This window comes from Oncorhynchus nerka, linkage group LG13 (genome assembly GCF_034236695.1).
Source record: "Oncorhynchus nerka isolate Pitt River linkage group LG13, Oner_Uvic_2.0, whole genome shotgun sequence".
In the NCBI taxonomy this organism is placed as follows: domain Eukaryota; kingdom Metazoa; phylum Chordata; class Actinopteri; order Salmoniformes; family Salmonidae; genus Oncorhynchus; species Oncorhynchus nerka.
The window spans coordinates 45,132,418-45,276,596 of record NC_088408.1 but is presented as its reverse complement, the minus strand read 5'-3'; the positions used below and the strand labels follow the sequence as shown (position 1 = coordinate 45,276,596).

At 43.7% G+C, this 144,179-nt stretch overlaps 1 protein-coding gene and 1 pseudogene across 1 annotated transcript; one reads left to right on the top strand and one right to left on the bottom strand.

Annotated features, from left to right (window-relative positions):
- Window positions 1–13,263: 13,263 nt before the first annotated feature.
- LOC115139563 (PR domain zinc finger protein 1-like) lies at window positions 13,264–30,773 on the bottom strand (annotated as a pseudogene).
- A 28,529-nt stretch (window positions 30,774–59,302) lies between these two features.
- On the top strand, window positions 59,303–114,325 carry LOC115139562 (prolyl endopeptidase-like). The gene is made up of 15 exons (XM_029677093.2): window positions 59,303–59,481; window positions 59,973–60,047; window positions 60,430–60,563; window positions 61,878–62,008; window positions 66,638–66,847; window positions 67,925–68,046; window positions 68,324–68,429; window positions 74,770–74,961; window positions 91,624–91,821; window positions 94,348–94,451; window positions 95,231–95,367; window positions 100,570–100,664; window positions 110,404–110,535; window positions 110,748–110,904; window positions 112,969–114,325. The coding sequence occupies exons 1-15, from the start codon at window positions 59,344–59,346 to the stop codon at window positions 113,261–113,263; spliced, it is 2,226 nt and encodes a 741-aa protein (XP_029532953.1). The 5' UTR covers window positions 59,303–59,343; the 3' UTR covers window positions 113,264–114,325.
- Window positions 114,326–144,179: the final 29,854 nt, after the last annotated feature.

Genomic DNA, 144,179 nt, shown 5'->3' with positions numbered 1-144,179 from the left:
AGGCACCTTCGAGTTATATAGAGGGCACATCTGTCACGAGTGCCCTAATCCGCCTCCACGTCACTGAGCAGGGAATTCTGTACAAAGATATACAACCTTTTGGCTTTACCAATATAAACATATATATGCCATTTAGCAGATGCTTTTTTCCAAAACAACTTACAGTCATGCGTGTTTAAATTATAAGGAGTGGTGGTCCCAGGAATCAACACCACTATCCCGGCATTGTAAACACCATGCTCTACCAATACCCAATACATACCCATTACATACCCATTACATACCCAATACATACCCATTATCAGCCTGAAAACAGCATACTGGCACATTTTTGCAAAAAATAATCATGTCACAGTAACTGCCGTTTTTCTCAATACATTGCAGTGAATGGGAAGAAATGATTGTCACAGGATTGATATTTTTTCTCAGTACATTGCAGTCAATGGAAAAACATGCATAAAGGCATCTCTCTCTCCCTCTCCCGCAAGTTCGTTATTACTTACATTGTCAAAGTATACATATCGAAAAATATATATTTATATATAAATAAATGGTGGGACCAACAGGAATAATAATAGTAGTAGTGGACATGGGATTACCATTAACAACAACTACAACAACAATTTTAATGAGAACAACAATACATTAAATCAATGGAAGTAGACCAGTGTCAACATGACTGAGAAGACACATGACCTGGTAGTAGACCAGTGTCAACATGACTGAGAAGACACATGACCTGGTAGTAGACCAGTGTCAACATGACTGAGAAGACACATGCCCTGGTAGTAGACCAGTGTCAACATGACTGAGAAGACACATGACCTGGTAGTAGACCAGTGTCAACATGACTGAGAAGACACATGCCCTGGTAGTAGACCAGTGTCAACATGACTGAGAAGACACATGACCTGGTAGTAGACCAGTGTCAACATGACTGAGAAGACACATGCCCTGGTAGTAGACCAGTGTCAACATGACTGAGAAGACACATGCCCTGGTAGTAGACCAGTGTCAACATGACTGAGAAGACACATGACATGGTATGAAAGACAAAACAAAACCAGATGGGAAATATTATCGACATTACTTTGCACTTTTCACTGGCTGTCCCTCAGGTTGTGGCAGGAGGACACCAAACTGCACATTTGGGCTTTTCACCCAATAAATATTTGATTTTTTTCTTTATTTGATCTTTTATAGTTTCAAATTCTTTGTATTGAATTATAATTTTGGGAATGAAATCATCTCTTAGGTCTGAGTATTTGTCACAGTGTAATAGGAAATGCAGCTCTGTCTCTACCTCTCCCCTGGAGCAGAGTGAGCACAGCCTCTCTGGGCAGCCAGGTTTGTCTGTGACTCTATAGCCAGACTGTGCTCACTGAGTCTGTACCTAGTCAATGTTTTCCTCAATTTTCTATCAGTCACAGTGGTCAGATAGTCTGCCACCATGTACTGTCTGTTTAGAGCCAAATAGTTTGAGTATAGCCAATTTGAATTTGTTGTCTGTATATTTAATCATTTCATTTAAAATACCATCAGCAACACAGGCCATTTTGGGTTGGAGAGTGTATAGTTTTTCCAATAATTCTTCTTCTGTAATTGGGGTATCCATAGGATTATGATAGTATTTGACTGCTGATTCAAGGATTTGTAAAATTTCTTGAATATCTTTTCGTTCTGTGCTCTTTGTTATATTGCTGTAGAGGTTTGCAAAGTGATTTCTCCACATATCCCCATTTTGGATAGCCAGTTCCTCCTGATGAGGTTTGTTTCATTTATTCCAATTCTCCCAGAAGTGGTTTGATTCTATGGATTCCTCAATTCCACCCAGCTGATTTCTAATGTGCTGTTCCTTTTCTGTTCTAGGGTGTGTTTGTATTGCTTCAGTGTTTCCCCATATTGAAGGTGTATGTTTCTGTTGTCTGGTCCTCTGTGTTTTTGATTAGATATATTTCTCAATGACTTTCTTAGATTTTTGCAATCATTATCAAACCATTTTTCATGATCTGTTATTTCTGGTTGGCTCTTGTGTTTCTTTAAATTAGCCAAGGAGGCTAATTTGTCAAATATAAAGTTTATGTTCCAAACAGCCAAATTTACACGTTCATTGCTGTAGGAGAATGTTAAGGCAAAAAAGTTGTCCAGGAGAGATTGTATTTCTTGGCTACTAATTGCTTTTTGGTAGATGTCTGTACTGTTTGCACTCCATCTATAGGCCTGTTTCGTAACATGTAATTTATTGGGCCGTGATGCTTCATGGTTGGGTTCTGCTCTTCTCAGATACACTGTGATTTCACTGTGGTCTGAGAGAGGTGTTAGTGGGCTGACTGTGAAGGCTCTGAGAGACTCTGGGTTTAGGTCAGTGAGGAAGTAGTCTACAGTGCTGCTGCCAAGGGATGAGGTGTAGGTGTACCTACCAAAAGAGTCCCCTCTCAGCCTACCATTGACTACGTACAGACCCAGTGTTCGACAGAGCTTCACGAGCTGTACTCCATTTTAGTTTTACACTTTGTCCTGTCCTGAGTCTCTGCCCTGTCCTGAGTCTCTGCCCTGTCTGATTCATTTTAATTTAGTGGATGGTATGATTATCTCCAAATAACGTAGTGGACAGCCAGTGGAAACATCACCTCTGCATCATGTTTCCTGTAGTACTACAATATCAACATCATCAATTTATTTCAGGAAGTCTGGGTTTCTGATCTTTAGCCCAAAAGCAGAAGGCTTGTAAATTCCAACAAGCAACATAAAAATATTTCTCTTTACTTACTTTCTTAATGAGACAAACACTCACAATCCAACAAGAACTATAAGATTTTTCAATTAACGTAAAATCTTATTATGCAAATGTGATGATCATTTAAGATAGCATTTGTGTCATGCCACTTTTTATTTTACTATGCAAGTCAGTTAAGAACAAATTCTTATTTTCAATGATGGCCTAGGAACAGTGAGTGGGTTATATCTGCCTTGTTCAGGGGCAGAATGCCAGATGTGTGCCTTGTCAGCTCGGGATTTGAACTTGCAACCTTGTGGTTACTAGCCCAATACTCTAACCACTAGGCTAACCTGCCACCCCACTTGGGTTGATGTAGTGTGAGAATGGTGGAGTTCTTGTGCTCATCTTACCATGACCCTCGGCCTATCACATGTGAGCATAGCAGACTCAGCATTTGTTTAACTTCTTAAGGTATAGGGGGCAGCATTTTCACTTTTGGATAAATAGCGTGCCCAATTTCAACTTCCTGCTACTCATGCCAAGAATATAAGATATTCATATTATTAGTACATTTGCATAGAAAACACTCTGAAGTTTCTAAAACTGTTTGAATCATGTCTGTGAGTATAACAGAACTTATGTAGCAGGCAAAACCCAGAGGATTGTTTTTTTTAGGTCTCTGTCTGTTCAGTGAGGTCTCATTGGGAAACGGTATTTCTTAGGAACTTGTTTTCAGTTCCTACCGCTTCCACTGGATGTCACCAGTCTTTGGAATTTGGTTGAGGTTATTCATTTGTGCAATGAAGAAGTACGGCCATCTAGGAACTGCGTAACACTGTTAAGAGTTGCGCAAGATTTGAAAAGTAGCTTGGTTTGTTGTCTTCCTGTATTGAACACAGATAGACCAGTCTTCAATTTGATCAATTATTAACGTTTAAAAATACCTAAAGTTGTATTACAAAAGAAGTTTGAAATATTTTGGCAAAGTTTACAGCCAACTTTTGAAAAATTTTGTCTTGACGTTGTGCAATTTGGAAACGTTTTTTTTCTGGATCAAACGCGCCAAATAAATTATATATATGGATATATATGGACGGAATTAATCAAACAAAAGGGCCAATTGTGACATATTGGAGTGCCAACAAAAGAAGCTCTTCAAAGGTAAGGCATGTTTTATATTTTCTTTCTACGTTTTGTGTAGCGCCTGCAGGAGGGATGGAGATTGCTCCGCTGTTCCTGGGTGGAGAGGTCGGGCTGCGGTTTAAAGCAACGTCCTTGAGAGTCTTGGCAAGGATGGGGACTGTCTCCCTGTACAGGTGAACATGGTCATAGAGACATTCCAGATCGAGGGTGGAATGGTGGGCCAGGTGTACAATAGGTCGCAGGGCACAGTCCCGGGTGAGGCTGGCGTTTATTCTTTGGATTGTGGCAGGGTGGAAGTCCTTCCTCTGTAGAAGGGTTGACACCACGATTCTTGAGTTGGGGAAGATTGTGGAGGCCTTCTCAATCACTTCCCGTAGTGAAGTCGCCACCCTCTCCTGCTGAGCACGCAGCTCGTTATTTTCCACCATAATTTGCAAATAAATTCATAAAAAATCCTACAATGTGATTTTCTGGATTTTTCTTCTCATTTTGTCTGTCATAGTTGAAGTGTACCTATGATGAAAATTACAGGCCTCGTCTTTTTAAGTGGGAGAACTTGCACAATTGGTGGTGACTAAATAATTTTTTGCCCCACTGTATATAATAGGCGGTGTCAGAAGAAAGCCCATAAAATTGTCAGAGACTCCAGTCTGTTTTCTCTGCTACCGCAAGGCAAGTGGTACCGGAGCGTCAAGTCTAGGACTAAAAGGCTCCTTAATAACAGCTTCTACCCCCAAGCCATTAGACTGCTGAACAATTAATCAAATAGCCACCGGATTATTTCCATTTGTTTTGTACACTGCTGCTACTCACTGTTTATTATCTATGCACAGTCACTTCACCCCTACCTACATATACAAATTACCTCGACTAACCTGTACACAGACTTGGTACTGGTACCTCTTTATTGTTATTTTATTGTTACTTTTTCTTATTTTTTACTTCAGTTTATTTGGTAAATATTTTCTTAACTCTTCTTCAACTGCACTGCTGGTTAGGGCTTGTAAGTAAGCATTTCATGGTCAACTTGTTGTATTCGGCGCATGTGACAAATAACATATGATTTGATTTGACACATCCATCATGCATGATGATGTATATGGGTAAGATAGTCTAGCTAGCTACATTTTCAGATATTACACGTTTCAAATTTTTACAGAAAGTGGTTTCAAGCTAAAATGTACTGTTAGCTGGCTGGCTCCCTAGCTAACAAATCAAATTTTATTAAATCAAATGTTATTGGTCTCATACACGTGATTAGGAGATGTTATTGCGGATGTAGCAAAATGCTTATGCTTCTAGCTCCGACAGTGCAGTAATATCTAACAAATTACACAACATATACCAAATTTACACAAATCTAAGTAGGAATGAATTAAGACTATATACATATGGACGAGCGATGTCAGAGCGGAACGAACTAAGATACAGTAGAATAGTATAGAATACAGTATATACATATGAGATGAGTAATGCCAGAAATGTAAACATTATTAAGTGACTAAGATGGTGTAGAATACAGTATATACATATGAGATGAGTAATGCCAGATATGTAAATATTATTAAAGTGACTAGTGTTCCATTCCTTCAAGTGGCCAGTGATTTCTACTCTAAGCCGATAGTGTGCTAGTGATGGCTGTTTAACTGTCTCTCGGTGTCACGCTCTGACCTTTAGTTGTCTTTGTTTTCTTTATTATTTTGGTTAGGTGTGACGAGGGTGGCTTGTTTAGTTTTTGTATTGTCCATTTTTTGGGGGGGGGGGGGTTTGGAAGTCTAGGTGTTTATATGTCTATGGTTGCCTAGATTGGTTCTCAATAAGAGGCAGCTGTTTATCGTTATCTCTGATTGGGGACCATATTTAGGTAGCCATATTCCTTGGGTATTTTGTGGGTTCTTAGTCTATGTTTAGTTGCCTGTCTGCACTAGCCATAATAGCTTCACGGTTCGTTTTGTTGTTTTGATAGTTTGTTCAGTGTTCTTTCTTTAATTAAAGAAGATGTACGTTTACCATGCTGCGCCTTGGTCTCCTCATTATGGCGACCGTGACACTCGGTCCCAGCTTTGATGCACGTGTACTGACCTCGCCTTCTGGATGATAGTGGGGTGAACAAGCAGTGGCTCGGGTGGTTGATGTCCTTGATGATATTTTTTTCCTTCCTGTGACATTGGGTGCTGTAGGTGTCCTGGAGGGTGGGTAGTAATGCGTTGGGCAGACCTCACCACCCTCTGGAGAGCCTTGTGGTTGCGGGCGGTGCAGTTGCCGTTTTAGGCGCTGATACAGCCCGACAGGATTCTTTCAATTGTGCATCTGTAAAAGCTTGTGAGGGTTTTAGGTGACAAGCCTATTTTTCTTTAGCCTCCTTAGGTTGAAGAGGCTCTGTTGTGCCTTCACCACATTGTCTGTGTGGGTGGTCCATTTCAGTTTGTCAGTGATGTGTACGCCAAGGAACTTGAAGCTTTTCACCTTCTCCACCGCGTTCCTGTCGATGTAGATAGGGGGGTGCAGCCTCTGTTTCCTGAAGTCCATGATCATCTCCTTTGTTTTGTTACCGTTGAGTGAGAGATTGTTTTCCAGGCACCACACTCCCCTCACCTCCTCCATGTAGGCTGTCTCGTCATCATATATAATCAAGCCTACTGTTCTGTCGTCTGCAAACGTGATGATTGAGTTGGAGGCATGCTTGGCCACGCAGTCATGGGTGAACATGGAGTACAGGAGGGGGCTGAGCACGCACCCTTGTGGGGCACCAGTGTTGAGGATCAGCGGAGTGGAGGTGACGTTTCCTACCTTCACCACCTGGGGGCGGCCGTCAGGAAGTCCTGGACCCATTTGCACAGGGCAGGGTTCAGACCCAGGGCCTCGAGCTTAATGATGAGCTTGGAGGGTACTATGGTGTTGAATATACTGAGCTATAGTCAATAAACAGCGTTCTTACATACGTATTCCTCTTGTCCAGATGGGGATAGGGCAGTGTGCAGAGTGATGGCGATTGCATCGTCTATGGATCTATTGTGGCGGTAAGCAAATTGAAGTATGTCTAGTGTGGCAGGTAGAGGTGATATGATCTTTGATCTTTCAAAGCACTTCATGATGACAGAGATGAGTGCTACGGGGCAACAGTCATTAAGTTCAATTATCTTTGCCTTCTGGGGAACAGGAACAATGGTGGCCATCTTGAAGCACGTGGGGACAGCAGACTGGGATAGGGAGAGATTGAATATGCCTGTAACACACCAGCCAGCTGGTCTGCGCATGCTCTGAGGACACGGCTAGGGATGCCGTCTGGGCCGGCAGCCTTGCGAGGGTTAACACGTTTAAATGTTTTACTCACGTCAGCCACGGAGAAGTAGAGCCCACAGTCTTTGGTAGCGGGCCGCGTCGGTGGCACTGTGTTATCCTAACTGTTAAATATATTCTGCCATATTACCAGTCACCTTGCCATGGTTAAATGTGGTGGTTCGCGCTTTCAGTCTTGCACGAATGCTACCATCTATCCACGGTTTCTGGTTAGGGCAGGTTTTAATAGCCACAGTGGGTACTACATTTACTATATGCTCAGTCACCGTATCAGTGTATGTGTCCAGATTATTTTCGCAAGCTACCTGGAACATATCCACGTGATCAAAACAATCCTGAAGCGTGGATTCCGATTGGTCAGACTAGCGTTGAATAGTTTGAAGCATGGGTACTACATGTTTGAGTTTCTGCCTATAGGACAGGAGGAGCAAGATGGAGTCGTGGTCAGATTTGCCCAAAGGGAGGGCGGGGGAGGGCCTTGTAAGCATTCTGTAAGTTTGAATAGCAATGGTTGAGTCTTAACAGCGCGAGTAGTACAGTCGATATGTTGATAGAACTTCGGCAGCCTAGTCCTCAGATTTGCTTTGTTAAAATCCCCATCTACAATAAATGCAGCATCAGGATATGTGGTTTGCGTAAAGTCCAGTGAAGTTCTTTGAGGGCCGTCAAGGTTTCGGCTTGAGGTGGGATGTAAACATTCGTGGCAATGATGGAGGAGAATTCTCTTGGAAGATAATATGGTAGGCATTTAATTCTAGGTCGGTTGAACAAAAGGACTTGAGTTCCTGTATGTTCCTAGAATTACACCATGAGTCGTTAATCATGAAACACACCCCTCTGCCCTTCTGCTTCCCGGAGAGATATTTATTCCTGTCTGTGCGATGTACTGAAAATGCTGCTGGCTTTACCGACTCCGACAGAGTATCCAGGGAGAGTCATGTTTCCATCAAACAAAGTATGTTACAGACCCCGATGTCTCTCTGGAAAGAAATCCATGCTCTAAGCTCATCAACATTATTATCCAAAGACTGAACATTAGCGAGTTATATTCTCGGAAGTGGTGGGTGGTTTGCGCGCCTCCTAAGTCAAACCAGTAGGTCGCCTCGAGTGCCTCTTCTCCGCCGGCGATGTTTTGGGTCGGTTAAATTCCTCTGGGGAGAGTGAACAAAGGATCTGCTCCAGGGAAGTCATATTCCTACTCATAATGCTGGTAGTTCTGGTGAGTTACCGCTGCTCTAATATCCAATAGTTATTCCCGGCTGTATGTAATGACACAAAACATTTCCTGAGCTAATAATGTAAAAAATAATAAATAAAAAAACAAGTTTCCTAACAGCTCGATACTGTCATCTCCGTCGGCGCCAACTTCCATCTAACGTTACGTGTATGGCGTTATCATTCATATCCCAGAACAGTGTGCTTTGCTAGTTAGAGCCTAATGTTAGCTAGCTAACATTGAACCAGGTTGGTTAGCTCCCAGCAGATTCATGCAGGGTAGTAAATGACATGATTTGGCACTATGTTCATTGTTGTTTAACTAGCTAACGTTAGCTGGCTGACTCGTTAGCTAACGTTACGTGACGTTTGTGAAGTTTACACGTTGTTTACCAAACTAGGTTCATTGTTTACCTAGCTAGCTAGCTACATGCCTTAACCTAAAGTGTACAACATCCATTGAATATGTCCGGTGTCAGTAAACGTTGGCAAAAAAAGCGTAATGAAATGGTTGCCAGTTAGGCAGTTTTCATGTTATCCAGAGGTAAACAAATCATCGGCCAGAGCGTCAAGTGTGCGCTCTGAAGGCTTCGAGAGGGAAACGAGATGGCTGGGGCTAACGCTTAACAGGGTGTGAATGATGCTGAATGGTGTAGACAAAGAGGAGCTTTTCACTAGATACCAAAACATTCAAAGGCCAATTTCTCAATAGTAAGTTTACAAGTTTAATAACTTCCAAAGTAGAATTAGTTTCCCATTGTTCCTCAAAAATGCAGTGCCTGAAATACCATTTTGTAGCTCTGAGTCTCTACTTTAATCCAATGTAAAAAACACAATTTAAAATTTTGCTACATTAGACCAAATCCAGGTGGTGAGTCACATGAGATTGCTTGGATACTCGTGTGAAACAAGAAGGCCTTCACATATGCAGAGATTGCCAAATAATGTATTTTGGCCTAAAGAGCGTGTGCGAGCTTTGTGATGGCCACTCCAATACCTTGACGTTGTTGTCCTTAAGGCATTTTGCCACTACTTTGGAAGTGTGCTTGGGGTCATTGTCCATTTGGAAGACCCATTTGCGACCAAGCTTTAACTGATGTCTTGAGATGTTGCTTCAATAAATCCACATAATTCTCCTTCCTCATCATGTCATCTATTTTTGTGAAGTGCACCAGTCCCTCCTGCAGAAAAGGACCCCCACAAAATGATGCTGCCACCCCTGTGTTTCACGGTTGGGATGGTGTTCTTCGGCTGGCGAGCATGCCCCGTTTCCCTCCAAACCTAACGATGGTCATTATGGCCAATCAGTTCTATTTTTGTTTCATCAGACTAGAGGGCATTTCTCCAAAAAGTACAATCTTTGTCCCCATGTGCAGTTGCAAACCGTAGTCTGGCTTTTTTATGGCGGTTTTGGAGCAGTGGCTTTTTCCTTGCTGAGTGGCCTTTCAGTTTATGTCGATATAGGACTCGTTTACTGTGGATATAGATACTTTTGTATCTGTTGCCTCCAGCATCTTCACAAGGTCCTTTGCTGTTGTTCTGGAATTGATTTGCACTTTTCGCACCAAAGTACGTTCATCTCCTTCCTGAGTGGTATGACGGCTGCATGGTCCCATTGTGTTTATACTTGCGTACTATTGTTTGTACAGATGAACGTGGTACCTTCAGGCATTTGGAAATTGGATGAACCAGACTTGTGGAGGTCTACAATTTTTTTTCTGAGGTCTTGGCTGATTTCTTTTGAATTTCCCATGATGTCAAGCGAAGAGGCACTGAGTTTGAAGGTAGGCCTTGAAATACATCCACAGGTACACCTCCAATCGACTCAAATGATGTCATTTAGCCTATCAGAAGCTTCTAAAGCCATGACCAAATTTTCTGGAATATTCCAAGCTGTATAAAGCCACAGTAAACTTAGTGTATGTAAACTTCTGACCCACTGGAATTGCGATACAGTGAAATAATCTGTCTGTAAACATTTGTTGGAAAAATTACTTGTGTCATGCACGAAATATATGTCCAAACCGACTTGCCAAAACGAGTTTGTTAACAAGTAATTTGTGGAGTTTTAATGACTCCAACCTAAGTGTATGTAATCTTCTGACTTCAACTGTATGTACTGTCCTGTAGTACCATAATACAGACAGCTCTTGGTGCTCAGTCTGTGCAAGTGTTCAACAGGAGAGAATCTAGCCCTGCCCAGTTGCATGGGATCCGGAGGAGACGAGTCCACTGCCCTCAGTGATTCCCGTGGGAACTCGGGTGACATCAGATTCTCCGGGATTCCCCGGAGGCGAGGTGGACGAACGAGTGTGACTGGGAACAGACCTTTTCTCCCTCCTACGTTCCTGTAGCCACCCATCAATCCATATGGTCAAGACTATGAGAGAGTTGAGGTCCATGTGTAGCTCCGGGCTGCGAGCTTGTATTTAACCACCTCCGATAATCCATGAAGGAACGTGTTGAACAGGGATTTCAGGTTCTAGGCACTCTCGGCAGCAACGGAGGATCTTTGCATGTGTGGTTCCCACCGTGAAGCATCTAGGAGGAGGTGTGATGTTGTGGGGGTGCTTTGCTGGTGACACTGTCTGTGATTTATTTTAGAATTCAAGGCACACTTAACCAGCATGGCTACCACAGCATTCTGCAGCAATACACCATCCCATCTGGTTTGAGCTTAGTGGGACTATGATTTGTTTTTCAACGGGACAATGACCCAAAACATACCTCCAGACTGTAAGGGCTATTTGACCAAGAAGGAGCGTGATGGAGTGCTGCATCAGATGACCTGGCCTCCACAATCACCGGACCTCAACTCAATTCAGATGAGTGTGCTCAGTATGTGTGGGAACTGTTGGAAAAGCATTCCTCATGAAGATGGTTTGAGAGTGCCAAGAGTGTGCAAAGCTATCATCAAGGCAAAAGGTGGTTACTTTGAAGAATCTCAAATATATAATATATTTTGATTTGTATAACACTTTTTTTTGGTTTCTACATGATTCCAAATGTGTTATTTCATAGTTTTGATGTATTCACTATTATTCTACAATGTAGAAAATATTAAAAATAAAGAAAATCCCTTGAGTGAGTAGGTCTGTCCAATTTTTTGACAAGTACAGTGTATTTCCTGAGCTTTCATACATACATCTGCTAGATATAGGACAGACACTTTAAATCCTTATGATTTATTTTGCTACTGTCTTTTGCCATTTCTAAATGTGTTATTCAATGCGTTTCTATGGGCTATAGTTGTAAAGAGCAAATTCTATATTTTATCAAATCATTTAAAAATATATTTAGGAGGTACCTAAATATATTTTGGAGGGTCCTAAAATTCAATATCAAATAGCTAAATGATCTATTGTATGACCATCTAAAAACATTTCCATATGTTAGCTTAGTAATGAAATATGTCTAATGAAAAATGAAATTCAACATGATTTAAACCACCCAATATATAATTAATATACTGTAGGATGAAAAGACATTAAACAGTGAAAATATGCAAAAATGTCAGCATGTAAAATATAATGAAAATGTGATGAGAGAGGGGTTGAGTGAAAGGGGGAAAGTGAGGACAGAACTAAATCCATATACCCTGTAGCAATTTACTGGATTGTTGGAGGAAACTGACTGAATCATTTACCCATGTGTAATACTCTGTTTCAGTTTCCATACGGAGTGATATTGCATCATTCACACCTCTGGGGAGTCCGTAGATTGGTCTCATTGGTAGTGTGTGGGCGATAGAGTGTGTGGGTGTGAGCAATTTCCCGTATCAATGAGTTCAACTACTGCTGGCAACTGGAAGTGATACACTTAAGAGAAAATATATACACGGTCGCAAACAAACCCACACGAACTCTGCTTATCCCATTTCAAACACTGAATCCCGATCAACATCCGATCCTGAATTATTATATGAAAAACGGATTTTCCCAAAGTGCCAGTGGTGTCCTGAAGGGAGAGAGGGGGAGAGAGAGAGAGAGAGAGAGAGAGATAGCTCATGAGCCTGTGCAAGAGAGAGGCCAGCGCGTGTGTGAAAGAGAGAGAGGGGGAGACTGTCTTTGTGAGTGTGTGCCAGCGATGTCATTCCTTACCAGAGCTCTGAAATACAATGTGGGTAACAGCGGTAGGAAGGAGAAGTTATCAAGATAACAACTTCCCTAATGGGGCACACATGCACATACAAGGTTGGGGAGAACTGATTACATTAAATGTCATCTGATGGCAATTTATGAATTTATCAAAAATATTGTAAATCAGTTTACAGATATTTTTGAAAAACAAGATGATTACTTCTTGGGTTACTTTTAAATTCAGAAAGGATGTTTGTGGTTAAGTGTGGTGGATGGAACCGAAAGGATGCTGGTTCAAATCCCCGAGCCGACTAGGTGAAACCTGTCAATGTGCCTTTGAAAGGCACTTAGCCCTAATTGCTTGTGTAAGTATCTCTGGATAAGAGCATCTGCTAAATGACTACAATGTAAATGTAAAATAACATCTTTATGTTTTCTCAATGACATTCAATTCATCATTGAAAAAGGCACACGTTTAAGTTTGTTCCACCTGAGCGAGTCTGACCACAAGTCAGAGACCGGTACGACACACCAAATGCGTTTGATGGATCCTTTTTGTCTTCTTTTAATGCTCCTTAAGATGAAAGTAATCTAAAATGAATGGAAAGTAATCTGATTACATTACTGAGTTTGGGGTAATCCAAAAGTTACGTTACTGATGACAATTTTGGACAACCTACTACTACTAGTAACTGTAACGGATGACATTAAGAAAGTAACCTACCCAAGCCTGCACACACACAAACACACACACATACACACAAATGTGAATAAACACATTCAAATGTAAAGTAAGACACATTATTTCTTTATGCATGAATTGTTTATTTTCAATTATTGCCCCACATCATCAAGAAATAAGAAATGACAAAAACAGATAGTAGGAAATAAAACTCTGTTATAAACATTTGATCACAAGTCTCTGTCTTTGTGGCTTCCTCAGGTTACAAAAAACTGCATAATAAATTAATAATAAGGCTGAGGATATCATAGGTACAATACAATGTTTATATTCTCTGATAATAATGTTCTCCTAGTAAAATCCCACTTATTCACCACAAGAGGATGGTGTAAGCTTAATTGGGGAGGACGGTCTTGTGGTAATGGCTGGAACGGAATTTGTGGAATGGTATCAAATACATTAAACACATTGCTATTCCATTCGCTCTGTTGCAGTCATTTGTATGAGCAGTCCTCCCCTCAGCAGCCTCCACTGCTCTTCACATTGCCCTGAGAGTAAAAATCCCTGTAATAGAGACAAAGCCTTGCTTCAAACAGTAAAGGTCACTATCAGGCCACTGTCACCCTGATGGATTATCAGTACACTGTCTCTTGTACTCTTTCCACACTATCATTACCGAATCAAGCTGTACTGTGCTGGCTTGGATATTTCATTTTCACATGGTCCTTTCCAGTACATTATGAACACTATACATTGTATGTGGATGCATAACCAGGCCAGTGCAGTACAACTCGTTTTGCCATGGCTTGCCTCGGCTCAGTAGTTTGAAAAGGGTATTAGTGGACTGTCACATGACCCGACTCCTGTTTGACATAGCCAGGATGCAGAGGTAAAGGGCGGCTGTGATACTGCAACCTAAGGACAGAGGATTCCCTCGCTGCTGCATAGTAGGCCATGCTCGACTAGTGACATATTCCCATTGGCGCCGTTAAAATGGTTGGAGCTCTTCCGCCCCAACTCCATCTCCTGCAGCAGGACGCTAGTGCTGCTGTTCCCCTTCTCCGCCTCAGCTCCCGCTGCCATTGCCTCCAGGCGTTCCGCAGCCTTGCTCAGGTCGAACTGCTCAATCGCGGCATTGACACGGTGCAGCTCCTCAACAGAGGGAACAGGGCCTGAGGGGTCGGGTCCTGAGGGGCAGAAACCCTGGAGGTGCACCTGGAGGCTGCAGTAATTGAGGTAGGCGCATAGGCAGTGTGGGCAGTGGTAGGGGCGCTCGCCAGTGTGCAGGCGCTTGTGGAGCTTGAGGTGGGCATACTGGGTGAAGCGGGCCAAGCACAGCTTACACTGATAGGGCTTCTCACCTGAGTGGAGACGCAGGTGGGTCTTGAGGTTGCTGGTGCTGCTAAAACGCTTGCGGCACACCTGAAGCGAAAGAGAGAGAGATGGGGGGGAGAATGGATGAGAGTAATTACTTCATGAATGGTGTTTCTTTAGCAGTAGAGCAAGATTAGTAAGAGATTTTACGCAGGCTTGCTGGGGAATATTCTGATGTATTATTTTGTGCTCCCATTGTCAACTTAGTGCAGTAATACCATAGTGAAGAATGATGGTATCAGGGAAGCATGACATATCAGTGAAGTATCAGTATACCTGGCATTCGTGTGGCTTCTCCCCAGTGTGAACCAGGAAGTGTTTCTGCAGGTGGGCCAGCTGGGTGAAGTCCTTACTGCAGGTCTGACACCTGAAGGGCCGCTCTCCACTGTGGACGCGCAGGTGGACCTGGAGACAGGAAACATAATAGCAGGAAGGAAGGAAACAGAAAGATAGACAGAAAGAGCCATAAAAAGGAAATGAAAAGTGGAAAGACAAAAAACAGAGGATGATACAAATCTATTTCATGAAAAGAACAGAAAGCCCCTATACACCCAATTACCACCTTTGTTGCAGCCTGGTCTCATGCACTAGCCGTAACATAGTAACAAAAAAATCCAGGACACTCGAATGAGTAGGATATGTTATGGTTCGTATGGTTACATAAGACAGAAGGTTACCTAAGGCAAAGGTTGGCTTTTAACATGAACGTCTAGCAACCCAAAGGTTGTGTGTTTGAATCTCATCATGGTCAACTTTAGCTTATTAGTAACTTTGTAACTATTTACTACTTGTTGTGTTAGCTAACCCTTCCCCTAACACTTTAACCAAACTCCTAAACTTAATTCCAACACTAACCTTAACCACTAACCCTAGCCTAGCTAACGTTAGCCACAACAAATTATAATTCATAACAAATCATACTTACTGCAAATTTGTAACATACTGTACGAAAAGCAATTCATAACATATCATACAAACTGTAATTCATAACATATATATGAATTGTAATTTGTAACATACACTAGATTACCAAAAGTATGTGAACACCTGCTTGTTGAACATCTCATTCCAAAATCATGGGCATTAATATGGAGTTGGTCCCCCTTTTGCTGCTACAACAGCCTCTACTCTTCTGGGAAGAAGAGTGGGGACTTGCTTCCATTAAGTCAGAACAGCATTAGTGATGTCGGGCACTGATGTTGGGTGATTAGACTTGGCTCGCAGTTGGCGTTCCAAATCATCCCAAAGGTGTTCAATGGGGTTGAGGTCAGGGCTCTGTGCAGGCCAATCAAGTTCTTCCACACTGATCTCGACAAGCCATTTCTGTTTGGACCTTGCTTTGTGCACGGGGGCATTGTCATGCTGAAACAGGAAATATTTTCCTTCACTGGAACTAAGGGGACTAGCCCCCAAAAAATGAAAAACAGCTCCAGATCATTATTCCTCCTCCACCAAACTTTACAGTTGGCACTATGCATTCGAGCAGGTAGCACTCTCCTGGCATTCGCCAAACCTGGATTCGTCCGTCGGACTGCCAGTTTTTGTCTATGGAGATTGCATGGCTGTGTGCTCAATTTTATACACCTTTCAGCAACGGGTGTGGCTGAAATAGTCAAATCCACTCAATTCAAGGGGTGTCCACATACTTTTGTATGTATAGTGTATCATAGGAAATGGATGATGGACATCCACAAATTAATATATACCATTACAAACCTAGCATATCATACACGTTTCAGTGTCCCAGATTTGTATTTATATTGTTACATCTATCAATGAGTCCAGGTTGTCTATCGATCCAATAAAGGTGGTAATTAGGAGCGTGCAGTGTAATTGGGAGTATATACTGTTATTTTCATACTTTGTTAGCCCATCAGCAGTTTTTTCAGGTTCTTCGCATGACCACAAACTTTTCCATAAGCAAAACTATTTCAATAATGATATCATATTAGCATAAACTATCATCTAAACATAAAGTACTTGTAATCTCAGACATGGGCCATATGATCAGGGACTGACTGACCTTGAGGTTGGATAGCTGACCGAAGAGCTTGCTGCAGATGTTGCACTCGTACCGGATCTTCCCATTCTTCCGTGTGAGCGGGTAGGACAGGGTCTTGTACCCGATGACCCGTCCACCATGCCTGGCCTTCCGCAGGTCCACTGCCCCTTCCTCTGCACTGTGGCTGGAGCTCAGGAGGGCGGATGTGCGCTTGGAGGGGAGGTAGTCAGAAGAGGCGGTCAGGCCCACCAGCAGTGAGCCTCCCCTGGGTGCGAGGCAGTTTGCCTTTGAAGAGGTGGCTGGTAGAGGCTGGTCATCGAAGGTGCTGCTGGCAGATGAATGATTGGGGTCACTGAAGTTGTCCGTTGGTGTCAAAGGTAGGTTTTTGAGGTAATTCTTTGGTGAAGGCACATGGTCCCCAAGGTGTTTGCACCCATTGGTCGGCATACAATTGAGGTCTTTTTTGCTTTTGGTCTGTGCGAGGGGCAGATCTCTGCTGCCATTGGGCAGTGAGAGTTTTTTTGGGGTAGTGGTCAGTGCAAGCAGGAGCTCTTTGTGTACATTGGCAGATGGGCGCAGAACGTGCGGGTACACCTCAAAAGGCAGCATGTGAGGTGGAAATGGCAAATGAGGAGCTATTCTGTCACTGTATGTGTGAGGTAGTAGGCTGTTAATGCCAAGCGGGAAGTGAGGTATGAGGTAGGGACTGCACAGTGAACTGGGGTACATGCGACCTGGCAATGACGACACTGTGTAATGTTGGGCTGTGATGGGGATGCCCAGGCTGGGCTTGACAGGGAAGTGCATGTGGGGGCTGACACGGCTGCTGAGGGACCTTTTGGGGATTGGGGGGCCACAGTACGGGATGGGTGGGTAGCTGGAGTAGACCACAGAGGGGCACAGGGGTAGGACAGGGCTGCAGGTTGAGGACAGTGCCGATTCGGGGAGTCGGGGGCAAGTGGGGTCGGGCTTGTTGTGCTCCATCCTCAGGATTTCAGACATGCTGTGCCTCGTCTTCCCTGAACTCTTTCCACGAACATTGTTTTGCTCTGTGGGACAAAAAAAAAGACACAGACACACATACTTAGGGTAAAGTTTTGTCACACAAAAGAATCAAATCTAATTTTATCTGTCACATGCGCAGAATACAGCAGACCTTACTTACAAGCCCTTAACCTACAATGCAGAGTAAGAAAATATTTGGTAAATAAACTAAAGTTTAAAAAAGTAACACAATAAAATAACAATAACGAAGCTACATACAGGGGGTACCGGTACCGAGTCAATGTGTGGGGGTAGGGGTAAAGTGACTATGCATAGATAATAAACAGCATGTAGGACCAGTGTAAAAATGGGGGTCAATGCAAATAGTCATAGCCATTTGATCAATTGTTCAGCAGTGTTACGGCTAAGGGGGTAAAAGCTGTTAAGCTGCCGCTTGCCGTGCGGTGCAGAGAGAACAGTCTATGACTTGGGTGGCTGGAGTCTGACAATTTTTAGGGCCTTACTCTGACCGCTTGGTATAGAGGTCCTGGATGACAGGAAGCTTGGCCCCGTTGATGTACTGGGCTGTACGCACAACCCTGTCACATCTACTCCTGCTCTCCCTCTCCGGCGTTCGACGTCGCCAGTTTATTCACTATTACGCACACCTGTGCTTCATGAGACTCACCTGGACTCCATCACCTTCCTGATTCCCTCCCCTATATCTGTCACTCCCTTTGGTTCTTTCCCCAGGCGTTATTGATTATTTTCTTGGTTTTTATGTCTGTACTCCATTTATTATTAAAAGCACTCCCGGTACTTGCTTCCTGACTCCTAGTGTACACGTTACATACCCTCTGTAGTGCCTTGCAGTCTGATACCGACCAATTGGCATACCAGAAGGTGATGCAACCAGCTGTAGCTGTAGAATTTTTTGAGGATCTAAGGACCCATGCCAAATATTTTCAGTCTCCTGAGGGGGAATAGGTGTTGTCGTGCCCTCTTTACGACTGCCTTTGTGCGTTTGGACCATGATAGTTTGTTCGTTTGTTGGTGAACTTGCAGCTCTCGACACACTCCACTACAGCCCCGTCGATGTGAATTGGGGTGTGCTCGGCTCCCCTTAACCTGTAATACACAATCAGATCCATAGTCTTGCTCACATTGAGGGATAGGTTGTTGTCCTGGCACTACACTGCCTGGTCACTGACCTCCTCCCTATAGGCTGTCTCATCATTGTTGGTGATCAGGCCTACCATCATTTTGTTTACGATGGTATTGGAGTCGTGCTTGGCCACACAGTCATGGGTGAACAGGGAGTAAAGATTGGACTAAGCACGCACCCCTGAGGGGCCCACGTGTTGAGGATCAGCATGTGAGATGTGTTGTTGCCTAACCTTACCACCTGGGGGTGGTCCATCAGGAAGTCCAGGATCCAGGGAGGTGTTTAGTTCCAGGTTCTTTAGCTTAGTGTTGAGCTTTGAAGGCACTATGGTGTTGAACGCTGAGCTATAGTTAATGAACAGCATTCTCACGTAGGTGTTCCTTTTGTCCAGGTGGGAAAGGGCAGTATGGAGTGCAATAGAGATTGCGTAATCTGTGGATCTTTTGGGGCGGTATGCAAATTGGAGTAGGTCTAGGGTTTCTTGAATGATGGTGTTTATGTGAGCCATGACCAGCCTTTCATTGCACTTCATGGCTACAGACGTTGAGTGCAACAAGTCGGTAGTAATTTAGGGAGGCTACCTTGGCGTTCTTGGGCACAGGGACTATGGTGGTCTGCTTGAAACATATAGGTATTACAGACTCGGTCAGGGAGAGGATGAAAATGTCAGTGAAGACAACCCTGCGCCCTTGTGAATGTTGACCCGTTTAAAGTCCTTACTCACATCAGTTACAGAGAGTGTGATCACACAGTTGTCCGAAACAGCTGGTGCTCTCATCCATGGTTCAGTGTTGCTTGCCTCGAAGTGTGCATAGAAGTTATTTAGCTCGTCTAGTAGGCTCGCATCACTTGGCAGCTCGCGGCTTTGCTTCCCTTTGTAGTCCGTAATAGTTTGCAAGCCCTGCCACATCCGACGAGCATTAGAGCCGGTGTAGTAGGATTCAATCTTAGTCCTTCATTGACACTTTACCTGTTTGATGGTTTGTCGGAAGGATTTCCTTAAAAGTGTCTGGATTAGCACAGATCTGTGGAAAAATTTCCATAAAACTATCATTTGCAGCGTGATAAGTTTAGTCACCAGTGCGATGCATTGGATCCACAGGACACAATCGTGAGATGCAGTCTTTGGAATTCACATTGAATGATATTCCTTCTCAACCTTTTTGAAATGTTATTGTTATCTTGCATGCTGTCAATTGCTTGTGCCGAATGTCACCACTAATGATCACACTAACTGCACTGGGGTGAGAACTCACACACTGACTTCACACAAAGCAACAAAGGGTTAAAGTTTACCGACAGCCTATCAGTGTATTAAATTACCATTATCTGTCTGACTAATTGCATTGTGTCACATCAGCACTAGTCTAACCTATGACAAATTTAAGAGTTGGTGTCACAAAGCCAAAACTTTTATTTCCACCTAAACGGCCTAACTTTTTGTTGAATTCTGAATACCTCTGAAAAAGGCTCTCAATAAAGAAGAAGTGATCCGTAGCTAGATCAAATACTGTACTGTCAGGGATTGGTGACACAGACAGACAGACAGACAGACAGACAGACAGACAGACAGACAAAGAGAGAGAGACAGACAGACACACACACAGAGAGAGACAGACAGGCAGGCAGACAGACACACACACAGACAGACAGATAGACACACTCCAATTTGTTTCACAGGACCACCCCTCCCTCTCTTCCTGAGAGGTGAGCACTCAGGCAAACTAACAACCAACACTCTTGGAGATACCAATCTGTCAGCGGGAACGCCTTGCCAGGAAGTTCAAGTAGTCAACGGAGCACTTCCTCCCGCTCTTCCTCTTCAAGAGCAGCCAAATGAATAAGGGAAACCTTCCAGAGAACTGTCAGCACCTCAACACCCCCCCTCCTGGATTGTTGTGTGTGTGTGTGTGTGTGTGTGCGTGCGCGCGTGCGTGCGTGCGTGCGTGCGTGCGTGCGTGCGTGCGTGAAAAAGGGCCATTTAAACTTTGCCTTGAGACCTGAAATTGGTCTCTCCCTATTGAGACAAAACCACTCCCGGTGACACCTGGAGGTAGATCTTATCTCCTTTATTTTCTCTCCTCACAAAGGCCTGTGGGTGTGACTTTTATTACTAGTTAAACACCCACACAAAGAGTTTGTAAGTCGACTGGATCATTGACTGAGCGATTTTGGCTTCGAATAACCACCTACATCCACCCATTGCTATGGTAAACTCTAGGAATGGCTCTCTACTCCTTTCAATGCGTTGTGCCGAACACGCATTGACCATATTGCTTTTCACATTCCCTCACCACAGTGAAAACAAGTCCCACAGACCCCATATTGTCTCATTCTGTATTAGATTGGATCAAATAGGATTGGATCCGTTAGGCTGGTCTAGTATAACTTATTAAGTACATTAGTTCCAGGCTTGATTCCTATATGAATCTGATGTTAGTCGAGGAGGCCACAAAACAGCAACTTGCTGCCAGATGTAGCTCCTCAGCATTTCAGAATCCATCTCAGAAACGTACCAATTCTCTCCGTGAAGAGCTCTCCGGGTGGCGGGTAGTTGAGACGGTGGGCGAACTCCGGGCAGTACCACACCAGCAGCTCCTGGCCCGGTGGCACGGCTCTCACCGTGTAGAAGTAGATGGCCATGCCAGTCTGGCACGCCGCCAGGTTCTGGTCCTCTGGACGACGGGCCGGGTTGACGTAGCGCATCCAGTTGCTCTTCTCCTCGTCCAAGCCATCCAGGATGTGATGTAACCGACCCTCTGAGAATACCTGGAGAGTTAGATGACTACATCAACACAACCTTCTCCCACGGCTCTGAAACCTAAGATATGGCATCAATCCAGTAATATGACGTGAGAAAGGAAGTCACTCAGGATGTTGTTCTATCTATCATATAAGGTGTGGAGGGATTTGGTTGGTGGTGGTAGTGGTGGGGTACCCGGTGTAGTCATAATGTGTTGTTTCTACTGGAATGACACGAGTCAATTCACAACTGACTGTGTTATATCACTCTAACTTCAATGTCATACCTACAGTATGTACCAATGCAGCACACCTAAATGGTTAGATATTCCTGGAGAGCAACATAAAAAAGAGATCCTTCTCTCTGGATTTGTGCTCTACCACAGTTTTCCACTCAATCTGCTTTATATCACTTTGTTTGTTGGTCTTTGTCTGGAAGCAGTGTTGTTTGCAGATTGACTCATGACTTTACAGAGTCCAGGTTGTCTATGTGATGGCTGTGCTAATCTCATGTCTGTGGAGTGGCCCAGTTGTTTAGATATTGTGTCGGGACTGTGTATAGTCTGTTGGTCTGTGTCATGACTATGCTGTTTGCAGGCCTAAGCCGTTAGCTGTGTGTATGCAAGTGGAAGTCGTGGCTCGCAGGCCCTAGGCCACTTCCTTGCTTAGTCAGTGTGAGAGTCAGTGTGTGTGTGTGTATGTGTTTGTGTGTGCGCGCGTGTTTCCCAGCAGTGAGACCATGGCACTGCTGAGAGGAGCAGTGAGTGGAAAAGCACTGCTTCACTGAAACCGAACAGCTGTGTGTGTGACCTCCTCCCCAATGAGAAAACACACGCACACACACCTTCACACACAACCTTTACAGTAAAGCAAAAAATAACACATTGACATAAAAACATAAGCGCACCTAAGCGCACACACACACACACGCACGCACACACACACATTACACAGGATGTGAGACCACAAGTGTCAATTTGTGCAATCCCTCTACCCCCTGTAGAAGTGAACAGAATTTGACCTCAATGAGATCTCACAATGCCCCTCACTTACTCTCCAGAAGTACTTCCTGTTGGCATCTTTGGGCACCATGTCATTGCTGTAGGTCTGGCCCACCAGAGGACCGAACCGTGTACCCTTCTGAATGAGCTCCCGACTGGTCACCCCAAGCACCTGTACAACACAGGAAGGAGAAAGGGGAGGACCATCCTCCTCAGTGAATTTCATAAAAATAACAATTCTAAAACATTTAAAACATTTATATTTTCTCAATAAAACTATAGTAAATATAATCACGTCACCAATGAATTGATTAAAACACTATTTTGTAAAGAAGGTCTACAGTAGCCTCAGCAGCACCCTGTAGGGTAGCACCATGGTGTAGCCGGAGGACAGCTAGATTCCATCTTCCTTTGAGTGAATTGACTTCAATACAAAACTTAGGAGGCTCACCCCCCTCCATAGACTTACTCAGTAATTATGACAACTTCCAGAGGATGTCCTTCAACCTATCAGAGCTCTTGCAGCATAAATGTACATGTCCACCCAATCAAAGGATCAGAGAGTGAATCTCGTACTGAAAGCATAAGCTACAGCTAGCTAGCACTGCAGTGGTGAGTAGTTGACTCAAAGGGAGAGAGAGAGAGAGACAATAGTTGAACAGTTTTGAACAAATTTCTTTATTCCAAAATTAAGGAGAAGCAAGAGAGAGATAGCTAGAGAGAGATTGTCTTTTTTTTCAGTTTCACTTACTTATCTATTAAATGCAGCTAGCTAGTTTCGCCTACTCAAACACCCTGGTCAAACAGAGGGATGCTATGTTAGCTAGCTGGCTATGACTATCCAACACAACACTCTTCCAAGTCAAGGTAAGCTTTTGGTGTTACAAATGTATTGCCACCGCTGCCGGCCTAAATGCTAAACTGCTTACTGACTGTACACTGTAACGTTACTGCATGATTGTAGCAGGTTTACTAACACATTAGTTATATTATCAATGCTGACTATGACGTTACTTTAGCTAATATGGTGACACCGATTTTCGGCAGGATAGAACAGCCGACAAGGGGTGGTGGTCTATGTATATTTGTAAACAACAGCTGGTGCACAAAATCTAAGGAAGTCTTGAGGGTTTGCTCACCTGAGGTAGAGTATCTCATGATAAGTGGTAGACCACACTATTTACCAAGAGACTTGTCATCTATATTCTTCCTGGCTGTCTATTTAACACCACAAACCGATGCTGGCACTAAGACTAATGAGCTGTATACGGCCATAAGGAAACAGGAAGACAGTCATCCAGAGGCAGTGCTCCTAATGGCCAGGGACTTTAATGCAATCCGTTTTACCTAATTTCTACCAGCATATTAAATGTGCAACCAGAGGGAAAAATCTCTAGACCACCTTTACTCCACACACAGAGACATGAGCAAAGCTCTCCCTTGCTCTCCATTTGGTAAATCTGACCATAATTCTATCCTGAATCCTGCTTACAAGCAAAAACTAAAGCAGGAAGCACCAGTGACTCGGTCAATAAAAAAGTGGTCAGATGATGCAGATGCTAAGCTACAGGACTGTTTTGCTAGCACAGACTGGAATATGTTTGATGACGTCGTCCTCACAGTGATACAGTACATACCCCAACCAGAAGTTATGGATTACAGGCAACATCCACACTGAGCTAAAAGGTAGAGCTGCCGCTTTCAGGACTCTTAACCCGGAATCTTATAGAAATCCCGCTATGCCCTCCGACGAACTATCAAACAGGCAAAGCGTCAATACAGGACTAAGATCGAATCGTACTACACTTGTTTCAACGCTCATTGGACGTGGCAGGGCAAACTATTACAGACTACAAAGGGAAGCCCAGCCGCGAGCTGCCCAGTGACACAAGCCTACCAGACGAGCTAAATTACTTCTATGCTCGTGTCGAGGCAAGTAACACTGAAACATGCATGAGAGCATCAGCTGATCATGCTCTCCGTAGCCGATGTGAGAAAGACCTTTAACTAGCTGCTCCTACCCTCTACTTTTTTGAACATTTTGTTAAAAATCAACATTTCAGCGCCCTGCTACTCATGCCAGGAATATAGTACGTTCATATGGTTAGAATGTGTGTATAGGAAACCCTCGGACGTTTTTAAAACTGGTTAAATCACGACTGTGGCTATTACATAACGTGCGTTACATCGGAAAGCGCAGGAAAACCTGATCACAGAAAATGGAAATAAATATCCTTGCGCCACTTCCAGCAATTGTTAACAGTGAGCCGAATTAGATAAGACCGAGCATTCAACTCCCACAGCATCCCCATGCAGTCGAGTATCTTGTGAATTTAATCCTCTTTGATTCTTGGTTGAACCGAAAGAGGGGCACGACGTACCTCCGGTCTCCGCCCAGATCATTCCGGAAGAGCTCTCTCCTGAAATTTTTTCCAAGACGACAGCTAATGATATGTACATCGCCTACGGATGATTTTTATCGCTTATTAACGTTTACTAATACCTAAAGTAGCATTACAAACGTATTTCGAAGTGTTTTGTGAAAGTTTATCGTCTACTTTTTGAATTTTAAAAATGACGTTACGTTGTGAAATCGCTGTTTTTTTTCGTTTATCACACAGTCTACATATAACGATATCTTGGCTTTATATGGCCCGATTTAATCGAAATAAAGACCCAATAGTGTTTATGGGACATCTAGGAGTGCCAACAAAGAAGATGGTGAAAGGTAATGACTGTTTTCTATTTTATTGTGCGGTTTGTGTAACGCCGAAATGCTAATTATTTTGTTTACGTCCCCTGCTGTGCTTTTCTGTTGTAGTGTATTGGTGCATGCTATCAGATAATAGCTTCTCATGCTGTCGCCGAAAAGCATTTTAAAAATCTGACTTGTTGCCTGGATTCACAACGAGTGTAGCTTTAATTTGATACCCTGCATGTGTATTTTAATGAACTTTTGAGTTTTAACTAATACTATTAGCATTTAGCGTAGCGCATTTGCATTTCCAGAGCTCTAGTTGGGACGCAAGCGTCCCAGGTAGAGGTAAGAGGTTAAACAGATCAACATTCACAAGGCCGCAGGGCCAGAAGGATTACTAGGACGTGTACAGCATGCGCTGACCAACTGGCAAGTGTCTTCACTGACATTTTCAACCTCTCCCTGTCTGAGTCTGTAAGTCTGTTTCAAACAGAACACCATAGTCCCTGCGCCCAAGAACACTAAGGTAACCTGCCTAAATGACTACCAACCCGTAGCACCTCAGGTCTGTAGCCATGAAGTGCTTTGGAAGGCTGGGCATGGCTCTCATCAACACCATTATCCCAGAAACCCTAAACCCACTCCAATTTGCATACCGCCCCAACAGATCCACAGATGATGCAATATCTATAGCACTCCACACTACCCTTTCACACCTGGACAAAAGTAACACTTACATGAGAATGCTTTTCATTTACTACAGCTCAGTGTTCAACACCATAGTGCCCTCTAAGCTCATCACTAAGCTAACGACCCTGGGACTAAACACCTCCCTCTGCAAGAGGATTCCTGACGGGCCGCCCCCAATTGGTAAGGTAGGTAAACAACACATCCGCCACACTGATCCTCAACACGGGGGCCCCTCAGGGGTGCGTGCTCAGTCCCCTCCTGTACTCCCTGTTCACTCATGACTGCATGGCCAGGCACGACTCCAACACCATCATTATGTTTGCCGATGACAACAGTGGTAGGCCTGATCACCGATAAAACAGCCTATAGGGAGGAGGTCAGAGACCTGGCTGTGTGGTGCCAGGACAACAACCTCTCCCCTCAACGTGATCAAGACAAAGGAGATTGTGGACTCCAGGAAAAGGAACTGTGAAGCCAGCTGTATAGCCTATTGCCTGCTTCTGTTTTTAAGTATTTTATTAAATGTGAACAATGTTGTTTATGTTTGGTGCTGTTTGGTGCTTTTCATTAAATCATGCATAGCTGTTCTTTATATGGCCTAAAATAAATGTGTTCATCTGGGCACAATACAACATGTATTAGATAACGTCACAATTATGGGGCTTGGGCTGATTAAATCTTGTAAATGTATTTCATGTATTTAATATAGGTCTTATCAGGCTCAGGTAGCATCAGGTTTGAATATTCATGCTGATCAAAGCTCTAATCAAATTCAGACATATTTATATGCTTTATACTGTTTTTGAATGACACCTTTTGTTTTGACAGGAAATACAGGGTTACCCGGGAGAAAAGTTATTTATTCTCGGGATGGAACATTTGTAAAATACCGGGGAAATATTAAACCCTGATACTGACTGTGTAATGGGTGCGTGTTGGTGGCAGGGAAGTCAAGCCCAGGAGAACGAACTTGGTATAAACAGAGTCGTTTAATGAGTGCTGACCAAACTCCAAAAACCAAAATATATAAAAATAACAAAGTGGGTACAAAACCCATACTAGCACAATCACATACACATACTAGCACAATCACATACAATAAAACAATCTCCGACAAGGACATGAGGGGAAACAGAGGGATGAATACACAACATGTAATTGATGGGATTGGAACCAGGTGTGAAGGAAGTCAAGACAAAACCAATGGAAAATTAAAAATGGATCAGTGATGGCTAGAAGGTCGGTGACGTCGATCGCCAAACACCGCCCGAACAAGGAGAGGGACCGACTTCGGAAGAAGTCGTGACAGACTGACTGAACAAGCTCCTCAAAGACAAATAGGGAATAGGAAAGGAGCCTGAATTTGAACAAGTTCATATTGACAAGCCCTTAGATCAGACACACTTCTAGTCATGTCTGAATACTCAGAACAATCCAGTGGAACCATTACGTTCACCTATCCAGTCATCTAAGATCTGTGAACATGTCAAGGAACGGTGGTAGGAAGGATCCATTTTGAAAGAATTTAAACATGGCCTCAGTCTCATTCCTGTCTGTTCAGTAAAGGCTCTGGATTTCACTTAGTGGAAATCTACTTCGCACTCATCAATTCATGACTAAGTTCAAATTTGATGTAAGTGGAATTTAGGATTCGACTCTGAACATCAGCCCGCCCGCCCAACCACTTTCCTTCTTTCATCTTGATCAAACTAGCTGATATACTTCTTGGACCGGAGATTATTTACGATCAGTAGCAAGGGTCTCAGTGTCTCCGCTTTACAGTTTAATGGCAAGGAACATTGGGAACGGGGAATGTAAAGTATAGTATCCACCTGATCACAGGCTGTGAAGACAGAGGCTGCACCCCAAACGGCACAATATTCCCTATTTGGTGCACTACTTTTGACCAGGGCCCATAGGGAAACCTTATGGTCAAAAGCAGTGCACTAAATGGGGAATATTGTGCCGTTTGGGACGCACCCAGTGGCTATTGTCTTGCCATCTGTCTTAAGATGTACACAGCGTAAAAGACACAGAGAGGAAAAGCTGGGAAGACAACAGTGTGTCAAGCATTTCTTCCTCCCGAGGAAGGATCGAAGGATGGAAGGATGGAAAGATGTGGGAGTGATGTAAGGGAAGTTTTCCAAAATGCACACACAGAACGAATATAGTACAGCTGTATGCACATGCATAAACACACAAACACACACACACACACACACACACACATATACACACTACACAGACCCATTATGAACAGATAGGCATACATTCTCATGCATGTGCGCATACGTACCTGTGTGCACGCAAACACACCGAGACACACACACAAGTACACTCAAACACACTAGGTCCCCACAAAGAAACACCATGCCCACTCACTCTCCCACACACACACGAAAACACAAACAGTCAGACATACCTGTATTCAAATACTAACTCTCTCAATCTCAACTTTCATTTTTTAAGCACATCCCCCATTTCCAGGAAAGTTTGGTCTTCACGCTTTCAGTATAACCTACCTCTGCAGAGTCAGGGCAGCGTTTTAGGACCAAGTTTCGGGGTAGAGACCTCTCAGCCTCGTCTGGTTCTCTGGGTGGTTACCCGGGTGCAACGGGTGGTCCTTCAAGATGTAGGTGCACCTCTCCTGGAACTCGGCCTCACTCCAGAGGGTCATGTCTATGTCCTGGAGGTTTGAGTCGGTCAGGGTCAGGGTCAGGGTGGAGACCGATGTGGTGTGGGGAAAGGGGGAGCCATCTGAGGTTAACATGGCTGTGCTGTTCTGGGAGGAAGAGGAGGCCTAAGGAATAAGACCACAGAAGAGTATGAGAACTATGATGTGCATTAGCCCAAATAATTGAGGAAGTCAATTTCCATTTTTTTCTTGTACCTGCTTATACCCTTTTCTCTCTGCCCTCCCTCCCTCCCTCCCTCCATCCCTCCCTCCATCCCTCCCTCCTCCCTCCCTCCCTCCCTCCCTCCCTCCTATAGAATTGAAAGAGCATGAAGCATCACAAACAGCGGATGAAGTGTGCTGAAGGAGGAAGCTCTACTCTGTTTTGAATGGAGCTAAAATTAGAAGCAAGGAAGCTGAGGTGTGAGACAGTCAGAGATGGAAGGAGATGACGGAGGGGTAAGAGGGTTGTCAATCAGTCGAAGAGGGGTGTCCTAACTAACTTTCCTAACGAACACTACCGGACAAACAAACTTCAAACGGTAGCGCCCATCCCTGCACCATCGCCGCCCACCGTTCCAAACATCCTGTGACCGTCCAAAACACGATGGCAGGCTATAAGAAGAGGTTCCTGTGCACGTCAGCCGAGGCGCGGCGACCACCACTTTCACAAGTAGGAAACCAGTGTTCCCCGTGAATCAGTCCAGACTTCCTCTCTACACTGACTGGGACCTGCCTCTCTGTTCGTCTGTCTTTCTGTCTGGTGTTCGACCCGGACATTCTCTTTTCACGTTGTCCTTTCCAGCACGGTTCCAGCCGCTATGATGGATGCGTGACCAAGCCAGTGTATTACAGCCCGGGATCCACTCAGTAGTGTGAAAAAAGCTTTAATTAAGACTGGACATGAACAGGACTAGAGTTAGTATGAAAAAGGCCAATCCTAGAGCGCCTTTGCAGGTGTAAACCTGTGGTAAGTGCAGAGGTGTGGGTGGAGTAAATGTTGCGAAAGGTCAGAAGCTGGTGATTTGAAATGCCATTTAGCAGACGGTTTTATCCAAAGCGACTAGTCAAGCAGGCAATACATTTGACATATGAGTAGTCCTGGAAATCGAACCCCCTATCCTAGCATTGCAATCACAGTGCTCTACCAACAGAGCTACAGGGGACCAGTTCTGCTCTTATTTTTCAAGTTATCCCAGTTGATAGTATACGGCTCAAGTTGAAGTGTCCTAACTTTTATTATCTATTCCCTTTCTGAATGGATTGTAAAGTCCTCCAAAATGTATGTAGACTGGTTTGACATCTTCTCCTCAACACCCTTTGAAATGGTCACAACATAGCACATAGAATAATAATTGTAATAATAATTATAGATGTTTTAATACCAGCGATATCTTATTAGAACGTGTATCACGCTCATCCATACGAGGAGAGGAAACTGATCTTCTCTTGTACTGTACACTCATCGACCAAGATTGATGGATGACATTTCACGTTTCTTTGGTACGCATCACCGCAGAGTGGAATGAGTCTCACAACAGACGGGGAAAGCTCACTCTGAAACCATGAAGCTATGAAACTGCACTCTGAAATCAATGCATGACGAGCCAAAGGCACACAGCTGTGGCCTCATGAGAAGTTGTCAATTGTTGACTTTTAAAAATATCACCATTACGCCCCGAACACCTTATGGCACAAAGGAAGACTTTTGTAAGAGGAGTGGTGTGGAATCTGTGAGTGACTGAAAACGAATAGTTTCACAAACTTCATGAAAGCCTACAACTCAAAGATCTAATCATGAAAGCCTGCAACTCAAATCTATTTCATTGTATGACACTGTCACACCAATTGACACAAAAACTGACATTTAGGAAGTGGAGTGATGTGAAATCTGTGCAGTGTGTGACTGAAAACATACAGAACTTTCACAGACTTCATGAAAACTCATATAACACTATCGCTGTCTCACCGTCACACGTCAAATTATGACAGAAAAAAATGACTTTAGGTGTAATCTGGGCTGTCCTAATTTCTACATATACACACAGCGCACACTATAGTAGAATGAGAATAATAGTGGGATGGTAAAGGAGAGGTGGAGTACTTACTGTGAAGCCTTGAGAGGAGCCACACATAGAGCAGGTTATCTGTATCCTCGAGTGCCTGTGTAATTGATGGTCCCTCTCCTTCCTTCTCTTTCCCCTTCTCCCTCGCTCTCTCTCTGATGAGATTCTTATACTGCGTGTACCTGTTGCAACTGAGGGAGAGTGGTGTGTGTGGGTTTCTCTCTCTCTCTCTCTCTCTCTCTCTCTCTCTCTCTCTCTCTCTCTCTCTCTCTCTCTCGGGTGTGTGGGTCTGCCCGCTCTCTTCCTCCCGTATCTCCCTCCTCTGTGTTTGAGACTCCTCCTTGGGGGAAGTGATCTGTTCATCTATACATCGCTCATTCACTCCCTCTCTGCCCCGGGGGCTCGTGCTGAGATAAGAAGAACAACAAGAGCTTTCTCTCCAGGAGGTGCGTCGCCGGTCACACAGTTATGTCCGCTTCAGACACACATCTTTCTCCTTTTGATTTTTTCCTGAGATTCTAACACAACCCCCCTTTTCCATCTTCCTTGGGGCGTGAATGCATATATGTCAAGCGATGTTGTTCTATGTTGTGTTTGTGGGCCTAATTTAAGATTTAGGAAAAGAGAGGGGCTATGAGACCGTGTTTGTTTGAAATGATTCAAATAAGTTGACTTTTTCTTGTCAGTTCTTTGAAACTGAGAGTTGAATTCAAATTGAAACCAAGACTTTGGTTAGTTTCCAAAACACGACCACAACCAAAATTTCAAGAGCTTAAATGTAAATGTTTCCTACAGGTTCTGCCTTGACAAAATGACATAGACTAGGTCTATAACTCTCACATAATTGAAGTGTCACGGCTGTCACTTGAAGTATCTGCGAACATTCTGTATTTAGCTGAAGTGTTCTGAAGTTGAGGACAAAATGTAAGGCTTTGTGAATGTCTAGAAATCGGATCTACCCCCTTGCTTGACAGCTGCAGTCTGAAATAATGTTAATGAAGACATCAGTATTTGGCATTTGACTGGCATAAATGTACACATACAATGCAGGGTCAAGAGAGCTTGTTCAGCCCTAGCACGTGATAACCAGGTTATAACCATGTCATAATAGCTGACATAGCTTGTAATAAAATGGTCATAACACTGTCATGGCCCATGTATTTACACCTGTTGTGACATATATTGTGTTATTTTATGGCTGGTTATGACACCTACATAAGAGTGTCAAAACCCATATTTATTCTAATAATTTATTCCCTGACAATAACCTTCCTTTCATTTGAAAGTTTGTTTCTTGTTGTTGTAATGAATTCTTTACAGTAGTTTTTTTTCCATAATGTTCATAATCTCACTATGACCATCCAGTGTCACTTTACTTGAACTAAGAAAATACATTTTATGACACTGTCATGAAGCATTATGACCATCCTGTGTCGCTTTACTTGGACTAAGACAATACACTTTATGACACTGTCATGAAGCATTATGACCATCCTGTGTCGCTTTACTTGGACTAAGACAATACATTTTATGACACTGTCATGAAGCATTATGACCATCCTGTGTCGCTTTACTTGGACTAAGACAATACATTTTATGACACTGTCATGAAGCATTATGACCATCCTGTGTCACTTTACTTGGACTAAGACAATACACTTTATGACACTGTCATGAAGCATTATGACCATCCTATGTCGCTTTACTTGGACTAAGACAATACACTTTATGACACTGTCAAGAAGCATTATGACCATCATAATCATATAAGCCAGATAGGCCTATCACGTACATGCCCTTATATCAGTCATCAGTCACATAGAGGGTGTCTTGTCCTGCTCCTGCATTCATCCCAGTCATCAGCAACAGAGCATTGGAGTAAATTCATGTCTGACATCAATGTGTGAACGATTAGAATAATAATTTAACAAGGTCAGTAAAAAACATACTGTTGACACGTAGGCTATGGTGTAAGGGAGTGTTTTGCCTTGTGTGGTTGGTTTTGTGGATTTAGCCACTCTTATGCAGGTGTCATAACCAGCCATAAATTAATTACCGGAGTTGGTTTTGTGAGTTTTGACACTCTTATGCAGGTGTCATAACCAGCCATAAATTAATTACCGGAGTTGGTTTTGTAGATTTAGACACTCTTATGCAGGTGTCATAACCAGCCATAAATTAATTACCGGAGTTGGTTTTGTGGATTTAGCCACTCTTATGCAGGTGTCATAACCAGCCATACATGAATGTTTGTAAACAATGGGATTGTAAACAAACACTGTATAGCCTCAAAACATGGTTATAACTATAATGTTGATTTCATGGATGGTCAGTCCTTGCAACTGTAGATTTGATGATGGTTACATTTCTCAAGACCCATTTTTCAGCTGTTTGCCAATAACAGTGGTGGGGTGGTGCTTTGTTATTGTTTGAACTGCATACTGCCCCTTTAACTTCAGAAACAAACTGTTGACAACTGTTTTCAAATTCTATGACATTGTTACATGACACAATGTGTTTTTGCCCGGTAGGTAGTTTCACAAAACCAAAGTCATGTGTTGCAGCCTCTACTTGAGGAGTGTTGTTTTGTACCACTGTTGATCTGGCATGATGCCAGGCAGCCAGGCAGTTCTGACAGAGCGAAATGAGAGGATTTACGCTTGGCACGCACCACGAAAAACAATGGCAAGTGCCTACAACAGAAAGAGAATGTGTGTGTGTGTGTGTGTGCAAATGGGTGCGCGTGTGTATATCAGGATAAGGTACTTTGATGCGTGTATGTGAACTTTGAAGCTCTCCCTCTCTCTCTCTCCCTCCCATCTCTGTTTGGTGTGCATGTCGTTCCTGTCTCCTATCCTGCTACACACCACACCAGGATCATAATTAGAGCCGTTGACAAGAAGAGCGGTATAATCTCGAGTCCCCTTCTCTTTCCTCCCTCTCTCTCCCCCACCTCCACCAGACATCTTATTCTTCACAGTCTGTGGAGGGTGAGCTGTCTTCTGCTCCCCCGTCCTCTATTATTCACACACGTGCACCTGTATATGCGTGGTGTTATGTCTCTCGGGGTGCATAACCACGGCTTTATAACAAGTCAATAGCGCTAGGAATTCAGGCCAACCATTTATCTGAAACGTGATCATCTCAAGACACATGTTACCCATGACACTCTGCGGCACAACTATGGTAGGTATGGAGGTGCAAATGATACAACCCTAATAGACAACACGTGGTATTGGATGAGTACATTTGTTATTGAAAACATGACCATGTACTACAGAAAGAATAGCTGAGATCTATACAAAGATTATACTACAAATTACTGCAATAAATGTTAGCATGTCATCTGAGTGTCAGTAATTAAGTCAGTCTGTCTCTTTGCCAGACATACATGGCCGTCTGTCCGTGTTTCCATAATGACAGAGTGTGAAGGCATGTGCATAGGTAGCTGGATGGATCAACCGTGAAGTATTCACATATTACATGAAGGGTTTTGGAAACATTCTTAGACTGATATTGTCACGATCGTTTAGAGATGGATTGGACCAAGGTGCAGCGTGGTAGGTGTACATCATACATTTATTCAGTGAACACCACGTAAAGTTTTGTGGCGCTAACACAGCAACTAACCAAAAACAAGATCCCACAACTAAAGGTCGAAAAAAGGCTGCCTAAGTATGATCCCCAATCAGAGACAACGATAGACAGCTGCCTTTGATTGGGAACCATACCCGACCAACAAAGAAATAGAAAAACTAGAATGCCCACCCAAATCACACCCTGATCTAACCAAATAGAGAAATAAAAAGGCTCTCTACGGTCAGGGCGTGACAGATATAGACATGAAAGACCAAGTGTCTCCTCCTGTCTCCTCCTCCTTTGACAAAACATAATTGGAATGTGTTCAATAATGTGTCGTTAAAATCCTTAAGTCTACTGATGCACCCGTGTGTCAATCTAAGTAACGTAATAAACTAATTGGCATGGGCTGCATCTCAATCCATCGCCTATGTTGGTCTTCTCATGAAAACATCTATAGTATCCCAATGGTTTGGACTTCAAATTTATATGAACCAACTATGGAAAGAGGAGATTCTCACAAACAGGATGGTGTTCTCCTACAGGACTCGTCTGAAGGTAACCAGTACCGGTTTAAAAAATTAACGGAAGTATGGAGGTAGTTTTGTGCCAACGCCCAAGAAACATTTGTAAAAAAAAAACTAAAATATACACTTTTGCCATTTATGAAAGTGTTATTCAATATGTTTCTATGGGCTACAGTAGTAAAGACCAATTTCAATATTCTTAAATTTAAAAAAAATAATAATACCTACAGGGGTCCTAAAATTCCAAATCAATTAGTTAAATGATCCATTGATATGACCATCTTAAAACAGTGTAAATCTGTGATACTCCATTTAGTGTGATATGTTACGTTATGTTAGCTAAAATACTACAGTTGTCACCGACGCGACTCAGACACGCAATCTTTGGATTGCTAGACGTTGTGGATCACGCCCACCCGTCCTCTCTGACCAACCTCCCTACTTTAATTTCTGTCTAAAGTATACACCGTTAGTAGGTGTCATACGTCTTGGAGTTGCTCAGAAATACATATAGTATGTTTTGTATGGTTCTGAGGCCAGGCTGCAATGGAAAGTTCCTATATACAGTAGAGAGTGACTCTATTACATGCATAAGCAAAGACTCCCTTGGGGGGCCTCTGCAAATTGGCATTCTAAAGGGTTAACACTGTAATTTCCACAGTTGCATATGTACCTGCCTCTGGACATTTCTCACAGGGCTGGACCAAAGACCTACCACCCCTTCTGTCACTATACAGCTGGTGAGTGGTGACAACGTAATTTAATTGAAGCAACGTGGAAACAGAGTTGATTCAACCAGTGTGTGCCCAGTGGGAAAGGTCCTATGTATTGTTTGTTAGGTGCTCCATACTAGAGTCACTTTTATGACTGGTTTCAAGTGAAATATTTGAAACACTTGTCCACTCCTCTTGTTGTTAACTGTTTTATGGATGACTTCTGATGAAAATATGTTGCATTCTGGGTATCCCTATTGGTCATTGTCCCCTCCCTCTCTCTCTCCTTCACCTTATTTATCTGTCTGTCTGTCTGTCTGTCTGTCTGTCTGTCTGTCTGTCTGTCTGTCTGTCTGTCTGTCTGTCTGTCTGTCTGTCTGTCTGTCTCTTGTAATTATTTTTTATTTCTCCTCATCCCATTTATCCTGAGGTCGAATGAAGAAATAACTCTCTAATGCTCTCTCTTTCTCCTTCCCTCCACCAGGTCTGTCTCTATGTCATCGTCCTCCTCCCTCCTGTCTAATCTGCTGTTGACAGGACAATGGTTATTATTGTTATTTCATTCGGAGAGGAATGCTGCTAGTGACGGAACGGCTTTGTTAAGGAGCACTGGTGATACCACCCACCCTGTTACTGGACTGGACTGACTGACGAAGACTGCCTGTGTGTGATCCTTATCTCATTAATAATCTACATAAGACATCTCCTACAGGTCCCCTCCACCCATTCACCATAACCCAAACGGACACTCTTGAACTTTAAATGCCACTTAAGGAAGTGCAGTTTAGTACCCTCAGGTGATTACATGTCTCTGTCTCAGATGATTTAAGACACTCCTTTCGTTGTCTTCCTCCTCATTACTGAGACGATGACAAATGTTGAGGCCGAACATTGTGAAAGGACACACGCTTAAAAGAACAAAAGTACATTCGAAATGAGTACACATACGAGTACACTCACAAGTACACACACACATATACAAAACACACACACACACAACCTAACACAAAGATAAACATAACACTTTGACACATCCCATAGTGCATAAACAAAAAGATGGATGTCATCGGAAGTGGCAATCTGTCTGACAAATGCACACTGCTGTGGAGATCTCTTTCATGTAGACTGAAATGGTCTCTGAGGAAACAGGAAAACATATCACTGTAGTTGAGTGTTGACATCGTCTATGAATAGTAATAGATTTTTCACTCTCTCTATCTCTATCATTCTCTCCTTGTCCCTAGCCCTCCCTCCCCCTTCTCTTTCTCTCTTTCTCACTCTCTCTCCGTCTCACCCTTTCTCTCTCTCTCTCTCATTCCCTCTCCCCTTCCTTCCTTCCTCCCTCCTTTTCTCACTCTTTGCGTCTCAGAGCTTCAGCCCCATACCTCTCAGATTCCTGACATATTTCAAGGTAACCACTGAACAAACACCAGTAAACCTGATCAGCAGTCACACTCTGACACGGAGGTAGACTTTCCCTTACAGTCACAGACAGACAGACTTCGTTCTAAATAACGTTACAGAGAAAAGGTGTGTGTGTGTGTGTGTGTGTGTGTGTGTGTGTGTGTGCGCGTGTGTGTGTGTATCAGACAGTGGGTGTCTTTATCATTGTGTGTGTGTGTGTGTGTCACCAATCCCTGACAGTATTTGATCGAGCTATGGATCTCTTCTTCATAACTCACGATCATTAAAGGCCTCAGTTTCAGCAGGACTTGTTTCAATGTAGGTTTCTAACTAGAATGAGGGCCATAAACTGACTAGGATCCCGTGATAGCCGGAGTTTGGTTTTCTGTGATGAGTATACTGTTCAGGAATGGTTGTATACAATAAAAGGGGATTTTTACTGCAACTTAATGACAACATCAATGACATCATCAGGTGCCATAGTGTCTGTCTGCGTCTCTTTGTCTGTCACTCCCCCCCCCCCCCCCCCCTCTCTCTCTTTCTTCGGAAACCTTGAGTAGAGCTATTACACTTAGGTGAGGTCACATGTGCGTGCCCGAGTTTCTGTGTACAACTCCATCTCTCTCTCTCCCTCCTCTATCACTCCCCCTCTATCCCTCCCTCTTTCTCCCCCTCTCTCAGGGCCACTCAGACAGGCCAGGCCCATCACTTCCACCTGTCTCCAGTGTAACCTGCCCCAGTCATTACATCTGTCCCTGAGCCATGCCGTAAGTGCACATGTCAACGTGCAAATTACAGGAGAGCGGCACACGTTTGTTTTTCTTTAAAAGGGCGATATCCGTCACACGCAACTGATACACTCATCCTCTCTCACTCCCCTCCCTAGCTTTTCTGTTGACAGAGCCCAAAGGGAGAGAGTCTGAGAGACAAAAGAGAGAAAATAGAGACAAAGACGAGTGGAGGAATCTGGGTGGAGGTGTAGATAGGGGAAAGGTAGGAACATGCCCTCGGAGGGAAGTAATGATAGGACAGAAGGAGAGAGAGGAGTGATGCCGTTGTTCTTGATGCCTGTTTCTCTGGTCAGACACTGGGCAAATGTACCTGAGAGACCCCAATTATCACATGATCACAAACCACTAATCTACTTCCACCAGGGGACGAGGAATTATTTGTTGCCAAGACAGTCCGCTTTGTTCAGCTTTGTTCTCTTGTTAAGTTACTTACAGTTTAAGTCGGAAGTTTACATACACCTCAGCCAAATACATTTAAATTCAGTTTTTCACAATTCCTGACATTTAATCCTAGTAAAAATTCCCTGTTTTAGGTCAGTTAGGATCACAATGTCAGAATAATAGTAGAGAGAATGATTTATTTCATCTTTTATTTATTTCATCATATTCCCAGTGGGTCAGAAGTTTACATACACTCAATTATTATTTGGTAGCATTGCCTTTAAATTGTTTACCTTGGGTCAAACATTTTGTGTAGCCTTCCACAAGCTTCACACAATAAGTTGGGTGAATTTTGGCCCATTCCTACTGACAGAGCTGTTGTAACTGAGTCAGGTTTGTAGGCCTCCTTGCTCGCACACGCCTTTTCAGGTCTGCCCACAAATATTCTATAGGATTGAGGTCAGGGCTTTGTGATGGCCACTCACAATACCTTGACTATGTTGTCCTTAAGCCATTTTGCCACAACTTTGGAAGTATGCTTGGGGTCATTGTCTATTTAGAAGACCCATTTGCGACCAAGCTTTAACTCACTGGCTGATGTCTTGAGATGTTGCTTCAATATACAGTGGGGCAAAAAAGTATTTAGTCAGCCACCAATTGTGCAAGTTCTCCCACTTAAAAAGATGAGAGAGGCCTGTAATTTTCATCATAGGTAAACTTAAACTATGACAGACAAAATGAGGAAAAAAAATCCAGAAAATCACATTGTAGGATTTTTAATGAATTTATTTGCAAATTATGGTGGAAAATAAGTATTTGGTCACCTACAAACAAGCAAGATTTCTGGCTCTCACAGACCTGTAACTTCTTATTTAAGAGGCTCCTCTGTCCTCCACTTGTTACCTGTATTAATGGCACCTGTTTGAACTTGTTATCAGTATAAAAGAGACCTGTCCACAACCTCAAACAGTCACACTCCAAACTCCACTATGGCCAAGACCAAAGAGCTGTCAAAGGACACCAGAAACAAAATTGTAGACCTGCACCAGGCTGGGAAGACTGCATCTGCAATAGGTAAGCAGCTTGGTTTGAAGAAATCAACTGTGGGAGCAATTATTGGGAAATGGAAGACATACAAGACCACTGATAATCTCCCTTGATCTGGGGCTCCACGCAAGATCTCACTCCGTGGGGTCAAAATGATCACAAGAAAGGTGAGCAAAAATCCCAGAACCACACGGGTGGACCTAGTGAATGACCTGCAGAGAGCTGGGACCAAAGTAACAAAGCCTATAATCAGTAACACACTACGCCGCCAGGGACTCAAATCCTGCAGTGCCAGACGTGCCCCCCTGCTTAAGCCAGTACATGTCCAGGCCCGTCTGAAGTTTGCTAGAGAGCATTTGGATGATCCAGAAGAAGTTTGGGAGAATGTTTGAAGAACATATCAAGACTGTTTCAAGGACAGATTTTTCCAATCTACGTAACATTGCAAAAATCTGAAACTTTCTGTCCAAAAATAATAAAGAAAAATTAATCCATGCTTTTGTCACTTCTAGGTTAGACTACTGCAATGCTCTACTTTCCGGCTACCCGGATAAAGCACTAAATAAACTTCAGTTAGTGCTAAATACGGCTGCTAGAATCCTGACTAGAACCAAAAATTTGATCATATTACTCCAGTGCTAGCCTCCCTACACTGGCTTCCTGTCAAGGCAAGGGCTGATTTCAAGGTTTTACTGCTAACCTACAAAGCATTACATGGGCTTGCTCCTACCTATCTCTCTGATTTGGTCCTGCCGTACATACCTACACGTACGCTACGGTCACAAGACGCAGGCCTCCTAATTGTCCCTAGAATTTCTAAGCAAACAGCTGGAGGCGGGGCTTTCTCCTATAGAGCTCCATTTTTATGGAATGGTCTGCCTACCCATGTGAGAGACGCAAACTCGGTCTCAACCTTGAACTCTTTACTGAAGACTCATCTCTTCAGTGGGTCATATGATTGAGTGTAGTCTGGCCCAGGAGTGTGAAGGTGAACGGAAAGGCTCTGGAGCAACGAACCACCCTTGCTGTCTCTGCCTGGCTGTCTCTGCCTCTAACCATATTACAGGGGCTGAGTCAGTGGCTTACTAGGGCTCTTTCATACCGTCCTTAGGAGGGGTGCGTCACTTGAGTGGGTTGAGTCACTGATGTGATCTTGGGTAGTGCCGTGGTGGAGATCTTTGTGGGCTATACTCGGCCTTGTCTCAGGATGGTAATTTGGTGTTTGAAGATATCCCTCTAGTGGTGTGGGGGCTGTGCTTTGGCAAAGTGGGTGGGGTCATATCCTTCCTGTTTGGCCCTGTCCGGGGGTGTCATCGGATGGGGCCACAGTGTCTCCTGACCCCTCCTGTCTCAGCCTCCAGTATTTATGCTGCAGTAGTTTGTGTCGGGGGGCTAGGGTCAGTTTGTTATATCTGGAGTACTTCTCCTGTCCTATCCGGTGACTTGTGTGAATTTAAGTATGCTCTCTCTCTCTCTATTTCTTTCTTTCTCTCTCTCTGAGGACCTGAGCCCTAGGACCATGCCCCAGGACTACCTGACATGATGACTCCTTGCTGTCCCCAGTCCACCTGGCCGTGCTGCTACTCCAGTTTCAACTGTTCTGCCTGTGATTAATATTATTTGACCATGCTGGTCATTTATGAACATTTAAATCTTGGCCATGTTCAGTTATAATCTCCACCCGGCACAGCCAGAAGAGGACTGGCCACCCCACATAGCCTGGTTCCTCTCTAGGTTTCTTCCTAGGTTTTGGCCTTTCTAGGGAGTTTTTCCTAGCCACCGTGCTTCTACACCTGCATTGTTTGCTGTTTGGGGTTTTAGGCTGGGTTTCTGTATAGCACTTTGAGATATCAGCTGATGTACGAAGGGCTATTTAAATACATTTGATTTGATGTTAATGTCATATGGTCAGATGAAACCAAGATATAACTTTTTGGTAAAAACTCAACTCGTCGTGTTTGGAGGACAAAGAATGCTGAGTTGCATCTAAAGAACACCATACCTGCATTGGGGTGGAAACATCATGCTTTGGGGCTGTTTTTCTGCAAAGGGACCAGGACGACTGATCCGTGTAAAGGAAAGAATGAATGGGGCCATGTATCGTGAGATTTTGAGTGAAAACCTCCTTCCATCAGCAAGGGCATTGAAGATGAAACGTGGCTGGGTCTTTCAGCATGACAATGATCCCAAACACACCGCCCGGGCAACGAAGGAGGGGCTACGTAAGAAGCATTTCAAGGTCCTGGAGTGGCCTAGCCAATCTCCAGATCTCAACCCCATAGAAAATCTATGGAGGGAGTTGAAAGTCCATGTTGCCCAGCAACAGCCCCAAAACATCACTGCTCTAGAGGAGATCTACATGGAGGAATGGGCCAAAATACCAGCAACAGTGTGTGAAAACCTTGTGAAGACTTACAGAAAATGTTTGACCTCTGTCATTGCCAACAAAGGGTATATAACAAAGTATTGAGATAAACTTTTGTTACTGACCAAATACTTATTTTCCACCATAATTTGCAAATAAATTCATTAAAAAATCCTACAATGTGAATGTCTGGATTTTTTTTTCTCATTTTGTCTGTCATAGTTGAAGTGTACCTATGATGAAAATTACAGGCCTCTCTCATCTTTTTAAGTGTGAGAACTTGCACAATTGGTGGCTGACTAAATACTTTTTTGCCCCACTGTATCCAAATAATTTTCTTTCCTCATGATGCCATCTATATTGTGAAGTGCACCAGTCCCTCCTGCAGCAAAGCACCCCAACAACATGATGCTGCAAACCCCATGCTTCATGGTTGGGATGGTGTTCTTCGACTTGCAAGCCTCCCCCTTTTTCCTCCTCACATAACGATGGTCATTATGGCCAAACAGTTCTATTTTTGTTTCATCAGACCAGAGGACATTTCTCCAAAAAGTAAGATTTTTGTCCCCATCTGCAGCTGCAAACCGTAGTTTGGCTTTTTTTTTTTTTTTTGAGCATTGGCTTATTCCTTGCTGAGCAGCCTTTGAGGTTATGTCAATATAGGACTTGTTTTACTGTGGATATAGATAATTTTGTAACTGTTTCCTCCAGCATCTTCACAAGGTCCTTTACTGTTGTTCTGGCATTGTTCTGGATTTGCAATTTTCGCACCAAAGTACGTTCATCGCTAGGAGACAGAATGCATCTCCTTCCTGAGTGGCATGACGGCTGCGTGATCCCATGGTGTTTATACTTGCGTTCTATTGTTTGTACAGATGAACGTGGTACCTTCAGGCATTTGGAAATTGCTCCCAAGGATGAACCAGACTTGTGGAGGTCAAAACATTTTCTTGGCTGATTTATGTTGATTTTCCCATGATGTCAAGCAAAGAGGCATTAAGTTTGAAGGTAGGCCTTGAAATACACCCACAAGTCCACCTCTAATTGACTCAAATGATGATGTCAATTAGCCTATCAAAAGCTTCTTAAGCCATGACATCATTTTCTGGAATTTCCCAAGCTGTTTAAAGGCACAGTCAACTTAGTGTATGAAAACTTCTGACCCACTGGAATTGTGATACAGTGAATTCTAAGTGAAATAATCTGTCTGTAAACAATTGTTGGAAAAATGACTTGTGTCATGTACAAAGTAGATGTCCTAACCGACTTGCCAAAACCAGCCCAGTCACGGACCACGATGTCTTGCTCCCAGGCAGACTAAATAACTTTTTTACCCGCTTTGAGGACAATACAGTGCCACTTACACGGCCTGCAATGAAAACATGCGGACTCTCCTTCACTGCAGCCGAGGTGAGTAAAACATTTAAATGTGTTAACCCTCGCAAGACTGCAGGCCCAGACGGCGTCCCCAGCCGCGCCCTCAGGGCATGCGCAGGCCAGCTGGCCGGTGTGTTTACGGACATATTCAATCAATCCCTATACCAGTCTGCTGTTCCCACATGCTTCAAGAGGGCCACCATTGTTCCTGTTCCCAAGAAAGCTAAGGTAACTGAGCTTAACGACTACCGCCCCGTAGCACTCACTTCCGTCATCATGAAGTGCTTTGAGAGACTAGTCAAGGACCATATCACCTCCACCCTACCTGGCACCCTAGACCCACTCCAATTTGCTTACCGCCCAAATGGGTCCACAGACGATGCAATCTCAACCACACTGCACACTGCCCTAACCCATCTGGACAAGAGGAATACCTATGTGAGAATGCTGTTCATCGACTACAGCTCGGCATTCAACACCATAGTACCCTCCAAGCTCGTCATCAAGCTCGAGACCCTGGGTCTCGACCCCGCCCTGTGCAACTGGGTACTGGACTTCCTGACGGGCCGCCCCCAGGTGGTGAGGGTAGGAAACAACATCTCCACCCCGCTGATCCTCAACACTGGGGCCCCACAAGGGTGCGTTCTGAGCCCTCTCCTGTACTCCCTGTTCACCCACGACTGCGTGGCCACGCACGCCTCCAACTCAATCATCAAGTCTGCGGACGACACAATAGTGGTAGGCTTGATTACCAACAACGACGAGACGGCCTACAGGGAGGAGGTGAGGGCCCTCGGAGTGTGGTGTCAGGAAAATAACCTCACACTCAACGTCAACAAAACTAAGGAGATGATTGTGGACTTCAGGAAACAGCAGAGGGAACACCCCCCTATCCACATCGATGGAACAGTAGTGGAGAGGGTAGTAAGTTTTAAGTTCCTCGGCATACACATCACAGACAAACTGAATTGGTCCACTCACACAGAAAGCATCGTGAAGAAGGCGCAGCAGCGCCTCTTCAACCTCAGGAGGCTGAAGAAATTCGGCTTGTCACCAAAAGCACTCACAAACTTCTACAGATGCACAATCGAGAGCATCCTGGCAGGCTGTATCACCGCCTGGTACGGCAACTTCTATCTCAAGGCCATCAGACTGTTAAACAGCCACCACTAACATTGAGTGGCTGCTGCCAACACACTGACACTGACTCAACTCCAGCCACTTTAATAATGGGAATTGATGGGAAATGATGTAAAATATATCACTAGCCACTTTAAACAATGCTACCTAATATAATGTTTACATACCCTACATTATTCATCTCATATGCATACGTATATACTGTACTCTATATCATCTACTGCATCCTTATGTAATACATGTATCACTAGCCACTTTAACTATGCCACTTTGTTTACATACTCATCTCATATGTATATACTGTACTCAATACCATCTACTGTATCTTGCCTATGCTGCTCTGTACCATCACTCATTCATATATCTTTATGTACATATTCTTTATCCCCTTACACTGTGTATAAGACAGTACTTTTGGAATTGTTAGTTAGATTACTTGTTGGTTATTACTGCATTGTCGGAACTAGAAGCACAAGCATTTCGCTACACTCGCATTAACATCTGCTAACCATGTGTATGTGACAAATAAAATTTGATTTGATTTGATAACTAGGGGGCAGTATTTTCATTTTTGGATAAAAAACGTTCCCCTTTTAAACGGGATATTTTGTCACAACAAGATGCTCGACTATGCATATAATTGACAGCTTTGGATAGAAAACACTCTGACGTTTCCAAAACTGCAAAGATATTGTCTGTGTGTACAACAGAACTGATGTTACAGTTCAAAACCCAGATTAAAATCCAATCAGGAAGTGCCGCATTTTTTGAAACCGCCTCATGCCAATGACTCCTTATATGGCTGTGAATGAGCTACGAATGAGCTTACGTTTTCTACGTATTCCCCAAGGTGTCTACAGCATTGTGACGTCTTTTTACGCATTTATTTTGAAGAATAGCCGTAAGGGACCACATTTAGCAAGTGGTCACATGATGGCTCCGGCAGAAAATCTTGCGTAAAGTACACAAGTAGCCATTTTTCCAATCGCTTCTTATGAGAAACCAATTGTCCCGACGGATATATTATCGAATATATATGTGAAAAACACCTTGAGGATTGATTCTAAACAACGTTTGGATATTATGGAGCTAATTTGGAAAAAAGTTTGGCGTTGTAGTGACTGCATTTTCCGGTCGATTTCTCAGCCAAACGTGAAGAACAAACGGAGCTATTTCGCCTACAAAAATAATATTTTTGGAAAAAAGGAACATTTGCTATCTAACTGGGAGTCTCCTGAGTGAAAACATCTGAAGTTCTTCAAAGGTAAATTATTTAATTTGATTGCTTTTCTTATTTTCGTGAAAATGTTGCCTGATGCTAGCAAAGCCTAGCCATAGCATTATGCCATGATAAACTTACACAAATGCTTGTCTAGCGTTGGCTGTAAAGCATATTTAAAAAATCTGAGATGACAGTGTGATTAACAAAAGGCTAAGCAGTGTCTCAATATATTTAATTTGTGATTTTCATGAATAGGAAGATTTTCTAGGAAGATTTATGTCCGCTGCGTTATGCTAATTAGTTTGAGGCTATGATTACGCTCCCGCATGCGGGGTGGGTAGTGTCAAGAAGTTTTAACAAGAAATTTGTGGAGTGTTTGAAAAACGAGTTTTAATGACTCCAACCTAAGTGTATGCAAACTTCCAACTTCAACTGTATAATTGAAACAACAAAAGAGCATCAGGAGTTTTGGTTTTAAGTGAAGAGCTCTGTTTGCTAAAGTATTATGGGCAGCAGCTTTTGTCTCACTTCCAGACCACTCAGCAGGATAGTGGGATGTCCAGATTGACAAATCATGATAGATGCATGGAAATGTAGATGGTAGATGTACAGCGACTTCAGAAAGTATTCACACACATTGACTTTTTTTCATCTTGTTGTGTTTCAGCCTGAATTTAAAATGGATTAAATTGAGATTGTGTGTCACTGGCTTACACACAATACCCCATAATGTCAAAGTCGAGTTATGTTTTTAGACATTTTTACAAATGATTTCCAAATTAAAATCTGAAATGTCTTGAGTCAATAAGTATTCAACCCCTTTGTTATGGCAAGCCTAAATAAGTTCAGGAGTAAAAATGTGTTTTAACAAGTCACATAATACGTTGAATGGACTCACTCTGTGTGCAATAATAATGTTTCGCATGATTTTTAAATGACTACCTTGTCTCTGTACCCCACACTCAATCGAGCCATGAACATTTTCCCTCAATCGAGCAGTGAATTTCAAACACAGATTCAACTGAAAAGATCAGGAGGTTTGTTGATAGGTTAAAATAAAAAAGCAAACATTAAATATCCATTTGAGCACGGTAAAGTTATTCATTCCACTTTGGTTTGTGTATCAATACACCCAGTCGCTGCAAAGATGCTGGCGTCCTTCCTAACTCAGTTGCTGGAGATGAAGGAAACGACTCAGGGATTTCACCATGAGGCCAATGGTGACTTTAAAACAGTTACAGTTTAATGGCTGCATAGGAGAAAACTGAGGATGGGTCAACAACATTACAGTTAATCCACAATATTAACCTAAATGACTGAGTGAAAAGAAGGAAGCCTGTACATAATAATAAATATTCCAAAGCATGCATCCTGTTTGCAACAAGGCACTAGAGTAATACAGCATAAAATGTGGCAAAGCAATGAACTTTTAGCCCTGAATACAAGGTGTTATGTTTTGGGAAAATACAATACGAGACATTACTAAATACCACTGTCCATATTTTCACACATAGTGGTGGCTGCATCATGTTATGGGTATGCTTCTAATCATTAAGGACTGGGGAGTTTATCAGGATACAAAAGTAAGTGAATGCACAGGCAAAATCCTAGAGGAAAACCTGGTTCAGGCTGCTTTTCACCAGACACTTGGAGATGAATTCACCTTTCAGTAGGACCATAACCTTAAAGACAAGGCCATATCTACACTGGAGTTGCTTAGCAAGATGACATTGAAGTTACCTGAGTGGCCTAGTTACAGTTTAGACTTAAATAGTCTTGAAAATCTATGGAAAGACTTGAAGATGGTTGTCTAACAATGATCAACAACCAACTTGACAGAGCTTGAAGAACTTTTTAATTAATAATGTGCGAATATTGTACAATTCAGATGTGAACAGCTCTTAGAGACTTACCCAGTGTCAAGCCTGCTCCCGCTCTTCCCCCCTGGCTCTCGAGGGCACCAGGCTCTCCAGCCTTGCGCACTCCTGCCATCATCATTATACACGTCACGCACATCAGCGATTATTGGACTCACCTGGACTCAATCACCTCTGTCATTACCTTCCCTATATCTGTCTGGTTCCCCACTCTGTTCCCTGCTTCTACATTAATTGTTGTTTGTCATTGTATACCCATGTGCTGACGCTATTCCTGTTTTGTTCCATGTCTGTTCCGTATTAAATGTTAACTCCCCGTACCTGCTTCTCATCTCCGGCGTCGGTCCTTACAGAATGCAAAAGCCATCATACGAAGCATCAGGGAGTGCTGACATTCCGGTTGGGACCGGGGCCCGACACCAATGGGACTGGGGGTGCCTAAGCCAGCTCACCGGGCTGTTACGCCCTAGCTGGCTCGAAAGGTTTCTTGCCCCGGTTGGCTCGGAAGGCGTTCATCCAACGTCAGGCCTCAACCGGATCGTCAGGTTTTTACGCCCAGCCGGCTCGTCAGGCTGCTACGCCTCCACCGGATTATTGGGCTCGCCTCAGCAGGATCAACAGGAGCCGTCAGAGCCGCCAGTCAGCCAGGAGCCGCCAGTCAGCCAGGATCCTCCAGAGCCGCCAGTCAGCCAGGATCCTCCAGAGCCGCCAGTCAGCCAGGATCCGCCAGAGCCGCCATTCAGCCAGGATCCGCCAGAGCCGCCAGTCAGCCAGGATCTGCCAGAGCCGTCATTCAGCCAGGATCTGCCAGAGCCGCCATTCAGCAAGGATCTACCAGAGCCGCCATTCAGCCAGGATCTGCCAGAGCCGCCAGTCAGCCAGGATCTGCCAGAGCCGCCAGTCAGCCAGGATCTGCCAGAGTCGTCAGCCAGTCCGGAGCTGTCCCTCAGTCCCGAGCTGCCCCTCAGTCCCGAGCTGCCCCTCAGTCCAGTGGGGCCATTTAGAAGGGTCGCTGTGTTTAGGAGGCCACGGAGGCGGACAATGAGGCGGAGAAAGACTGTGTTGAAGTGGGGTCCACGTCCCGCGCCAGAGCCGCCACCGCGGACCCTCCCCTATAGGTTAAGGTTTTGCGGCCAGAGTCCGCACCTTTGGGGGTGGGGGTACTGTCACGTTCTGACCTTTATTTCCTTTGTTTTGTCATTACTTAGTATGGTCAGGGCGTGAATTGGGGTGGGCAGTCTGTTTGTTTTTCTATGATTTTGGGATTTCTATGTTTCGGCCTAGTATGGTTCTCAATCAGAGGCAAGTGTCATTAGTTGTCTCTGATTGAGAATCATACTTAGGTAGCCTGGGTTTCACTGTTTGTTTGTGGGTGATTGTCTATGTTAGTTACTTGTGTCTGCACAGTTCTTCTTATAGCTTCACGGTCGTTATTTTGTTTATTTGGTTTTGTACAGTTTACTTTGTGTTTGTTGTCATCTATTAAATGATGCATTCACACCACGCTGCGCTTTGGTCCGATTCATACGACGATCGTGACACTCTAGCTATAGTTGAATTTGAACTTTTAGATTTGTATAGTTTTACTTCAGATTTTTATGATTAACCATGTAACAATGAGTTTAAGAAACGGATGGGTAAGAAATGGTAAGATAAATTGTAAGCTTCTCCAAACTTGAAACTCATAAACGGCCTATGGTCTTTATTGTTACACCCATTTAAAATCTGTGCAAGAGCGTGCGCACATAGGAGGTCCAGTGGAAAACGGGCCTACCAATGGAAATCAAATGCCCAACTGATTCGTTCTGGTGCAAACTATCAATTGGGGTTCACTCTAAGCACTTTGATAAACATTGTAAATGTATGTGATTTAATCATACCCCCCAGAACCACATCTCTTTCAAGCTCTCTCTCTCTCTCTCTCTCTCTCTCCACTTTCTTAGAATGATACCTACACGTCTACCTTCCCTCCCCAGTATATGGAACACATGCATTTCAAAACAAATCAGAACTGGTGCACTGAGAACTGATGGATTGACCAAAATAAAAACAGGGTCCACACAAAGTTATTTTATGCTATTTTCTTCAGAGGCAACAAGAGCAAAAACAAATGTTTTGTTTAAATAAACAAAATAGCATAAAAAAAACTGTTTTTGAGTGGACCCTTTAAAATGTAAATATATCTTAAGAATAATCACTTAACACAGCTAGGAATTTGATCAGCACATAAACTCAGCAAAAACAGAAACGTTCCTTTTTAGGACCTGTCTTTCGAAGATAATTCGTAAATACCAAATGACAGATCTTCATTGTAAAGGGTTTAAACACTGTTTCCCATGCTTTTTCAATGAACCATAAACAATTAATGAACATGCACCTGTGGAACGGTTGTTAAGACACTAACAGCTTACAGACGGTAGGCAATTAAGGTCACAGTTATGAAAATGTAGGACACTAAAGAGGCCTTTCTACTGACTCTGAAAAACACCAAAATAAAGATGCCCAGGGTCCCTGCTCATCTGCGTGAACGTGCCTTAGGCATGCTGCAAGGAGGCATGAGGACTGCAGATGTGGCCAGGGCAATAAATTGCAATGTCCGTACTGTGAGACGCCTAAGACAGTGCTACAGGGAGACAGCACGAATAGCTGATTGTCCTCGCAGTGGCAGACCACGTGTAACAACACCTGCTCAGGATCGGTACATCTGAACATCACACTTGTGGGACAGGTACAGGATGGCAACAACAACTGCCCGAGTTACACCAGGAACGCACAATCTCTCCATCAGTGCTCAGTTTCCGCAATAGGTTAAGAGGCTGGACTGAGAGCTTGTAGGCCTATTGTAAGGCAGGTCCTCACCAGACATCACCGGCAACAACGTTGCCTATGGGCACAAACCCACTGTCGCTGGACCAGACGGGACTGGCAAAAAGTGCTCTTCACTTTTTGTGTTTTTTTTTTCACAGCATCATCGGACTGAGCTTGTTGTCATTGCAGGTAATCTCAATGCTGTGCGTTTCATGGAAGACATCCTCCTCCCTCATGTGGTACCCTTCCTGCAGGCTAATCCTGACATGACCCTCCAGCATGACAATGCCACCAGCCATACTGCTCGTTCTGTGCATGATTTCCTGCAAGACAGGAATGTCAGTGTTCTGCCATGGCCAGTGAAGAGCCCAGATCTCAATCCCATTGAGCACGTCTGGGACCTGTTGGATCGGAGGGTGAGGGCTAGGGCCAATCCCCCCAGAAATGTCCAGGAACTTACAGGTGCCTTGGTGGAAGAGTGTGGTAACATCTCACAGCAAGAACTGGCACATTTGGTGCAGTCTATGAGGAGGAGATTCACTGCAGTACTTAATGCAGCTGGTGGCCACACCAGATACTGACTGTTACTTTTGATTTCAACCCCCCCCTTTGTTCAGGGACACATTGTTCCATTTATGTTAGTCACATGTCTGTGGAACTTGTTCAGTTTATGTCTCAGTTGCTGAATCTTGTTATGTTCATACAAATATTTACACGTGTTAAGTTTGCTGAAAATAAACGCAGTTGACAGTGAGAGGATGTTGTAGTCAGTACATTCTCTTTCTCTCTGTCTGTCTTTCAAACCAAAAGATAAAAGATAATTCTCCAAACTGACATCATTCCTTCCTTTCACTTACCTTCCCTGTAGCGTTTGTGAGTGCGTGCATGCGTGACCTCACAAGCAGTACCCATAAACAGGAGAGAAGCTTTCAAAGGAAGTCTTTCACCTGTGCAGTTGTGAAGTTTTGTTTACTATAATACTGTCCCTTTTCTGCTCACCTCCTTCAGCGGGTATGGCGTAAGATTGTAAGTAACCCGAGTGCCCCTCTTACCCTTTTCAACACGCTCAATTCTAACAATGACAAACTTCCCCTCGTCTCAGGACGAGAGGCAAGCAGTAATCCTTGCTTTCTTCTGAGAGAAATGTACGTCTGAAATTAATACTGTGTGCTATAGAAATGCAGTGCTGAAAAATAATAAGTGAAGTCAACACTAAACAATAACACTCTAAATTACTCATGCCCAGAGTGGTGTAAGATGCTTTCAGCAACATTTAGGTCATATCATTATCCAACATGCCTGTCTATTTCACCTATATCTAATTATTCTCAGTCGGTATATCTCATTCGCACCAATGAGATCAGGAATCACTCAAATTGAGGCAAAAATGAGACAAACATACACAGATGATGACAACACACTTTACACTTCCTGCAATTTGCACACCAGTCATGGCGGGTCCTTTTCCTTGGGCACTGTAATTTCCTTGGCAGGCTCTTCAATGACATCCTGTTGTCAGTGAGTGTAGGCCTACATCTGAGGGGGACACGTTTCTTTGATATACCTAGACATCACACAGGACAGTGAAGACAGACACTATTAGTCTGTCCTGAAATAATAACACCTGAATGGAGGGAAAACAGCAGGAAATTGTGGTATTTCTTTGGTCTCTTTTGTTAAAGAACCAGCAAGGTTCTGCTTTTCTTTTCTTAGTCAACCTTGTGTTCTTTTTCTTTGTGTTCTCGAACGTAGTCCTGTGTCTTTGTGTTCTGGAACGTAGCCCTGTTTCTTTGTGTTCTGGAGCGTAGCCCTGTTTCTTTGTGTTCTGGAGCGTAGCCCTGTTTCTTTGTGTTCTGGAACGTAGCCCTGTGTCTTTGTGTTCTGGAACGTAGCCCTGTTTCTTTGTGTTCTGGAACGTAGTCCTGTGTCTTTGTGTTCTGGAGCGTAGCCCTGTTTCTTTGTGTTCTGGAACGTAGCCCTGTGTCTTTGTGTTCTGGAACGTAGCCCTGTTTCTTTGTGTTCTGGAACGTAGTCCTGTGTCTTTGATTTCTGGAACGTAGCCCTGTATCTCTGTGATCTGGAACGTAGCCCTGTTTCTTTTCGTGTTCTGGAACGTAGCCCTGTTTCTTTGTGTTCTGGAACGTAGCCCTGTTTCTTTGTGTTCTGGAACGTAGCCCTGTCTTTCATTTCTGTTCATTGATTTCACCTGTGTTGGTTTCTCACCTGGTCTCATCAGCTCCCTATTTAGTTCCGTTCTTACTGTTGGTATGGTTGTGAGGTATTGTTTGTTTTTGACTGCCTCCCTGTGTTTGACCATTGCCTGCCTGTGATCACGATTCCTGGGCTTAATAAACAGGCTTAATTAAGGCTTAATAAACATCTGCCGCACTCTGCGAGGGAATCTGCACCTTTTTCTCCCTGAGTATTCATTGCAGCACTGTTGTTATTGTTTGTCGGCTTGAGATCCCTCAAACAACTACTTTTAGAAGGAGCGGGATGATGACACTGGTTCTGCCATTTAATGGTTCCGCAAGGCGCAACAGAGGGTAGTGCATATGGCCCAGTACGTCACTGGCACCAAGCCTCCTGCCATCCAGGACCAGAGCACAAAGTCTAGGTTCAAAAGGCTCCTTAACAGCTTCTACCCTGAAGCCATTAGACCGATAAACAATTAATCAAATTGCTACCCAGACTATTTGCATTGACCCGTTAATTTACGCTGCTGCTACTCGCTGTTTATTATCGATGCATAGCCCCTTTACCCCTACCTACATGTACAAATGACCTCAACTAACCTGTACCCCCGCACGACTCTGTACCAGTACCCCCTGTATATAACCTCGTTGTTATTGTATTGTTACTTTTTATTTTAAAAAAATAGTCCGTTTACCCCTACCTACATGTACATTTTACCTCAATAACTTGTACCCCCGCACACTGACTCAGTACTGGTACCCCCTGTATATAGCCTCCTTATTGTTATGTTATTGTGTTACAATAGTACAAAAATAATACAATCTTACAATAGTTTATTCGATTTTGTATTAATTTTTTTAGCAAATATTCTAGTACTTTTTGAAAAATTCTGCATCGTTGGTTATGGGCTTGCAAGTAAGCATTTCTCAGTAAGGTCTAAACCTGTTGTATTCGGTGCGTGTGACAAATACAATTTTATTTTATTTGCTATACAATTATTATTTGAGTTTTACAATGAACTGTTGGTCAACCTACATTATTTTGTGATCCTGTCACGTTCTGACCTTTATTTCCTTTGTTTTGCCCAGAGGCGCCGCCGGAGCCCCTCAGCCCCGAGCTGCCCCTCTGTCCCGAGCTGCCCCGCTGTCCAGTGGGGTCATTTAGAAGGGTTGCCATGGTTAGGAAGCCACGGAGGCGGACAATGAGGCGGACTAATACGATGGTGAAGTGGGGTCCGCGTCCCGCGCCAGAGCCACCACCGCGGACAGACGCCCACCCAGACCCTCCCCTATAGGTTAAGGTTTTGCGGCCGGAGTCCGCACCTTTGGCGGGGGGGGGGGTACTGTCACGTTCTGACCTTTATTTCCTTTGTTTTGTATTTATTTAGTATGGTCAGGGCGTGAGTTGGGTGGGCAGTCTATGTTTGTTTTTCTATGATTTGGGGATTTGTATGTTTCGGCCTAGTATGGTTCTCAATCAGAAGCAGGTGTCATTAGTTGTCTCTGATTGAGAATCATACTTAGGTAGCCTGGGTTTCACTGTTTGTTGGTGGGTGATTGTCTATGCTAGTTGCTTGTGTCAGCACAGGTCTCATTTATAGCTTCACGGTCGTTATTGGTTTATTGTTTTTGTATTCAGTGTTCAGTACTTTCTTTAATTAAATATTCACCATGAACACATACCACGCCACATTTTGGTCCTCTGATCCTTCTCGCCTCTCCTCTTCAGATGAAGAGGAGGAAGACCGTGACAGATCCGTTGCCATTAATGTCATAAGATTAATTGTATTGTCCATCCGAGGACAGAAATGTGCCTTTTCTCTCAACTCACCAGTATTAGGATACAAGCATGTATGGTATAAGGTCAAGTTTAACTGGTAAGAATCTAAGAGCCAAGCACAATATTGTTGTTGTAGCTAAAAGGAAAGAGGATACCAATGAATAAAAAACCTGACACAAGTTGGTGACTTAACCCGTTAACTCACCCACCACAATAGACCAGAGATTTATGTTCTAGCTGACCCACTGACCTTCTGCAGGGAAGAAGGCAGGTGGTCATCCCTCATCCAGCCACACAACAGACAGACAGGTGCTTCCTGTGAGGGTGTGTACAGGTCACTCTGTTGGTTTGGACAATGGAGAATGTGGCTACTCATTCAGAGTGATAGACACAACCACACACACACACATGCATGCATGTATACACATACACACTCTTTCTCTGACTAGCATACACACATAAATCATATACTCTCTCTTGTGCATAGACACAAACCTACTGACATTGTTTCTTACAAGCACACTCTCCCTCTCACACACACACACCACTCTGCTTAGGATACAGATGCAGGGAACAACAATAGCTCTGTAACTGACTATCTAGAGTTGACATAAGCAAACAGGAAAAGATCCCCCTTTTGTAGAGGAGGGTATTCCTGACATGAGGTTATTTAGGGAAAGAGAGATAGGGGGTAGGGTGGAAGAGAGTAAGGTATAGGGGTTGTAACATCCCCAGGGGGTAATAACCAGCAAAACACCGCTTAGTAGGTGAAGAAACTCGCAACGACCCAAAACGACCAACACAAACAACTCGGACACTTCCTGTCCATCGCTGACCAATCAGGAAGGACCAGAAAGCCAGCCCCCATAGCAGAGGAACAGAAATGTTGCAAAACGAGACAATAAACAAAAACACCTGTGACACCTATGCCATTACCTGCAGTTCAAAAGTTTATTGTTTTTTACAACACCTTATCTCTCCACTTTTACTATGCATTTTACCATAAGTGGATGTCATAAGATAAGTTGTCTATTGTTCTGCTTGTCAACTTTGAAAAGTGCGTCTTGGTCCATCATGACAGTTCTGATATTAGGGAACTCTGTGACAGGATTAAAATGAAGGCTTTCAATTGGGGGATTAGCATTCAAAGTTTATGCTTATTTTTTTATTTTTTTACTTCTAAATGGCTGTTCTGCTAAAAATATATAATTCCTTGAGCAAAACTCCAGTATGTAATTAAATCTGTATCTGTGTCTTATTACCATCTCTGAAGAATGAATCAAAGTCACATTCTTACAGGTGTCGCAGTTAAATAACAAGAACATCTAAGTTGTATAAAGCAAATCCTTTGCATGATACAACTACTATTATTCAAACACAGACACACACACACACAAACACCCCACACCAGTCGATGGATGAGGAGGAAGGGGAGGAAGAGGAAGGGAAAATAGGACTGGAGCAGGAAAGAAGGGAGGATGAGGGATGGACAGATCCCCCTCTCTCCTCCCTGATGTGAAAGAGGTCGTGATGGAGTTTCTCTGATGACACAGGGGGAGGGGAGAGCTGGAGGAGGTGAGGGAGGGCACAGGAGGACACTGTTGTATCAGACAGTGGGTGTCTTTATCGTTGTTTGTGCGTGTGTGTGTGTGTGTGTGTGTGTGTGTGTGTGTGTGTGTGTGTGTGTGTGTGTTTGCGTGCGTGCGTGCGTGCGTGTGTGTGTGTGTGTGTGTCTGTGTGAGGGCCATGCACTTCAGGGGCAGGTGCTCAAAATGAACAAAAGCCACCCCCCCCCTTTTGTTTTGCATAGGTCTATTTATTTCTGCAACATCAAACACTCATCACAAATTGTAAGCAAGTTAGTTACAGTGCCTCCTAGAGATATTGATGTAGATGATTCATGTAAATCTGCTCGTTAGCTAGCTCAATTATTTGTTTTATTGATTGTGATTTATCTTCAATGCTCTTAAATAATAGCTTCATAATATAGCCTAATATTCATCATCTTTTAATTCATAATATATGTTTGGCTGGATAATGGCTTGTGTGGATATTTGAGTATATATATGGTGGTTAGGTAAAGTCTGTGCTACCTGTGCTAGGTGCTTAACTTGTAAATCGGGAGGGTGAGCGCTAGAGGGGGGTGACCTTGGGAGGTACCGGAACGCATGCTATATAAAATAAAATAAACATTATAATAAAGCATTGCATGCATACCATTGTATTTGCATAGTGGCATAGAGCAGAAGTTACACAGGAGTACCATTTTTTTGTAGCCTACGGTCTGGGAGAAATGTGGCCTTTTATAAATGCATTTCATGCAATTCTATGTCATTTTACATGACTGGAGACTGCCAGAATCTTTAGTAAATACCATACAAAACGATTGAAATGACATGCTACTTTGATACTGACAAACTGAGAATCTGAGATCAATAAAAACGACTTTGTCTTGAACCCATCAATATTATAGGCCTGTACTGTACAATATGAGGAAATTATAGTCCTAAAAAAGCTTTCCAGTTTCATTGACACACCCAATGATGTGCAGCTCACTTGCCGGCGGTAGCCAATGTGCTTGTGCCAAAAGCCTACCTCTTCCATAAAACAATGTTTTCTCAAAAGGCCTATTTAGGGGTTAGTTCGTTGGCGGCCGTTTGAGCAAACAAAGGGAAGTGCGGGAAGGCAGGACAAAGAAGCTATGAAGAGCAGGAAAAAACGTGATCGTGGGCTCTGTTCCAAGCAGAATATCGTGCGGATAGACAAACATTTCAAGTCCGCCCATGCTCTTAAGTATGGGACTATCAAATGGAAGCAAGCTATGCAAGCTAGCCAGCAGTCTACCGCCAGACAGCAAGCCGAATCAGGGCAGCCTAGGGAACCACGTTTGGAACCGATGTAGCAAGTCTGCGTCGGAGAGACTTCAACAAACAGCGAGAGTGATGAATTCGCCTCTGAATCGTCCAGCATTGAAGGTCAGGGGAATGCAATTTTGACTGAATATGAACACTTTATTCTGGTAAAAACCCTTCAGTGAAATGAATTGACAATACTCGCAGTAGTGTTTCCCGAGTACAGGAATTCCTCCGTGTTATGTCAGAAGGCAAAGGCCGATGAAGGACTGTGTTCCCTGGATAATTACAGGCGTGTTTCTGGGTGGTATAGCCAAGTTGAAGACCGTGGTTTGGCCCCAACCACATTAAGAATCTATTGGGCCGATGTTCAAAGTTTCCTGAAATAAGCCTAAACGGCTGCGGACTAAAGCCAGTGGAATTAGATGGGTGTTACTCTACATGGCAAAGATGGATCGTGATTCCCGGCAGACCCAGGCAAAGTACAGGGCGAAATGTCGCATGCGCTGCAGAGATGAGGTGCTCAATGCTGCAGAGTTAAAGCAGTTTGTCCAGCTAAGTGCTAAAGCTATTCCTTTGGGTTCTCAGCAGACTGGAGGTCCGAGCAACTTGCTCTGACAGACGTAGGTTTGCGGCTCTCATGACCAGCAAGTTGGCCGTATTTAGTGGCACTAGACGATCCCCAGTCACGATGTTCAGTGATTTTCTGGGAGTAACCCAGGAAAGTGGGGGGTTTCAGCTCTGTGTTGCAAGTCACAAAACGACCTATAGCTTCAGGGAGTGCAGAATTGTGATATCGGAGGAGGAATACACTTGGCTTAAACAATTCCATCAGATCAGGCCTCATCTGAGTGGAATCTGCTCAGACTAAGAAGCATTCTTTTTCACGTCCTGCGGAAAAACGTACAATAGGATCTACAACAGGATGTGGGCCAGATATTTGCCGAGTTTGGCATTGGAAGTAAAGTGACTTTCGGTACACTTCGACGAAGCGTTGCTACAATGAACTTAAATCAAGATTCGGTTACAGACCACGGATCCGTGGCCAGCCATATGTGCCATTCTCTTGAAACACAGGCAAGGCACTACTGGTACCATAATTTGCCTCATAACGCCAGCCGGGTGCTCCCATAGTGGGCATGGAGGTCTGGAACCCCCCTAAATGCATTTAAAACCATTTTGAAAATTTGGGCTTGGTAACCCAAAAATAATACCAGATGCCCGTGGACTTAGTCATTTTTCTGAAAAAAAAACTGAAAATCACTAGGGGCAGGCCCCATTGATTTGGGCCCGTAGTGGGGTGCTCCCATAGCGGGCATGGAGGTCTGGATACCCCCTAAATGGATTATAAAGCATTTAAAAAATATGGGCCTGGTAACCCATCCAATCACCAGGCCCACAGCTGGACTTAGTCTCTGGAGCGAAAGGAAAAAGTGGGCACTGTCACTTTTTCGATAAATTTCTGAATTAAAAAAAAAATGATAAAAAAGACTTCCAGAGGTGCTAAAGGTCCCAAATGTTGGTTAATACCCTCTCTCATGATGGGCAACAATTACCCTTGGTTTAAAAAAGTTTGCATCCATAGGAAGCTATAGGCCCTGCCACCTACACATTGTTTCACCAACTTGTGTTGATCCTCAACACTGGAGCTCCCCAGGGGTGCGTGCTAAGTCCCCTCCTGTACTCCCTGTTCACCCACGACTGCATGGCCAGGCACGACTCCAACACCATCATTAAGTTTGCTGACGACAAAACAGTGGTAGGCCTGATCACCAACAACGCCGAGACACCCTATAGGGAGGAGGTCAGAGACCTGGCCGGGTGGTGCCAGAATAACAACCTATCCCTCAACGTAACCAAGACTAAGGAGATAATTGTGGACTACAGGAAAAAAGAGCACCGAGCACATCCCCATTCTCATCGACGGGGCTGTAGTGAAGCAGATTGAGAGCTTCAAATTCCTTGGTGTCCACATCACCAACAAATTAGAATGGTCCAAACACACCAAGACAGTCGTGAAGAGGGCACGACAAAGCCTATTCCCCCTCAGGAAACCGTACATACTACCTCAATTGGCCCGACCAACCAGTGCTCCCGCACATAGGCTAACTGGGCAATCTGCATTGTGTCCCGCTACCCACCACCAACCAACCCCTCTTTATGCTACTGCTACTCTCTGTTCATCATATATGCATAGTCACTTTAACCAAATCTACATGTACATACTACCCCAATCAGCCTGACTAACCGGTGTCTGTACATAGCCTTGCTACTCTTATTTTCAAATGTATTTTTATTGTTGTTTTATTTATTTACTTACCTACACACACACACGCACACACACACACACATACCTTTTTTTCCCGCACTATTGGTTAGAGCCTGTAAGTAAGCATTTCACTGTAAGGTCTACACCTGTTGTATTCGGCGCACGTGACAAATAAACTTTGATTTGAAGTTTGATTTAATTTGATTTGAAGATGCTTCCCCCTCTCAGGCCCCAGAGCCTGTGTAGGGATCTGAGTACATTTGACTAAGTGAAGGAGTGCATTGACCTTTGTTTCGTTTTTTGAGGATAATATGTGGAAATTATTATAATTTTGTTGTTGTTATATTATTATTATTTTGTATATATTTTTGGTATAGTATTTTAATTTTTACCCCACCCAATAGGTGGCGGCAATACACATTTTGGGATGTAGTCTGTCAATAAATCCTTGAAGAAGAGGAAGACATTTTAAGAAGAAGTTGATGTTTGGACGGGTCCAGAAAGTCATACCCAAGCAATTATTTAAGTCTTTGACACAACTTTTCTTATTACGGAGTTCAAGAACAGTCACTTCTAAAATGTCTTTCCAGTACCCAAATGCTTACCGTGACGAGGCAGTTGTAAGTAACAGGCTAGCTTGTCATGTCGCTTCCACGGCAATGGGGAGGAGCTAGCCACTTGCTAGCATGCCATGTACCGGTACTTGCTAACTAGCTAGCGGTCTTTGTTTATTTAGATAGTTTGAGGCTACTAAAATTAGTTGGCATTTGAACACATGCACATTGCTAGCTATGAACCGAGTTCGCGAGCTAACAAATGAACATCGGCTAGCTAACCGTTCGCTTGTAGGCTGTTACCAGCATGGATAACCAAACCTCAAATGAATGAATGAGTCAGCCAGCCAGCTAACGTTAGCTCGGCTTCGTTCGCCTTTTGTTGGCTTTGTCTCATGTTAGCTAGCTGCTAGCAAAGCTTTTGCATAGGCTGGCTAGCTAGCAAGCTAACCTTAGCGATGTAATGTCATCGCATAACATCCAGCAGCAAATTATCAATGTTGTTGGGTGACTGCTGCCACACATTATGGATTTCACGTACTTGTTATTTCTCACAGGTGGATGACTACCATGGCAATAAGATTCCAGACCCGTACAGTTGGCTGGAAGACCCAGACAGCGAAAAGACGCAGGTAAACGCCCATTTTGCCATTCAGTCAACACTGGTTGAAGGAATGTTATCGCAACGTTACCAGTTGATTTCGGTCAAGGAGTCCTTAGTCGGGGTCAATATGTTCAATTCTGATGAAATTCACATTAATTTGTATGTTATTACTTTTATCAAGGTATAATTAAGTTAGCTGAGTTGCTCACTGTAGAATGTGCCACTGCCAATTCCCCACAATCAAGGGGGGGTATAAATTAAATTTGAGTCACCAACTCAGCACATCTACCAAAAATGTCCAACCGGTATTGACATACCTACTGTGTCAGTAGCCTAAGGTTGCAACCAGCACCACCACCTGTGAATTAGTGGTCATTGCATTGATGTTGATATATCTTGTTTCTTCCCAGGCTTTTGTCAATGCTCAGAACCAGCTGACACTGCCCTACTTGGAGCGCTGTGAGGTGCGAGACCTGTTCAAAGAGCGCATGACGGAGCTCTACGACTACCCCAAATACAGCTGCCCCTTCAAGAGGGGGAGCAGGTGAGAGGAGTAGGGTTGGGGTTTGGTCAAGGTTAGCGAGCACATCCGACCCGCTTGCTTACAGCTACACTAGGGTCAGACAGCCATCCTTTGTAAATTAAGAAATTGCGGATATGGCTCGGAAAATGTCCCTCATTCCAGGGGTGAGAAAGGTGTCCCATTATCCCAACTGTTACACTGAAAATATTGAATGACTGTTAGTTTTCTGGAAAAATGTCCACAGCAGTCATTCCGACCCTAGTGCATCTGTAAGCAAGCAGGTCGGATCTGCTGGCTAGGTCAAGGTGTGGGAGTTTTGAGGACTTTTGCTGCACCCAAAAACACAGGGTCATGTTCATTAGGGCATGTAACAGAAAATGTCTTAAATGTTCTGCAACAGAAAAATAAAAATGAGCATTTCTTATTGGACAGCTCCAGAGGTTTATTCACTAGAAACACAACAGACGCAAACTATCAAATGGCGCAGGGACCTAGCTGCATTTGTCAAATAGAAAAATGATTCTGCTTCAAAATGTTTTGTTAAGAAAAATAATGACTACTGTTGGCCCTTCCAGTTTGGTTTCTTGTGAACACGATCTAGCTGCTCCTTGAAGGTGGCTTTCCATCAAATTGGTTTGGTGCATTTTTGTTCAGAGCTCTTACCCCCTTATTTTGCTTTGTTTGTACTGGTGTGAACACTGCACTCAGAAACGCACTAAACAATCCACCATGGTTCGCTCAAAAAGGGTAGTAGTGGTCCGATTCACTTCGAACCCTGGTGCAGTTCGCTGCAGGCGAGAAAGAAAAATAACCAGAGTCGAGCGCTATTATTGGTTGTTTGACTGCGAGCATTTGACGAAATGCACACAGCATCATAACTTGAGATCCCTGAAACATTCTGTGAGTAGCAGCACATTTGAGAGCATCCTATGCAGATTAGGGGAGACGAGGGCTATTCCGGGGTTATAGGCTTTTGAATATAGCCTATTCACGTCGGAGTTAGAGCATCTATTTCTCTGTTTCCTGCTGCATGTTGAAAGATCAAAGTGAAAGTAATATGAAGATTGGGACACACAAGTGATGCTTCATGATAATCATAAATGGATTTAACAAAAGACATGCATGGACACGTGGTGTCCAACTAACATTTCTAATGTGAAACCTACCAGACTAAAATGTAAATAATACAAAATAACAAGTAGGCGATCTCTGAATCGAACTGTAGCTCAAAACTGTGTGACAACGCCCTGAGAGGCTCAGGGGGACTTGTCTCTTGGAATACTGGGTAGTGTGGTTCTATTGATGTCTGGCTCACAATCCTGGCCCCCTCTGCAGGTATTTCCACTTCTACAACACGGGTCTCCAGAACCAGAGTGTGATGTATGTTCAGGAGAGCCTGGAGGCAGAGCCCACAGTCTTTCTGGACCCAAACACTTTCTCTGAGGACGGGACTGTTGCTTTACAAGGTGGGAGACTGAAATGTGTACAAACAATATTAATATTTAAAACACATTTGTGTAGAATACATTCTTTATTGACACTACTACACATATGGCCATTGTCTTCATGATATATTCTCTATTAACAATCAATGTGTGTTGCTGACTGTGTACTATGTTGTCTAGCCGGACATGCAAGGCTATATGATGTGTATTCAGAAAGTATTCACACCCCTTGACTTTTTCCACATTTTGTTTTGCTACAGCCTGAATTTAAAATGGATTAATTTGAGATTTGTCACTGGCCTACACACAATACCCCATAATGTCAAAGTGATATTATGTTTTTGGACATTTTTACAAGTTAATTAAAAATGAAAAGCTGAAATCTCTTGAGTTAATAAGTATTCAACCCCTTTTGTTATGGCAGGCTTATATAACTTCAGGAGTAAACATTGCCTAAAGTCACAAGTTGCATGGACTTGTGCAGTAATAGTGTTTAACATTTCCTTTTAATCACTACCTCATCTCTGTACCCAACACACTAAATTATGTAAGGTCCCTCATTTGAGCAGTGAATTTCAAACACAGATTCAACCACATAGACCAGGGAGGTTTTCCAATGCCTCACAAAGAAGGGCACCTATTGGTAGATGTGTGTGTAAAAAGGGGGGAAAAGATATTGAACATCCCGTTGAGTGTGGTGAAATATTAATTACACTTTGGATGATGTATCAATACACCCAGTCAATACAAAGATACAGGCGTCCTTCCTAACTCAGTTGCCAGGGAGGAAGGAAACCGCTCAGGGATTTCAATTTGGCCAATGCTGACTTTAAAACAGAGTTTAATGGCTGTGATGGGATAAAACTCAACAATATTGTAATTGCTCCACGATACTAACCTAATTGACAGTGAAGAGAAAGCCTGTACAGAATTAAACATATTCCAAAGCACGCATCCTGTTTACAGCAAGGCACTGAAAGTAATAGGGCAAAATATGTGGCAAAGCAATTAACTTTTTGTCCTGAATACAAAGTGTTATGTTTGGGTCAAATCCAATAGAACACGTTACTGAGTACCACTCTCCATATTTTCAAGAGTTGTGGTAGCTGCATCATATTATGGGTGTGCTTGTAATCATTAAGGACTAGGGAGTTTTTCAGAATGGAGCTAAGCACAGGCAAAATCCTAAAGGAAAACCTGGTTGTCTGCTTTTCACCAGACAGTGGGAGATGTATTCACCTTTCAGCAGGACAATAACCTAAAACACAAGGCCAAATATACACTGGAGTTGCTTACCACAAGACCCTGAATGTTCCTGAGTGGCCGAGTTACAATTCTGACTTAAATCTTCTGAAATCTTTGGAATGACCTGAAAATGGTTTAAGTATTTTGAAAATGATAATGGGCAAATGTTGCACAATCCAGGTGTGGAAATCTCTTGGACTAAAAAATGATAGCCTAACAGCTATATTCACTGCCAAAGTTGCTTATATGAAGAATTGACTCAGGGGTGTGAATAGTTATGTAAATTAGATGTCTGTATTTTATGTAATACATTTGCGACATTTGGAGGGAAAAAAAACGTGTTTTCACTTCATTATATGGTATTGTGTGTACAGTCGTGGCCAAAAGTTGAGAATGACACAAATATTCATTTTCACAAGTCTGCTGCCTCAGTTTGTATGATGACAATTTGCATATACTCCAGAATGTTATGAAGAGTGATCAAATTAATTGCAAAGTCCCTCTTTGTCATGCAAATGAACTGAATTTCCCCCAAAAATTCCACTGCATTTCAGCCCTGCCACAAAAGGACCAGCTGACATTATGTCAGTGATTCTCTCGTTAACACAGGTGTGAGTGTTGATGAGGACAAGACTGGAGATCACTCTCATGCTGATTGAGTTCGAATAACAGACTGGAAGCTTCAAAAGGAGGGTGGTGCTTGGAATCACTGTTCTTCCTCTGTCAAACATGGTTACCTGCAAGGAAACACGTGCCGTCATCATTGCTTTGCACAGAAAGGGCTTCACCGGCAAGGATATTGCTGCCAGTAAGATTGCACCTAAATCAACCATTTATCGGATCATCAAGAACTTCAAGGAGAGCAGTTCAATTGTTGTGACGAAGGCTTCAGTGCGCCCAAGAAAGTCCAGAAAGCGCCAGGACAGTCTCCTGAAGTTGATTCAGCTGCTGGATTGGGCTCCACCTGAACAGAGCTTGCTCAGGAATGGCAGCAGGCAGGTGTGAGTGCATCTGCACGCACAGTGAGGTGAACATTTTTGGAGGATGGCCGGGTGTCATGAAGGGCAGCAAAGAAGCCACTTCTCTGCAGGATAAACATAATGGACAGACTGATATTTTGCAAAAGGTACAGGGATTGGACTGCTGAGTACTGGGGTAAAGTCATTTTCTCAATTGTTTGGGGCATCCGGAAAAAAGCTTGTCCGGAGAAGACGAGGTGAGCTCTACCATCAGTCCTGTGTCATGCCAACAGTAAAGCATCCTGAGACCGTTCATGTGTGGGGTTGCTTCTCAGCCAAGGGAGTGGGCTCACTCACTTTTGCCTAAGAACACAGCCATGAATAAAGAATGGTACCAACACATCCTCCGAGAGCAACTTCTCCCAACCATCCAGGAACAGTTTGGTGACGAACAAAGCTTTTTCCAGCATGATGGAGCACCTTGCCATAAGGCAAAAGTGATAACTAAGTGGCTCGGGGAACAAAACATCGATATTTGAGCTCACCTCAGCTCAAATTTGATACTCATACCAAAGGGTATGAATACTTATGTAAATAAGTTATTTCTGTTTTTTAAATTTAATAAATTTGCAATAATATCTAAACCTGTTCACTTTGTCATTATGGGGTATTGTGTCTAGTGTGACGAGAAAAACATGTAATTTTAGAATAAGGCTATAATGTAACAAAATGTGGAAAAAGCCAAGGGTCTAAATACTTTCCGCGTGTGTGTTTTTTATAGTACCAGTCAAAGGTTTGGACACCTACTCATTCCATTTTGTAATTTTTTTTAAACCATTTTTAACATTGTAGAATAACAGTTAAGACATCAACTATGAAATAACACATGGAATCATGTAGTAACCAAAAAAACTGTTAAATGTAAAATATTTATTTGTTTAAGTTTCTTCAAATTAGCCACCCTTTGCCTTGATGACAGCTTAGCACACTCTTGGCATTTTCTCAACCAGCTTCACCTGGAATGCTTTTCCTTTACTCTGCGGTTCCTTCACTCTGCGGTCCAACTCATCCCAAACCATCTCAATTGGGTTGAGTTTGGGTGATTGTGGAGGCCAGGTCATCTGATGCAGCACTTCATCACTCTCCTTGGTCAAATAGCCCTTACACAGCCTGGAGGTGTGTGTGGTCATTGTCCTGTTGTAAAACAAATGATAAGCGCAAGCCAGATGGGATGACGTATCGATGCAGAATGCTGTGGTAGCAATGCTGGTTAAGTGTGCCTTGAATTCTAAATCAATCACTGACAGTTCCACCAGCAAATCACCCACACGCCATCACACCACCACCGCCATGCTTCACGGTGGAACCACACATGCAGAGATCATCCGTTCACCTACTGTGTCTCAGAAAGACATGGCGGTTGGAACCTAAAATCAAATTTGGACTCATCAGAACAAAGGACAGATTTCCACCAGTCTAATATCCATTGCTCGTGTTTCTTGGCCCAGGCAACTCTCTTCTTCTTATTAGTGTCCTTTAGTAGTGGTTTCTTTGCAGCAATTCAACCATGAAGGCCTGATTCATGCAGTCTCCTCTGAACAGTTGATGTTGTGTCTGTTAATTGAACTCTGTGAAGCAATTATTTGGGCTTTGATTTCTGAGGCTGGCAACTCTAATGAGAGGTAACTCCGTGTCTTCCTTTCCTGTGGCAGTCCTCATGAGAGCCAGTTTTTCATAGCGCTTGATGGTTTTTGCGACTGCACTTGAAGAAACTTTCAAAGTTCTTAATTTTCCAGATTGACTGACCTTGAATGTCTTAAAGTAATGCTTGACTGTCATTTCTCTTTGCTTATTTGAGCTGTTCTTGCCTACATTTGCACTTGGTCTTTTACCAAATAGGGCTATCTTCTGTATACTACCCTACCTTGTCACAACACAACTGATTTGCCTCAAACACATTAAGGAAAGAAATTCCACAAATGTAATTTTAACAAGGCACACTCTTAATTGAAATTAGTTCCAGGTGACTACCTCATGAAGCTGTTTGAGTGAGTGCCAAGTCTGCAAAGCTGACATCAAGGCAAAGGGTGGCTACTTTGAAGATTAAAAAAAGAAAAGAAAAAGAAGATACAAATACTTTGATTTAACACTTTTTTTGTTTACTACATGATTCCATATGTTTCATAGTGTTGATATCTTCACTATTCTACATTGTAGAAGTAAAGAAACCCTGTAATGAGTAGGTGTGTCCAAACTTCTGACTGGTACTGTATGGCGAGAGAACTTCACCTATCGACCAAATTTAGTCTGTGGACCATAAGTCGTGGAATCCTGGCATAGGTTAACTTATTGTGACCCTGCTCTCCAGTGTCTCCTGTTATGTCTTCACTATAAAAGTTTTACTTGGTTAAATAAAGGCTTTAAATCAGGTTCTGTCAATCCTCAGGCTATGCGTTCTCGGAGGATGGCGAATACCTGGCGTATGGTACCAGCGCCAGCGGCTCGGACTGGGTGGAGATGCACTTCCTGCAGGTGGAGGGGGCTGTCGCCCTCAAGGACAAACTAGAGAGGGTTAAGTTCAGCTGCATGTCCTGGACCCACGACGGCAAGGGCCTCTTCTACAACTCTTACCCCATGCAGGAGGGCAAGAGCGACGGTGAGCATCCTGGCTACGTAGACGCACACTGAACAAAAATATAAACGCAACATGTAAAGTGTGGGTCCCATGTATCTTGACTTGAAATTAAAGATCGCAGAAATGTTCAAAATGCACAAAGTTAATTTCTCTCAAATTTTTATACACAAATTAGTTTACATCCCAGTTAGTGAGCATGTATCCTTTGCCAAGGTAATCCATCCACCTGAGAAGCTGATTTAAACAGCATGATCATTGCACAGGTGTACCTTGTGTTGGGACAATAAAATGCCACAAAAATGTGGGAGCATGCAATTGGTATGCTGACTGCAGTAATGTCCACCCAAGCTGTTGCCAGAGACTTGAATGTTCATTTCTCTACCATAAGCCGCCTCCATTTTTTTGTTTGGCAGTACATCCAACTGGCCTTACAATCGCAGACCACTTGTATGGCCTCGTGTGGGCGCGCGATTTGCTGATGTCAACGTTGTACAGACAATGAACACAATTGCATTTTAGTGATGACAATTTGAATGCACCGAGATACGCAACGAAGTCCTAAGGCTCATTGTCTTACCATTCATTCGCAGTCATCACCTCATGTTTCAGCATGATAATGCACTGCCCCATGTCGCAAGGATCTGTACACAACTCCTGGAAGCTGAAAATGTCACATTTCTTCCTTTGGCTGCATAATCACCAGATGTGACCCATTGAGCATGTTTGGGATTCTCTGGATTGACGTGTACGACAGCGTGTTCCAGTTCCCGCCAATATCCAGCAACTTTGCACAGCAATTGAAGAGTGGGCCACAATCAACAGCCTGATCAACTCTATGGGAAGGAGATGTCACGCTGCATGAAGTAAATGGTCACACTATAGACTGACTGGTTTTCTGATCCAAGCCTCAATCTGTGAACAACAGATGCATATCTGTATTCCCAGTCGTGATTAGGGCCTAATGAATTATTTTCAATTGACTGATTTCCTTACAAGAACTGTAACTCAGTAAAATCGGTGCGTGTTTATAATATGTTAGGGATCTCCCATTGCCACAATGGGGCAGACATGGTACATTAACGTCTCTCTCTCCTCTAGGCACGGAGACGTCTACCAACCTGCACCAGAAGCTCTACTTTCACGTGCTGGGGACCCCCCAGTCCCAGGACTGCCTATGTGCTGAGTTCTCTGACCACCCCAAGTGGATGAGCGGTGTCGAGGTAGGATGGAGTCACTATTCCTTAAACGCTCCTCAACAGACAGGTGGGTGCTTGACTTGGTTCTAAGCTTTAATAGGCACTGAAGCAGAAATTACATTATTTGAGTAATGTCGTTATCTTTAATGTAAGTAATATTTTCTGTTAATTTCACATCTATGCCAATCATGTTCCCCTCTACACACAATTTTGCTGTTAGCAATTTCTCTGGTATTTTATTTGGGTTAGCGGAAGAGTTTTGTGGTCAGAGTGCTTGACTGACCAGTGTCGCTCTCTCCAGGTGTCCGATGACGGACGCTATGTGCTGCTGTCCATCAGGGAGGGCTGTGACCCGGTCAACCGGCTGTGGTACTGCGACCTCCAAACCACTCCTCAGGGCATCACAGGTACCCCTTGCCTTCATAATAAATTAATAATCACAAGTACCCTCGCCCAAAACGATGGTTCCGCTGAAGCTTTCTGTAGCTTCCTTAACCAACAATGCGGTTCAAGAAATAGTTATGAAAATGTTTACTAAATAAAACTAAAGTACATTTAAAAAAAAAAAAAGTAACAATACAATAACAACGAGGCTATATACATGGGGTACTGGTACAGTCGTGCGGGGGTGCAGGTTAGTTGAGGTCATTTGTACATGTAGGTAGGGGTGAAGGGACTATGCATCGATAATAAACGCCGAGTAGCAGCAGCGTAAAAAAACGGGTCAATGCAAATAGTCTGGGTAGCAATTTGATTAATTGTTTATCAGTCTAATGGTTTCAGGGTAGAAGCTGTTAAGGAGCCTTTTGAACCTAGACTTTGTGCTCTGGTACTGCTTTCCATGCGGTAGCAGAGAGAACCGTCTATGACTAGGGCCTCTGGAGTCTGACAATTTTTAGGGCCTTCCTCTGACACCGCCTGGTATATAGGTCCTGGATGGCAGGAAGGTTGGCCCCAGTGATGTACTTGGCCGTACGCACTACCCTCTGTAGCACCTTGTAGTCAGATGCCGAGCAGTGTCACCATACCAGGCGGTGATGCGACCGGTCAGGATGCTCTCTGGTGCAGCTGTAGAACTTTTTTAGGATCTGAGGACACACGCCAAATCTTTTCAGTCTCCTGAGGGGGAAAATTAGTTTTCGTGCCCTCTTCACAACTGTCTGGGTGTGTTTGGACTAGAGGTTGACCGATTAATCAGAATGGCCGATTAATTAGGGCCGATTTTCAATTTTTCATAACAATCGGAAATCAGTATTTTTGGGCGCCGATTTCCTATTATTTATTTTTTATACCTTTTTATTTGACTAGGCAAGTCAGTTAAGAACACATTCTTATTTTCAATGACTGCCTAGGAACTGTGGGTTAACTGCCTTGTTCAGGGGCAGAACGACAGATTTTCACCTTGTCAGCTCAGGGGTTCCAATCTTGTAACTGCACAGTTAACTAGTCCAACGCTCTAACCATTGCACTCCATGAGTAGGCTGCCTGTTACGCAAATGCAGTAGAAGCCAAGGTAAATTGCTAGCTAGCATTAAACTTATAAAAAACAATAAATCATAATCACTAGTTATAACTACTAATCCAGTTTAGCAGGCAATATTAACCAGGTGAAATTGTAATTTCTTTTGAGTTCATTGCACATAGTCAGGGTATATGCAACAGTTTGGGCTGCCTGGCTCATTGCGAACTAATTTGCCAGAATTTTATGTAATTATGACATACATTGACGGTTGTGCAATGTAACAAGAATATTTAGACTTAGGGATGCCACCCGTTAGATAAAATACCGAACGGTTCCGTATTTCACTGAAATAATAAACGTTTTGTTTTAAAAATGATATAGTTTCCGGATTCGATCATATTAATGACCAAAGGCTCGTATTTCTGTGTGTTATAATTAAGTCTGATTTGATAGAGTAGTCTGACTGAGCAGCAGCAGGCCCGTAATCATTCATTCAAACAGCACTTTCGTGCGTTTTGCCAGCAGCTCTTCGCAAGCACAGCGCTGTTTATGACTTCAAGCCTTTCAGCCTAATGGCTGGTGTAACCCATGTGAAATGGCTAGCTAGTTTAGCTGGGTGTGCGCTAATACTGTTTCAAACGTCACTCGCTTTTAGATTTGTAGTAGTTATTCCCCTTGCGCTGCAAGGGCCGTGGCTTTTGTGGAGCGATGGGTAACAATGCTTCGAGTGTGGCTGTTGACGTGTTCCTGGTTCGAGCCCAGGTAGGGGCGAGGAGGGGGACGGAAGCTATACTGTTACACTGGCAATACTATAGTGCCTATAAGAACATCCAATAGTCAAAGGTATATGAAATACAAATGGTATAGAGAGAGAGAGTCCTATAAATACTATATTAACTACAACCTAAAACCTCTTACCTTCGAATATTGAAGTCTCATGTTAAAAGGAACCACCAACTTTCATATGTTCTCATGTTCTGAGCAAGGAACTTAAACGTTAGCTTTTTTACATGGCACATATTTTACATGGCACACATTTTTACATGGCACATATTACTTCTCCAACACTTTGTTTTTGCATTATTTAAACCAAATTGAACATGTTTCATTATTTATTTGAGGCTAAATTGATTTTATTGATGTTTTATATTAAGTTAAAATAAGTGTTAATTCAGTATTGTTGTAATTGTCATTATTACAAACAAAAAAATGGCCCATTTAATCGGTATCGGCTTTTTTGGTCCTCCAATAATCTGTATCGGTGTTGAAAAAATCATAATCGGTCGACCTTTAGTTTGGACCATTATAGTTGTTGGTGATGTGGACACCAAGGAACTTAACTCTCGACCGGCTCCACTGCTTCCACGTTGATGTGAATGGGAGTGTATTCGGCTCTCCTTTTCCTGTAGTACACCATCAGCTCCTTCGTCTTACTCACGTTGAGCGAGAGGTTGTTGTCCTGACACCAGGTCTCTGACCACCTCCCTATAGGCTGTCTCATTGTTGTCGGTGATCAGGTCTGTTGTGTAGTTAGTAAATATAATGATGGTGTTGGAGTTGTGCTTGGCCACGCAGTCGTGGGTGAATAGGGAGAACAGGAGAGAACTAAGCACGCACCACTGAGGGTCTCTAGTGTTGAGGATCAACGTGGCAGATGTGTTCTTGCCTACCCTTACCACCTGGGGGCGGCCCGTCACAGGCAAGTGTTTAGTCCTAGGATCCTTAGCTTAGTGATGAGCTTTGTGGGCACTATGGTGTTGAACACTGAGCTGTAGTCAATGAACCGCACACTTACATAGGTGTTGCTTTTGTCCAGGTGGGAAAGAGCAGTGTGGAGTGAGATTGGCCCTGCGAATGTTGTCCTGTTTTAAAGGTCTTGCTCACATCAGCTATGAAGAGCTTGATCACGCAGTCATCCAGAACAGCTAGGGCTCTCATGCATGATTCAGTGTTTACCTCGAAGCTAGCATAAAAGGCATTTAGCTCGTCTGATAGGCTTATGGCACTGGGCAGCTCACGACTGTGCTTCCCTTTGTAATATTTTGCAAGCCCAGCCACTTCTGATGAGCGTCAGAGCCGGTTTAGTAGGATTGATGTTTTGCCTGTTTGATGGTTTGTCTGAGGGCATAGTGGGTTTTCTTAAAAGCGTCCGGATTAGTGTCCCGCTCCTTGACAGCAGCAGGTCTAGCCTTTAGCTCGGTGCGGATGTTGCCTGTAATCCACGGCTTCTGGTTGGGATATGTATGTACGATCACTGTGGGGACAACGTCTTTGATCTGCCTATTGATGAAGCCGGCGACTGAGGTGATATACTCCTTAATGCAATTGGATGAATCCTGGAACATACTCCAGTCTGTGCTAGCAAAACACTCCTGTAGCTTAGATTCCGCATCATCTGATCACTTCCATATTGAGCGAGTCGCTGGTACTTCCTGCTTTAGTTTTTGTTTGTTTGTCTGTAGCAGGAATCGGGAGGATAGAATTGGTCAGATTTGCCAAATGGAGGGCGCGGGAGAGCTTTGTATACATCTCTAATTAGCAGCCTCTGTGTTAGTGATGGCTGTTTAATAGTCTGATGGCCTTGAGATTGAAAAACAGCTTCTGTCTCTGTCCCAGCTTTGATGCACCTGTACTGACCTCACCTTCTGGATGATGGCGGGGTGAACAGGCAGTGGCCTTCCTGTGACATCGGGTACTGTAGGTGTCCTGGAGAGTGGGTAGTTTGCCCCCGGTGATGCGTTGTGCAGACTGCACCACCCTCTTGTGAGCCTTGTGGTTGTGGGCGGTGTAGTTGCCGTACTAGGCAGTGATACAGCCCGACAGGATGCTCTCAATTGTGTATCTGTAAAAGTGTGTGAGGGTTTTGGGTGACGAGCCAAATTTCTTCATGTTCCTGAGATTGAAGAGGAGCGGTTGTGCCGTCACCACACTGTCTGTGTGGGTGGACCATTTCAGTTTGTCAGTGATGTGTACGCAGAGGAACTTAACTTTCCACCTTCTCCACTGCTGTCCTGTCTGTGGATAGGGGGTGCTCCATTTGCTGTTTCCTGAAGTCCACAATCATCATCTTAGTTTTGTTGATGAGTGAGGTTACTTTCCTGACACCACACTCCCAGAGCCCTCCCCTCCTCCCTGCAGGCTGTCTCGTTGTTGGTAGTCAAGCCTACTCCTTTTGTGTCGTCTGAGTTGTAGGCGTGCATGGCCATGCAGTCATGGGTGAACAGGAAGTACAGGATGGGGCTGAGCATGCCCCCTTGTGGGGCCCCAGTGTTGAGGATCAGCGAAGTGGAGAGGTTGTTTCCTATCTTCACCACCTGGGGGTGGCCCGTTAGGAAGTCCAGGACCTAATACCCAGGGCCTCGAGCTTAATGATGAGCTTGGAGGGTACTATGGTGTTGAATGCTGAGCTATAGTCAATGAACAGCATTCTTACATAGGTATTGCTCTTGTCCAGATGGGATAGGACAGTGCAATGACACAGATGTGTCAAGTTTTGAGGGAGTGTGCAATTGGAATGCTCACTGCAGGAATGTCCACCCAAGCTGTTACCAAAGAATTGAATGTTAATTTCTCTACAATAAGCTGCCTCCAACATCGTTTTAGAGAATTTGGCGATACGTCCAACCGGCCTCACAACCTCCGACCTCGTGTAACCACGCCAGCCCAGGAACTTCACATCTGGCTTCTTTACCTGCGGGATTGTGTAAGACCAGCCACCTGGACATTAGATGAAACTGGGGAGTATTTCTGTCTGTAATAAAGCCCTTTTGTAGTGAAACATTTATTCTGATTGGCGGGGCCTGGCTCCGTGGTGGGTGGGCCTTGCTCCCAAGTGGGTGGACCTATTCTCTCCCAGGCCCACCCATGGTTGCACCCCTGCCCAGTCACTCAATCATTTGAACTTTTTTGCTATTTTTATATTGGGACATAAAACTAAAACTTAGTTGGCTCACATTTGGCTAAGCTCCTTTTTTTTCCCCCTCGTGGAGCCGGGCCCGCAAGCAGATCTGTTTTATATCATGTGCTTTCTCATTTGCTGCATACCGACACAGCTTGGCTAAATTGTAACCATGAAGCGGCCATGGTGTGCGTAGCCTGTGGGGCTCAGCCAGGACTGTTGCTTTTGGAACTGAATTAAAACATTTTAACAACGTGATTTAACTTATTTGAAGTTTGGAAAATAGATGGCAAAAATTGTTAAATGCTTGTAAACTGCTTACGAGGTCCCCATTGACCGCTGGCAAGCTACCAGACATGCAGGTTTCTGCTAAGGTGCAACCTTTGGTAGGTTGATGACAGCGTCGGTCTGCTATACAGCGAAGCCTAATCAGACATGCCCATGCTAATCAGGGTTTTTACAGGGAACATGAAATTATCCAAATAATTTGCTCGTGGTTCACGCAGCTCAAATTATACTGTATGTAACAACTCCATTGGACTTGAAACAGCGATACAAATCTAACAGTACAACAAAATACATTTTAAAATGTCCTTTTCATTTTAAACTTCAGTGGTGCAGCTAGTACTATGAACCAAAACATTCATCTTGAGGCGACGGGTGGAGGGGGTGTAAAATGCAATCTGACATACTGTGTTTATTTTAATACAAAACATTACTTTGTCATTGAAAGTGACAAATTACCCAATGGATCATGATAATTTTCTAGTAAAAAAAAAAAAGAAGAGCATTAGGCTAAAGCATAGGCTGCTGATGTGAATAATTGTCAGCAAACATTTTAATTTGAAGTCAATCTACATGGTTGGGAATTTATTTTGGACTAATTGGTTAATTACGTTAGATTCAGGCCTGGACAATTCCATTCCTCCGGGGCCTGATTTGATTTGGTGTCACTTTTCCCCCATCCCTAGCAAACGCACCTGATTTTAAAGCAATTGCATTTTTAACTGAATATGTTTAGTTGAGTATTGGAGTCAGGTGTGTTAGCTGGGGCAAAAGTGTGACACCAATCAGGCCCCCCGAAGACTGGAGGGTCCCGGGCCTGCATCATGGTATGCACACGTGACAATTCATTCACACATGGTGTGTGATGGTCGACATGCTAAAAAAAATAAAGGCCTGGCCCTAATCATGACATTATTTGTTTTGCCATCTTGGCTATAAATCATGCCAAATCTCCCTAGATTTTTTTCTTCTTCATTTGAGATCAATGGGAAAACCTGGTTAAATGGGCAAAATCCATCCATAAGCAGATCTTTTGATTGGCCCTCTGTGTGCATCGCATTAGATCACTCATCGTTTCCCCTTGTATCTCTTTCTTCTCCAGGCCTGTTGCCGTGGGTGAAGCTGATAGACAACTTTGATGCGGAGTACGAGTATGTGACCAATGAGGGCACAGTGTTCACTTTCAAGACCAACCTAGAGGCCCCGCGCTACCGCCTCATCAACATAAACTTTGCCCAGCCTGCCCAGGCCAACTGGAAGGAGCTTATCCCTCAGCACGACAAGGACGTCATTGGTAGGTCACAGACAATGAAAAGACAGTTTTACGCAAATAATATACTTTATACAGAAGCTAGACAAAAATATATACTAAAGAGGAAAAAATAATTTCCATTCACTGCTTGCTACTACCAACAAGTGATCTTTAAAAGGCAGCCTAATGAAGATGTTTTGATTAGGTCGAAGGAATTGTCCGTAGAGCTCCGAGACAGGATTGTGTTGAGGCACAGATCTGGTGAAGGGTACCAAAACATTTCTGCAGCATTGAAGGTCCCCAAGGTCACAGTGGCCTCCATAATTATTAAAAGGAAGAAGTTTGGAAACACCAAGACTCTTCATAGAGCTGGCTGCCCGGCCAAACTGAGCAATCGGGGGAGAAGGGACTTGGTCAGGGAGGTGACCAAGAACCCGATGGTCACTCTGACAGAGCTCTAGAGTTCCAATGTGGGGATGGGAGAACCTTCCAGAAGAACAACTATCTCAGAGGTCGACCGATTAATCGGAATGGCCGATTTAATTAGGGCCGATTTCAAGTTTTCATAACAATCGGAAATCGGTATTTTTGGGCACCGATTTAAAAAAAATAAACGTTTTTTTTTTAAAGGCTTCCCTTTTGTTAACTACACATGGTTGATGATATTACTAGATATTATCTAGCGTGTCCTGCGTTGCATATAATCTTACTGAGCATACAAGTATCTTAAGTATCTGACTGAGCGGTGGTAGGCAGAAGCAGGCGCGTAAACATTCATTCAAACAGCACTTTAGTGCGTTTTGCCAGCAGCTCTTCGTTGTGCGTCAAGCATTGCGCTGTTTATGACTTCAAGCCTATCAACTCCCGAGATTAGGATGGTGTAACCGAAGTGAAATGGCTAGCTAGTTAGCGCGCGCTAACTAGAGGGACGGAAGCTATACTGTTACACTGGCAATACTAAAGTGCCTAAGAACATCCAATAGTCAAAGGTTAATGAAATACAAATGGTATAGAGGGAAATAGTCCTCTAATTCCTATAATAACTACAACCTAAAACTTCTTACCTGGGAATATTGAAGACTCATGTTAAAAGGAACCACCAGCTTTCATATGTTCTGAGCAAGGAACTGAAACGTTAGCTTTCTTACATAGCACATATTGCACTTTTACGTTCTTCTCCAACACTTTGTTTTTGCATTATTTAAACCAAATTGAACATGTTTCATTATTTACTTGAGGTTAAATTGAGGATAAATTATATTGAGGCTAAATTATATTAAGTTAAAATAAGTGTTCATTCAGTATTGTTGTAATTGTCATTATTACCCCAAAAAAGAACTTGGCACCATCCCTACAGTGAAGCATGGTGGTGGCAGCATAATGCTGTGGGGATGTTTTTCAACTGCAGGGACTGGGAGACCAGTCAGGGTCAAGGGAGTTGTTAACGGAGCAAAGTAAAGAGGTCCTTGATGAAAACCTGCTACAGAGTGCTCAGGACCTCCGACTTGGGCGAAGGTTCACCTTCCAACAGGACATTGACCCAGAACTACACAGCTAAGACAACGCAGGAGTGCCTTCGGGATATGCCTGAATGTCCTTGAGTGGCCCAGCCAGAGCCTGGACTTGAACTCAAGCGAACACCTCTGGAAAGACCTGAAAATAACTGTGTAGCAACTATCCCCATACAACCTGACAGCGCTTGAGAGGATCTGAGAAGAAGAATGGGAGAAACTCCCCGAATACAGATGTGCCAATCTTGTAGCGTCATGACCAAGAAGACTCTAATCGCTGCCAAAGGTGCTTCAACAAAGTAAAGGGTCTGAATACTTTTGTAAATATCAATTTTTTTTATTTGGGGGGGGGGGGGGGGATTTAATCCAATGTAGAATAAAGCTTTAATTTAACAATGTTGAAAAAGTCAAGGGGTCTGAATACTAAAATAAATACTTGACTTTAGCTGTCTCTTAGATGATAAAAGCAGGACTGGACAAACTTCTTTACATGCATCTCAAGGTTTAGGTCAGGTTCAAAGAAGACACCAATGTTTCTGGCCGCAGGCTTTACATTGGTTGACTAATGAGGTGTGGGACAAATGTCATTGAGCTTGAGAAAATGGTAAGACATACAACATTTGACGTCAGCAAGACACTTAAGGGTAGCTATGCTAGCTTGGTCATTGAGTCTGATTGGTAAATACAGCTGTGTGTCAATCATAACTAAATGTAATGATTGCAAATGATAAATGGAAGCATGTACTGAGAAAAATGGATGGGGCCCAGAATTGACACCTGAGGGACACCGTAGTGAATAGGTGTTGGGGACAATACTGAACCACCCATGCTCACTGAGAAACATCTACCACATAGATATGACCTGAACCACTGGTGGGCAGCGTGAGAGATTCCTACCCAGCCGGTCAACAAAGATGTTATGATCAATAGTATCAAACGCGTCACTGAGATCCAAAATAACTACAATAGAGCTGACGTGACTATCATTAATGTGATCACTGCTATTCATCAATTGAATTACCTACTCTGTTTAATTATTACTCAATTTAATTAATCATGTAACATTGAACTCATTCGGAATTTGGGGCACCACTGGAGGAGTTTGTTTAATGAGTCACCATTTCCCGAATTAACTCAAGAATATAGATATACTAGTCATAAATGTAATAATTTCCTCATATCAGTCTCATTCTGAACATCGTAGACTCTGCACAAATCTGGGTCTCACTAATCATTCCATACCACACACATTTATTTGATTATTTATTTACTAACAAGATAAATGAATGTGGTGTGTGTGTGTGTATACAATGATAACAGGTCCCTAGCGGACCAACACGACCTGTTACACAAGATGGAGATTTAGAGAGCGAGGGAGAGGGCAAGAGAGAAAAGCAACACTTGGATACATTTGGGAACTATACTTATAATAGCCCTAATACCTTGCCCTGAACTGCCGCTCTTATGGGTAAGAAGTGTAATGCATGTATTTACGTGTTGAAGGTCTTCCTGGGTATCTTTGTTGGGCCCAGGCCTTCGTGGGCTTAGTGAGAAAGGTTTGACAGAGGCCTTGTTCTTTGGCTGACTGTCTCCTTCGTTCTCGGGTGTAAGTATCTGATTGTCCACAAGATGTCACAATGTCCTTTCTCTTAGTTGTCTTTTTCCTTGTATTCATTCTGGAAGAGTGGTCTTCTGAGGACAGCTAATCAGCGGAATAGATGTTCCCATGGGGAATGGGGATGAAAGCAGTGTAGACAAACGATGACTTGAAGAGAGTAACCAGATAGTCCTGCTTGAATTCCTCATCTTAGATACAGTACTCAACGGTAGCATTGATTGTTAATAGGTTCATTTGTCTTCAATCTCATGTTGCGTTTTCAGGGTCGTGACTAATCGTAGACCTCGGCTGCAGCTCGTGGTCATCCTAGTCAGATATATTAATTATTAACTCAAATGCTTTATACCCTCGAGTAAAAAGGGGGCGTTTCCATCTTGCTGACACCTGTGGGTTCCCTGGGGGCGTAGCTAGTTTCGAGGCAAGGTATCAGAATTTACTATGATCTCGTTTGGAGAGCTAAAATCACAATTTTATCGTCACAAAAATATTCTCTTTATCCTGGATACTTCACGCTGTGTGGAAAAGATGTAAACATGATATAGACCGTATGAAAACTCTTCAAGTTACAATGTTTTTGTTATAACATCTTCGTTTAATGACATGACAAAGTAGACATTAATCTTCCACATTCCATCTCTCATCATTACCAAAATTCGGAGGATGAAATATATTGTCTTCCTGGTGTTGAGGGAGAAGTTTTTGCTCCTGCACCACACTGTCAGGTCATTGACCTCCCTGTAGGCTGACTCATTGTCACCGGTGATCAGGGCAACCACCATCGTGACGTCAACGACCTTGATAATGGTGTTGGAGTCGTGCTTGGTCACACAGTCGTGGGTGAACAGGGAGTACAGGAGGGGACTAAATACACCACCTCCACCACGCTGACCCAGGTTAACACAGGGATGTTGCCTACCCTCACCACCTGGGGTCAGCCCGTCAAAGTCCAGTTGCATAGAGAGGTGTTCAGACCCAGAGTCCTAACCTTGGAGGGGATAATGGTGTTGAACGCTGAGCTGTAGTCAATGAACAGCATTCTCACATAGGTATTTCTCTTATCTGGGTGGGTGAGGGCAGTGTGGAGAGCAATTGAGATTGATTGTGGTCATCTTAAAACACCCAGTCCTCTGGGTCAGCGACGGCCCTCACACCCGGCTCGATGTTGTTGTCAAAGCGTGCATAAAATGCATTGAATTTGTCTGGTAGGGAGGCGTCGTTGGGCAGATCACGGTTGGGTTTTCCTTTGTACTCTGTAATAGACTGTAGCCCATACCACGTGTCGGAGCCTGTGTGATCTGATTCCACCTTATTCCTGTATTGTCTGCGGAGGTCATAGCGGGCCTTCGTGTACTTATTGCTGTCTTTGGCTGTAGCATCAGTGTTTTCTGTGATAGCTCTGTGTGCTATATATATCACACACACCCTATACCATTCAAGTTTGGACACACCTACTCATTCCAGGGTTTTTCTTTATTTTTGCTATTTTCTACATTATAGAATAATAGTGAAGACATCAGAACTATTAAATAACACATGGAATCATGTAGGAACCAAAAACGTGTTGTGACAAAGTAGGTGGGGTATATAGAATATAGCCCTATTTGATGAAATATCAAGTCCATATTATGGCAAGAACTGCTCAAGTAAGCAAAAGAGAAATGACAGTCCATTACTTTAAGACATGAAGGTCAGTCAATACAGAATGTCAAGAACTTTGAAAGATTCTTCAAGTGCAGTCGCAAAAACCATCAAGCGCGATGATGATGATGATGATGATGAAACTGGAAAGGAAGAGGACCGCCACATGAAAGGAAGTCCCAAAGTTATCTGTGCTGCAGAGGATAAGTTCATTAGTTACCAGCCTCAGAAATGGCAGCCCAAATAATTGCTTCACAGAGTTCAAATAACAGACACATCTCAACATCAACTGTTCAGAGGAGACTGGGTGAATCAGGCCGTCATGGTCGAATTGCTGCAAAGAAATCACTACTAGAAGAAGAGACTTGCTTGGGCCAAGAAACATGAGCAATGAACATTAGACTGGTGTAAATCTGTCCTTTTGGTCTGAGTCCAGATTAGATTTTTACATTCCAACTGCCATGTCTTTGTGAGACGTAGAGTAGGTGAATGGATGCTCTCCGCATGTGTGGTTCCCACTGTGAAGCATGGAGGAGGTGCTGTGATTGTGTGGGGGTGCTTTGCTGTTGACGCTGTCTGTGATTTATTGAGAATTCAAGGCACACTTAACCAGCATGGCTACCACAGCATTCTACAGCGATACGCCATCCCATCTGGTTTTGGCTTAGTGGGACAGATTTGTTTTTCAACAGGACAATGACCCAACACACCTCCAGGCTGTTTGAGGGCTATTTGACCAAGAAGGAGAGTGATCGAGTGCTGCATCAGATGACCTGGCCTCCACAATCGCCCGAGCCGAGTGCGATGGGACAAGGAATTCCTGGCCGGCCACACCCTCCCCTAATTCGTACGACAATTGTGCACCGCCTCATGGGCCTCCCGGGCACGGCTGGCTTTGACACAACCTGGGATCAAACCCGGGTCTGTAGTTTCGCCTCAAGCACTGCAATGCAGTGTTATGACCCTTGCTCAGCCGATGCATTTTCTATTGAAGCCGGTGACTGAGGTGGTTCACTCTTCAACGTTATCGGTGGAGTCATTAAACATATTCCAATCAGCACTAGCAAAGCAGTCCTGAAGCATACTCTCTGATTCTGGTGACCATTTCTCAACGGAGCGAATCGCAGGTACTTCCTGTTTCAGCTTTTGCTTGTAAACAGGAAGTAAAAGTACGGAGTCATGATCTGATTTGCAGAATGGAGGACGAGGGAGGGTCTTGTATGCTTGCTTGTGGGTAGAATAGCAGTGGTCTAGGACTTAATCGCCCCTAGTGGTTTGGAGACGTGTTGATGAAAGTTGGGCATCAAGTGACTTATTGATGCCGACTTAAAATTGCAGATAGTTTGTAGCCTTGCACAGTTTAAGCGCCAGCTTATTCTTTTTATTGTCCTGTGGTGAAATGTTTACAGCAGTCCCGATAACAGCTGAAAACTACCTCGGGAGGTAGAAGGGCCGGCATTTGACCATAAGGTATTCCAAGACGGGTGAACAGTGGGTTGACACTTCCATCGTGTTGGAATTACCACACTAGTTGGAGTTGATGAAGAGGCAAACGCCTCCCTCCCCCCTCGATTTTCCCCGACTCTACTGTCCAGTGCGGCCAATGAGAATTGAGAATCCGAGTTGAATAGCTGAGAGCCATGTTTCTGAAAAGCAAAGAATATCGCAATTCCGAGAGTCTCATTGGTAGCAAATTCATTTTATTATCAAGTACTTGTGCCAGTAGAATGGAGGGTTTCCCTTTAACTTAATCTCACCAAGAAACCCCCCCCCCCTCTCTTGCCTCTGTAACGCCAGCGTTTCCTCTTCGGTAGCCTGAAAATTGGGTTGGAATTACAGAGAGAGCCCAGGGCAGATTAGGTGATGTAGAAGCCAGAATAGGGGTAAGTAACTAAAGATCTGATGTTCAAGAGTTCTTGTCGGTTGTAAGAAATAGAGGATAGATTACGTGTAAGTAGACTAAAAATAAACAAGATTTTTCACAAAATAGCGAAGTTGGGCCAGAGCTTGCAAACCGGTGGCCTTTCAATACGGCGCCATGCTGAAATAGGCTGGAAAGGAGCCAGAGGTCAGGAAGCTATTTACAATAAACAGAATGTTGGGGCCAACAGTAGGCATAACCTCTTTTAGTAGTCTAGTAGGGCTCACGTACATGGAGTTGCCGTACGTGCTTCCTGACCAGAAATGCTGGTATGGTGTCAGCTACTGTCAATCGGAGTTCTAATATTTTCTATCTTTTCTGTAAAGAATCTTTAAAAAATGGCAGAGATCAGGTAATGCGAGCATGTCACTGTTAAGCCAGCCGCATGCTTCCCACCCGAAACTGTTCGGTACAGTTTGTGCATATTATTAACGTTTTGGATTATGGTTCGGGTTTTGTCGGCTATTTGGGTGCACATTTTTTTCTCTACGCCTCTGTCTGTGATTGGTCAACTGCAGGGGTGCTTCTTGTAGATTCAGCCCGAAACTCCATGTGGATTCAGCATGGTGAATGACAACGTCATGCATCGATTGACTGATACGATTCTAGCCATGCATTCTATAAACACTACCATGTAAATGCCAAATCATGGAGGGAGATTGCGGAGACGCTGGAGTCCGACCCGACCACTTGTTTAAAAACAAAAAGTGTTTGCATCCAGTTCAAGGCAAAGAAAATAAACAAGGGCCGCAGTGGAGATGCTGGTGGAAAGGCTTCTCCAGGAATGTTGCTGGCTTTTACGGCAGGTGAAGCAACATGTCATCTTCACCAAAGGATGGGGTATGTTGTATTTTTCTATTGTAGTTTACGAAAAGGGTAGCCATGTTTTGCCAACAATAGCGAGCCAGCTAGTGCTAGCTACTTGGCTGGCTAATGGCTGGCTAGCCTAGCAGAATAGTCGTGCAGGGGAAGCAAGCCAACCAACTAAACTAAAGATCTTTTCAAATTTTGATTAAACAATTTTGTCATAGAAAGAAAAACATAATCTTCCCAAAGTCAATGTTTGGTAGCAAGGTCCAGCTAGTCAAAATGTTGCAAACGTTTGAGCAGAGTTGAGTAGCTAGGCCAGGCCTACTCAACTCTGCTCAAACGTTTGCAACATTATATAGTCTATTGTGGTCTCGTTTTAATGATATTTGATGTTCATTAATGTTTTGAAATGTGTACTAAATAGCCCTCTACTCTTTTTTATTTTCAAGGAACAAACACCAGTGAATGGAGACTGCACCTGGTTTTGTTCTCTGCACCCCAGCACTTCCTGTTCACCGGCCCCAAGCACGACCTCTGTCCCCAGTACTAACTGGTGACCGGCCCCCAGCCCATCTCCCGCACTGAGTTGCAGTGCAGAATTAGGAACAATCTCCATGCAGGACTTGGGCAACTCTATCCTGGGCCCACCTCCGAGAACTACTCCACTGGCTTGCTCCTCACTGACGCCACAGAGCAGCAGCAGTAGTAGCAGGGGTGTGAGAAGAATGGAGAAAAGGGCTGCAGACTCCGTCTGGACATCAAGATCTGGACAACATCATGCACCAAGCCACCAGCTTGTTGGACAACATCATGCACCAAGCCACCAGCTTGTTGGACAACATCATGCACCAAGCCACCAGCTTGTTGGACAACATCATGCACCAAGCCACCAGCTTGTTGGACAACATCATGCACCAAGCCACCAGCTTGTCCCAGTGGTAAATTTTTTCCTCTTCACCATGCACACTCTCCAGACACTCCTAATTTCCCCCCTCTTCTCATCCTCCCCACAGGGTCCTGGCACCTGTGGATAAACTCTGGGAGGAATTTGATCACCAGCTGCATGAGTTCGCATGACGAATATGTACCACGACGACTGGGACCACAGTGAAATTAACAACTTGTTCTGTTCAGATATCTCAAGTCACACTAGACACTTTACTTTTTATTCCATACGCACTTTTGTTATTTACATGTCTGTTTTACTATTGTTCTGGAATATTTATATTGCTGTTAAATATTTATATCTACACTCTTGACACTATATTTGACCCTTTTGTTGTTTACATGTCTGTTCATAGCAGACACAAATATTTGTAACTACACTTTGACACATTTTATTCCATAGACACTTGTTTTACATGTCTGTTCTCAGCAGACACTTTAGTATTGTGGTATATTTTCAGAAGCAAGAATAAAGGTTTATTTGTGTGCTGAAAAAGCACTGACATTTCAATACAAGTTGTTTCAATGGATTATATTTGAACATCAATTGCTGACAACGACTTTACAGGCTTGTGGTGTAGTTCGGTCTAATCTAAATTACTGCACACTGAGGTGTCCCAGAATCGGGTTGAATTTTATTAACAAGATTTAAAACTACTGGTTACAGTGCATTATAAGAACTAAGTGTGCATCCATCAAGAACCTTCATCCTTGAAGATGATGCGATGATGCCGAATGCATACTCGAACTCTCCGACAACGAGAGGGGATAGTTCCAGGTATGCCCAGGTTTATTGAGATGTTACCTGTCATTCAGGAGGTGTCCAAGAGAAAGTCATATTAGGTCAACAAAAAAATATACAATTTTCCAGGATGCAAAAGCCTTGATAAAATGGCACTTGTCATAAAGAGGTGTACACAGTAACAAAGGAAATTAGAAACAGAAAAGTGAAATTTATTCCAACATTCTCAACATACCTGGATAAGGGTTCTTGAGTGAGGTTCTCATGTAGGGGAAAAGCTTAATCTCTGAGGAAAATATGAAGACTTGGCATTGTGGTGCCTAGCAGGACAGCTGGCGGGGGTAAATAAAGAGTCTTCTGCAACAGTTTGGACTCAATAACTCTTAACACTCCCATAGCTCTCTCGGCTTTATGCACCAACATAGACCATTGTGAACCTGTAGTGGGCATCTTCTCTGTCTCTGTGTTTATTATACAGTGCATTCGGGAAAGTATTCAGAACCTTTGACTTTTTCCACATTTTTGTTACATTGCAGCCTTGTTCTAAAATGAATTCAATTTAAAAAATGACAAAGCGAAACAGTTTTTTAGAAACATTTATTGTTTACATAAGTATTCAGACCCTTTGCTCTGAGACTCGAGACTGAGCTCCGGTGCATCCCGTTTCCATTAATCATCCTTGATGGTTTTACTTGATTCGAGTCCATCTGTGGTAAATTCAATTGATTGGACATGCTTTGGAAAGTCACACACTTGTCTATATAAGGTCCCACAGTTTACAGTGCATGTCAGAGCAAAAACCAAGCCATGAGGTTGAAGGAATTGTCCGTAGAGCTCCGAAACGGGATCGTGTCGGCACTTCTGCAGCATTGAAGGTCCCCAAGAACACTGTGGCCTCCATCACTCTTAAGTGGAAGACGCTTGGAACCACCAAGACTCTTCCTAAAGCTGTCCGCCCGGCCAAACTGAGCAATCGGGTGAGAAGGGCCTTGGTCAGGGAGGTGACCAAGAACCTGATGGTCATTCTGACACAGCTCCAGAGTTCCTCTGTGGAAATGAGAGAACAGAATAACCATCTCTGCAACATTTCACCGATCAGGCTTTTATGGTAGAGAGGCCAGACGGAAGCCACTCAGTAAAAGGCAGTAAAATTACAGCCTGCTTGGAGTTTGCCAAAAAGCACCTAAAGGGGGCATCCTGAGTCACGCAGCGGCCTAAAGTGATGCGCAGTGCTTGAGGCGTCACTACAGACCCGGGTTGGATCCCAGGCTGTGTTGCAGCCGGCCGTGGAGCACAATTGGCCCAGCGTCGTTAAGGTTAGGGGAGGGTTTGGGCGGCCAGGATGTCTTTGTCCCGTCGCGCTCTAGCGACTCCCTGTGGTGTGCCGGGCGCATGCACTCTGACTTCGGTAGCCAGTAGTGCGGTGTTTCCTCCAGCACATTGGTGCTTCTGGGTTAAGCGGGCAGTGTGTCAAGAAGCACTGCGGCTTGGCAGGGTCGTGTTTCGGAGGACGTGTGGCTCTCAAACTTCACCTCTCCCGAGTCCCATCACTGCAACTCCCGTACAGACAAGACTGTAACTACCTATTTGGATATTACAAAATTGGGGAGAAAAAGGGGTACATGTGTCGTATTTCATCAAAAAAGGAAGCTTAAATCATCAGACAAGTTCAATGCATGTAGTTCATTTTATTAAAATGTGTGTCTATATATGGAAAAAGACATGTTTAAACATTTCCATCAATCAATTGGTCGAAAGAACAGATGACTTTCGGTTGACCAAGATTTAATTTAGTCGGGGACAGCACTAAAAGGATGTATATTTGGCAACGATTGGGCGCTCGTATCGCTGTCCTCGAGTTTAAATTGGTAAACCGTACCGCCTGGGATCTGCTTTTACCATGAATTCTTTCCCCATTCTCTCTGGATCTTCACCTTCATCCTCTTTATTTCCATTAAGCACCAGATTTCCGTGCATTGATCTAGTCTGTATATCAAGTAGGGATCTGCTCAACAACTTGTTCTCTCTCTTCACCTTCATCCTCTATTTCCATTAAGCAACAGATTTCCGTGCATTGATCTAGTCTGTATATCAAGTAGTGATCTGCTCAACAACTTGTTCTCTCTCTTAAGTTAATTAATGTCAGCTTCGTTAACTTTGATGGTACCCTTCCGCTTTTTAGTTTCTCTTTCCAGTGTTACGTAGTTCTCATCACTCATTTCAAGGCATTCATCTCATGTACACTACCGTTAAAAAGTTTGGGGTCACTTAGAAATGCCCCTGTTTTCCATGAAAACATACATGAAATGAGTTGCAAAATGAATAGGAAATATAGTCAATACGTTGACAAGGTTATAAATAATGATTTTTAATTTAAATAATAATAGTGTCCTTCAAACTTTGCTTTCGTCAAAGAATCCTACATTTTCAGCAATTACAGCCTTGCAGACCTTTGGCATTCTAGTTGTCAATTTGTTGAAGTAATCTGAAGAGATTTCACCCCATGCTTCCTGAAGCACTTCCCACAAGTTGGATTGGCTTGATGGACACTTCTTACGCACCATACGGTCAAGCTGCTCCCACAACAGCTCAATAGGGTTGAGATCCGGTGACTATACGAGCCATTCCATTATAAACAGAATAATTGCTGACCGATTCTTCCCTAAATAGTTATTGTATAGTTTGGAGCTTTGGGTCATTGTCCTATTCTAGGAGAAATTGGCTCCAATTAAGGCACGCCCACAGAGTATGGCATGGCGTTGCAAAATGGAGTGATAGTCTTCCTTCTTCAAGATACCCTGTACACATCCGAGAGACTGAAAACAGCTTCTATCTCAAGGCCATCAGACTGTTAAACAGCCATCACTAACATTGAGTGGCTGCGGCCAACATACTGACTCAAATTTCTAGACACTACATTACTCATCTCATATGTTTATACTGTACTCTATACCATATACTGCATCTTGCCTATACCGCACGGCCATCGATCATCCATATATTTATATGTATATATTCTTATTCATTCCTTTACACTTGTGTGTATAAGGTAGTGGTTGTGAAATTGTTAGATATCACTGCACTGTCGTAACACTCGCATTAACATCTGCATTAACCATGTGTATGTGACCGATTTGATTTGAAATCTCCCACTTTACCACCACCAAAGCACACCAGACCATCACATTGCCTCCACCATGCTTGACAGATGGCGTCAAGCACTTCTCCAGCATCTTTTCATTTTTTCTGCGTCTCACAAATGTTTTTCTTTGTGATCTGAACACCTCAAATTTATATTTGTTTGTCCATAACACTTTTTTCCAATCTTCCTCTGTCCAGTGTCTGTTCTTTTGCCCATCTTAAATCTTTTATTTTTATTGGCCAGTCTGAGATATGGCTTTTTCTTTGCAACTCTGCCTAGAAGGCCAGCATCCCGTAGTCGCCTCTTCACTGTTGACGTTGAGACTGGTGTTTTGCGGGTACTATTTAATGAAGCTGCCAGTTGAGGACTTGTGGGGTGTCTGTTTCTCAAACTAGACACTCTAATGTACTTGTCCTCTTGCTCAGTTGTGCACCGGGACCTCCCACTCCTTTTTCTATTCTGGTTAAAGGCAGTTTGCTCTGTCCTATAAAGGGAGTATTAGACAGCGTTGTACGAGATCTTCAGTTTCTTGGCTATTTCTTTAATGGAATAGCCTTATTTTCTCAGAACAAGAATAGACTGATGAGTTTCAGAAAGTGCTTTGCTTCTGGCCATTTTGAGCCTGTAATCGAACCCACAAATCCTGATGCTCCAGATACTCAACTAGTCTATAGAAGGCCAGTGTTATTGCTTTAATCAGAACAGCAGTTTTCAGCTGTACTAACATAATTGCAAAAGGGATTTCTAATGATCGATTAGCCTTTTAAAATGGTAAACTTGGATTAGCTAACACAACGTGCCATTGGAACACAGGAGTGATGGTTGCTGATAATGGGCCTATGTAGATATTTCATTTAAAAAATCTGCCATTTCCAGTTACAATAGTCATTTACAACATTAGCAATGTCTACACTGTATTTCTGATCAATTTGATGTTATTTTAATGGACAAAAAAACATTTCTAAGTGACTCCAAACATTTGAATGGTAGATTTAGGCTTAACCGAAGATAGCAGGTCAGATAATTCTGCAATGAAAAAACTACTTGGTTTAGGAGGGTAGTACATTAAAAATATACAAGGTTTGCTGTTTCTTGTTCAAGCAGAAAAGGCTTTCAAATGACGAAAGTTCGCCAAGACGCAGAGCTACGTATATACAGTGCCTTATATACTGCAGTTCATCCAGAGTGATCATGGGCCTCTTGGCTGCATCTCTGATCAGTCTTCTCCTTGTATGAGCTGAAAGTTTAGAGGGACGGCCAGGTCTTGGTAGATTTGCAGTGGTCTGATACTCCTTCCATTTCAATATTATCGCTTGCGCAGTGCTCCTTGGGATGTTTAAAGCTTGGGAAATCTTTTTGTATCCAAATCCGGCTTTAAACTTCTTCACAACAGTATCTCGGACCTGCCTGGTGTGTTCCTTGTTCTTCATGATGCTCTCTGCGCTTTTAACGGACCTCTGAGACTATCACAGTGCAGGTGCATTTATACGGAGACTTGATTACACACAGGTGGATTGTATTTATCATCATTAGTCATTTAGGTCAACATTGGATCATTCAGAGATCCTCACTGAACTTCTGGAGAGAGTTTGCTACACTGAAAGTAAAGGGGCTGAATAATTTTGCACGCCCAATTTTTCAGTTTTTGATATGTTAAAAAAGTTTTAAATATCCAATAAATGTCGTTCCACTTCATGATTGTGTCCCACTTGTTGTTGATTCTTCACAAAAAAATACAGTTTTATATATTTATGTTTGAAGCCTGAAATGTGGCAAAAGGTTGCAAAGTTCAAGGGGGCCGAATACTTTCGCAAGGCACTGTACTTGTCCCTATAAATGACTGCTACCCTACCACCACGGCCAGACGGCCTTGGTTTCTGTAGATAAGAAAAGGCTGGAGTGATACTCTCATTTGGAGAACTAAAATCATTGGGTTACAATGACGGATGGTTTAAGCCAGGTTTCAGTTTCATGTGAAAATATGAATACAGTGTTTTCCACTTGCGCCGGCTGTCGGCTACACAGCTATTTAGACTCATTTTTAGCTGGATACTTTTTCCACTTAAATTAACTAGGCTACTTTTCAATTCGCTAGTCAGAAAAGTCTGCCGAGCCCTCCACCTTTAGAATAATCTACATGCATCTTTTAGCGACCTATTGATAGGACAGGCACCTGACCGTCACAAAGTGAGCGATAACAAGGAACACTGCTGGTTTGACAGTCTGCCATATTGGTCTGCCTCTTGGTACCTGGGGCGTGTGCTGTGGTCATGGTCAAATTTCTTTACACGGAGGGAGAGAGCATACATTTGCAAGTCCTATATAATGTGGTAACTAGGATTCAAAATCCACTTTGCTGGCACATATATTTTATTTTGCGTGCAGGGTCCTACATTAACGATGGCCCGTTGGCCGAGAAGGGTGCAATTGCGGCCTGCAATTTGGGGCGTTCCTGCATGTGGGCATTCCTGCATCTGCAGAAACCCCCCGAGCGAAAATAAGCGCATGTCATCTTTATTTTAGGGAAAGTGATTTACAAAAGTAAACCTTCAATAGTGAACCTACTAGCAATATGCTGGCTACTGTTGATGGCCTGCAGAAAGAAGGCTACAAAAAGACCTAACATTTGTCTTGGCTAGCCTACTTTAGCCATGGAGATATCTCTTGGAACATTTGTCTTAAAGGAGCAGCGTCCCATTTTTAAATGTTCTCAAAATGACATGCTTTAGAAACAAAAATGAATGCAATTAATACAATGCAATTCTAAAGAATATAGTAATGATTTGCATTGCTAAATTATATTACACAGCTTTTTAATACATATCATTATAACCAAATGTAGCCTATTAATTGCTGAATATAGAGAGACGGTAGGCAACCCTGTTCCGGGAGTGCAGCAGGTACTGCAGGATTTTGTCCCAACTAGGAACCACATTGAGCTACTTAGTTAATGCGTCAGTTCAGTGATTTCCTAAATTCAACACACCTAAACTAAACTAAATGCATGCTCTTCAACCGATCGCTGCCTGCACCTGCCCGCCTGTCTAACATCACTACTCTGGACGGCTCTGACTTAGAATACGTGGACAACAACAAATACCTAGGTGTCTGGTTAGACTGTAAACTCTCCTTCCAGACCCACATCAAACATCTCCAATCCAAAATTAAATCTAGAATTGGCTTCCTATTTCGCAACAAAGCATCCTTCACTCATGCTGCCAAACATACCCTTGTAAAACTGACCATCCTACCAATCCTCGACTTCGGTGATGTCATTTACAAAATAGCCTCCAATACCCTACTCAACAAATTGGATGCAGTCTATCACAGTGCCATCCGTTTTGTCACCAAAGCCCCATATACTACCCACCATTGCGACCTGCACGCTCTTGTTGGCTGGACCTCGCTTCATACTCGTCGCCAAACCCACTGGCTCCATGTCATCTACAAGACCCTGCTAGGTAAAGTCCCCCCTTATCTCAGCTCGCTGGTCACCATAGCATCACCCACCTGTAGCACGCACTCCAGCAGGTATATCTCTCTGGTCACCCCCAAAACCAATTCTTTCTTTGGCCGCCTCTCCTTCCAGTTCTCTGCTGCCAATGACTGGAACGAACTACAAAAATCTCTGAAACTGGAAACACTTATCTCCCTCACTAGCTTTAAGCACCAGGTCTCAGAGCAGCTCACAAATTACTGCACCTGTACATAGCCCACCTATAATTTAGCCCAAACAACTACCTCTTTCCCTACTGTATTTATTTATTTATTTTGCTCCTTTGCACCCCATTATTTTTATTTCTACTTTGCACATTCTTCCACTGCAAATCTACCATTCCAGTGTTTTACTTGCTATATTGTATTTACTTTGCCACCAGAGGCCACCAAAATAGTGCCTGTTCTGCAACAAAGAAAATGCCCGGGGGAGCCAGGCTGGCTACTTTTTCTATTTGGCTGGCTACTCCATGTGCTTGTGGAAAACACTGTCAATGTCAGTGGAAATAATAAAATCATTGCATATGAACTACTTATTATTTAGATATCTTACATTCAATAAACCAATCTTGACATGGGTAGCTGCCAGATTGACAGAGGTATTCAGGGGAGTTAAAGGAACATAAATTAAGTGATTTACATTAACCACACTACGGGACATAATATGCGTTCCATGTCCTCTGTTGCTAATTATGACAGGGAGGAATGGAGCACTACCAGACCGACAGTCAGTCTCTATTGGTTTTGATCAGGTCCTCAGTAAATAACAAATGCTATATACTCTCTAGGAGTATTCTGTTAACCACATGATCATGGTTATTAAAAATGTAGATTGTTTGACTAACCCTTCTTGCGTTCTCTCTCATTCACTCCCTCTCCCAGTGTTTGCCACCTGTACCTACTCCAGCCTCCTGTTCGTGTGTTTCCTGCACGATGTGAAGAACGTCCTTAAGATGTACCGTCTGAGCTCGGGGGAGGAGCTCAGGACGTTCCCCCTGGATGTGGGCTCTGTGGTGGGCTTCACCGGACGCAAGAGGGACTCTGAGATCTTCTACTACTTCACCTCCTTCCTCTCGCCAGGTAGGCTATCAAAGACCAGGGCTCAAAACTGCGACCCAAGCACTCACATTTGTGCAACACCTATTCTTAATCGGTCGCTAGGGTGCCAGTGGAGAAAATAAGTGTTGTTTTTGTTCATGTTAGTTTTTGGTTTACAATGTGCTTTTATTATCAATATGTATTCAAACACAATGGATATGCAGACCAGGAGGCCTATTTATAAAATAAAATCTTGGTTGAATCTTTGCGATGTGCAGTGCATTGTTTGAATATACATTTCTAAAGGCATCCCCAAAAACCTTCTCAGTTAAATGTTGACTAAAGAGTAGGCCTACCTGGCAGACTGATATCATGATGATTTGTTTCAATGACAGCGCATTTGTTTTGGAAACTCTGCCATCACATGTAGCCTACACTGTACAGTACAAAAACACTGCTAGCCAAACACAACGTGTTCCTGGACGCTCCCGCCCAAAAATCTTTTGATTGTTCCCAGACCTCAAATGTGCTTTAACCTGGGCTGTGTCTCAATGGGCTGCGTCTCAATCCACCACATCCGCCGATGTCGTCCTTTCTCATCTGTGGTGCAAGGTGGCAGAGCTAGAGCAGTGTTTATCAGACCATGAGACATCCTGAAAATCGGTCTTCTCGCAAAAACGGCAGTAGCGTCCAAAAGGTTTGGCCGACAAACTATTATGAACACTCTATTGAAAGCTGACTCACGAACACAATGGTTTTCCATTTTGGCCAGTTAAAAAATGAATGGAACTACAGTGCATTCGGACAGTATTCAGACTCCTTGACTTTTCCACATTTTGTTACGTTACAGCCTTATTCTAAAATGTATTAAATAGGTTTTTTTTCCCGTCAATCTACACACAATACCCCATAATGCAAAGCAAAAACAGGTTTTTAGAATAGTTTTAATAAAAATAGAAAATAAATAATTGACATCACATTTACACAAGTATTCTGATCCTTTACTCAGTACTTTGTTGAAGGACCTTTGGCAGCGACTACAGCCTCAAGTCTTCTTGGGTATGACGCAACAAGCTTGGCACACCTGTATTTGGGGAGTTTCTCCCATTCTTCTATGCAGATCCTATCAAGCTCTGTCAGGTTGGATGGGGAGTGTTGCTGCACAGCTATTTACAGATCTCCAGAGATATTTGAATGGGTTCAAGTCCATGCTCTGGCTGATCTTTCTTATATCTCTCAGATATAGGACAGACACTTTAGAACAAACTTCCTTCAGCTTTTTGGGGGGGGATGTCTGTTGTTCCATGTAGTGAATATGTTATGCAATACGTTTGTATGGGCTAATACCAGTAATGCCAAATTCAATATTTCCATTCCATATCTTTTGTATCTATTCTTTTGATACCTTAAGATTTCTTAAAATTCAAAATCAAATATCTACATGATGCTTGGTATGACCATCTTAAAACCATTCCAAATGTAAGCTTAGACCCCCCGAATAAAAACTCTGAAATCTAGAAAAACGAAACCAGGAAAACTAAATTTACCAAAAGATAAAACTGCTTTCATAGTGTACTACAACTGTAGAGTGACTTCAAAATCCCTAAAAATAACACCCTTTTTAATAAAAAAATAAAAAATGATTTGTCATTTTTAGCCTGGTTCGGAATGAATCCAGGCACGTTATGGGATGCAGGTCAGGACATTATCGCTGCGCAGCGGCACAAAATTGGTTCGACCAAATCATGTGCTGGTGCCGTCAACTGAAAAAGTTGGTGCCACCAGTGAATCAGACACATACAGACAAAAAAAAAAACACACACACACACTGTGGTGGGCTTCAGCAGATGCAATAAGGACTCTGAGATCTTCTACTACAGAATGACGCAGCAATCTAAGGCACTGCATCTCAGTGCTAGAGGCGCCATTACAGACCCTGGTTCGATACCAGGCTGTATCACAACCGGCTGTGATTGGGAGTCCCATAGGGCGGCGCACAATTGGCCCAGCGTTGTTAGGGTTTGGCCGAGGTAGGTCGTCATTGTAAATAATAATTTGTTCTTAACTGACTTGCCTAACTAAATAAAGGTTCAATAAAATAAATAAATGAAATGCTGCTTCACCTCCTTCCTAGGCTATCATATTTCCCTCAATTCTGAGTTAGAGACCGATACACATGCATACACACGCACAGATGTTCTACTGCTTCACCTCCTTCCTAGGCTATCATATTTCCCTCAATTCTGAGTTAGAGACCGATACACATGCATACACACGCACAGATGTTCTACTGCTTCACCTCCTTCCTCGCACCACGTAGGCTATCATATTTCCCTAAATTCTGAGTTAGAGAGCGATACACATGCATACACACGCACTGCTTCACCTCCTTCCTCTTGCCAGATAAACCCCCCCCCACACACACACACACACACTTTCTACTATTTCACCCCCTTCCTCTCTCTTGTCTCTTGTAATGTACAAATGTAATTCAGATGTGATTTTTCTACAAATAAACTGAATCTGAAAAATATAAAATGACCTGTCCCTCCTCTCTGTTCCGTCCAGCCGTTATCTATCACTGTGACCTGACCAAGGAGCCCCTGCATCCCCACGTGTTCCGGGAAGTCACCGTCAAGGGCTTTGACCCCTCTGACTACCAGACCACTCAGGTGAGATACCTACCATATTACATGTACATGATGACCCTTCAAAGGATGGTATCCTTTTACATACAGTGCCAATGAAAAAGAAAGTGGATTTAATTGACCAACATTTCGGCTAAAGATGAAACGTTGGTCAAATATATCCACCCGAATGAGAGATGAGTGTGCAGCCTTTTCCTATGTATAGTGTATCTTCTGTTAGTCAGCACCTCACCTAAAGGGTGTGTTCTTTATTTTATTTACTTTGTGCTTTTCTTTACTAACACAAATCACCAGAATTGACTGATTGGATGTGTGTGGTTTGTCACTTCAACAAACCTCTGTGTATACACGGAGTGTACAAAACATTAGGAACACCTCATATTGCATTGCACCTCATTTTGCCCTTAAAACAGCCTAAATCCGTCGGGGCATGGACTACAAGGTGTTAACTGGATGTCCTTTGGGTGGTTGACCATTCTTGATACGCACGGAAAACTCTTGAGTGTGAAAAATCCAGCAGTGTTGCAGTTCTTGACACTCAAACCGGTGCGCCTGGCACCTACTACCATACTCCATTCAAAGGCACTTAAATATTTTGTCTTGCTCATTCACCCTCTGAATGGCACACATATACAATCCATGTCTCAATTGTTTCATAGCTTAAAATCTTTCTTTAACCTTTCTCCAACCCTTCTACACTGATTGAAGTGGATTCATGGGATCATAGCGTTCTCCTGGATTTACCGGGTCAATCTGTCATGGAAAGAGGATGTTTTCTGCACTCAGTGTGTATCTGTCTCCAGGTATTCTACCCCAGTAAGGATGGCACAGAGATCCCCATGTTTATTGTCCATAAGAAGGGCCTGAAGCTGGACGGCTCTCACCCAGCCTTCCTCTACGGCTACGGAGGGTTCAACATCTCCATCACTCCCAGCTACAGGTACAACCACAAGTCACACTGCTAGCTACAGGTACAACCACAAGTCACACTGCTAGCTACAGGTGAAACCACAAGTCATACTGTTAGCCACAGGTAAAACCACAAGTCACACTGATATCTACAGGTACAACCACAAGTCACATTGATATCTACAGGTACAACCACAAGTAATACCTGTGTTTCCCATATGCGCCGTTCGTCGGCTATATAGACGATAACAGACTCATTGCTCTGCTGGCTACTTTTTCCACTTCATTAAGATGGTCATACCAAAATATGTAAAAAATGATTTGATACAATTTTGAATTTGGACTTTATTACTATAGCCCATAGAAATGCGTTGAATAATACATTCATAAATGTAAAAATGGACAGTCTCTAAAAAAAATAAACTAGGTTTTAAAGTGTCTGTCCTATATCTAGGAGTGATATGTGATCCATTGTAAATTGATGGGTCATGTGAAAGAAATGCTATAGCCACATCTAGCTAAGTAGATGGGTCTCTATTGTTTAGACCTGGTCACATGTTCATGAAATACAACAGATGTCCGTCATCACCCCCAGACACACCTGGCTAACTTGATGAGTCATGTGAAAGAAATGCTATAGCCACATCTAGCTAAGTAGATGGGTCTCTATTGTTTAGACCTGGTCACATGTTCATGAAATACAACAGATGTCCGTCATCACCCCCAGACACACTTGGCTAACTTGATGGGTCATGTAATCATCTGCAGAAGTGGAATCTTCTGTTTAGACATGTAAGTTAGCAAGCTAGCTAAACAATGAACCATAAACGTCAGTTGGGTTGGAGCGAGCGGTCACATCTGCACTCGGTCCGCAGGTAGTAGTATTCATTTCATTATACATTATACATTTCATTATAGTACAACGGTTTGATTTGTCTAATCTTAGCAATTTCTTCTTAGCTAGCTACATAGCCGTCTTTCTATCATAGATAATTGCGTAATTATCGTATTTCGTCGTCCTAACGCAGTCTACACTGCCCTGCAGCTAGCCAGCTAGCTAACGTCCAAGGTTAGCTAGTCCACCGTCTACCGATTAGCAACGGTTTGATTTGTCTAATCTTAGCAATTTCTTCTTAGCTAGCTACATAGCCGTCTTTGTATCATAGATAATTGCGTAATTATCGTATTTCGTCGTCCTAACGCAGTCTACACTGCCCTGCAGCTAGCCAGCTAGCTAACGTCCACCGTTAGCTAGTCCACCGTCCACCGATTAGCAGCACAACTATTTCACTCAACTGAACGACTTGATTAGTGTAGTGTTAGCTAGCTACATAGTTGTCTTTGCTGTCTTCGTATCCAAGATAATTGTGTAGTTAGAGTGTGTAGTTTTAGAGTGATTATCTTAATTTACCGAGGTTAGCTAGCCAGCTATTTGTCGTCCTTAACGTAGGAGACACTCCTAGCTAGCCAACAGCTAGCCAACGTCTACCGAACAGAACTTCCGCACTCAACAATCCGGTCGCATTTCGCTTCGCTCCACAGGTAGTATCACATTTTTCATTTCATTTCATTACAGTACAACGGCTTGATTTGTTTGATCGTAGCTAGCTACATAGCCGTCTGTGTATCAAAGATAATTGTGTAGTCTTGAGCGATTTCCTAGGTTAGCTAGCCAGCTATTGTCGTTCTTTTAACGCAACGTAACGTAATCAACACTGCTAGCTAGCCAGCTAGCCCCCGAATAGCAGCATTGTAGAAACTTTACACTCAACGGAACGACTTGATTAGTGTAGTGTCAACAACGCAGCCACTGCCAGCTAGCCTACCTCAGCAGTACTGTATCATTTTAATCATTTTAGTAAATTAGATTCTTGCTACGTAAGCTTAACTTTCTGAACATTCGAGACGTGTAGTCCACTTGTCATTCCAATCTCCTTTGCATTAGCGTAGCCTCTTCTCTAGCCTGTCAACTATGTGTCTGTCTATCCCTGTTCTCTCCTCTCTGCACAGACCATACAAACGCTCCACACCGCGTGGCCGCGTACCTAATCTGGTGGTCCCAGCGCGCACGACCCACGTGGAGTTCCAGGTCTCCGGTAGCCTCTGGAACTGCCGATCTGCGGCCAACAAGGCAGAGTTCATCTCAGCCTATGCCTCCCTCCAGTTCCTCGACTTCTTGGCACTGACGGAAACATGGATCACCACAGACAACACCGCTACTCCTACTGCTCTCTCTTCGTCCGCCCACGTGTTCTCGCACACCCCGAGAGCTTCTGGTCAGCGGGGTGGTGGCACCGGGATCCTCATCTCTCCCAAGTGGTCATTCTCTCTTTCTCCCCTTACCCATCTGTCTATCACCTCCTTTGAATTCCATGCTGTCACAGTTACCAGCCCTTTCAAGCTTAACATCCTTATCATTTATCGCCCTCCAGGTTCCCTCGGAGAGTTCATCAATGAGCTTGATGCCTTGATAAGCTCCTTTCCTGAGGACGGCTCACCTCTCACAGTTCTGGGCGACTTTAACCTCCCCACGTCTACCTTTGACTCATTCCTCTCTGCCTCCTTCTTTCCACTCCTCTCCTCTTTTGACCTCACCCTCTCACCTTCCCCCCTACTCACAAGGCAGGCAATACGCTCGACCTCATCTTTACTAGATGCTGTTCTTCCACTAACCTCATTGCAACTCCCCTCCAAGTCTCCGACCACTACCTTGTATCCTTTTCCCTCTCGCTCTCATCCAACACTTCCCACACTGCCCCTACTCGGATGGTATCGCGCCGTCCCAACCTTCGCTCTCTCTCCCCCGCTACTCTCTCCTCTTCCATCCTATCATCTCTTCCCTCTGCTCAAACCTTCTCCAACCTATCTCCTGATTCTGCCTCCTCAACCCTCCTCTCCTCCCTTTCTGCATCCTTTGACTCTCTATGTCCCCTATCCTCCAGGCCGGCTCGGTCCTCCCCTCCCGCTCCGTGGCTCGACGACTCATTGCGAGCTCACAGAACAGGGCTCCGGGCAGCCGAGCGGAAATGGAGGAAAACTCGCCTCCCTGCGGACCTGGCATCCTTTCACTCCCTCCTCTCTACATTTTCCTCCTCTGTCTCTGCTGCTAAAGCCACTTTCTACCACTCTAAATTCCAAGCATCTGCCTCTAACCCTAGGAAGCTCTTTGCCACCTTCTCCTCCCTCCTGAATCCTCCTCCCCCTCCCCCCTCCTCCCTCTCTGCAGATGACTTCGTCAACCATTTTGAAAAGAAGGTCGACGACATCCGATCCTCGTTTGCTAAGTCAAACGACACCGCTGGTTCTGCTCACACTGCCCTACCCTGTGCTCTGACCTCTTTCTCCCCTCTCTCTCCAGATGACATCTCGCGTCTTGTGACGGCCGGCCGCCCAACAACCTGCCTGCTTGACCCTATCCCCTCCTCTCTTCTCCAGACCATTTCCGGTGACCTTCTCCCTTACCTCACCTCGCTCATCAACTCATCCCTGACCGCTGGCTACGTCCCTCCCGTCTTCAAGAGAGCGAGAGTTGCACCCCTTCTGAAAAAACCTACACTCGATCCCTCCGATGTCAACAACTACAGACCAGTATCCCTTCTTTCTTTTCTCTCCAAAACTCTTGAACGTGCCGTCCTTGGCCAGCTCTCCCGCTATCTCTCTCAGAATGACCTTCTTGATCCAAATCAGTCAGGTTTCAAGACTAGTCATTCAACTGAGACTGCTCTTCTCTGTATCACGGAGGCACTCCGCACTGCTAAAGCTAACTCTCTCTCCTCTGCTCTCATCCTTCTAGACCTATCGGCTGCCTTCGATACTGTGAACCATCAGATCCTCCTCTCCACCCTCTCCGAGTTGGGCATCTCCGGCGCGGCCCATGCTTGGATTGCGTCCTACCTGACAGGTCGCTCCTACCAGGTGGCGTGGCGAGAATCTGTCTCCTCACCATGCGCTCTCACCACTGGTGTCCCCCAGGGCTCTGTTCTAGGCCCTCTCCTATTCTCGCTATACACCAAGTCACTTGGCTCTGTCATAACCTCACATGGTCTCTCCTATCATTGCTATGCAGACGACACACAATTAATCTTCTCCTTTCCCCCCTCTGATGACCAGGTGGCGAATCGCATCTCTGCATGTCTGGCAGACATATCAGTGTGGATGACGGATCACCACCTCAAGCTGAACCTCTGCAAGACGGAGCTGCTCTTCCTCCCGGGGAAGGACTGCCCGTTCCATGATCTCGCCATCACGGTTGACAACTCCATCGTGTCCTCCTCCCAGAGCGCTAAGAACCTTGGCGTGATCCTGGACAACACCCTGTCGTTCTCAACTAACATCAAGGCGGTGGCCCGTTCCTGTAGGTTCATGCTCTACAACATCCGCAGAGTACGACCCTGCCTCACACAGGAAGCGGCGCAGGTCCTAATCCAGGCACTTGTCATCTCCCGTCTGGATTACTGCAACTCGCTGTTGGCTGGGCTCCCTGCCTGTGCCATTAAACCCCTACAACTCATCCAGAACGCCGCAGCCCGTCTGGTGTTCAACCTTCCCAAGTTCTCTCACGTCACCCCGCTCCTCCGCTCTCTCCACTGGCTTCCAGTTGAAGCTCGCATCCGCTACAAGACCATGGTGCTTGCCTACGGAGCTGTGAGGGGAACGGCACCTCAGTACCTCCAGGCTCTGATCAGGCCCTACACCCAAACAAGGGCACTGCGTTCATCCACCTCTGGCCTGCTCGCCTCCCTACCACTGAGGAAGTACAGTTCCCGCTCAGCCCAGTCAAAACTGTTCGCTGCTCTGGCCCCCAATGGTGGAACAAACTCCCTCACGACGCCAGGACAGCGGAGTCAATCACCACCTTCCGGAGACACCTGAAACCCCACCTCTTTCAGGAATACCTAGGATAGGATAAAGTAATCCTTCTCACCCCCCTTAAAAGATTTAGATGCACTATTGTAAAGTGGCTGTTCCACTGGATGTCTTAAGGTGAACGCACCAATTTGTAAGTCGCTCTGGATAAGAGCGTCTGCTAAATGACTTAAATGTAAATGTAGTACAGATGTATTGTTGACATGTAAGGCTGTTTAAGGTAACATTATTTGCAAGCAATGTTTCCATTTACTGTCTTTTTGAGGAGTATCATATCTTGGCCCTTCTACACAATGCTTTCTATCTACCTTGACTTGTTTAGACAGAGTAAATTAAGTAACAGGATGTTAAATGTTGTTTTTTCCAGTGTATCACGGCTGATCTTTGTCCGACACATGGGAGGAGTCCTGGCGGTAGCCAACATCAGAGGAGGAGGGGAGTATGGAGAGACCTGGCACAAAGGTAACACAGACACAGGTTGCTAGTCACTTGAGAGAAGAGGACCCTCGGTTATAAATTCCAGACCTGCCAACATGCATTAATTTTGCCTACCAACTACACTCTGTCCATGTATGCAGGTACGCGATCCGAGATAAAAGTACGCAGAAATTAATAGGGCCTGATTTATTTTATTTTTTTCATTTGAAGAAAAAATAAATCCGCTGAGTAAATCCCGATTCTCTAGCTGCAACACACAGACATGTACGGAGTTTGTGTCAACGGACATGGAGATTAATACATCATTATTGGACGCAGCTACCCCGTCTGCCCTGCCTCCTGTTTGATGTGATGCTGAGTTTGCCGACTGTCAGCTGTGCGTAAACACATGGACAAATCCCTTTTCGACTCCGTGTGTTGTGGAAAGGTTGTTGTTTAATTGTTTCAAACGTTAGCGAACATAAGATGGACATTCAGTGGGCTCTAAAGTGTCAGCAGTTCACTTGCATTTGCTAGTGAAAGAAATGAAATACAAATATGAAAAGTAACTGGTCGCATTTGTGTGAGTGTGATATACATTTAATTCTGAGTCTCATTAGTTGTATTTTCCACGTAACATTACAACGATCACGCAACCTGATAGACTGTAACTGTAGTTGTGAACCACGTCACAAAAAGCATTACAAAAGTATAATAAAAAATACGTTGGGAGTTTAGAAGACTGTGTGATGGAGAATGAATGAGTGTCCGGTATTAGCTATAGAAGCAATACTTCTAAAATGCCTTTGCAGTAGATTTGAGATTTGATCAATTTCAAAAATTCTGAAATGATGTATGCACTGCAAAGAAATACAATAGGCACCTTTACATAGGCTGAAACACCGGACTCTTCCAGCGTTCAGATTCCCTTTGCGGTAGTCTACTGAACAGCGTTCAGATTCCCTTTGCGGTAGTCTACTGAACAGCGTTCAGGTTCCCTTTGCGGTAGTCTACTGAACAGCGTTCAGGTTCCCTTTGCGGTAGTCTACTGAACAGCGTTCAGATTCCCTTTGCGGTAGCCTACTGAACAGCGTTCAGATTCCCTTTGCGGTAGCCTACTGAACAGCGTTCAGATTCCCTTTGCGGTAGCCTACTGAACAGCGTTCAGATTCCCTTTGCGGTAGTCTACTGAACAGCGTTCAGATTCCCTTTGCGGTAGTCTACTGAACAGCGTTCAGATTCCCTTTGCGGTAGTCTACTGAACAGCGTTCAGATTCCCTTTGCGGTAGTCTACTGAACAGCGTTCAGATTCCCTTTGCGGTAGTCTACTGAACAGCGTTCAGATTCCCTTTGCGGTAGTCTACTGAACAGCGTTCAGATTCCCTTTGCGGTAGTCTACTGAACAGCGTTCAGATTCCCTTTGCGGTAGTCTACTGAACAGCGTTCAGATTCCCTTTGCGGTAGTCTACTGAACAGCGTTCAGATTCCCATTTACATTACATTTACATTTAAGTCATTTAGCAGACGCTCTTATCCAGAGCGACTTACAAATTGGTGCGTTCACCTTAAGACATCCAGTGGAACAGCCACTTTACAATAGTGCATCTAAATCTTTTAAGGGGGGAGGGGGTGAGAAGGATTACTTTATCCTATCCTAGGTATTCCTGAAAGAGGTGGGGTTTCAGGTGTCTCCGGAAGGTGGTGATTGACTCCGCTGTCCTGGCGTCGTGAGGGAGTTTGTTCCACCATTGGGGGGCCAGAGCAGCGAACAGTTTTGACTGGGCTGCGCGGGAACTGTACTTCCTCAGTGGTAGGGAGGCGAGCAGGCCAGAGGTGGATGAACGCAGTGCCCTTGTTTGGGTGTAGGGCCTGATCAGAGCCTGGAGGTACTGAGGTGCCGTTCCCCTCACAGCTCCGTAGGCAAGCACCATGGTCTTGTAGCGGATGCGAGCTTCAACTGGAAGCCAGTGGAGAGAGCGGAGGAGCGGGGTGACGTGAGAGAACTTGGGAAGGTTGAACACCAGACGGGCTGCGGCGTTCTGGATGAGTTGTAGGGGTTTAATGGCACAGGCAGGAGCCCAGCCAACAGCGAGTTGCAGTAATCCAGACGGGAGATGACAAGTGCCTGGATTAGGACCTGCGCTGCTTCCTGTGTGAGGCAGGGTCGTACTCTGCGGATGTTGTAGAGCATGAACCTACAAGAACGGGCCACCGCCTTGATGTTAGTTGAGAACGACAGGGTGTTGTCCAGGATCACGCCAAGGTTCTTAGCGCTCTGGGAGGAGGACACAATGGAGTTGTCAACCGTGATGGCGAGATCATGGAACGGGCAGTCCTTCCCCGGGAGGAAGAGCAGCTCCGTCTTGCCGAGGTTCAGCTTGAGGTGGTGATCCATCATCCACACTGATATGTCTGCCAGACATGCAGAGATGCGATTCGCCACCTGGTCATCAGAAGTGGGAAAGGAGAAGATTAATTGTGTGTCGTCTGCATAGCAATGATAGGAGAGACCATGTGAAGTTATGACAGAGCCAAGTGACTTGGTGTATAGCGAGAATAGGAGAGGGCCTAGAACAGAGCCCTGGGGGACGCCAGTGGTGAGAGCGCGTGGTGAGGAGACAGATTCTCGCCACGCCACCTGGTAGGAGCGACCTGTCAGGTAGGACGCAATCCAAGCGTGGGCCGCGCCGGAGATGCCCAACTCGGAGAGGGTGGAGAGGAGGATCTGATGGTTCACAGTATCGAAGGCAGCCGATAGGTCTAGAAGGATGAGAGCAGAGGAGAGAGAGTTAGCTTTAGCAGTGCGGAGGGCCTCCGTGATACAGAGAAGAGCAGTCTCAGTTGAATGACTAGTCTTGAAACCTGACTGATTTGGATCAAGAAGGTCATTCTGAGAGAGATAGCGGGAGAGCTGGCCAAGGACGGCACGTTCAAGAGTTTTGGAGAGAAAAGAAAGAAGGGATACTGGTCTGTAGTTGTTGACATTGGAGGGATCGAGTGTAGGTTTTTCAGAAGGGGTGCAACTCTCGCTCTCTTGAAGACAGAAGGGACGTAGCCAGCGGTCAGGGATGAGTTGATGAGCGAGGTGAGGTAAGGAGAAGGTCTCCGGAAATGGTCTGGAGAAGAGAGGAGGGAATAGGGTCAAGCGGGCAGGTTGTTGGGCGGCCGGCCGTCACAAGACGCGAGATTTCATCTGGAGAGAGAGGGGAGAAAGAGGTCAGAGCACAGGGTAGGGCAGTGTGAGCAGAACCAGCGGTGTCGTTTGACTTAGCAAACGAGGATCGGATGTCGTCGACCTTCTTTTCAAAATGGTTGACGAAGTAATCTGCAGAGAGGGAGGAGGGGGGGGGAGGGAGGAGAAGGTGGCAAAGAGCTTCCTAGGGTTAGAGGCAGATGCTTGGACTTTAGAGTGGTAGAAAGTGGCTTTAGCAGCAGAGACAGAAGAGGAAAATGTAGAGAGGAGGGAGTGAAAGGATGCCAGGTCCGCAGGGAGGCGAGTTTTCCTCCATTTCCGCTCGGCTGCCCGGAGCCCTGTTCCCTTTGCGGTAGTCTACTGAACAGCGTTCAGATTCCCTTTGCGGTAGTCTACTGAACAGCGTTCAGATTCCCTTTGCGGTAGTCTACTGAACAGCGTTCAGATTCCCTTTGCGGTAGTCTACTGAACAGCGTTCAGATTCCCTTTGCGGTAGTCTACTGAACAGCGTTCAGATTCCCTTTGCGGTAGTCTACTGAACAGCGTTCAGATTCCCTTTGCGGTAGTCTACTGAACAGCGTTCAGATTCCCTTTGCGGTAGTCTACTGAACAGCGTTCAGATTCCCTTTGCGGTAGCCTACTGAACAGCGTTCAGATTCCCTTTGCGCTAGCCTACTGAACAGTGTTCGGATTCCCTTTGCGGTATCCTACTGAACAGTGTTCAGATTCCCTTTGCGGTATCCTACTGAACAGCGTTTAGATTTCCTTTGCGCTAGCCTACTGAACAGCGTTCAGATTCCCTTTGCGCTAGCCTACTGAACAGCGTTCAGATTCCCTTTGAGCTAGCCTACTGAACAGCGTTCAGATTCCCTTGGCGCTAGCCTACTTAAGCTCTGTGTAGCCAGTTTGCTGTCTGTGTCGATGCAATCATTTGTTTTTGTTTTTATGTTTTCAAAATGATTTTGTTTTTAGTGTTGATTAGGAACCGTGTCTAAAAAGACAATACTTGTGAGCTGGCCCTAGTGATTGGCCCTGTTTGAGAGGTGACAAGCGTTCCTCTACTATAGAGACTTGGGGTCATGTGCTAAGAGAAACGTTATAGATAATGATCTCCATTCTACACTGTACATGTAATAGAATAAACATACAGGCAATCTGTGCTAATTCCACAAAACATATATTTATTTGAAATGTTCTGTAGTCTTTTATTGTTTTGTAAATACCTTTTCAGAGGACTGAACCAGGTGTGATCCAAAATGTTTGTCTAAGCACATGTGCTGATGAAAAACAAGTAAGCATAGGTCCCATGCAATAACAAAATGAGCAGCTAATTTAGCAAATCATTGTTATTGCAGCCAGTCAGTAAAGCGATGTCAGATGCGAGTGAGGGAACTGAGAGAAACAGACAGAGCAGCAGCAGTAACCCCGAACCCTACAAAGTAGAGTGCATGTGCCTCAAAGTTCCTTCCTCGATACCAGGAGAAGTGGTCATGCTTAATGCAATCCAAGCTATCATATCATGCATTTTGTACTTTGTGCAAGTATGATGTTGACATTAGTCATCAAGGAAGCTCAGGTAAGTGCTTACATATAAGGATGCTAAATTATTTGATCCAGTTGAAGTCGGAAGTTTACATACACTTAGGTTGGAGTCATTAAAACTCATTTTTCAACCACTCCACACATTTCTTGTTGACAAACTATACAGTCATGGCCAATAGTTTTGAGAATGACACAAATATTAATTTTCACAAAGTCTGCTGTCTCAGTTTGTATGATGGCAATTTGCATATACTCCAGAATGTTATGAAGAGTGATCAGATGAATTGTAATTAATTGCGAAGTCCCTCTTTGCCATGCAAAGAATCCCCCCCCAAAAAAAATTCCACTGCATTTCAGCCCTGCCACAAAAGGACCAGATGACATTATGTCAGTGATTCTCTCGTTAACACAGGTGTGATTGTTGATTAGGACAAGGCTGGAGATCACTCAGTCATGCTGATTGAGTTCAAATAACAGACTGGAAGCTTCAAAATGAGGGTGGTGCTTGGGATCATTGTTCTTTCTCTGTCAACCATGGTAAACACGTGCCGTCATCATTGCTTTGCACAGAAAGGGCTTCACAGGCAAGGATATTGGTGCCAGTAAGATTGCACCTAAATCAACCATTTATCAGATCATCAAGAACTTCAAGGAGAGCGGTTAGATTGTTGTGAAGGCGGCTTCAGGGCGCCCAAGAAAGTCCAGCAAGCGCCAGGACTGTCTCCTAAAGTTGATTCAGCTGCGGGATTGGGGCACCACCAGTACAGTACAAAAACATCAGGGACAGACTGATACCTCCGAGAGCCATTTCCCCCAATCATCCAGGAACAGTTTGGTGACGAACAATGCCTTTTCCAGCATGATGGAGCACCTTGCCATAAGGCAAAAGTGATAACTAAGTGGCTCTGGGAACAAAACATGGATATTTTGGGTCCATGGCCAGGAAACTCCCCACACTTTAATCCCATTGAGATCTTGTGGTCAATCCTCAAGAGGCGGGTGGACAAACAAAAAGCCACAAATTCTGACAAACTCCAAGCATTGATTATGCAAGTATGGGCTGCCTTCAGTCAGGATGTGGCCCAGAAGTTAATTGACAGCATGCCAGGGCGGATTGCAGAGGTCTTGAAAAATAAGGGTCAACACTGCAAATATTGACTATTTGCATCAACTTCATGTAATTGTCAATAAAAGCCTTTGACACTTGTAATTATACTTCAGTATTCCATAGTAACATCTGACCAAAATATCTAAAGACACTGAAGCAGCAAACATTGTGGAAATTAATATTTGTGTCATTCTCAAAACTTTTGGCCACGACTCTAGTTTTGGCAAGTCTGTTAGGACATCTACTTTGTGCATGACACAAGTAATTTTTCCAACAATTGTTTACAGACAGATTATTTCACTTATAATTCACTGTATCACAATTCCAGTGCGTCTGAAGTTAAAATACACTAAGATGACTGTGCCTTTAAACATCTTGGAAAATTCCAGAAAATTATGTCATGGGTTTAGAAGCTTCTGAAAGGCTAATTGACATAATTTGAGTCAATTGGAGGTGTACCTGTGGATGTATTTCAAGGCCTACCTTCAACCTCAGTGCATCATTTCTTGATATCACAGGGAGTCTTCAATATTCCCAGTTAAGAGGTTTTAGGTTGTAGTCATTATAGGAATTATAGGATTATTTCTCTCTATACCATTTGTATTTCGTATATCTTTGACTATTGGATGTTCTTGTAGACACTATAGTATTGCCAGCCTAATCTCGGGAGTTGATAGTTTTGAAGTCATAAACAGCGCTGTGCTTCAAGCATTGCAAAGAGCTGCTGGCAAAAGCAGGAAAGTGCTGGGCTTGAATGCTTACAAGCCTGCTGCTGCCTACCACCGCTCAGTTAGACTGCTCTATCAAATATCAAATCATAGACTTAATTATAATATAATAAACACACAGAAATACGAGCCTTAGGTCATTAATATGGTCAAATCTGGAAACTATCATCTCGAATATAATATAATAATATATATAATATAATAAGAATATAGTAATATAATTTCGGAAAAAAAACATTTATTAAATTTAAACATGAATTCTTCCAGTGAAATACGGAACCGTTCCGTATTTTATCGAATGGGTGGCAACCCTGAATCTAAAGATTGCTGTTACATTGCACAACCTTAAATGTTATGTCATAATTATGTAAAATTCTGGCAAATTAATTACGGTCTTTGTTAGGAAGAAATGGTCTTCACACAATTCGCAACAAGCCAGGCGGCCCAAACGGCTGCATATATCCTGACTCTGCTTGCACTGGAACGCAAGAGAAGTGACACAATTTCCCTACTTAATATTGCCTGCTAACATTAATTTATTTTAACTAAATATGCAGGTTTAAGAAAGGCATTGATGTTCATTGTTAGGCTTCATTGGTGCCACGAAAGTGCTTTTTTTGCGAATGTGCTTTTGTTAAATCACCTGTTTGGCGAAGTAGGCTGTGATTCGATGATAAATTAACAGGCACTGCATTGATTATATGCAACGCAGGACAAGCTAGTTAAACTAGCAATATCATCAACCATGTGTAGTCAACTAGTGATTATGTTAAGATTCATTGTTTTTTTATAAGATAAGTTTAATGCTAGCTAGCAACTTACCTTGGCTCCTTGCTGCACTCGCGTAACAGGTGGTCAGCCTGCCACGCAGTCTCCTTGCGAATTGCAGTGTAATCGGCCATAATCGGCATCCAAAAATGCAGATTACCGATTGTTATGAAAACTTTAAATTAACCCTAATTAATCAGCCATGCCGACCTCTAATCCAAACTGAGCAATGAATCACAGAGGCAATGAAGAGGTGTCCTTTCAGCCTGGCTACCGAATGCAGTACCGACATGAAGGATGTCAAAATGTATCCGATTGTAGTACGGCTCTTCGATGCAAGTATTGGCAAGGTAGTAGTGTTATTGCTTAAGCTATGTGAATCGAGAGAGTCACAAGAAGAGCTATATTTGACATAATTGACTCTGAAATGAATAGGAGCATTCTGTGATTCAATTGTGTGAGTTTTGCAGTGGATAATGTCATGCAAGATCTGGGAAAAGGAGTGGCAGCATTTCTAAAGACCAGAAATGAAAATGTGTACTTGGTTGGTTGTGCCTGCCATTTGATACACATAGCTGGAGAGAGGGCGTCGAGGCAGCTCGGTGTTAATACTGAAGATTTTCTTGTAAACCATCTTTTACTATCTTGACAAGAGTAGCAAGAGGAAGACTTCTCTGCGTGACCTACAGATCCTATGTGACACTGATGTCAGGAATATTTTGAAGCTGGTATCTACAAGATGTTTGTCCCTTGGCCAGTGTATCAACCGCCTTCTGCAGCAATGGGATCCTCTCACTGTTCTTTGCCGATGAGGTATCGGGAAACAAGACCACTGTGCCCCCAAGCTCCACCACAACAGCTACATCCTCCTCCTCGTCCTCACTTGAGCCCTCTGCTAGGCAACCCAAGAGTTTTTCCTCCTCCTCCTCCTCCACATTGCCAATACCACTGCTCAAGCCCCCAGCTGACTCTACGAAGCCCAAACCTGGTTCGGCAAGCCCCCACCTGTCTCCTCCGAGCCCTCACCTGGTGCCTCCACGGGCTCCTCCGAGCCCTCGCCTGGATCCTCCAAGCCCTCACCTGGCTCCTCTGGAAGCAAAGTCAACTTTAAAGATTCAACTGCAGAAACTACTGTTGTCCGTCTGCAAGCCAGACACTGTCACTACCATGATGGCAGAAACGAGTAGTGGTGTCAAGCCTACACTCTACCTGGAGAGACAAAACCAGCTTCCTGACAAGGAGCTGTCCATTGGCCAGGACACCCCCACCTACATAGGAAGCCAAGGCAAGCTGGATCTGCAGACCTTCTATCTTGATGTCAGAAACTTATTTTCTTCTGTAGCAGACTACATGTTGCTGATATTTCCATTTGGAGATGTGCTCCTCCAGCATGCAGTGGTCGCTGACATTGCCAGCAGGCAGATTGCCAAGTTCTCATCCCGTAACTTGTTCATGACTCTCTTTCCTTGCGTTGTTCCTGAGGGGAACCTCTGTTGATCTGGTGGAAGATGAGTTTAGACTCTATCAGGCAACAACCTTTTAAGCAGAGTCTGGTCAACATGCGCACGGATCAGGCCTGGAGAGAAATTGGCACAATGAAAAGGGGGAGCAGCTTGGTCTACTTCCACCTTCCGGCTGTGAGGCTGGGGATATTGGTCATATTCCACAGCAATGCAGACTGCGAATGAATATTCAGTCTCGTTTCCAAGAACAAAACACAGTACAGCACCTCCCTCAGTACAGACATGCTGAGTGCCCTCGTTACCAAGGTTTCAATGATTGCCAGAGGTACCGTTTTCCACAGAAAAGTCTACCCTGATGCCCTGCTGCGTAAGGCTCAATCTGCTAACTACCAGGCAAATCTGTCTAGGAAATGACTTCCTGAACATGTAAAGGTGTCCATAAGATTTGTTCTCACCCCCTGTTTCCTGTCATAGCTTTTTGGTTTTTATTATGGAGAACATGTTTATATGATACTGATGCTCTGCTTCAAACATTTGTTCTTATCATATCAGAGTTTTTTATAAAGTTATCGTGGATAAGACGTTTGTACATTTTGTGCCTAAATAACTTGTGTTAATAAACTAACGTGTGTTTAATCAAATAAAAAAACTCCAAGAATAAAGGCCCTTTGTGTGTTCTTTCTAATTACATCTTGTGAGTGACTTTTACCATATGTGTAAATGGAATGCTGTCAAGAAAGAAAGTATTCCAACCTTTTATAGACTTGATTTGGTACAATTCTATAATTGCGATCAGACTCACAAACAGCGGGGGGAAAGAAAACCCAAATTCGGCGAGTGCTAAATCTCTAATTTGCCGCGCGCGTCTGATACTCTAAAAAGTTGGACTGGGTTGGCAGGTTTGAAATTCTGATTCCTGAACTTTACACACACTCATTCGTTCTGTCTCTCTCTGTGTGTGTGTCTTTCTTTCCTTCTTTAGCGGGCATGCTGGCCAACAAGCAGAACTGCTTCACAGACTTCCAGTGTGCAGCAGAGTACCTCATCAAGGAGGGCTACTCATCCCCCTCCAAACTCACCATCAATGGAGGGTCCAACGGGGGCCTGCTCGTAGGTAGGGCCCGCAATGATAGCATCACTATTGTTTGTTGCTGATGCTTTTAGACAGTGAGCTCACGCCCAGTCTGAAAACGAACCCTGGCACTACTAACCTGTTGAGATCTTCCTCACCTGTGTGTGTATGTCTCTTGCTGCCTGCTAACCTTTTTGGTGCGTGTCAAACTTCTCACCTGTGTGTGTGTCTGTCAATCCCTTTCTGTCCCCCAGCGGCATGTGTGAACCAGAGGCCGGAGCTGTTTGGCTGTGCCGTGGCCCAGGTGGGCGTCATGGACATGCTCAAGTTCCACAAGTTCACTATTGGCCACGCCTGGACCACCGACTTCGGCTGCTGCGATGTCAAGGAACAGTTTGACTGGCTCATCAAGTGAGTGCTCCTCCTTGCTCAAAACCATTCATCTTGGGGCGACAGGGGAATTAGGTTTGCAAAATGCTATCATATCATGCAATTATACCATTCATAAATTGGTGTGTACCAAACATTAGGAACACCTTCGTAATATTGAGTTTCACCCTATGTTGCCCTCAGAACAGCCTCAGTTTGTCTAGACATGGACTCTACAGGGTTTCAAAATTGTTCTACAGGGATGCGGTCCCATGTTGGCTCCAATGGTTCCCACAGTTGTGTCACTTTGGCTGGATGTCCTTTGGGTGGTGGACCGTTCTTGATACAAACAGGAAACTGTTGAGCGTGGAAAAACCTGGTCAGTGTTGCGGTTATTGATACAAACCGGCTGCCATACCCCGTTCCAAGGCACTTTTTGTCTTGCCCATTCACCCTCTGAATGGCACACACACAATCCATGTCTCAATTGTCTAACGGCTTAAAAATCCTTCTTCATCAGATGACACTCATAGGACTTCATGTTACACAATACATGTATGTTTTGTTCGATAAAGTGCATATTTATATCCAAAAATCTAATTTTACATTGGCATGTTATGTTCAGTAGTTCCAAAACATGCAGTGATTTTGCAGAGAGCCACATCAATTCACAGAAATACTCATAATAAACATTGATAATAGATACAACTATTATACATGGAACTTAAGATAAACTTCTCCTTAATGCAACCGCTGTGTCAGATTTCAAAAAAACTTTACGGAAAAAGCACACCATGCAATAATCTGAGTACGGCGCTCAAAGCCCAAACCAGCCAAAGAACTATCTGCCATGTTGTGTAGTCAATTAGCATTAGAAATATTCACTTACCTTTGATGATCTTCTTCAGAATGCACTCCCAGGAATCTCAGCTCCACAATAAATGTTTGATTTGTTTGATAAAGTTCATAATTTATGTCCATATACCTCCTTTTGTTAGGGTGTTTGGTAAACAAATCCAAACGCGCGTGCAAGTCCAGCGGAAAGGTCGGACGAAAAGTCCAAAATGTTACATTACTGGTCGTAGAAACATATCAAACGAAGTACAGAATCAATCTTTAGGATGTTTTTAACATAAATCTTCAATAATGTCCCAACTGGAGAATTCCTTTGTCTGTAGGAAAGCAATGGAACGCAAGCTACCTCTCATGTGAATGCGTTTGACCAGCTCATGGCTCTCTGGCAGACCTCCGACTCATTCCCCTCTCCTTCCCCCCTCCTTCACAGTAGAAGCCTGAAACAATGTTTTAAAGACTGTTGACATCTAGTGGATCTTTAGTAGGAAGTGCAAGATGACCAATATCCCACTGTATCTTCAATACGGGCTGAGTTGAAAAACTACAAACCTCAGATTTCACACTTCCTGGTTGGATTTTTTTCTCGGGTTTTTGCCTGCCATATGAGTTCTGTTATACTCACAGACATCATTCAAACAGTTTTAGAAACTTCAGTGTTTTCTATCCAATCTTACTAATAATATGCATATATTAGCATCTGGAACTGAGTAGCAGGCAGTTTACTCTGGGCACGCTTTTCATCCAAAAGTGAAAATGCTGCCCCCTATCTCAATGAAGTTAACAAGTTTTAATAGCTATAAACTGGTTTGACCTGTTTTTACCAGTCTGTCAGGGAAAGAGCAGGTGTTCTTAATGTTTTGTATACTCAGTGTATAATCTCACAATAGGGGTTGTCATGTGTTAGTGTGAAAATGTTTGTGCAGTCTCAGTTACTTTGTCCTTGATAAAGTTTATCTGGGTGTATTTTAGCTCAAAAATAGAACCAAGCACACTGTTTTTTTATGGGTATGATTTTTCCTCATTAGTCAGGAACCCCTGTTTTTCTGACATAACCTTCTAATCATACATGATACATCATTGAAATGTACCTTTGGCCAAGCCAATCTAATTTTTGTTCAGATATGTTGTTCTGTTCACATCCCTATTTTTTGCCTGTTAAATGATGGTCACCCACATGTAAATGTGCATTGACTTTGACCAATGCCCCAATTCTCTTTTCTGTCCCCTGATGTCTCTCTCCGCTCCCGCCAGATACTCCCCGCTGCACAACATCCACGTTCCCGAGGGCGAAGGTGTCCAGTACCCCTCAGTCCTCCTCCTCACAGGTGACCACGATGACCGCGTTGTCCCCCTGCACTCCCTCAAGTATATCGCCACACTGCAGCACGTGGTGGGCCGCTGGGCGGGCCAGAGTAACCCGTTGTTCATCCACGTGGACACCAAGTCGGGCCACGGTGCCGGCAAGCCCACCAGCAAGGTCATCCAGGAGGTGGCCGACACATATGCATTCATCGCCCGCTGCCTCAACATCTCCTGGGTCAAATGAGGTGGTGGAAGACCTCCGACACATACGCCTTCATCGCCCACTGCCTCAACATCTCCTGGGTCAAATGAGGTCCATGGAGCGCTGTGGTTCTAGTTCCCCCTTCTCTCTTTCTTTGTGGAACTCTTCCTGAAAGTATCTTTCTTATTTCACTGGTTGTCTTGATCACTAAGTTTTTATTCAACTGTTCCCTCCTCTCATCCTCTTTCTTTGTATATCTCTGACTTGAGCTGTAATCAATGTCAATACACTTGAACCTGTGTTTCTGGTCTGTTTCTCTCCCGCTCTGTTTCACAAATATGTATTAACCACCCCTCACTTCATACATGCTAATTTTCTATGTCCTCTTTCTCTTCTCTTCTCTCCCCTCCCTTTCCCCCTCTCCACGCGTGTGCTTGTTTTGGGCATGCACACCAGGACAGCAGAAGTATACAGTTACCGCCCTGTCTCCATCCCTCATCCTTCTGTCCCCAGTACCTTACCCCGCAGGCGCCAGCCCCGGCACATAACCCCCCTCATAGCTCTTCCTCTTATTTGTCATCCTCCTCTGTATTATACTCCATGTGTATTTTGGTTCTGATCGGATAGCCCTTGTTTGTTCAATGTCGAGAGATAGGTGATACAGGGTAGGACTTAAAACACTTAGTTATCAGCCTAAAGGTCAAAGATTAAGGCTGTAAATGTCATCAGTAGGGGGTCATAAAATGAAACAGACCCTAATTGGTGCAACCCCCTACACAATACAGACAATTGTATGTATTTATAATTTGGAGTGCATTTGGAAGGCTGTTGCTCAGTAAAATCACTAGGTAAATTATTTTAGCATTTAGGATTTTAGCTCTTCACAGTGTTGGCGTGAATGGGTTTAGATTTAGGTTATTTTGTTGTTCTGTGGCCAGGAGAAGGGTAATGCAGAAAGAAAGTGTGTGTCCATGTGTGTCCACATATCCTCTCAGACTGATGTTAATTTCTACCTCTTGACATGTGCTGATTGTTTATCAATTAAAGGGATATAAACAACTAACTGCAATGCCACAACTTCAATAAAAAACATTTTGAACAGTGCTTTTTTTGTCCATTGTGTGACTCGTTACCTAATAAGTAGCCAATAAACTCTTAAAGGGCAGGTAAAAACGCATTCGTCCTGTTTTTTTTATATTTCCACACTGAGGTAGAAATAACAATCAGAAATTATGATAATACCCTTTTTGTGTAGGCTGTTTTTTTTAAATCACTGGGAATTTCAGCCTTTTCTGGTGGGATGTAATTTTGTCCCACTGTAACGCCTTTCGTCGGAAGGAGTGGACCAAAGCACAGTGTGAAAAGTGTTCATGATTTATTTTTATTATAAAAAAAACACTCGAACAAAGTAACAAAACAAAAGCTAACAGTTCTGTCAGGTAAGAGGCAAAACAGAAAATAACTACCCACAAAACAGGTGGGTAAAAGGCTACCTCAGTATGATTCCCAATCAGAGACAACGTTAACAGCTGCCTCTGATTGGGAACCATACTCGGCCAAAAACAAAGAAATAGAAAACTAGAATGCCCACCCGTGTCACACCCTGACTTAACCAAATAGAGAAATAAAACGGCTCTCTTAGGTCAGGGCGTGACACCCACCGCATAACGTCACCTGCGATCGGATTATAATAGACCAATTAATGTTTGTTTATTTGAATATTCCCCCCTAGTTTTGGTGCTGGTCCCGCCCAAAAGCAAGAGAGACTGTGCAGTATGGCTACCTTTGCAGTGTTTTCCGAACAATCACTTTGTCTGATTTGGCTGCGATTTAAACAAATCCTAATCAACTGCCAGAGAAGTCCAGTCGAACCTCATGTACAGCACACTTTGCAAATGAGGCTAGGTACACGTGGGTTTCCCAGCAGCTCCAAGCATCGCATGGATCTTGAAATCGGCAGCAACCATTCATGAATTGTTAATGTAGCGTGGTTCGTTCTGCGTTGTGAAATAATTAGGATACTGCCACAACTGGAGGTCTGCTTGTTGGATTTTTATTTGCCCTGCACACGAAGAGACAACGCACACTATGTTAACCCTTGGCTCAGTCACAGCTCTCAGGCACCTCGCTAGCTGAAGGTCAGGCAAAAGAGAACAATAAGGGGGTATGGAAAAACAGATAACCCGCGATGGGCCAAACCAAAATATACTAACTTTTACAATCAAGTGTATTTACAATATAGATATGAACAAGTGTTTGTACACAAAAATAACATTAGTTATGCAGCTGTAATTAAATTAAAAAACACTGAATTATTATTATCAAATTATTAACATCCCCTCTTGACCTGGCCTATTCGAACAACATCACATTACTATAGGAATGTTTATATTATAAGTAAATGACATGCTATTTGTTGCATGCTTTGACACACTATTGTTTTGAAATGTTCTCTTGAGGACTGATGCTAGTTACTTAATGGCATTCTCTGAGCTGCAAATCATTAGTAGGACAACCCTTTGCCATCACTGTGATGTCGCAAGATTGATTTTAGATTAAATATAACTTTAGCTAGCTAGTTAAGATTGCGGGACTGGACCGGATTTTAGCTAGCTAACGTTAGCATTGCTAGCTAGCAATATTTGACAAACTTTTCTCGCTATGGCGATTGCCATTTCTCTAAAGTCAATTTGACAATATGATAAACAATGGCAAAGTTGTTTCCTTCTAATTACTTGCCTGCTTCAGTAATGTCATCGTATTTCCAGTCCACTATAGGTCTCCTCAGATGTTAACTAGATTGCCTGCTACCAGTCTGTGAGCTAATTAATGGCAGCTCGCCTGTTGACTGTTGTTCAAGCTGCAGTCAGTCACCCAAAACGGACCAAGGTAGCCTATTTCGGTTTCTCCCCAAAGAATGTACGAGAGGCGCTGGGAATCTAGATGACAGGAAATGGCAGTTACAAGTGTTCAAAAAATCCCTCCCACCTTGTTCAAAAAATCCTGGGGAGAACCCTGCTACTTGTTTTAACTTGTCATCTTTTTTATGTTTGTGTTTTCTTTGATGACTGTACAAAATCAATTGCTCAAATTTACAATTTGAAGAGTATAGGTCCTTAGGTATTAGTGCTAAAATAAGCTGGCTTGTGATTGGATTTGTAGCTACTAGCCTACCAGCCAGAAGAGAGAGGGTAGCTATAATGATTATTAGCTACCTAGCTAGCTAGATATCTCATTAGTTGTATGTTTATCTGTGTAATGACTCCTAACAAATAGCAAGCCTTCTGGCTGAGAACGCAATAATTCATGTATAACCCATATCTATGAGAAATGAAATTATGTTTCTCAAATGTCAGTCAAAACTTTAGAATTATAAAATGTCACCTTACAAACAGGTTGATAACTTGTAGCAGCTATACAGTCCTTCCATTCATGATCCCATTATGTGCTAAAGGATGAGGAGGACCATGAGGTCATGGACTTCTTGGAGGAAGATGCTTTTGATGAGGAGCTACTTGGTGAGGAGTATGAGACAGATGAACTGGTTTCCTCCCTAAACTTCCTAGGTTGATGCTGGTGGTGACTGCTGTACATACCGAGCTGGTGGTGCAGGTCTTAGAAATTAAATAGCCTGGTCCTAGATCTGTTTACACGGTCTTGCTAACTCCTAATGTATGATAGTTGTCATGCCATGTTACCGTAGTAGCAGTTGGCATGGCTATACATAGGAGTTGGCTGTATACAGTGGTGTAAAGTACTTAAATAAAAATACTTTGAAGTACTACTTATGTAGTTTTTTGGGGTATCTGTACTTTATTATTTATATTTTTGACACTTCACTACATTCCTAAAGAAAATATTGTATTTTTTAGTCCATAAAATTTCCCTGACAACCAAAAGTACTCATTTAATTTGGAATGCTTAGCAGGACAGGACAATTGTCAAATTCCCGCACGTATCAAGAGAACACGTGGTCATCCCTACTGCCTCTGGGCTGGCGGACTCACTAAACACAAATGCGTCTTTTGTAAATAATGTGTGTTGGAGTGTGCCCCTGGCTATCCGTACATTTTAAAAACAAGAAAATGGTGCTATCTGCTTTGCTTAATTTAATGATTTTTTAATGATTTATACTTTTACTTTTGATACTTAAGTATATTTAAAACCAAATACTTAACTTTTACTCAAGTAGTATTTTACTGTCTGACTTTCACTTTTACATGAGTAACTTTCTATTAAGGTATCTATACTTTTACTCAAGTATGACGATTGGGTACTTTGTACACCACTGGCTGTATAGCACAAACAGATCAAAGACCAAGATAACATTTGGCTGATTGTCAGAACAGATAGAGTGAAGCTTCAATGTACTTGAGACCTACTGTAGAAATGGTTGGCTTTGTGGTCAGATTTGCCAAAATGGCAGGGCCCACCACAGGAGTCGCTAGAGCACAATGACAACTCTGCCGGCCAAACCCTCCACTAACCCAGACGACGCTGGGCCAATTGTGCGCTGCCACATGGGTCTTCCGGTTGTGACAGAAACCCTGGAACTAAGGGGCCTAGCCCGAAACGTGAAAATCAGCCCCAAACCATTATTCCTCCTCAACCAAACGTTACAGTTGGCACTATGCATTTGGGCAGGTAGGGTTCTCCTGGCATCCGCCAAACCCAGATTCGTCCATCAGAAGTGTGAAGTGTGATTCTAGAAACCCATTTCATGAAGCTCCCGACAAACAGTTATTGTGCTGACGTTGCTTCCAGAGGCAGTTTGGAACTCAGTAGTGAGTGTTGCAACCGAGGACAGACCATTTCTACGCGCTACACGCTTCAGCCCTCGGCGATCCCGTTCTGTGAGCTTGTGTGGACTACCACTTTGTGGCTGAGCCATTGTTGCTCCTAGATGATTCCACTTCACAATAACAACACTTACAGTTGACTGGGGATGCTCTAACAGGGTAGAAATTTGACGAACTGACTTGTTGGAAAGGTGGCATCCTATGACGGTGCCACGTTGAAAGTCACTGAGCTCTTCACTAAGGCCATTCTACTGCCAATGTTTGTCTATGGAGATTGAATGTCTATGTGCTTGATTTCATACACCTGTCAACAACAGCTGTGGCTGAAATTGCCGAATCCACTAATGAAGGGGTGTACACATACCTTTCTATATATAGTGTATACACTACCGGGCAAAAGTATTCTAACACCTACTCCTTAAAGGGTTTTCTACATTGTAGAATAATAGTGAAGACACAAAAACTATGAAATAACACACATGGAATCATGTAGTAATCAAAAAGCTGTTAAACAAATACAAATATATTTTGTATTTGAGATTCTTCAAAGTAGCCTTGGCATTCTCTCAACCAGCTTCACCTGGAATGCTTTTACAACAGCCTTGAAGGAGTTCCCACATATGCTGTGCACTTGTTGACTGCTTTTCCTTCACTCTGCGGTCCAACTCATCCCAAACCATCTCAATTGGGTTGAGGTCGAGTGATTGTGGAGGCCAGGTCATCTGATGCAGCACTCCATCACTCTCGTTGGTCAAATAGCCCTTACACAGCCTGGAGGTGTGTATTGGGTCCTTGTCATGTTAAAAAAATATGTGTGCGGACCAAATAGGATGGCGTATCACTTTTTTGGTTACTACATGATTCCAAATGTGTTATTTCACAGTCTCAACATCAACAGTGAAGAGGTGACTCCGGGATGCTGGCCTTGTTGCAAAGAAAAAGTCATATCTCAGCCTGGCCAATTAAAAGTAAAAGATTAAGATGGGCAAAAGAATGCAGATGTTGGACAGAGGAACTCTGCCAAGAAGGCCAGCATCCCGTAGTTGCCTCTTCACTGTTGACGTTGAGACTGGTGTTTTGCGGGTCCTATTTAATGAAGCTGCCAGTTGAGGACTTATGATGCGTCTGTTTGTCAAACTAGACACTCTAATGTATTTGTCCTCTTGCTCAGTTGTGCACCGGGGCATCCCACTCCTCTTTCTATTCTGGTTAGGGCCAGTTTGTGCTGTTCTGTGAAGGGACTAGTACACAGGATTGTACGAGATCTTCAGTTTCTTGGCAATTTCTCGCATGGAATAGCCTTAATTTCTCAGAGGAGTGACTTCCGTCTGGCCACTCTACCATAAAGGCCTGATTGGTGGAGTGCTGCAGAGATGGTTGTCCTTCTGGAAGGTTCTCCCATCTCCACAGAGGAACTCTAGACCTCCATCATAGAAACTATTGGGTTCTTGGTCATCTCCCTGACCAAGGCCCTTCACCCCCGATTGCTCAGTTTGGCCGGGCGGCCAGCTCTAGGAAGAGTCTTGGTGGTTTCAAACATCTTTCATATAAGAATGATGGAGGCCACTGTGTTCTTGGGGACCTTCAATGCTGCAGACATGTTTTGGTACCCTTGATCTGTGCCTCAACACAATCTTGTCTCAGAGCTCTACGGACAATTCCTTCGACCTCATGGCTTGGTTTTTGCTTTGACGTGCGCTGTCAACTGTGGGACCTTATATAGACAGGTGTGTGCCTTTCCAAATCATGTCCAATCAATAGAATTTTCCACAGGTGGACTACAGTCAAGTTGTAGAAACATCTCAAGGATGATCAATGGAAACAGGATGCACCTGAGCAAAGGGTCTGAATACTTATGTAAATAAGGTATTTCTGTTTTTAATATTTCATAAACTTGCTAAAATATGTTTGTCGTTATGGGGTGTAGATTGCTGAAGATTTGGTTTTATTTAATCAATTTTAGAATAAGGCTGTAACATAACAAAATATGGACAAATTCAAGGGGTCTGAATACTTTCCGAAGGCACTGTATGAAGTTATACTTATGATTAGATGTATGCAGATCACAATTGAGAAGGGTTTAGCTATAAAGTTGCTCATCTGTGGAAGACTGGAAGGAAAAAAATCAGGTGTAGGCAGGGACATGTGTTATTCTAGTAGAATCTTAAAGTAGATGGAAGGGAATCTGAACATTAATCATTTATAACTTAATGCTTTTCTTGAGTTAGCTTATGAGGAAGTAGGTTACTAATGCCATAGCTTCTTTCAGTGTTTTCCTGTTCGATTGTGGCATCTGCTGTGGGTTGCTGGCATGGACTACATGAGAATCAGGGCCTTGTCACACTGACTTCAAGTTTACTCCAGAGGGCAGTAGACACACACTGATCACAGGGACATAGCAGATAAGCTGTTGTGCTGTATGGAGAAAAGTGTTGGAAAATACAAAATAGTACGCTGCATGGTTTTTACCATTTATGAGACATTATGTCTTACTGACTGTTATCATGTGACACTTTATACTTGTTACTTTGCTCAAATACTTCAACACTTTTGTCAACTTGCTAATGTCTATGATGTTTGGTGTTACGGTACGTGCTTTGGGCAAAAGTAGTGCACTATAGTGTAGGGTGTGGGGTATCAAGGGAGATATGTCCTGAACCTCGTGGTCTGCTCAGAGATCGAGCAGGCATTTGTGAGAATAAGGGCGAGCAAACAATATCATAGATTATTTTAAGTGTCGCTCTCCTTGTGTTTGCTGTAGGTCTTGATCTGATCTTTTGTCTCCCCTTTCTTATTTTTCCTCTTTTTCCTCTCCTTTCCCCTTTTTCCTCCCCTGTTCCTCTTTCTCGTTTTCCTCTCTCTCCTCCCCTGTCACTCCAGCAGGTCCGCATGGAGAGAAGAGGGTGATCCATGTATCCAACCTGAGGTCCTCTCCTGTCACTCCAGCAGGTCCGCGTGGAGAGAAGAGGGTGATCCATGTATCCAACCTGAGGGCCTCTCCTGTCACTCCAGCAGGTCCGCGTGGAGAGAAGAGGGTGATCCATGTATCCAACCTGAGGGCCTCTCCTGTCATTCCAGCAGGTCCGCGTGGAGAGAAGAGGGTGATCCATGTATCCAACCTGAGGTCCTCTCCTGTCACTCCAGCAGGTCCACGTGGCGAGAAGAGGGTGATCCATGTATCCAACCTGAGGTCCTCTCCTGTCATTCCAGCAGGTCCACGTGGCGAGAAGAGGGTGATCCATGTATCCAACCTGAGGTGCTCTCCTGTCATTCCAGCAGGTCCACGTGGCGAGAAGAGGGTGATCCATGTATCCAACCTGAGGTCCTCTCCTGTCACTCCAGCAGGTCCGCGTGGCGAGAAGAGGGTGATCCATGTATCCAACCTGAGGTCCTCTCCTGTCACTCCAGCAGGTCCGCGTGGAGAGAAGAGGGTGATCCATGTATCCAACCTGAGGTCCTCTCCTGCCTTACTCAGATTCTGGACCACTTCAACCATCTCTACCGTCACAGGTTTCTCCAGGTGTGCAGGCTTCCCACCACTATTCCATCCCAGCGGCTCGCGTGGAAAACATCTCGCCACCTGCTAATAGGGCTCCAGCCCCGGTGAGGCCCTCAACTCCTCCACCCTCAACAGCAATGTCTCTGGTTGCAGCTGAGTAACACAGGATGAGTCCTTGTCCCCTCCTAACTCATTTCATTGTAATTATTTAGCCAGTAGAGTCCACTCAGGAAAAGACTTGCCACTGTTTACCAGGGAGTCCTCCTCCCTCTCATCTGGTAACTCCAGACCACTATGAAAGGATCAAGCTGGCATAGCTCAGGAACTGGGAGCATCTCAGTACTGCACGCTCTTACCAAGATGCCTCTTGAGGATAGAAGTTGAGGACTTTTAGTACACTACATAATATTGATCAATATAAAATAGATGATAAGACAGATGATGTAATTTTAATCAAAAGTAATTCATTTGCAACTATCAAACTGTCAACTGGTTATTCATTACAGTATGAAGTGTAAAATGATTAGGACAAACACAGCTCACCTAATGGTAGTTTTTACAAACAGTACAGCACCACGCTCACCCAAGAGGTCTATGATACATGAGTCTACAACCTTCAAAAATCATATTATCAATAATATTGGAACATTTACTAATCACTGTAAAACAATGTGGATTTGTTATTTGGGGAATACCAAAATAAACCGAAGGCAGACCCAGGTAAAACCAGGGTCATATTCATTAGGGTCGACCATAGACAAATATTTTGCTCAGGAAAACAAGAGTTTCTTATTGGAGAAGTTCACATTCCCTCCCTGTTTCAGTATGTTTCCTTATGTCTGGTGCATAATGAACACTACCCAGGGTTATTAGTCTGGGCCAGGTGTATCAAGGGTCCGAGAGCAGCACTCCTACTCTGAGACCCTTGATACATACAGCCTCTGGTGTATCTGGAGTTGAAAATGTCACTGTTCCTGATCATTCACAAGGGGGCAGCCTTCACTACGAATAGAAAGTGACTGTCTGTACTTGAGATGTGGGCAGCATTGCCACAGTCTAAAATGGCTTCATCTGTTAATCTCATGTACACTGAATCCGAGGTGAAAAAACTGGACAAGTGGAAGGAAATGCCTAGTAGAACTCGACCGTAATGATTTTACCTAGTCTGTTTTCACATCAGGGCAGATGGAGGAGATGAGGAGAGAGGAAGGGAGCCATTTTGGAAAATGGCTGATAGGGAGCAATCTATTATGACTTCTGTCTGTTCTCATATATTTGGCTTCAAAACTTTCCAGTTTCAATTAGTTTATGCTCTTCCATTATTATCTGTACATCTACACTTTTTACATTTTGTGTTTGAAAATTAAGAAATTCCAATCAACATTTTGGTCAAAAGACCCTGCATCCATTTAAAGCCTGAAGAAGATCTGCGGTGTATTCATTACGCCGATTCAGTTGCAGAATGTTTCTTAAATGGAAGCAAACAGAACAAAACGGGGAGGGACCAACCTGAATTTGTCCTATTGAAACTTTTGTTTTCATTGCAAACGCAACTTTTTGGACTAATGATCACACCGCTGTTGACTGAAATGTTGCTCGGCGTTTACTTCTTTTCAAATGTAAAATGTGCAAAACATTATGTAAATTATGAAAAAGCTACAGTGATTGAAACTGTAACTTTTGAGAGCAAATACATCAGAACTACCCTTTTGTGTTCTTCTGAGATTACTTGAGTTTTTTTTTAAGACCATGCCAGATTACCAGTGTGCTGGAGTTTCTTTCTTTTCAAACAGGTGTTTTTCTCCATTTACCTGGAAATGCACTAGCTGTGCACACTACAGTTTTTTAAAGTACATTTTCTATTAGTCATGGATGATGGTCACTGCATCTATATCAACAACGTCTTAGTCAAAACACCATCAATGTCACAACCCTGGATGGTCATGAAATTGTGGACTGACCAAAGAGATGGGATATAATGTTTCACTCAGCGTTCTATATTTTACACCCATATATTTTCTCTGTCATGAATATTTTACTCCCATTACAGAATAGTGAGAACATAATATAATGGATTGTTGTGGGAGATGCGTGCCAGATCAGAAGATCGAAATGAGAAATAGCCCAAAATGTGTTAGGTTCAAATGCAAAGTTTTTGGTCATTCCTATCTATTTCCAATGTACAGTACCAGTCAAAAGTTTGGACACACCACATTCAAGGGTTTTTCTTTATGTTTTACTACGTTCTACATTGTAGGATAATAGTGAAGAATGAAAAACACGTATGGAATTTTGTAGTAACCAAAAATGTGTTAAACAAATACAAATATATTGTATATTTGAGATTCTTCAAAGTACCTACCCTTTGCCTTTATGACAGCTTTTCAATCTCTTGGCATTCTCTCAACCAGCTTCATTGGGTAGTCACCTGGAATGCATTTCAATTAAAGGGTGTGCCTTGTTAAATGTTCATTTATTCATTTATTTTCATTTATTTTCTTCTTAATGCGTTTGAGCCAATCAGTTGTGTTGTGAGCCAATCAGTTGTGCTGTAACATACAGAAGATGGACCTATTTGGCAAAAGACCAGGTCCATATTATGGCAAGAACAGCTCAAATAAGCAAAGAGAAATGACAGTCCATTATTACTTTAAGACAAGGTCAGTCAATGCAGAAAATTTCAATAACTTTGCAGTCGCAAAGACCATCAAGTGTTATGATGATACCAGCTCTCATGAGGACCACCACAGGAAAGGAAGACCCAGAGTTACCTCTGTAGCAGAGGATAAGTTCATTAGAGTTAACTGCACCTCAGACTGCAGCCCAAATAAATGCTTCACAGAGTTCAAGTAACAGACACATCTCAGCATCAACTGTTCAGAGAAGACTGCATGAATCAGGCCTTCATGGTGAATTGCTGCAAAGAAACCACTAAAGTCACCAATAATAAGAAGAGACTTGATTGGGCCAAGAAACACGAGCAATGGACATAAAACCAGTGGAAATCTGTCCTTTGGTCTGATGAGATTTTTGTTTCCAACCGACGTGTCTTTGTGAGACTCAGAGTAGGTGAACGGACGATCTTAGCATGTGTGGTTCCGACCGTGAAGCGTGGAGGAGGAGGAGGTGTGATGATGTGGGGGTGCTTTGCAGGTCACACTGTCTGCTATTTATTTGGAATTCAAGGCACACTTAACCGACATGGCTACCTTAGAATTCTACAGCGATATGCCATCCCATCTGGTTTGTGTTTAGTGGGACGATCATTTGTTTTCAACAATGACCCAAAACACACCTCAGAAGCATAACCTCACACTCAACATCAAGAAAACAAAGGAGATGATCGTGGACTTCAGGAAACAGCAGAGGGAGCACCCCCCATCCACATCGACGGGACAGTAGTGGAGAAGGTGGAAAGTTTTAAGTTCCTCGGCGTATACATCACGGACAAACTGAAACGGTCCACCCACACAGACAGCGTGGTGAAGAAGGTGCAACAGCGCCTCTTCAACCTCAGGATGCTGAAGAAATTTGGCTTGTCACCAAAAACACTTTTACAGATGCACAATCGAGAGCATCCTGTTGGGCTGTATCACCGCCTGGTACGGCAGCTGCTCCGCCCACAACCGCAAGGCTCTCCAGAGGGTAGTGAGGTCTGCACAACGCATCACCACACCTCCAGGCTGTGTAAGGGCATTGAAATGTTAGATATTACTGCACTCTTGGAGCTAGAAACACAATCATTTCACTACGCCCACAATAACATCTGCTAAACATGTGTATGTGACAAATACAATTTGATTTGATTTGGCTATTTGACCAAGGAGAGTGATGAAGTGCTGCATCAGATGACCTGGCCTCCACAATCCCCCGACCTCATTAAAATTGAGATGGTTTGGGATGAGTTGAACCACAGAGTGAAGGAAAAGCAGCCAACAAGTGCTCAGCATATGTGAAAACTCCTTCAAGACTGTTGGAAAAGCATTCCAGGTGAAGCTGTTTGAGAGAATGCCAAGAGTGTGCAAAGCTGTCATCAAGGCAAAGGGTGGCCACTTTAAAGAATCTAAAATATGAAACTTCTTGATATAAAATAAAAATGGGTAACAAAAACTATTAGATAAATGAAAAAGTTATACACATAAACAAACTGAAAAACATGGTTCAATTAACTTTTTCATGAAACATATGCTTCATGTTTTCAGTAGGCTACTGGAAAGCGACAAACAAGTTTGAAATAATTTATGAACGTAATACGATTTGAAACCGATTCTGATTGTGAATTGTCACAAGAATACATTTTCTGAAACTTTACTTTCTCTCAAATGGAGGACCATGGTAACACTTCAACACCACAAGATGACCCATGTGAGCTCAGTAGAAAATAGCCCACCCACGTTAGAAACATAATTGGTTGCGATTTCCTTCTTGATTCGTAAACGGTTAAAGAAATACACAAGGTTTTACAACTAACTTGAAAGATATAATAATAAAATGCAAGAATGTCCCAAAATTAGGTTAAATATTCTACTCTTATGTATCAGTGCTGCGTGCATGTCTTGAAACCGATGGCACAGCCGTGTATCTGCTGCCAAGCCAGCAGCTACTCTTACTGGGGTCCTGCAAAATTAAGGCAGTTATACCATTTTTAAGAAACATTACAATACATTCATTACATAATTCACAACACACTACGTGCCCTCAGGCCCATACTCCACTACCAAATATCTACAACGCAAAATCCATGTGTATGTGTGTGTATGTTATCATGTGTTTGTATGCATGTGTCTGTGCCTGTGTTTGTATTACTTCACAGTCCCCGCTGTTCCATAAGGTGTATTTTTACCTGCTTTTTAAATCTGATTGTACTGCTTGCATTAGTTACCATTCTCTGTTTCACGGAAACATGGCTCACTCGGGATAGTTATCAGATTCGGTACAGCCACTCGGTTCTTCACGCATCGCATCTAGCCGACAGAAACAAACATCTCTGGTAAGAAGAAGGGCGGGGGTGTATGCCTTGTGATTAACGAGTCGTGGTGTGATCATAACAACATACAGGAACTCAAGTCCTTTTGTTCACCTGACCTAGAATTCCTTACAATCAAATGCCGACCGCATTATCTACCAAGAGCCATGCGACCCAAAATTCTGGATCATTACTACTCTAACTTCCGTGACGCATACAAAGCCCTCCCTCGCCCTCCTTTCGGGAAATCTGACCACGACTCAGTGTCAGGTATGTCTAAGTGGCTGCAAGGGAGTTAGGCGCAGGAGGGCAGGTATTAGCTAGCATACGAAGCCTTTTATTCAGGTGAACCAAAAGCACACGGCACAATGAACACGAAATACAAAACGGGTATACATAACCCAGCGCAACTAGACTAACGTGCGCATACATCAAAACAGATAAACAATACCACACAAAGACATGGGGGAAACAGACGGTTAAATACACAACACATAATGAGGAACAATGAGAACCAGGTGTTTGGGAAAATGAGACGAAACAAATGGAAAATGACAAATGGGTCGGCGATGGCTAGAAGGCCGGTGACGTCGACCGCCGAACATCGCCCGAACAAGGAGAGGCATCGACTTCGGCAGAAGTCATGACACCCAGCCTATAGACAAAAGCTAAAACAGGAAATGCCCGTGCACAGGTCTGCTCAACGCTGGTCCGACCAATCTGATTCCACGCATCAAGATTGCTTCGATCACTTGGACTGGGATATGTTCTGGATAGCCTCAGACAACAACATTGATGTATACACTAATTCGGTGAGCGAGTTTATTAGCAAGGGCATCGGAGATGTTGTACCCACGGTCACTATTTAAACCTTCCACAACCAGAAACCTTGGATTGATGGTAGCATTCGCATAAAACTGAAAGCGCGAACCACTGGCAAGGCGATTGGAAACATGACCGAATACAAACAGTGTAGCTATTCCCTCCGCAAGGCAATCAAACAAGCTAAGCGTCAGTATAGTGTAATGGTTGTCGTCTGGAGATAGAGAGGACAAAAGCGCAGCGTGGTTAGTGTTCATCTTTTTAATGGAAAACTGAACACTTCAAAAACACAAACAACAACAAAGTGGCAACCGAAACAGTTCTATCTGGTGCAGACACACAAAGACTGAAAATAACCACCCACAAACCCCAACAGAAAACAGGCTACCTAAATATGTTTCCCAATCAGAGACAATGACTAACACCTGCCTCTCATTGAGAACCATATCAGGCCAAACATGAAACCCAACCTAGAAACACAAAACATAGAATATCCACCCAACTCACGTCCTGACCAACTAAAACAAAGAAATAACACAAGAACTAGGGTCAGAACGTGACATATAGAGACAAAGTAGAGTCGCAATTCAACAGCTCAGACACGAGACGTATGTGCCAGGGTCTACAGTCAATCACAGATTACAAAAAGAAAACCAGACTCGTCGCAGACACCGATGTCTTGCTCCTAGACAAACTAAACAACTTCTTTGCTCGCTTTGAGGACAATACAGTGCCACTGACACGTTCCCCTACCAAAACCTGTGGGCTCTCCTACACCTCAGCCAACATGAGTAAAACTTTTAAATGTGTTAACCCTCGCAAGGCTGCCGGCCCAGACGGCATCCATAGCCGTGTCCTCAGAGCATGTGCAGACCAGCTGGCTGGTGTTTTTACGGACATGTTCAAACAATTCCTATCCCAGTCTGCTGTTCCCACACGCTTCAAGAGGGCCACCATTGTTCCTGTTCCCAAGAAAGCTAAGGTAACTGAGCTAAATGACTATCGCCCCGTAGCACTCACTTCCGTCATCATGAAGTGCTTTGAGAGACTAGTCAAGGACCATATCACCTCCACCCTACCTGACACCCTAGACCCACTCCAATTTGTTTACCGCCCCAATAGGTCCACAGACGACGCAATCGCAACCACACTGCACACTGCACTAACCCATCTGGACAAGAGAAATACCTAAGGAAGAATGCTGGTCATCGATTACAGCTCAGCATTTAACACCATAGTACCCTCCAAAATCGTTATTATGCTTGAGACCCTGGGTCTCGACCCCGCCCTGTACAACTGGGTCCCGGACTTTCTGATGGGCCGCCCCCAGGTGGTGAGGGTAGGAAACAACATCCCCACTCCGCTGATCCTCAACACTGGGGCCCCACAAGGGTGCATTCTCAGCCCTCTGCTGTACTGTTCACCCATGACTGCTTGGCCATGCACGCCTCCAACTCAATCATCAAGTTTGCAGACGACACTACAGTGGTAGGCTTGATTACCAACAACGATGAGAAGGCCTACAGGGAGGAGGTGAGGGCTCTCCGAGTATGGTGTCAGAAGCATAACCTCACACTCAACATCAAGAAAACAAAGGAGATGATCGTGGACTTCAGGAAACAGCTGAGGGAGCACCCCCCATCCACATCGACGGGACAGTAGTGGAGACTGACAAACTGAAACGGTCCACCCACACAGACAGTGTGGTGAAGAAGGTGCAACAGCGCCTCTTCAACCTCAGGATGCTGAAGAAATTTGGCTTGTCACCAAAAACACTTTTACAGATGCACAATCGAGAGCATCCTGTTGGGCTGTATCACCGCCTGGTACGGCAGCTGCTCCGCCCACAACCGCAAGGCTCTCCAGAGGGTAGTGAGGTCTGCACAACGCATCACCAGGGGCAAACTACCTGCCCTACACCACCTGATGTCACAGGAAGGCCAAAGAAATCATCAAGGACAACAACCACCGAAGCCACTGCCTGTTCACCCCGCTAACATCCAGAAGGCGAGGTCAGTACAGGTGCATCAAAGCTGGGACCGAGACTGAAAAACAGCTTCTCAAGGACATTAGACTATTAAACAGCCATCACTAACATTGAGTTGCTGCTGCCAACATACTGACTCAAATCTTTAGCCACTTTAATAATAAAAAAATTTGATGTAATAAATGTATCACTAGTCACTTTAAACAATGTCACTTTATATAATGTTTACATACCCTACATTACTCATTTCATATGTATATACTGACTGTACTCTATACCATCTACTGCATCTTGCCTATACCGCACGGCCATCGCTCATCCATATATTTATATGTACATATTCTTATTCATTCCTTTACACTTGTGTGTATAAGGTAGTTGTTGTGAAATTGTTAGATTACTTGTTAGATATTACTGCACGGTCGGAACTAGAACCACAAGCATTTCGCTACACTCGCATCAGCATCTGCTAACCATGTGTATGTGACCAATAAAATATGATTTGATTTGATGTGGAATAGAGTTCCATGTAGTCATGGCTCTATGTAGTCTGTTCTGGACTTGGGGACTGTGAAGAGACCTCTGGTGGCATGTCTTGTGGGGTATGAATGGGTGTCCGAGCTGTGTGCTAGTATTTTAAACAGACAGCTCGGTACCTACAGCTTGTCAACACCTCTTACAAAAACAAGTAATGAGGAAGTCAATCTCTCTTCCACTTTGAGCCATGAGAGATTGACATGCATGTCATTAATGTTAGTTCTCCGTGTACATTTAAGGTCCAGCCGTGCTGCCCTGTTCTGAGCCAACTGCAATTTTCCCAAGTCCCTCTTTGTGGCACCTGACCACACAACTGAAACGTAGTTCAGGCACGACAAAACCAGGGCCTGTAGGACCTGCCTTGTTGATAGTGTTGTTAGGCAGATCAGCGCTTTATTATGGATAGACTACCATTGTTGCTTGATTGTTTTTAATGCTTTACTGGAAAGCTTATCAGAAGTATACTTGATAGTTCAGGGTGAGCTGCACAAAGTGGTCTTCTTACTAGGACACACCGCCTCAGTGGTAACAGTGTAACTCTGGTTCATAGGCTCATGATTATTGCATCCAATGGCTGTATGATTAACAAAGGTATTCAGGGCAATTAGGGGGACATAAATTAAGTTACTTACATTGTGTCTGCCATCACCCCTAGGATAATGTACATTAGCTGCATCATTATGATGACTCATTGTCACAATGGTAGGGATTAGCTGAGGCGGTCTTGGGTCATTGATAAGTCATTGTTTGGACAGGAGTCCAGGAGCCAAGAATATCTCCTGTTTCCAGAAAGTGTCAAAGTTATCTATAAAAGTGACTCCAGCAGAGATACAATAACAATAATATTTTAGCCAGATGTGTACAGATGTGCCAGATGTGTACCAACGATGGTACGATGGTAATACAAAAATCAGTTATTTAAAATACATTTTCAGATGTTCCGAGCTAGCCCTCCTGATGTCGTTTGATCCCACATGGACTACGAGAGTGCCAGCTCCCGGCATCTGTCGTAGAAAAGTCGGAAGCTGCTTTGTGATGTCTTGTACTCGTGCTCCTGGGTAGCACAGAGTTTTTGCCTCGGGAACTGAGATGTTTCTCACCATAGAGCTGCCTATGATGACAGCTGGCGATGTTGAATGGGCCGGTCTCTCAGGCAGCCTCATGGTCTGATGAGGGTGGGATCTCCGAGGATCTGAACCCGAGGTTGAAGCCACCAGAGAGGGAGACAGAACAGAGGACGAAGACGCAGGAACCTCCGGATCCGATCTTGAATAGGAAGCCTGCAAGGAAGGCGGCGCTGGAACCTCTGGATCCAGGGCGGCAAAGCTGTTTCTGGTCCCTGTCAGATCCTGGCTCAACATCTCCAAGGAGACTCCCGTTGCCAGAGGACGCTGTCTTTGACTTCCACAGCGAGTTTCGTATCTCCATGGCTGGTTGGTTGGGTCGAGAACAGCTCCGTTCTCCAGGGAAGGGGGAGACCCCTTCGGGATGGAACCCTGCTGAGCACCTGCCAGTCGGCCGTGGAGAGCCAACACAGCGGCGACACTTCCACTAGACCAGAGCGGCATCCGGCTACTGGGGTGGAAGAAAAATAAAAAGTAGGCGGCGTGGATTTGCCAGTAGCTTGTGAAGGTTTGCTACATGCTTGGTAAGAGTAGCCACATTGCCCCTGTAGTCCTCCGCAAGCAATCAGCTGCTACATTGAAAGACAGCACGGTCCACATTGTCCCGGAACAAAGCAAAATTAAACACTGCTCCTGCAGTGCTGGAAACGTTCAATAGCGTCCTCCATTTGAGACCGCCGAGCCAGCTAGGCTAGCAGTTACATGACCTACAGCATGGTCAAGCAAGTTAATATTTCTGACATTTTCGGACTACTAAACAACTGTTGGTTTAGAACCACGGAGAGTTACCACAAGTCACTCTGAAAACAGGAGCTGCCTCCATTAATCCAGCACCATTTCATCATAAACAAATGACTCTGTCAATAAAGAATTGGTCAAATGACACAGATGCTAAGCTACAGGACTGTTTTGCTAGCACAGACTGGAATATGTTCCGGGATTCTTCCGATGGCACTGAGGAGCACATCACATCAGTCACTGGCTTCATCAATAAGTTCATTGATGACGTCGTCCCCACAGTGACCATATGTACATACCCCAATCAAAAGCCATGGATTATAGGCAACATCCGCACTGAGCTAAAGGTGAGAACTGCCGCTTTCAAGGAACGGGACTCTTATTAACCCGGAAGCTTATAAGACATCCTGCTATGCCCTCCGATGAACCATCAAACAGGCAAAGCGTTAATACAGGACTAAGATCGAATCATACTACACTGGTTCTGAAGCTTGTCGGATGTGGCAGGGCTTGCGGACCATTACAGACTACAAAGGGAAGCACAGCCGAGAGATGCCTAGTGACACGAGCCTACCAGATGAGCTAAACTACTTCTATGTTCGCTTCAAGGCAAATAACACTGAAACATGCATGAGAGCACCAGCTGTTCCAGAAGACTGTGTGATCACGCTCTCCGCAGCCGATGTGAGTAAGACCTTTAAACAGGTTAAGATTCACAAGGCCGCAGGGCCAGACGGTTTACCAGGACGTGTACTGCGAGCATGCACTGACCAACTGGCAAGTGACTTCACTGACATTTTCAACCTCTCTGTAATACCAACATGTTTTAAACCACCATAGTTCCTGTGCCCAAGAACACTAAGGTAACCTGCCTAAATGACTAACGACCCGTAGCACTCACGTCTGTAGCCATGAAGTGCTTTGAAAGGCTGGTCATGGCTCACATCAACACCATTATCCCAGAAACCCTAGACACACTCAAATGTGCATACTGCTCCAACAGATCCAGAGATGATGCAATCTCTATTGCACTCCACACTGCCCTTTCCCACCTTGACAAAAGGAACACCTACATGAGAATGCTATTCATTGAATTACAGCTCAGCCTTCAACACCATAGTGCCCTCAAAGCTCATCACTAAGCTAAGGACCCTGGGACTAAACACCTCCCTCTGCAACTGCATCCTGGACTTCCCGGTGGGCCGTACCCAGGTGGTAAGGGTAGGTAACAGCACGTCTGCCACGCTGATCCTCAACACAGGGGCCCCTCAGGGGTGTGTGCTCAGTCCCCTCCTGTACTCCCTGTTCACCCATGACTGCACAGCCAGGCATGACTCCAACACCATCATTAAGTTTGCCGATGGTAGTGATAGGCCTGATTACCGACAACGACAGGACAGTCTATGGGGTGGAGATCAGAGACCTGGCCGTGTGGTGCCAGGACAACAACCTATCCTTTAATGTCAGCAAAACAAAGGAGATGATAGTGGACTACAGGAAAAAGAGGACCGAGCACGCCCCATTCCCATCGACGGGGCTGTAGTGGAGCAGGTTGAAAGCTTGTCCACATCACCAACAAACTAGAATGGTCCAAACACACCATGACAGTCATGAAGAGGGCACAACAAAGCCTATTCCCCCTCGGGAGACTAAAAAGATTTGGCATGGGTCCTCAGATTCTCAAAAGGTTCTTCAGCTGCAACATCGAGAGCATCTTGACTGGTTGCATCACTGCCTGGTATGGCAATTGCTCGGCCTCCTACCGCAAGGCACTACAGAGGGTAATGTGTACGGGGCCAAGCTTCCTACCATCCGGCGGCAGGGTAGCCTAGTGATTAGAGCGTTGGACTAGTAACCGGAAGGTTGCAAGTTCAAACCCCCGAGCTGACAAGGTACAAATCTGTCGTTCTGCCCCTGAACAGGCAGTTAACCCACTGTTCCTAGGCCGTCATTGAAAATAAGAATTTGTTCTTAACTGACTTGCCTGGTTAAATAAAGGTTAAAAAAAAAGAAAAAAAAGAATCCATGACCCCTATACCAGGCGGTGTCAGAGGAAGGCCTTAAAAATGATCAGACTCCAGCCACCCTAGTTACAGACAGTTCTCTCTGCTACCGCACGGCAAGCGGTACCGGAGCGCCAAGTCTAGGTCCAAAAGGCTCCTTAACAGCTTCTACCTCCAAACCATAAGACTCCTGAACAGTTAATCAAATGGTCAAATGGTCCCGGCCCCACCCCCTCTTTTACACTGCTGCTACTCTCTGTTTATTATCTATGCATAGTCACTTTAACTCTACCTACATGTTCGTATTACCTCAATTACCTTGACTAACCTGTGCCCCCGCTTATTGACTGTACCGGTAACCCCTGTATATAGCCTCGCTACTGTTATTTTATTGCTGCTCTTTAATAAATAAATACAATTATCTATTTTTTTACTTATCTATTTTTATTTTACACTTATTTTACTAAACATGCATTGTTGGTTAAGGGCTTGTAAGTAAGCATTATACTGTAAGTTCTACTGCACCTGTTATATTCATCGCATGTGACACATAAAATTCGATTTGATCAAATCACCTATGCTTAGTCTAAAACAGTAACAACTAAAAGATGCCAAAAACAATTTAGTCGAATCAACTTAAGCTAAATATGATGTGGTTTTATTCTAATTTCTGTGTGTGCAAGTAGAAAAACATGTTGACTCACAAAACGCCAATGCCATCCTTCTCTCTTTCATGTTGACCATCCAGTCTATGACTCTGTCATACAGTACATGCTTGTATTTATTTTTGACCTAGGCTACCTGGCTAAAACGCTTGCTCGCTAGCCTAACTTCCTTTCATGGGCAACAATGCACCAGGCCAGCTAGTTAGCGTTAGCATACTACATCTAGAACTTCCATCCTCTCAGGCCAGGGGCACAATGTATGAATTTATGGTTGGATCAGAATCGCTGTTATAAATCATTGGCTAGTACGGAGAATGAAGTAAAACCACAATTCCAAATCCCTATCTCCATCCAACGGCCAGTTTTAGCTAGCTAGACACTAGAGGACAACAACACAACAAGATGCAACAATTGAAGTTATTTTCTGTCAATGACGTTTTGGATCTCGATGTGAGGTGATTTCTTTTTTTGGTGCACCAGGACCATTCACAGTTTAGCTCACTCAGTTTAGCTCAACTCGGATTGGCTATTATTCTACACTTTTTTTATCAAGGGAGGCCAAATGCTCGCTGGATTCCCTTGCACCCTTGCACCCTTGCTTGCTCGGATGCTTTCTCTGGTGAGACACATTCAGCCTCTTGCAAATTGAAGGAAAATTATGAAACACAGGGAGACGACAGATAAATGACTGTATATTTCTTTCTTAGTACATTTTTGGGGGAAGCCTGGCTTCCATTGGCATCCAAGAATACATGCCACTGCTTAGCTTGACATTGGTTATTGACGAAAGCCTGGGGTTGTCACACCCTGACCATAGTTTGCTTTGTATGTTCTATGTTTTGTTTGGTCAGGGTGTGATCTGAGTGGGCATTCTATGTTGGATGTCTTGTTTGTCTGTTTCTGTGTTTGGGCCTGATATGGTTCTCAATCAGAGGCAGGTGTTAGTCATTGTCTCTGATTGGGAGCCATATTTAGGTAGCCTGTTTTGTGTTGGGTTTTGTGGGTGATTGTTCCTGTCTTTGTGTTTGTTACACCAGATAGGGCTGTTTTCGGTTTTTCACGTTTCTTGTTTTTGTATATTGTTCTATTTTCATCTTTATTAAAGATGTATCAAAATAACCATGCTGCGTTTTGGTCCACCTCTCCTTCAACAGAAGAAAGATGTGACAGGGGTAGAGTATTGGGCCCATAAACTGAGTGATAATCACTTGAATTTACAGTAAATGGATGGAAAATATACATTTACATCGTGGCGCCAATAAGGAGGCGCTGTTCTCTCCAATAGGGACTAATGCTAAGGGCCTCTAGAGGAGCAAGTGCTCTTCTGTTTAGGTCAAAGTGGAATGGGATTGGGACAACATGGGGAGTGTAAACTCAGCAAAAAAAGAAACGTTCTCTCACTGTCAACCTTAACGTGTACATATTTGTATGAACATAAGATTCAACAACTGAGACATAAACTGAACAAGTTCCACAAACGTGAATAACAGTAATTGAATAATGTGGTCAAAAGTAACAGTCAGTATCTGATGTGGCCACCAGCTGCATTAAGTACTACAGTTAATCTCCTCCTCATGGACTGCACCAGATTTGCCAGTTCTTGCTGTGAAATGTTACCCCACTCTTCCACCAAGGCACCTGCAACAGGTCCCAAATGTGCTCAATGGGATTGAGATCCGAGCTCTTCACTGGCCATGGCAGAACAATGACATTCCTGTCTTGCAGGAAATCACGCACAGAACGAGCAGTATGGCTGGTGGCATTGTCATGCTGGAGGGTCATGTCAGGATGAGCCTGCAGGAAGGGTACCACATGATGGAGGAGGATGTCTTCCCTGTAACGCACAGAGTTGAGATTGCCTGCAATGACAACAAGCTCAGTCCTATGATGCTGTGACACACCGCCCCAGACCATGACAGACCCTCCACCTCCAAATCGATTCCGCTCCAGAGTACAGGCCTCGGTGTAACGCTCATTCTTTCAACGATAAATCCGACCATCACCCCTGGTGTGACAAAACCGCGACTCGTCAGTGAAGAGCAGTTTTTGCTAGTCCTGTCTGGTCCTGCGACGGTGGGTTTGTGCCCATCGTTGTTGCTGGTGATGTCTGGTGAGGACCTGCATTACAACAGGCCTACCATCACTTAGTCTAGCCTCTCTCAGCCTATTGCGGACAGTCTGAGCAATGATGGAGGGATTGTGCATTCCTGGTGTAACTTGGGCAGTTGTTGTTGCCATCCTGTACCTGTCCCACAAGTGTGATGTTCAGATGTACCGATCCTAAGCAGGTGTTGTTACACGTGGTCTGCCACTGCGAGGACAATCAGCTGTTTGTCCTGTCTCCCTGTAGCACTGTCTTAGGCGTCTCACAGTACGGACATTGCAATTTATTGCCCTGGCCACATCTGCAGTTCTCATGCCTCCTTGCAGCATGCCTAAGGCACGTTCACGCAGATGAGCAGGGACCCTCGGCATCTTTCTTTTGGTGTTTTTCAGAGTCAGTAGAAAGGCCTCTTTAGTGTCCTAACACAGCTGTTAGTGTCTTAACAACTGTTCCACAGGTGCATGTTCATTAATTGTTTATGGTTCATTGAAAAAGCATGGGAAACAGTGTTTAAACCCTTTACTATTTTGTTTATTTAGACAAAACATTTGTTTTTTCTCTTATTGCCTCTGAAGAAAATAGCATAAAATAACATTGAAAATGTATTTGTGTGGACCCTGTTTTTATTTTGGTCAATCCATCAGTTCTCAGTGCACCAGTTCTGATTTGTTTTGAAATGCATGTGTTCCATATACTGGGGAGGGAAAGTAGACGTGTAGGTATCATTCTAAGAAAGTGGAGAGAGAGAGAGCTTGAAAGAGATGTGGTTCTGGGGGGGGGTATGATTAAATCACATACATTTACAATGTTTATCAAAGTGCTTAGAGTGAACCCCAATTGATAGTTTGCGCCAGAACGAATCAGTTGGGCATTTGATTTCCATTGGTAGGCCCGTTTTCCACTGGACCTCCTATGTGCGCACGCTCTTGCACAGATTTTAAATGGGTGTAACAATAAAGACCATAGGCCGTTTATGAGTTTCAAGTTTGGAGAAGCTTACAATTTATCTTACCATTTCTACCCATCCGTTTCTTAAACTCATTGTTACATGGTTAATCATAAAAATCTGAAGTAAAACTATACAAATCTAAAAGTTCAAATTCAACTATAGCTAGAGTGTCACGATCGTCGTATGAATCGGACCAAAGCGCAGCGTGGTGTGAATGCATCATTTAATAGATGACAACAAACACAAAGTAAACTGTACAAAACCAAATAAACAAAATAACGACCGTGAAGCTATAAGAAGAACTGTGCAGACACAAGTAACTAACATAGACAATCACCCACAAACAAACAGTGAAACCCAGGCTACCTAAGTATGATTCTCAATCAGAGACAACTAATGACACCTGCCTCTGATTGAGAACCATACTAGGCCGAAACATAGAAATCCCAAAATCATAGAAAAACAAACATAGACTGCCCACCCCAATTCACGCCCTGACCATACTAAATAATGACAAAACAAAGGAAATAAAGTTCAGAACGTGACAGTACCCCCCCCCCCCCCCAGCTCCTTGCTGACTGGCGGCTCTGGCGGCTCAGGACAGACGGGAGACTCTGATGGTGCTGGGCAGACGGGCAGCTCAGGCGGCGCTGGGCAGACGGCCAGCTCAGACGGCGCTGGTCAGACTGGAGACTCCGCTAGCACTGGAGAGGAGGAAGGCTCTGGCAGCACCGGACGGAGGAGCTCTGGCGCCTCTGGACTGAGGGGCGGAAGCTCTGGCAGTGCCGGACAGGAGGGAGACTCCGGCAGGGCTGGAGAGGAGGAAAGCTCTTGCAGCGCTGGACGGAGTAGATCTGGCGCCTCTGGACTGAGGGGCTTTGGTGCTCTGGGCTGAGGGACGGAAGGGTGCTATGCACCCGCACTGGGGACACCGTGCGCTCCACAGCATAACACAGTGCCTGCCCGGTCTCTCTCGCCCTCTGGTAAGCACAGGAAGTTGCCGCAGGTCTCCTACCTGGCTTCGCCACACTTACTGTCCCCCCCCCAATACATTTTTGGGGCTGACTCTCTGGCTTCCATCCGCGCCGCCCTGCTGTCTCCTCATACCAGCGCCTCTCCGCCTTCGCTGCCTCCAGCTCTTCCTTGGGGCGGGGATAATCTCCTGGCTGTGCCCAGGGTCCTTTACCGTCCAACTCGTCCTCCCATGTCCATTCCTCCTTGCGCTGCTCCTGCTACCGCTGCCTGTCACCACGCCGCTTGTTGCTTGGTTGGTGGGTGATTCTGTCAAGGTTTTCCTCCTCTTCGTCTGAAGAGGAGAGGCGAGAAGGATCGGAGGACCAATATGCGGCGTGGTAAGTGTCCATGGTTCTTTAAATAAGAAATACTCAACATGAACACAACTGAATACAAAAACAATAAACGTGGAACGAACGAAACCCAAAACAGTACCGTGTGGTGAAAAACACAGACACGGAAACAAACATAGACTAGAGCCGCCATTCAGCCATACTAAATAATGACAAAACAAAGGAAATAAAAGTCAGAACGTGACATAGAGCACTAGTCTCTGCTATATGGACACATTGATACACTGTGATCCATTTGCAGCTAAAGAAATTAGAACATAGAACTCAGAGATAGCCTATAGGCCAATGCAACAGTAGGCCTATACCTTCCATCATCAACTAAGTAAAATACATAACGTTAGCTAACACCGTTCCGTACACATTTTGGGCAACTGCGGCATTCAAACGAGGCTGCAATGAAAACTAATGGGACTGTAGTGACTGTGTTGGCATCAAAATCCGGGGTGTGAGCTAAGTTTCTGTTCAGCGTTGTTTGACATGGTAATTGACCAATAGTATTTGAGAAAAGTTGAAAAATCTGACCCCTCTGATGCTGTATGTCAAAGTGTGATGTGTGATTATGCAACTCATTCTGTGCCGTACAGTCTCTTTCCACCAAGGGTAGCGCCTCACTCGCAGATTAAAAACAAGAAATGATCAATGGTGAGTGTAAAGTTAATTACTCGCGAGTTCATCAATAGTTAGTTCAATCAATTGTATTAAAAAATTATGTCATCACTGCGAGCCATCATGACTCTCAAAAACCGTGACAGCCGCAGTTTACTTGTGAAGGTAACTTTAGCGTCGCCCTAAAAACCCTATTCAAATTCGACACAAACCTTCAAATAGGTATGTAATGCGACATTATATAAACTCTATAGTGTTTATTTACATTTTAGAGGTGATAAGTTGGACAAACCGGGTGAAAAACGCAGTTTCCCCACACGGCATATCTCCCCCTTTCACTATCACTCTGTAGCTTTCACTTCCCCGCCCTCCATTTTTAAAAAGACCAGGCGGAGCTCCATTGACTTCTTCAATCATGCAGAGACGGGCAGCATGAAGATCTCATCATTGATTTTGCTGGAAAGGGGAGAAATTGTGCTTTACAATGGTATTCATATTACAGTTGACCTGGAAGTATTACGTTTTTGGGGCGCTAAAATAAGGTCAAGTGTACAGAACAGAGCGATGTACAAAAGTGTGTTAGCTAACGTTAGGCCTAAAGCTGACAAAATAAAAACAGTTGAAAAAATACTTGGAACCTACTACTAAGATTGAGGATTGCAAGCCAGGCATGGCGGGAGGCTGCAAACCTAGCTGAGCAGGGAACTTGTAGCCTAACACTAGGACAGGCGACTTGGTGCTAGCAGAGGCTGGAGACTGCAAAATGGCTAGGGGCAGGGACTGCAGACCTAGACGAGCAGCTCGCTCTGAGCCTAGCTGAACAGGAGATCCAGGGCTTGGAACTAGTGCAGGAGGTTTGGAGTGTAACACTAAAGGAGCTGACTGCTTACCAACTGAGGCTGTGGGCTGCTGACCAACTGAGGGCAGAGCCTGCAGATCTAGTAATGTTCGTAAGAGGGAATATGCATCTTTCAAATGATTTGCCATGGATATTTGCCAAATGAAGGACTGCAACAGGTCTTTCTCGTCAATATCACTGTTTGCCGTTTACTCCAGTTTCAACAGGTTGTTGTTCCCTTTATAATGGGAGTTGAGACACAGTTAACAGCATTAGAAATTCACACTAAAGCAGTAAGTAACTAAATAGATGAGACACGTCTGTAATTCCTAAACTGCAGCTTGTGATTGGAACACATTTCCCTACTTTAATCAACCAGCCCAATTTGAATTTGTGATAAAGCTGTCGTGATTTGGCAAGGAATTTAAGCCTTTCTACAGTTTTGTTTGTGTGCCCCCTCGGTTAGATATGTTTCTATAGGCAGTAATTTCTGTAGGCCTAATGGGAGCTTGGGTGCGCAGGTCACATGTGTGTATAGGGAGTGGTTTGAATGAAATTCAATGAGAGACATGTAATGGAGGGAAAAGAGAATGCAGGGAGAAGAACTGTGATCACATGGCTAGGTTACTTTTTGTTGTAAGACGCTAATGCATATACCAAGTGGAAGGAACACTAGAGTCAGCATGAATTAACTGTTGTCTTTGGGACAAAATTTCACCTGCCTGTTTGGGCAGATTCCAGATTCCTAAACTTACTGTATGACTGTGGTAGAACTTAATTGCCCCCTAGTGGTCAAAAACACGCTATATGATTTCACATGGAATTTTATGAAATTGTCAAATAGTTTTAATGGAAAACCGATAAAAATAAGGCAGTTTAAACATGAAAGAAAATGTTCATTTGTCACATCCCTACAGGACAGTCATTTTGCTCAGACTATTGTGTTCTAGCATTGCATGCTTATATGGACTATAAATTAGCCTGAACCCGACATAGACCTCAAAAGAATCGTAAGTGAAAAAATCTGTAAGGAAACCTCAAGAATGTGTGTTTCAATGATAGTGTTTTTGTATGTTGATTGTTTTTAGTCTGCATTCTGCACTAAAGGTCTATTTGTATTGGAGCATGCAGGATGAAGTACCCTCACTTACATGTTAATTAGACTTTGGAGCAGTGACTTTGAGTTGGAAGTCTCTTTAAACAATTACCCCAGTGAATCTTGAATCCTTATCTCCGACCTGCTAGCACACTAAGATTTTGTGTGACATGGGGTTCATTTATTGTATGGGTATCAACTGCTCGTTGGCCGGTATGGTGACGATTCTGAGGTGTCAGGAGCTGGGACTTCAGTTCTGACAAGGATTTGTTTCAATTTTGCTTGAGAATTCCCTATAGAGGTACCGCACCGCAGATATTGAAGCAGGACTTTCCTCTCACACAGTCACGCAGAGTATCTGCGCATGTGCACAGGTGCGCGTCACGCTGCTACAATGTGGTAGCTACGGGACCAAAACAGCACAGACGTTTAGTCTCATGCTTCAACACTTTTACATTCTGAACACAAGGCTCGTGTTACGTGTGCGAGCGTCGCAAAATAAATGTACACATACATGTTATTCAATCATTGCATCCAAACTGCTAGCGAGCGTCTGCGTAGCCAGGCGCTAAAATAGAACTTAGTTCTATTTGTGATGCATGACACTCTGCAGGTCCTGCCTCTCCTATCTCCTCACTGGTTTTTAGGAGCATATACGCACATGGGTGATTGAAAGATCCACACTCCAGTCCAGTTGGTGATGGTAATGCACCTTAAAGTGGGTTGCCATATGAAGTCCAAAGAAGAAGCCTGAAGGAGGAAAGATTACTAGAAACAAACTCGGTTTACCCTTTTATCTGTGGATTAAAAGTCGGAGTAGAGGACCTTGTGCATTTCAGGTAAAATAACAACCCAATGTTTATATCCCAGGACAAATTAGCTAGCAACAGCAAGCTAGCTAGCCTAAATGCCATGAATGTTTCATGCTTTTCGTGCCTGTCCCCTAGTTGGTACAGAGTTTGTTTTTATATTTCAACCTGTGTGTCCTGGTCGTGTCTGGTGTGGATGGACAAAATCAACATGTGCATGATGGCAAGCAGTCTCACCCTGCACCTGGTCTAGCCAGCATAGTGGCCGAAATTGTTGCATCACTGTGTTTACTTTGTGCATGCAACGTCAACCTTGAACAAAAAACACATTTGATGACTGGACCATTCATAAAGTACTACATAGATGCTTCTTACATCTTTCAAGCAAATTCATACATAAAGGGTGATATAAAGGTCCTCACATCTAGTGGTTTGACAAATGCTTTGCCATTGATATAATGTGACGTTTTTTCAGGGATAGCCGAGCTGGACCACCATTTTTACTAGTCCGGGTGCAAAGCCTGTGCCATTCCATATTTGAAAATGCAACGTTTCTCTAGCAGGCGGCTAGTTGGGCATTTTTGGTCTGAGAGCATTTCCTTTTATCCTCTGATTAAATCTAAGACACTCCATTTAGTATGATATGTTACATTTCGCATGGTTACATAAGACAGATAGTTACTTAAGGCAAAAACGAAAGGAGGGGTGGTTGGTTGAGGTGGGTGGATGGTTGGGCGTAACCCTCAAGTCTCCTAGGTAGGGTTGTTGAGTGAGTGTTTTCTAAGTTAGGGCCATATCATAATTGAGCAATATAGGATATCGCCTAATTAGGATTACTGATTATAACAAACAATAAGCAACATGTCAATGGATTAAATGAGATGAGTATCAATTTGCGTAAACCGTTCCGCATGTCCCTGCATTCCAATCTCTACATTACCCTCTTTTTTCCTAACAAAATTAGTAGAAGTCTATTTGTTATCTAAAACCAACCACAGTAGCATATTGCAAATGTTTTGAGAAATCAAAATGAATTAGGCTACTGTTTTTCTTTCGTAAAATAATAGAAAACATAATGCTCATGTATTTATTTGGCCCGCTACAAAATATTTGTAAGACTATGGATCACTCTTACACTGTCTGCCAGCAATCCGTTTTTCCTTGGTGACAAATCCGGACAAACCTATGGCTTGTCCCGCACACAGGTCCGGTTATGTTACACTGTCATTATAAAATATTCAGTCGTGGAAAATCTGCGTATATCCGCGCTGTGAATAATCTACCACCTGATAAACATAATGACTTTGTAAATATGCCGGTAATGGTAGTCGACTTGCATGCTTGAACTTTTCGGCTGTATCCAGTGCACGTGTGACTTTGACAGTTTCATTAGTTCACACTTACAATAAAATCAAGTGGACATGACATTCGATCAGAACGACGGGTTCATTTGTAGGTTATCTCCACCCACAGCAGCAGGTCTGAGAACAGAGAAGGACAAGGATAACAATGGCTCTACCGTCGCTCACAGGTTAGTGAAGGATCTTTCAGACTATACATTTGTAGAACAATGCTTGGCTAGATGTCTCCGCAGCATAAGGAAGGATTGCATGGTGACAATAACACCTGTTCATCGCAGCAACAGTTGGGTGTAGTCTATTATCAGACTCTCAATGCTGTCGATATTGCCACCATTCGGAAATTGCATTCCATTCCATTTACAATAAGTTCGCCTATAGGCTACTTCACATTGTATTTATTGTTTAAGTGAACTAGAAAACAGGATACATTATTGCGTAGGCCTATTTCAGATAGTTTATGTATTAGGCCTATATTTTCAAATCAAACTATGTTCCGGTTCAAGCCAGTTTTAAAACCAATATATATATATATAAAGGGTGATATAAAGGTCCTCACATATATATATATATATATATATATATATATATATATATATTCATTCGGCTTATTTGTTAGGTTCCTGAGTGAATTAACTAATATTAAGATTAAACAAGACAACATAATTTAGCCCATTTCTAAGCAAACGCG

What these genes read in the sequence shown, in the direction of transcription:
- LOC115139562 (XM_029677093.2), top strand. Translation starts at nt 59,344, where the DNA reads ATGTTTGGACGGGTCCAGAAAGTCATACCCAAGCAATTATTTAAGTCT. An exon ending in GCAGGAGGGCAAGAGCGACG is followed by an intron (nt 66,848 to 67,924) that starts GTGAGCATCCTG and finishes TCTCTCCTCTAG; the next exon opens with GCACGGAGACGTCTACCAAC. An exon ending in TGGAGAGACCTGGCACAAAG is followed by an intron (nt 100,665 to 110,403) that starts GTAACACAGACA and finishes TTCCTTCTTTAG; the next exon opens with CGGGCATGCTGGCCAACAAG.